Source organism: Stegostoma tigrinum, chromosome 11, assembly GCF_030684315.1.
Source record: "Stegostoma tigrinum isolate sSteTig4 chromosome 11, sSteTig4.hap1, whole genome shotgun sequence".
In the NCBI taxonomy this organism is placed as follows: Eukaryota; Metazoa; Chordata; class Chondrichthyes; order Orectolobiformes; family Stegostomatidae; genus Stegostoma; species Stegostoma tigrinum.
Window position 1 is genome coordinate 62,053,161 of NC_081364.1, and position 144,179 is coordinate 62,197,339.

At 43.5% G+C, this 144,179-nt stretch overlaps 1 protein-coding gene across 5 annotated transcripts; it reads left to right on the forward strand.

Annotated features, from left to right (window-relative positions):
* Positions 1-17,375: 17,375 nt before the first annotated feature.
* dag1 (dystroglycan 1) lies at positions 17,376-110,735 on the forward strand. 5 transcript variants are annotated; one of them, XM_048547597.2, is made up of 5 exons: positions 17,376-17,483; positions 41,710-41,848; positions 43,229-43,444; positions 76,068-76,504; positions 106,715-110,735. In XM_048547597.2, the coding sequence occupies exons 4-5, from the start codon at positions 76,244-76,246 to the stop codon at positions 109,106-109,108; spliced, it is 2,655 nt and encodes an 884-aa protein (XP_048403554.1). In that variant the 5' UTR covers positions 17,376-17,483; positions 41,710-41,848; positions 43,229-43,444; positions 76,068-76,243; the 3' UTR covers positions 109,109-110,735. The 5 variants fall into 5 exon arrangements, with proteins under 5 accessions (XP_048403554.1, XP_048403555.1, XP_048403553.1 ...); XM_048547598.2 differs by lacking the exon at positions 43,229-43,444; XM_048547600.2 differs by lacking the exon at positions 41,710-41,848 and having other exon boundaries at positions 17,382-17,483.
* Positions 110,736-144,179: the final 33,444 nt, after the last annotated feature.

Genomic DNA, 144,179 nt, shown 5'->3' on the forward strand with positions numbered 1-144,179 from the left:
GTTGCATTTCTCACAACCTTATGTCCTCCTGAAACTTTTTTAAAGATAAGCCACTATTGTAACATATGGAACAAGGTTCAAAGAAAGGTCTCACAAACGACAGTGTGACAGTGCTGTGACTCCTCTCACTTCCCTCAGATCAGAAGGGTGGCCATGGGTACCCTCTTGGGCCCCAGTAATTCCCTATCTCTTTGTTGGTGTATGTGGAACATTCCTTGTTCCAATCCCACTCGGGCCCCCATCCACATCTTTCTCTGGTACTGTTATTAGTGCTGCTTCCATCCAGCTTTTGAAATTGGAAAGATTTATGAATTTTGCTTCCAATTTCCACTCTCCTCGCACTTTCACCTGGTCCATCTCTGACTCCTCCCTTCCCTTCCTCGACACCTCTGTATTCCATTTCTGGGGATAGGCTGGCCGCCAACATCCTCTACAAACTCACCAACTCCAGCGGCTACCTCAACTATACATCTTCACGCCCTGCTTCCTGTAAAGACTCCATATCATTGTCCTAGTTTCTCTGCCTCCATTGCATTGTTCAATAATGCCTTCTTCCACAGGGGTCTAAGGAATGTCAACCATTATCCTCAACTGAGAATTTTCCTACCACCCATTGTTAACTGAGCCCTTAGCTGGGTCTGACCCATTTCCATTTCGATCACTTCTGCCCTCACCCCTACTCTACCCTACCACAACAATAATGTGCCCCTGCTCCTTTCTTTCCATCCCATCCAAAGGATCATTTCTCTCACATCCAGCGGGATGCCACCACCAGACACACATTCCCTTACCCTTCCATCAGCATTTTGTTGCCTCTGCGATACATTTGTGCACTCCTCCTCCACTCACAACACTTGGCCACACCACCATGGCACCTCCCCATGTAACTACATAAGGTGCAATAATTGGCTGCTTGCGTCCTACCTTCTCGCTATCCAAGGCCCAGGCACACCTTCCAGGTCAAGAATCAATTTACCTGCAGTTCACTCAATGTAGTCTACTATATTTGCTGCTCACGATGTGGTCTCCTCTATAACAGGGAGACAAAACATAGACTGGACGATGAGATTGCAGAGCACCTACGTTGTCTGCAAAAACGGCCCTGAGCTTCCAGTTGCCAGCTACCTCAACACAACCTGGCCAACATCTGTTCTCGGTCTGGCCGCAGTGCTCCAGTGAAGCTCAGTGTAAGATGGAAGAAAGCACCTTATTTTTGACTTGGGAACCCTGCAGCCTTCAGGTCTCAAGATCGAGTTCAATAATTTTAGAGCCTGAACATCTCCTTCCTTGTCCTTTACTCACCGTTCTACACCAGGCCCTGTCACGACATGAGTTACTTTCAGCACAGCCGATCCACTTTCACCCGCTCCTTGTCGCCATGATCAACTTTTCTTCTTCTCTGGCTTACTGTCAACTATCCCTTTGTCTGCCTAATTTACTTCCTCTCTCTCTGGGCTCTGTCTCCACCCACCTGCTCACTCCTTTCCCCCCACCCACTGTGATCAGCACTTCTTCCCAGCTACTATCTGTTCTGAAGAAAGGTCACAGGACTTGAAGCGTTACCTCTGTTTCTCTCTCCAACAGATGCTGCCAGACCTGCTGAGGTTCTCCAGCAATTTTTTTTAAAATGTGATAATGACATTGGGTTGAGGGATAAGTACTAGCTAGGACACCAGGAATAACTCATGTCCCCTCTTTGAATAACATGATGGGAATCTCCCACACTGATCAGGAAGATGCCTCGTCTGAAAAATGGTAACTCTGACAGGGGTAATCCCTCCTCAGTACTGCATCAATGCGTCAGCCCAGACTCTGTGCTCAGGCCACTACAGTGGAACTTGAATCCACAACTATGTCAGGCATAACAGTGTAACCACTGAGCTAGAACATGCACTTAAAAGTCAATTGGATGCATTCAAGAATAAACGAGAATTAATAAATCTTCAGCCATAGTTGTCAAGCGGATGATCCATCACAGCATCCTTCTGAGGTCCCCGCCATCACAGTCTTCAATCAATTCTTTTCACTCTGCTCAGGGTGGCATGGTGGCTCAGTGGTCAGCAGTGCTACCCTACAGTGCTAGGGTCCCGGGTTTGATTCCACCCTCGGGTGAGAGTGTGTGTGCGTGTGTGTGTGTGTGTGGAGCGTGCACATTCTCCCTGTGCCTGCATGAGTTTCCTCCCACAGTCCAAAGATTTGCAGCTTAGGAGGATTGGCCATGCTAAACTACACACCGTCTCTAGGAATGTGCAGATTAGGTGGATTAGTCATGGGAAATGCAGAATTATGGGGCAGAGGGTGGGTCTGTGTGAGATGCTTTTTGGAAGCTCAGCCTGGATGTGATGGGCTGAATGGCCTTCTTCCGCACTGTAGGGATTGTATGATGCTATATCAGGAAATGCCTGGGCCCTGACTCTATTCTAGAAGTACTAAAGATATGAGCTCCTGAACCAGCCACACTCGCGGCTAAGCTGTTCCTGTTCAGCTACAACAATAACATTTACCCAACAATGAGGAAATTTGCCCTGGTATGTCTTGTACTCAGAAAAAAAGGACAAATCCAATGCAGTCACTTACTGCCCTATCAGTCCACGTTCAATCATAAGAAAGGTAGTGGAACATCAACAGATCTGTGAAGGTCACTGGAAAAGGAATAAACTGCTCAGTTTGAGATCCCTCCAGGGCCACTCAGCTCCTGACCTCATTACAGCCTTGGTTCAAACTCTTGGGCAGAAGGGCTGAATTCCAGAGATGAGGTGACACTGACAACCCTTGACATTTGGACAGCATCAAGGAGCCAGAGCAAGACTGGAATCATTGGGAATCAGGGGAACACTCTCTACTGGTTGGAGTCATGCCTGACAAACAGAAAGATGGTCGTGGTGGTTGGATGTCAATCATCTTAGCCACAGGAAATCACTGCAAGAGTTCTTCGGTGTAGTGCCATAGGCCCAACCATTTTCACCTACTTCATCGATAATGTCAGAAGTGGGGATGTCTGCTGATGATCAGACCAGACGTGACTATGCAGATACAGAAGCATTTAATATCCATATGCAGCAAGACCGGACAACATCTAAGTCTGGATTGATAAGTGGCAAGCAACATTCACACCACACAAGTGCCAGGCAATACCATCTCCAAGTTTATAACCATTGCACCCCTTGTCATTAAGTGGCATTCCCCTGCAATCAAAATGCAGAGGAACTGAACTGGACCAGCTACATCGTACTGAGTCTACAAGAGCAGGTCAGAGGCTAGGAATGCTGTGGCACATTATTCACCAGGTCTGCCGCAAATCCCTGTCCAGCATCTACAAGGTACAAGCCAGGAATGTGATGGAATATTCTCCATTTGCTTGAAAGAGTGCAGCTCCAACACCACTCAAGGAATTTAAAACCGTCCAGGTCATAGCACCCTGATACATGAAAACCCATCTATTACCCTCTAATTCACTTCCTTCACCATCGATGCACCATGGTAGCACTGTCTGTCATATATAAAATGCACTGAAGTAACCCTCTAAGGCTCTTCTAACATCACCTTCTAAACCTGAACCACCTAGGAGATAAGGGGAAGCGAAAATGTGCTGGTTGTGCTAGATTTGTAGAAAACAATGATTAGGCCACAGCTAGGATATTGTGTGCAGTTCTGGAATCTACATTATAGGAGGGGTGTGACAGCACTGCACAGGGTACAGAGGAGATTTTCCAGGATGTTGCCTGGGCTGGAACATTTCAGTTATAAAGAGAGATTGGACAGACTGGCGTTGTTTTCCCTTGAGCAGGGGAGGCTGAGGAAGGGAATGTGGTTGAGATATATAAAATTATAAAGGGCATACATAAGATAGACAGGAAAAAATATTATCCCTTGATGAAGGGATCAACAGTCATCGACTGAAGGGAAGGGCAGAAGTTTAAGGAACATAGGAGCAGGAGAAGGCCATTCAGCCTGACCGACCATTCAATGAGATTACGGCTAATATGTGGCTTAATTCCATATACCTGCCTTTGGTCCATATTCCTTAATACATCTGCACAACAAAAATGTATTGAAATGGAGGTGCGGCTTGAGGAGGGGATAGGTGAGAGGAAGAACAGGTTAGGGAGTGGGGGACGAGCTGGGCTGGTTTTGGGATGCAGAGGGGGGAGGGGATGAACTGGGCTGGTTTTGGGATGCAGTGAGGGAAGGGGAGATTTTGAAGCTTGTGAAGTCCACATTGATACCATTGGGCTGCAGGGTTTCCTACTTACTAACCTCATCCCACCTCCTTGACCTGTCCGCCCTCTCCAGACTGACCTATCCCCTCGCCACCTATACACTCCTCTCCACCTATCTTCTCTTCTATCCATCTTTGGTCCGCCTCCTCCTCTCTCCCTACTTATTTCAGAACCCTCTCCCCATCCCCCTCTCTGATGAAGGGTCTTGGCCCAAAACGTCAGCTTTTGTGCTCCTGAGATGCTGCTTGGCTTGCTATGTTCATCCAGCTCCACACTTTGTTATCTGTTAATCTGGTACCCCTGGTGTTCAAATCCTTGGAATCCACAATTCAAAATCAAACCAGTCCGCATTTAAACATGAGATAGTAGGAACTGCAGACGCTGGAGAATCTGAGATAACAAGGTGTAGAGCTGGATGAACACAGCAGGCCAAGCAGCATCAGAGGAGCAGGAAAGCTGACGTTTCGGGCCTAGAACCCTTCTTGAAAAATACTAGGTGAGTATATTGTACACAGATTTTTGGACATTCCATCAGGTCGCGGACGGGAGATTTGAGCTTGGAGTTGAATACGTTCCTCGGATTGAAGAAAGGGTGGAGGTGGTGCATCCCAGAGCTTAGTGTTGGGACTACTTTGTCATAAATTGTCAATATTGGCACTTGCTGTGATTACAGATATGTGGCAATTAGAGAACAGTAAAACGGGATTACAAAAGACATGAGTGAAACAGGGGCAGATTAGTGGAATACACAGACAGCCTGATACAATTTAAAGCTAATAAATTTGAAGCCATGCATTTTGCCATGAAGTTAGAAATGAGAATATAAATTCAATAAAAGGTGAAGACAGTGTGGGAAAGAGAAGGACTTTTCAGTTCAAATAAATAAGGATTCTCTCAAGATAAACTTGCAGGTTGAGTCAGTAGTTAGGAAGGTAAATGCAACTTTGGCATTTATTTAGAGAGGTCTTGAATATAAAAGCAGAGATGCACTTCTGAGGTAGGAAAAGGCTCTGGTCAGGCCAGAGTTTTGGGCCCCATATCTCAGGAAGGATGTACTGGCCCTAGAGCAGGTCCAGAGGAGGTTCATGAGAACAGTCCCAGGAATGAAAGGCTTAACATATGGGGAACATTTGAGGACTCTGCGTCTATACTCGGAATTTAGAAGGATGAGGGTGGATCTAATTGAAACTTACAGAATACTGAATGGTCCGGACTGACTGGATGTTGGGAAGATGCTTCCCTTGGTAGGAGAGACTGAGACCTGAGGCCACAGCTTTAGAATAAAGGGAAGATCTTTTGGAGTAGAGATGAGGAGAAACTTCTGAGGCCAGAGAGTGGTGGGTCTATGGAATTCACTACCACAGAAGGCTGTGGAGGCCAGGTCGTTGAGTATATTTAAGACGGAGATAGATAGGTTCTTGATTGTCAAGGGGATCAAGGGTTACAGGGAGAATGGCGTTGAGAAACTTATCAGCCATGATTGAATGGTGGAGCAGACTCGATGGGTTAAGTGGCCTACTTCTGCTCCTATGTCTTATGGTCTTATGTGAGAGTGCAAACAAACTCATTAAAAACAGTCAAGTTCATTTTGGGTTTTGCAAATAAGCTGAGAACAAGAAAAATGGTAGACTGTGAAATGCAACAGGCTATAGTTAGGGCGCTCTAAGTGGTTTTGGGTAAGGTTCTTGAGGAGATTTGTAGCTCAATTTCTGGATGCTGTGATTGGTTGGCTCGCTGAGCTGGTTCATTAGTTCACAGAAGTTTCATTACCCTGCATCAATGCAGCCTCCGATGAAGCACTGTTGTGTTTCCCTGCCTGGTAATTAAATTCTAGGGTCCGTTAGAGTTGATTACCTCATTTCCAGTTTTCCTACAGTCAAGATCCCAGGCAAGAACTGTGACAAAAATTACATTGGACAGATAGGAAGGAAACTGGCCACAAGAATACATGAGCACCAGCTAGCATCAAAGAGACACGAGCAATACTCACTCGCCTCTATTCACACAGGTAAGGAAATCCACCAATTCGATTGGGACAACGTCAGCATCCTAGGACAGGCCAAACAAAGACAAGCATGGCCTATCTCCACCACGAAGGCCATCAATAAACATGTAGAACTAGACCCTATATACACACCACTGCAAAGGAAAACCGGAAAATAGGTAATTTAATGGACCCCAGAGTTTAAATACCAGGCGGGCAATCACAACAGTGCTTCATCGCAGGCTACATTAATGATGTTACCCAGCAGGGTCATGACACATCCGCAAACTAACGAAGCACCTCGGTGAACGAACCAAGCACAGTAATTTTGGATGGACATCCAAAAATGGACATTATAACTTAGGCTCAGCAGGAATGAAGAGACTAGTGATGAGAGTCCTGATTTACTGGTGTTTCTACTTGTTTGCATGAGTTTCTTCTGTTGGCAAGTTCTTTCCAAAGTCAGTGAAGGCATTAGTAGAATAAAACGAAGATCTGCAGAGGCTGGAGATCTGAAACAAAGACTGAAAGTGCTAGTAAGAAGCCAGGTGAGAAGTAAATGCTGAAAGGATGCTAATGAGAAGTGTGAATAGTTGAAAATGAGTTGGCTGTGCTGGGAGCAACAGAACAGAATCTGTGGACATGGGGGATGTAATGAACACAGAGGAGCATGCTCACACTCTGAAACTGTTAAACTCAATGCTGAGTCCTAAGGGGAGAAGATGTGTTTTTCCACCTTGAGTTGACCCTCACAAGAAAATATTTGAAACGTTGGAGTGTGAGTGGAGAGGGGGAAAGTGAAACATAGAACAGTACAGCATAGTACAGGCCCTTCGGCCCACCATGTTGAGCAGAACTTTTACCCTCAACCTAAGATCTATCTAACCTCCACCCCTACCTTATACTATCATTGATATGCCTATCTTATAGCCGCTTAAATGCCCCTAATGAGGCCGACTCCACAACCCTCTCCTGCAATGATTTCCACGCCCCTACCACTCTCTGAGTAAAGAACCTACCTCTGACGTCGCTCCTATATTGACCTCCACTCACTTTAAAACTATGCCCCCTCGTAATAGCTACCTCCACCCTAGGAAAAAGTCTCTGGCTGTCCACTCTATCTATATCTCTGATCATTTTGCACACCTGTATCAAGTCACCTCTAATACTTTATCTTTCTAAAGAGAAAAGCCCTAGCTCTCTCAACCTTTCCTCGTAAGACCTTCCCTCCATTCCAGGCAACATCCTGGTAAATCTCCTCTGCACATTTTCCAATGCCTCCACATCTTTCCTGTAATGAGGCTACCAGAACTGGACATAATACTCCAGATGTGGCCGAACCAGGCTTTTGTATAGCTGGAACATAACTTCATGTCTCTTGAACTCAATCCTTCTATTAATGAAAGCTAGCACACCATGCACCTTCTTAACAACTCTATCCACCTGGGTGGCAGCTTTCAGGGAACTGTGGACATGAACTCTCAGATCCCTCTGCTCCTCCACACTCCAAGAATCTTTCCATTAACCCTGTATTCTGCTTTCAAGTTTGTCCTTCCAAAATGAATCACCTCACACATTTAGTCGCACGTGACAAGAGGGCAGGTAGGGAACTATTCAAGATAACAAGGTGTGGAGCTGGATGGACACAGCAGGCCAAGCAGCATCTTAGGAGCAGGAAAGCTGACGTTTCGGGCCTAAACCCTTAATCAGAAATGGGGGAGGCGAAGAGGGTTCTGAAATAAATAGGGAGAGAGGGGGAGGCGGATTGAAGATGGATAGAGAAGATAGGTGGAGAGGAGACAGACAAGTTAAAGAGGCGGGGATGGAGCCAGTAAAGGTGAATGTAGGTGGGGAGGTAGGGCGGAAATAGATCAGTCCAGGGAGGATGGACAGGTCAAGGGGGCAGGATGAGGTTAATAGGTAGGAAATGAGGGTACGGCTTGAGGTGGGAGGAGGGGATGGGTGAGAGGAAGAACAGGTTAGGGAGGTATGGAGGAGTTGGACTGGTTTTGGGATGCAGTGGGGGGAGGAAGATTTTGAAACTTGTGAAATCCACATTGATACCATTGGGCTGCAGGGTTCCTGTGCGAAATATGAGTTGCTGTTCCTGCAACCTTCGGGTGGCATTGTTGTGGCACTGCAGGAGGCCCAGGATGGACATGTCGTCTAAGGAATGGGAGGGGGAGTGGAAATGGTTCGCGACTGGGAGGTGCAGCTGTTTATTGCGAACCGAGCATAGATGTTCTGCAAAGTGGTCCCCAAGCCTCCGCTTGGTTTCCCCAATGTAGAGGAGGCCACAACGGGTACAGCGGATGCAGTATACCACATTGGCAGATGTGCGAGTGAATCTCTGTTTGATGTGGAAAGTCTTTTTGGGGCCTAGGATAGGGGTGAGGGAGGAGGTGTGGGGGCAGGTGTAGCACTTCCTGCGGTTGCAGAGGAAAGTGCTGGGCGTGGCGTGGCTGGTGAGGAGTGTGGAGCGGACATTGAGTCGCGGAGAGAGTGGTCCCTCCAAAAAGCAGACAAGGGTGGGGAGGGAAAAATGTCTTTGGTGGTGGGGTCGGATTGCAGATGGCGGAAGTGTCGGAGGATGATGCGTTGGATCCGGAGGTTGATGGGGTGGTGTGTGAGGACGAGGGGGATTCTCTTTTGGCGGATATTGAGGGGACGGGGTGTGAGGGATGTGTTGCGGGAAATGAAGGAGGCACGGTCAAGGGCATTCTCTGTGATGTGCGGGAGTGGAAATGACTCATCCTGGGAGCAGATGCGGTGGAGGCAAAGGAATTGACAATAGGGAATAGCATTTTTGCAGGAAGGTGGGTGGAGGAGGTGTATTCTAGGTAGCTATGGGAATTGGTGGGCTTGAAATGGATGTCAGTTTCTGAAGAGTCTAGGCCCGAAAAGTCAGCTTTTGTGCTCCTGAGATGCTGCTTGGCCTGCTGTGTTCATCCAGCTTCACACTTTGTTATCTCAGTTGTCCCAGATGGAGACAGAGAGGTCCAGGAAGGTTAGGGACGTGTTAGAGATAGTCCAGGTGAACTTAAGATTGGGGTGGAAGGTGTTGGTGGAGTGGATGAACTGTTCAAGCTCCTAGAGGGAGCACAAGGCGGCGCCGATACAGTCATTAATCTAACAGAGGAAGAGATGGGGTTTGGGGCCAGTGTAGCTTTGGAAGAGGGATTGTTCCACGTAACTTACAAAGAGGCAGGCATAGCTTGGGCCCATGCGGGTGCCATGTTCGCCCCCTTTGTCTGTAGGAAGTGGGAGGAATTGAAAGAGAACTATTCAAACTGGGCAGAGTGTGAGTTAGAAATTCAAGTACAAATAATTGGACACTAGCATAGGTTTCTAAAATATGCAACCATTCCGGATCAAACAAACTTATCACTGATCGTGCTGCTACATTGCGATAGAACATAGAACTAAGGAATGAGTTTGGATTCATCACCACACAATCAGAAGTGGTGGCCACTTGCTGTGATGTAAACCTTTATACAGCAAACTTCATTTTAACTAGCACCTTATGAAGTGGCCCTCTCAATGAACCAGCAAATATTCTACACCTGAAATACCAGAGGTTTATTGTATTGTCATGATGTCTGAGTATCGGTTGAGGGTGTGCATGAGTAGCTCTCTGATGATAAGTTTTAATTAAGGCAAAGGTTCATTATTAATAAAGTGATTTTAGCTTTAAATAAAATTTAACAGTGAGGTGCTTACCCCTGCATTGCATTTCCATTTCTTCATGTGTATTTTTACATTGATAAGTGGACCCCTTGATCAATCGGAATATTTAATCAACCAGAACACTCCTGGTTCCATAGATGCTGGTTAAATGACAAGTTTGCTGGGTAGCTCCAAAATACTGAACAAATCATAACCTGGTAACAATACAGTATCCTGGGAGTCACAAGATTTGAAAATCCTTTTGATTTGCTCAAAGGGTTCAGTGTGGTAAATGTGCAGAAACTGAACTCAACAGGCATAAGATGAGAGGATCTGATTAGCAAGAGGACGATGGCAGAAAATGAGTGCAACTCTTTCAAAATGTCAGGCAAGCTTCTTCAGAATTAGGCCTAAAGTAGCACATGGTGATTACTCCAAGATAAAATTAATATTCAAAGCTTGACTCAAAATCATTCTATAAGCTGAAAACAGTCACTTGGGCAAATTGTGAAATTCAAGCATCTGATACCTCCAAAAAAATGAAACTTTTATAATGTAAAGACATTTTAAAAAGTGCAACAGAGTGGAACACTTGATCCCTTGAGCTTGCTCTTGCATTCAACAAGATCAAGGCTGATCTCTGACTTCAACTCCACTTTCCCAGTTGATCCTCCACTCCAACCTCTCCCCTGCAGAACGGGCAGTCCACCGCTCCAACCCCAACCTCACCATCAAACCCGCAGACAAGGGCGGCGCAGTGGTAGTATGGCGCACTGACCTCTACATCACCGAGGCCAAGCGCCAACTCTCCGACACCACCTCCTACCGCTCCCTCGATCATGACCCCACACCCGAGCACCAAACCATCATCTCCAACACCGTTCATGACCTCATCACCTCAGGAGACCTCCCACCCACAGCCTCCAACCTCATTGTTCCCCAACCCCGCATGGCCCGTTTCTATCTCCTTCCCAAAATCCACAAACCTGCCTGCCCTGGTCGACCCATTCTCCCAGCCTGCTCCTGCCCCATCTCCGCCTATCTGGACTCCATTTTCTCCCCTTTGGTCCAAGAACTCCCTACGTATGTCCGTGACACCACCCACGCCCTCCACCTCCTCCAGGACTTCCAATTCCCTGGCCCCCAATACCTCATTTTCACCACGGACGTCCAGTCCCTATACACCTGTATTCCACATGCAGATGGCCTCAAGGCCCTCTGCTTCTTCCTGTCCCGCAAGCCCGACCAGTCCCCCTCCACCGACACCTTCATCCGCCTAGCGGAACTCGTCCTCACCCTCAACAACTTCTCTTTCGATTCCTCCCACTTCTTACAGACTAAGGGCATGGCCATGGGCACCTGCATGGACCCAGCTATGCCTGCCTCTTTGGGGCCTGTGTAGGTGCGGAAGAGGGACTGTTCCACGTAACCTACAAACCCCACCTCTTCCTCCGTTACATTGAAGACTGTATCAGCGCCGCCTCTTGCACCCCAGAGGAGCTCGAACAGTTCATCCACTTCACCAACACCTTCCACCCCAACCATTAGTTCACCTGGGCCATCTCCAGCACATCCCTCACCTTCCTGGACCTCTCAGTCTCCATCTCAGGCAACCAGCTTGTAACTGATGTCCATTTCAAGCCCACCAACTCCCACAGCTACCTAGAATACACCTCCTCCCACCCACCCTCCTGCAAAAATTCCATCCCCTATTCCCAATTCCTCCACCGCATCTGCTCCCACGATGAGGCATTCCACTCCCGCACATCCCAGATGTCCAAGTTCTTCAAGGACCACAACTTTCTCCCCACAGTGGTTGAGAATGCCCTTGACTGCGTCTCCCGCATTTCCCGCTACACATCCCTCACACCCTGCCCCCGCCACAACCGCCCAAAGAGGATCCCCCTCGTTCTCACACACCACCCCACCAACCTCCGGATACAACGCATCATCCTCCATCACTTCCGCCATCTACAATCCGACCCCACCACCCAAGACATTTTTCCATCCCCACCCTTTTCTGCTTTCCGGAGAGACCACTCTCTCCGTGACTCCCTTGTTCGCTCCACACTGCCCTCCAACCCCACCACACCCGGCACCTTCCCCTGCAACTGCAGGAAATGCTACACTTGCCCCCACACCTCCTCCCTCACCCCCATCCCAGGCCCCAAGTTGACTTTCCATATTAAGCAGAGGTTCACCTGCACATCTGCCAATGTGGTATACTGCATCCACTCTACCCGGTGTGGCTTCCTCTACATTGGGGAAACCAAGCGGAGGCTTGGGGACCGCTTTGCAGAACACCTCCGCTCGGTTTGCAATAAACAACTGCACCTCCCAGTCGCAAACCATTTCCACTCTCCCTCCCAGTCTTTAGATGACATGTCCATCATGGGCCTCCTGCAGTGCCACAATGATGCCACCCGAAGGTTGCAGGAGCAGCAACTCATATTCCGCTTGGGAACCCTGCAGCCCAATGGTATCAATGTGGACTTCATCAGCTTCAAAATCTCCCCTTCCCCCACCGCATCCCAAAACCAGCCCAGTTCGTCCCCTCCCCCCACTGCACCACACAACCAGCCCAGCTCTTCCCCTCCACCCACTGCATCCCAAAACCAGTCCAACCTGTCTCTGCCTTCCTAACCTGTTCTTCCTCTCACCCATCCCTTCCTCCCACCCCAAGCCGCACCTCCATCTCCTACCTACTAACCTCATCCCACCTCCTTGACCTGTCCGTCTTCCCTGGACTGACCTATCCCCTCCCTACCTCCCCACCTATACTCTCCTCTCCACCTATCTTCTTTTCTCTCCATCTTCGGTCCGCCTCCCCCTCTCTCCCTATTTATTCCAGAACCCTCACCCCATCCCCCTCTCTAATGAAGGGTCTAGGCCTGAAACGTCTGCTTTTGTGCTCCTGGGATGCTGCTGGGCCTGCTGTGTTCATCCAGCCTCACATTTTATTACCCTTGATATGGACTCTTCTTTTGTCCAAAACATTCTTCCTTACTTAATGTACTCAACAACTGAATATCTGAGGTCACCTGTGATACTTTTTAGTCTGCTCACATCAACATGACACTTTCTATAAATACAGCGTCCAACAATTCTAATCTCACGTCCTTGGACACACTTTGACAGCTAATATATCAAAGTTTATTAATTGTTCACTAATGCACTGCTACTGGTGTGTAATTAATCGGTGTGTCCTGTTTCTGTAGTGTAGTGGTTATCACATTTGCTTTGCACGCGAAAGGACCCTGTTACGAAACCATGGTCTATATGTACATATATATAGCTACTTTACAGGACATCCCAAAATGGGTTGGCTGTGCTGAGTGTAACAGAACAGGATCTGTGGATGTGGGCGATCTAATAAACATGGAGGAGGGTGTTCACATGTTGAAATTGTTAAGTTCAATACTGGGAATTGAGGAAGAAAATGACATATTCATCCACCCTTGAGTTGGAATATATTTGAAATGTTGGGCTATGAGTGGAGGAAAGTGAAACAAGTTTAGATTCATTGAGCCACAATTGGAGGCAGTGGCCACTTGTTATATAGTAAATGCTTATACAGCAAACTTTGTGTGAACCATCACCATATGAACTGGCACTCTTGATAGACCAACAACAATTATATTCCTAAGACATGACACTATGCCAGTATCATACTGAAGAACTAATTCCTAATTTATTTTTTCTGTTCAAATCTTAAGGCTTCTTTGTCGTGCAGTGGTAGTATCCCTATCCAAGGACCAGGACTCCTCGGTTCAAGTCCCACTTGCTGCAAAGGCGCTTAATAACATTGCTGAACAGATTGATTAGAAAATATCTTTAGCTAATTGGAGATTGTGTCTGATGCTCGTCATATTTTTCTCTGGCAATATAAAAAAATACTACACCAATAGACCGGTATCAACTCAAACCACTTTTACTGGGATCACTTACAAAGTTGATAAACACCTACCAAATAATACAATGACACAAAAGCAGCACAATACTTCAGAAAGATAAAATGAGAAGTAGGCCCAATAGAGTTAATTTGTCCTTTAGAGAACAAACCTTTTGTGTTGGATGCAGCATTTTCTTCATGAATTCGCTCACTTTGTCTATTGAAAGAATTTAAAGAAGTGATGATCAGGCACAGTACAAAACTCATTCAAAGAATTCAGATTTTCTGTCAGAACTAAAGGTTCCAGTTACGCTTTTATCCTGGTCTTAGCAGGGTGTTAGTACTCCTGGCTCCTAACTCACAGATCTCATGCAGCTGCTGGCAACACAAACTAAATTCGTCAGATTCATCAAGGTCACTTGTTAAAGAACCCACTAAGCTTGTTATTATGGGAAAATTTATCCAATCACAAGGTTTCAAGTCAGATCTGTCATTCCACTATAATGAAGACACAATGGTTGAACTACTCCGCAGAATGTAGGATGCGGATTCTCACACAGTCTCTGATTTCCAAACGCTTGTCAATTCTTTAATTGTACAAAACAATCTTGAATATTATATAGCATCTTTTACATTCCAAAGTGCTTTACACTCAAAAGTACATTTGCTGTTTCTGCAAATGCATTAAGTAGATGAGTGAGCAGTTAATTTGTTTTGATAGTGTTTGGTTGAGAAATGAACCTTGCTCAGGACATTGGAAGAATTCCAAGCTCCTCTTTGAATAATGCCATGGGATCCTTTACGTTGCTTAAATGGACTGTGATTTGACTTAATGCCTTATCGAAAAGACAGCACTGTCAACAATGCAGCATTCCTCAATGCTGCACTTTGTGTTCAAAGGAAAGAAAGAGCTTGTATGCATATATATTGGTACTTTACAGGACATCCCAAAGCACTTCCAGCTAATTAAGTACTTACAAAACATATTTGTTGTGACGATATAGGAAATACAGCAATCAATTTACATACAGCAAACTCCCACAAACAAAGTCAAAGAATTTGTTTACATGATATTAATGGTTAGATAATTATTGGTATAGACATTGGGAATAATTCCAACTCTCCCCTTCACAGAAATGCTGAGAATCTTTTACATCCACTCAAGGGAGCAGACAAGGCTTCCTATAGTGTAAGTCCTAATTTTGTTCTCAAGTTCTAGAATTAGAACTGGAACCTACAATATTTTGACTCCAAGGTAAGACTGCCACCAATTAGCCACTTCACAAATGAAATATCTAGGCCGTGGAGCGTGAGATAAACATACATTTTCCAGACTTAAAGCTGAGAGTGATACAACCAAGCCAAGCCGATAACTTAATTTAGTTAGCGGCTGAAACCTGAATAATTTCCAGATAAACAACTCAATCTTGTACATGACTCTTCGCTAGACTTTAGTTTTGAATTCATGTCATGGAAGAAATGCTCAGAGATAATAAGAACAGCCTATGCTGGAGTCAGAGATAACACAATTATCTCTGCAGGACAGCTGATGTTTCAGGGTGGGACCCTTCTTCAGAAATGTCCTGACCCGAAACGCCAGCTTTCCTGCTCCTCTAATGCTGCCTGGCCTGCTGTGTTCCTCCAGCTCCACACTATGGAAAAAATACTTCTGTTGTTAACACTGTTTCAAATTATATGCAATAACTTAAAGGTATTTCCTAGAGATGATATTTTGCAACATTCGTATAAATTTCAGACCTACAGGGTGAACAATAGATTAAGATTTGCATTCCAAAAAACCCAGGCTGTCCACTGGCAGAAACTTAAGATGGCTCTCTGACATGGGCCCAACAAGCAACATAAATTTTTAAAAGGAGAAGCAGCATTCCCTGTGCCCATAGAGGCCGATCCAACCTGATCAGCTGGGACCAAAGAGAGAGAGAAGCCAGGATATAACTATGCAGAATGCCCATATGGTTGGACTGTAATAATATCTGTCACTGTTCAACAATAACTGACATTTATATAGCACTGCTAACCTGGTAAAATATCCTAAAATATTTCACAAGAGCAATAATGAGGAAAAATTGACACCAAACCACACCAACAGATATTGGATTTTAATGAATATATTGAAGGAGGGAAGAGAGGCAGCAAGCTACAGGTAGGGAACACAAGAGTTTAAGGCCTTAACAAGTTAAGGTTGTTGGCATGAAAAATTGTGCAGACAGAAGTAGGCAGAAGTGCAAGAACCCAGGTGTCTGGATGGATTTTGCAGCTCATGGAGGTCATATAGATGTGCAGGGACAAAGCCACGGAGGAATTCGAAAACAATGACGATAACTTTTGTAAATTACTAAAGGTTTGGCTGCACCAGGAGACAGTTTGGGTCAGCAAACGCAGGTAGGCCAAACAGCCTCAGGTAAAAGTTAGAACACAGGCAACAAAGTTTTGAATGACCTTACATTGGAAGACAATGGAAATAAAGGCAACAGAAGCATGTGCAATGGTTTCAGCAGTAGAAGAACTGTTATCAGGAATGGAAATGGGAATTGCTTCTTCTGAGGCAAAAGTTTTGGTGATGGAAAGGATAGAGAGTAGGAGACGCGGTTAAATAGGCCAGCAAGATTATGCAAAGTCAGGGTCGGCCTGTGTGCACCCTTCAAGTATTTAGACGGAGAAAATTTCTAGTCAACCATTATTGGAGATCGGTCTGATAAATCAGAGACAGTGGATGGGTTGAGAAAAGGGTTTAGAAATATGAACTGCAGCTACCAATTGTTAACACCAACCAGTGAATGACAGTGTGCAGGTTGGGGCGTGGGGGTGGAAGTAGAGATGGACTTGTTGCAAGGGAGGAGAAAAACTGGGAACCGATAGGGAAGAGGGAGGCTGGACCTAGCTCCTCCGCCTTGGCACCTACTTCTCCGCCTTAACATTCTCATTCAGGTCATAACTCCGGCTCTTCCTCAGGGGGTGATGGTGCTCCTTCTCCCTGCCCCCTGTTGTGGTAGAGTCCCTACACTCTCAAATCACACTGACAAATAAAATCATGATAAAATAGCGGCAGTAATTCCTCAGCCGCTCGACCATTGGACAATCACCTCCAGCTAAGGGAACGAGAGAAAGACTGACACAGGCCCACCATCAGCAAGCGGGAAAACCGACAGGTAATCAACGCCAGGGCGCCTACCCTGTTGTCATTGGCCGCACGGCTGTGAGTGACAACGCGGGGATAGCCAATGGCGAATGGAGGATGTCCACACGTACGCGGGCTAACGGGAACAATTGGATGGCCAGGTTTGATTGACATGTAGGTGGGCGGGCGACCAGCGTGACTCCATTTTGTGATTGGCCAGTCGGGATTGACGGCGGGACAGCGGTTTTTAATTGGATCTCTCGGTTTGACGGACAGCGGCAGGCCTACTGCGATCGCAGATCCGGTGTGATTGACAGTGAAGGGCGGGCGCCAAAACCCTGCTGTGACTGGTGAGGTCGCCGTGATTGACCGGTGGGTGGGCGACGGAGGCTGGCTGTGATTGGTGAGACGGGGGGGGGAGGGTGACGGCGTGGAGGTGGTCGGTGAAGGGGGTGGAGGTGTCGGGTCACAGCTGCAGTCACGGCTGCGAGTGGGATGGATGTAGCGGCTGGGGCGGTTCGGAGACAGAGCTCGGCGGCTGGGGAAGAGACACCCGCAGGGGCTCGGGGCGACGTCCACCAGGTAATGGCAGATGTGTTGCACGGGGAAGGCCCAGGCCATGGGGCCCGGCCTTCGGGGGCGGGGGTTGCGTGCGGTGTGGAATCCGGCTTTTCCCTTTAAATCGGAGCCGGGTTGCTGGCTCCCTCCCTACCTACCTCAGCCCTTGGCCGGCGGCCAGCGGCACCCACAACTCTCATCAGCTGGGCCCTCTGCTTTCCCGTCAACTCCCCGCGTCCCCGCCTCCTTTCTTTTGCCCTATCGCGGCGACCGGCTGAAAGGTACCCACTTACCCCTTCTACCCCCCCCCCCTCCCCAACCTTCCCCCGCTGCAAAGTGACCTCCAGCCGCTACAAGTTTTTGTCAAGTGTCCATGTTTGAAGGGAGCCGACCCAGGCCGGGCCGGGCAGAGCTGCTCACCGGCCTCTTGGTAACGTCCAGAGTGGCGGTTACTCGTGTGTGTGTGTGTGTGTGTGTGTGTGTGTGTCTCACTCCGTTCCCGGGGTCAACCCAGCCGCAAACTTGGGATGGGATTAATCCGAAAAGGAGCTGCCCATCGCCGGAGGGGGGGGGACTGAGAGAGGTGGGGGGGCGTGTGGTGCCAGTGCATGGGCAGTGATTGTGGGTGAGGTAGACATCTGCTTGGCAGAGTTGGGGAGAGGGAGGTGGTGTTTACCCTGGCACTCTGTTTGCCGGGGTGGGGGGGGGCGTGGCGAGAAATGGTATAACAGGGGCTAAGATAACGAAATGTGAGGCTGGATGACTTATCCCTGGCAGTGGATGGAGGAGGGTGAGAAGTGTGGACTGAGTAGGGGCAAGGAAGTGCCTGTCCCTCTGGCAGTGGGCCGGGGATGGGTATAGTGCAGCTACCTGATGTGACTTGGTAAGGGGTGGGGAGTGTTGCATCTGTGCCTGGCATGGGGCATTTTGCTGCCTGTGCCATGAAGCACAGAAGGTTTGGTGTCTTTGCTGGTGATAGAATGTTAAAGCTAAGGGTTTTCTGACACAAGAAAGTGGGCCTGGTAACATGGTTGCCTTTTATTCTATTGGTGTCAATGTTCAAAGGAAGCCCAGTGAACAATTGCCTTGGATGAGGAACATATTTACTGCTTAACTGACCCCCTAAAGATTACTTGGTTAATTCATTATTGATCTATTTCCCTTTTTTAATGAGCAGTTGTGCAAATGTGGAACTTTTTTGAAAGTGTCTTATCAAAGGTTTGTTTTGAAGGTTTTGTTTGACTTTGTTAGGAAGGGCTCTTGATTGACAAGATCAGACTGTTTCATGTTTCTTGCAGCTTTTCTGTTTGAAGCTGCACAATCATTGCTGTTTTCTCAATCTTGGCATTGGCTGGTCAAATGGTTTCAATCTTAAAGCAAGGATCTGTGATAGAAATGAAGTGTGAAATAACAGAGGTCACAGTAGCCTCTTTAATCGTGCAATAAGAGCCCTTTAAAGTAACACAAAGCCCTATATTACTAAAGCGATGAGGATTCTTGGGTCTCATTAAGCCCTTTATTGTCTAAAGAAAAGCATCAAAAATGTCATAGTGGACATCTGAAGCAAAAGTAGAAATGCTTATTACGCCAGTCTGTACCTGAACAGAATGGTTTCAGTTGGCTCTGGTCCTACACCTGAAAAGTTTGTTCTTTCCACAAACCTAAGTGTTCTCAGCATTTGTTGTAGACTTGGTAAGGAATTAAAGTAGTTTAAAGTGGGTAATGATTTTCCTTTGTAGGAAGAGAGAGAGAATCTTGCCAATTGTCATTCTAGACTTGCTGCATTGTACCTTTAGGCAATCCAACCAAAACACATTCATCAGGTTGGGATATTTTCTTTTAAGTTGCTTCAGTAGGCAAGGTGAAGCAGCTATTTCAAAGTCCTTTGTAACTCATTTAAAATGAACCCATGTGGTAGCATCTTGGCCACCTATTCCCAAGAGGTGGAATTCCTAAGAATCAGTAGAGTTCTGGATCTGAGGTATTGGCTGATGTCAAGGAGCCAAATAATACCTAGAGTCTAGCTTAGTGAAATGAAACCTTGCCTACCTCTCAGAAAGAGCGACTTTGTAATCTCAGGATGCCTCAAGCTGTTTCACAACTATTTAAGTGCAGCAGCCAGTATATGCACAAGTCTCTGCAACAGCAATGTGCTAGTAACCAGGTAATCTTGTTGACGGGTAGAAATTGGCCAGGGGAGCACAACCCATTTGCCCCATTCTTCTTTGAATAGTGAAGTAGGATCTTTATCAACTATTAGAGAGGTCATTCATTTAAAAAAAAACAGCACTTCAAACATTGCAGCACTCCTCCATTACTGTGTGGTTGAGATGTAACTAAGCTGTAACAAACAGCTATTTTAAATGAGCCTGTTGGTGGAGCCCCAATATTTGAGGAGTCTGAACTGACCTGTTTGTCAGTCATACAGAGAACAGCCTTTTTGAGCTTCCTGTTTCCATCCACAACCTCCAGTACAATATAAGTTGGTGTGGCTAGCCCTGTCCTGAACGTTGTAAGGGAATTGAGTGGAGGTCAACAATGCTAGTTCGTGTCAGTGCCTATTGATGGACTGCAAGTAGACGGTTTGATGTGAAAATGATGCATAATTTGTGTGCTAGTGTAGTTTGGAACCTGGCTGTGCTTAGTTCCTGGTGTTGCAGGTGAGTTTTTTGAACCATTTGAGATGCTGAATATCAGTCTTGCAATTGTTGCTGTCAGTCTCCATTTAAAATCCTTGGACATTTTGTTTCAATAGTAGTTTAGAAGAATTTAAAGTTTTGAAACTGTCAAGTTATGCACTAAACTTCTCTTTCTGTCAACCCTCCAAGAATGAAGGTCTTCATAGAATCCTGATGGTGTGGAAACAATTCCTTCAGCTCAACAAGTCCACACCGACATACAGAGCATCCCACTGAGACCCATCCACCTAAATTGAATGTCCCCAACCACTACGGGCAATTTAACATGGCCAATCCGCTAAGCCTGCACATCTTTGGACTGTGGGAGGAAACTGGAACACCTGGAGGAAACCCACACAAACACAGGGAGAATGTGCAGACACAACACAGTTGCCCGAGGGCAGAATTCAGCCCGGGTCACTGGTGCTGTGAGGCAGCGGTGCTAACCACTGAGGCACCGTGCTGCCCCCTCAAACTTACGTTTGGTTTTGGTCCACTGCATCCCTTTCTCTGTGACTCAGTTTGCTGCCATACTTCCAAGCTTTTTGTGCTAGACCCCTCCTTCCTGTCTCCATTTTAAGATATTCCTTAAAAACACCTCTTTTTAACTAGAGATAGTAGGAACTGCCGATGCTGGAGAATCTGGGATAACGCGGTGTGGAGCTGGATGAACACAGTGGGCCAAGCAGCATTAGAGGAGTTGCCTTTGGTTTGCGTGTGTTCTTGGGCAATGTGGTATCAGATTTTAGCTGTCCCATAAAGTGTTTAGAGTGATAAAGGCACTGCACAAGTGTTAGAGGATGATTCAAATGCAAACCAAACTAAATTTGAGTCACTGATACTGGGAGTGTCTGTCCTTTGAGTATGCTATTGCGCAGTTTTTGTTTTGACTCAAGTAGAGAGGATAACCATGGGGGAGAGCATAAGCCTCACTGGAATTGACAGTGATGAAAGCTTGATAATCAAATGATACATCTTAAAGTGCTGATGGAAAATCAGCACACCTGCTTTCTGCCTGATCCCTGTTGTGCTGTTCTTTACTAGAGAAGTGTGTTTATGAAAAAGTGAACTGCTATCTTGAGACAGTGTCAGAAGCCTTTACTTAAGCAGATGCTATTGGATTGGCCTGCTGCAAGATGGTGGCATTTACATTTGGTAACTTTCCTGGAGATGGGGATATTTGCACTGTAGAGTGGCCAGTGTATGAACAACTGTATCATGACCCTGTATATACCTTCCTGTTGATCCTTTTTCTCCTGCTGCTTTTGTTTGGCTTGTATCTGTAAGGTGCTTTGAGCTGAACTATGTAGGTTGAAGGTGGTGTGGGTGTTGTGGAGGGGAGGATTAATTTGAGATGATCCCCAGCAGAAGTAGTTTCTCTTGAATGGAAGCAAGTTTGAGTTTTTCCACAGCCATGTAGAAGAACTATTTTCAGATTTCAATCCTAAATAGTAGCTCTGATTTTAAAATTGTGCGTTGTTCTGGGTTCCCTACCACAGCAAACCGTTTCAACATATCTGCTGAATTGAATTTTCTAGCTTTAACAATCTTGTTCTAATGGCTTTTAAACTCTAGCAAATACAGTCAAGTTTATGCAGTTTGTTCTCATGATTCATCTGTTTAAACCCTGGCACCTATTTGGACAATATACTACAGGTGATTTCCTGTCTCAGCCCTGTTCTTGGGAAAGCAAACCTATTTCCTGTTTTCAGAAAGACTGGCTACACAAGTGAATAAAAACTCATAATGTTGGAACTACAAGGCAAATAAAGTTGGGCTTGTGAAAAGAGAAACTGAGTTAGTATTGCAAGTTGCCTCTTTGTCAGAAGTGGAAAATACTGCAGAAGCAACAGGCTTTAAGCCAGCACTAAGGCAGGAAAGAAATGGCCGGAGAGGAAAGATCAAAAGTGAAGTTCTGTAGTGGGTAAGATGTAATGTTGGAAGGCTGATGGTGCAAGACAAACGTGTGGTGATGGGATCAGTAAAGACAGACAAACTGGGCCTGGAGAGGGTGTGAATTGCAACAGTAGAACTATAACTAGCGCCTTTTGTCTGGGAGCAGTGGTTATAGCCTTGCTTTTGTTAATTTTGATATCTAATTGGGAAGTTAGAAAGTGCCTATTTGGAAGATGTGGTGTTCCTCAATTCTGCTGAGCTCCACAGGAACAGTGTGGACTGGTAGAGATCAGTGTGGGATGGAGAATTTAAAATGAGAAGTCACACCAGCTCCAAGTCAGGCTTATGGTGCACGGTGACCCAGTGGTTAGCACTGCAGCCTCACAGCACCAGGGCCCTGGGTTTGATTCTAGCCTCAGGTGACTATGTGTGGAGTTTGCACATTCTCCCTGTGTCTGCGTGGGTTTCCTCTGAGTGCTCTGGTTTCCTTCCACAGTCCCATGATGTGCATGCTAGGTGGATTGGCTGTGCTAAATTGCCCGTAGTGTTCAGGGGTGTGTGGGTTATAGGGGGATGGGTCTGGGTGGGATGCTTCAAGGGGCGGTGTGGACTTGTTTGGCCAAAGGGCCAGTTTCCACACTGTAGGTAATCTAATCTAATCTAATCTAATCTCATCTGGCCTCACTATAGCTGTTCATGTATGCAAAGTATTCATATCACTTTGGCCAGAGTGGTCAGGCAAAGCAGGCGCACGACGACATCAGTGAGCTTTGCTCGTTGTCATAGTAGTACATACAATTGTTCTTCTTAGAACTACTGGATGGAGGAGCCAGAAAACCTGCAAAAGATAAGCAAGTTTTCCTGAGCCTTCAGCATTACACCTAGCTCTGAGCTAGGGAAGGCAAATCTTTTCCAAAGAGCTGACACAGGCATGCTTGATTTGTTTTCTGCCCTCCTTGTGTTGTATCATTCGTCTGAAACCACCTCAGTTGGAAAATTCCCCTCTATTATGTTCACACCTTTCTCCTCCCACATACAGTTGGTTTTCTACAAGAACTGCAACTACAAGTTATATTGTCATGGAAACTGTTCATATGACAAGTTCAAGGAAAAAGCAAAATGAAATAATCTGGTTTAATTCAACTAAAAATATAGTTATGTAAGTTTATTAAAGAAAATCCAAGGCACTTTCAGCAAGGGTCTGCTTCTCTGTCTGTTCTTTAGCATACTGGCAAGTCATGAAGGTTTGAGTCTGTCTCATTGTTTTTCCTCTGCACATGGGGTGGAGGTATTGTTGTTTCTGCCCTGAGTGAGAGCCACTACTGTCAAAGTTGAAAACAAGGAAAGAAAGGTTTCACAAGTTAGTATTTAGGTCTGGGTTTCTAAAATTCTGACAATAATGGGTGCTCAAGAATTCCAGAGTGTTGGTGTACTGAGGAGAAAGTGAATGTGCAGACAAGGTAACATCCTTATGGAGAAGGATACTGCATGATTTAAGCTTCTGTTTCCCCGATCTCTCAGAACTGAGTGGAAAGGAAAATAGCTCCCATGTGTGGTTTATAAAGAATATAAAACTTCTGAACAATTTGGTTAGAAAGTATCTTTTAGCATGGGGGGGGGGGGAACAAAAGAAAAAGGGCCATGCTAGTGCAGGCAGTGCCCCTGACTCTGAGCCAAGAAGCCTGGATTCAAGTCCCACCTGCTCCAAAGTCATGTCACAACATCTCATAACATGTCATAACTGGTGGGTGGGGCAGTGGTTAGCACTGCTGTCTCTCAGTGCCAGGGACTCCAGTTTGATTTCACCCTCAGGTGACACTGTGGAGTTTGCACATTTTCCTCATGTCTGCATGGGTTTCCTCCCACAGCTCAAAGATGTGCAGGCTAGGTGGATTGGCCAGAGTGTTCAGGGATACATAGATTTGGTGGGTTATTGGGGGAAAGGGCCTATGTGGACTTGTTGGGCTGAAAGGCCTGTTTCCACACTAGGAATTCCGTGACTCTATGATCAATCTCTGAACAGATTGTTTATTTTTCCTAATCAATGTTGAAAGAGGCCAGTCAGTCCACTTACATCTGTATCAGTCATCAAACACTTATCCACTCTAAACTCATACCCAACACTTGGTCAATAGCCTCAGTTAGGTTACTGCAGACTTGTACCTTGTTCCTGTCTGTATCTAACTATTAGGTCTCACAACTGAGTTTTTGGCTTCTAGTAGCTGAACTAAAAGTATTCAATGAATCTTTTGCAAAAAGCCTGTTTCTGGGGTGGGAGCTTTGTTTGCCACGTAAAGACAATGGGCGCCAGTGAAAGTTACTGTAATTGCTAGTGGCCTCCTGAGTCTCAGCCATTAGGGCAAGATGACAGTGGTTTGCTGGATTGTGAGTAATAGGGTGGGGTATATCATTAGTCTCTGTGCTGTGGGTTGAGACATGTTGTTCTGTCTGAAAGTTGCATTAAAGATAAAGGTGTGATCTATTTGAAGTGTTTAATATGATCAAAAGGGATTAATAGTGTAATCTGGACAGGAACTACTATGGTGGGGGAAAACTCTTAAAATTAGTACCAAGGCATTAGGAGGTAATTTTAGGAAGCATTTCCTTTCATGCAGGCCTGTGAAAATCTAGAACATTCTCCTCCAAAAGACTAAAGTTGCTAGATTTATTTGAAGCTCTCAATATGTCATTGCCCTTACCCAATAAAGTCTGTCATTGAGATATGAACAAAGGCAGATGGATTAATAAAATTGAGATTTAGATTAGCTGTGACTGAAAAGCAGACTCAAGGCTGAATGGTCTCCTGTTTTTGTTCCTGTCAATTGATGAAATTTTGTCAACTTGAGCTTCCAGGGTTACCCTATTGTTTTTTATACAAGGCAATTTTTCATAATCCATTAAATACTTAACAGGTGCTTTTCAAGGACTCTTGCAAAGAGATTGGCTGGATAATGAAAACAAGAAATGAAGAATGAGCTTCAGTCATGCTCGTTTGTTACTTCCCAAAGCAAATATGGCTGACATTTTCTTGGCAAGCATTGAGACTGGACTGAAGAGCAGTTCGTTCTGACCTTTCGGATGAATGATAGACCCGCAATTCCTCTCCTGCTACAATTACAGTTGAATGTAACCATACATAACTATAGAGCGTTGTTGTACCTGGTCTGTATCTCTTGAGTGAGCAGTGTGAAGCCAAGGCAAATGATTTCCTCAGTAAGTAAAATGGTCTGTAGTCATGCCTGACTTGCAATGATGTAACACTTATGGACCAGGACAGTGCAGCGGGGTGTTACATTAACTTGTAATGAAGTAAATGTCCCTTATGCATTGCTGTGTGGAGTGCTTTCATGCAACTCTGAGCTGCTTATAAATTCTGTTTCAATATACCTCCTCTTCCACACCAAGGAAGGAGCAGAGCTTTGAAAGCTGGTGTTTGCAAATAAACCTGTCGAACTATAACCTGGTGTTAAGTGATTTTTGTTTCCAAACCTTGTCCACCTTGGTCCAACACCAGCACCTCCACATCTAAGCTGAAGTAGACTGTTTTCCTCATTAGACGCTCAAAAGCTCGGCTAAGATTTCCAGTGGTCATAACCAGATAGTTTTGTACCATTAGAAAAGTCTGAATTACCAGTTTAGTTTCCTTTGCACATGCAAGCACCAAGACCAAGTGTAGTCATCTGGTGAAGTGGATATTATACATCATAGAATCTCGACAGTGTGGAAACAGGCCCTTCGGCCCAACAAGTCCACACCGACCCGCAGAACATCACACTCAGACCTGTCCCCCTAATCTACACATTTCTGAACACTACAGGCAATTTAGCATGGCCAGTCCACCGAGTGTGTACATCTTTGGACTGTGGGAGAAAACTAGAGCACCTAAAGGAAACCCACTCAGACATTGGGAGAACATGCAAACTCCACACAGTCACCCAAGGATGGAATCGAACCTGGGTGCCTGGTGCAGAGGCAGCAGTGCTAACCACTGAGCCACTGCTGCCCTCAACCTCAGCATTGCACACGCTTCTGTACTGTCATGCCAGTACCACAAACTGACCGATTGCACCGCTGGAATGCCAAGGGAAGCAGGGTGTGTAGATCGAATTCAGTCCCCATTTTAATAGCCTGTTTTTCTTTTCATATTTGATTTGCTTTACGGCCGCTTAGAAAACAGAAAAGGAAAGCTATCCCCCGATCGTATAAACGGGAGAGCTGGGAGACATAACAGCGGTGCTAGAGCATAAGGTGATTTATAATTCTGGTATGACATATTAATCTAGACAGTTGGCATTATAATTTTCCATCTTGATCATGAGTAAGACCGAGGGCAGAATTCCAAACTATCTCTTATCCTGCTTTGATGAATGAGACTCCCTAAAGATGGTCACTGGCAAGTGAATACTGAGATTTCATCAAGTAAAAGGATGTTTGTTTCATTTGTCAGAAATCACATGACACCAGGTTATAGTCTAACAGGTTTATTTGAAAACAGAAGCTTTCAGAACCTTTTAACACCTGAAGGACTGAGGCTCCAAAAAGCTTGTGTTTTCAAATAAACCTGTTAGACTATAACCCGGTGTCATGTGATTTCTGACTTTGCCCACCCCAATCCAACACCAGCACCTCTACATGCCTCATTTTGAGGACAGATTGACAATGTTCATGCACCATCAGTTGCTAATCAGTAAATCACTGCCACATCTGTCCTGAAAGCTGCAGCAAAATGCCTTGTGAAGGAGCCCCAATTACATACTTGAAGGGGAAACATTTCTCCACTGATTTTTGTCTTCTCAAAAGTCTCCTATAACTGAATTTGCTTTAGTGTGCAACAATGGTATATCCATCTTTTAGAATAAAAGTGCCTTTTTCAGTCTCTCCCCTAGATCTTGTCGTAAGATATTGGCTCATTAGTTTTTGCATGACATCAGACCTGTCATTGCTTTTGCCAAGCAAATTCCCTTCAAGTGAACCTCCATCGTAAGCTTTAGCCTGCTTAACAGCATGATAATGCAATAGAGCCAATCCTGTATCCAGTATTCTTGTAGATTTGTAGCTCAGGTTGTGGATGCTGTGAATAATTCACTTGCTGAGCTGGGTCATTAATTTGCAGACATTTCATTACCCTCTGGGTAACATCAGTGCAGCCTCTGATGAAGCTTTGTTTTCCCACATGCAGTTTTGACTCTGGGGTCCGTTGGCGTTGATCCCTCATTTCTGGATTTTCTTTGCAGTGGTGTGTATACCGGGTCCAGTTCCATATGCTCGTTGATAGCCTTCTTGGAGAACGAGGCCTCTAGAAAGTCCTGTGCTTGTCTCTGTTTGGCCTGTCCTAGGACCCTGATGTCCCAGTCGAACTGGTGGTTCTCCTTGTCTGTCTGTCTATGTATGGAGATGAGTGAGTTTGCTAATTGATGTTCATGTATTCTCATAGCTTTTTTGTTTGTTTGCCGTAAATGTCATCCATGTATCGGATCCATAGTTTGGGCTGGATCTGTGGAAAGGCCATGCTTTCAAGTCTCTGCATCACAAACTAAACCAGAAGAAACGCACCAACTTACTGGCATTAAATTCACTAGAGAAGAAAACAACAAGCAGCACTGAGCATGATGGTAGAACGTATGGCCAATGGGGAATTTCTAACCAAAGTATATAGAAAGGTCGCTTGCATGGATCAAGTCCTAAATTTCAACAGTAACCACCCCAACACCCACGAGTGGAGTTGCATGAAAATACTATATTCAAACAAACCGCAATACACTGCAGCAACCCAGAACTGCGCCAAAATGAAGAATACCTCTACCAAATATCTAGAGACAACGGATACCCAAACGGCTGGGTCTTATGATACCAAACATACAAACAACAGGAAGATACAGTACGCCCTGACATTCGTCATGTTAACATACGTCAAGAATATACCTGAACTGATCACTAAACTCCTGTGGCCATTGGGCATCAGAGTGGCACCGAAACCTATATCAACACCTACGCCAACTGCTAACAAGAATCAAAGACTGAACCACTGTGATATACAAGATTCCATGCAATGACTGCAACTAACATTAAATTGGACAGACTGGAAGAAAACTGGCCACAAGAATACACGAACACCAATTAGCAACAAAAAGACACCACCAATACTCACTCTCTCTCCATACAGAGAGACAAGGAGGACCACCAGTTCGATTGGGGCAACATCAAGATCCAAGGACAGGCCAAACAGAGACAAGCACGGGAATTTCTAGAAGCCTGGTTCTCCACCAAGAAGGCCATTAATAAACGTAGAATTAGATCCATTATATTTACACCACTGCAAAGACAAAACAGAAATGACATAAGCGATTCCAAAGGACCCCAAAGTTTAAATAGCAAATGGGCAAATGTTACAGCACTTCATTGGAGGCTGCACTGATGATCTTACCCAGAAAGGTAAAGAAACTCCTGCAAACTAATGAAGCAGCTCAGTGAGCGAACCAACCACAATCCTATATCCATGTAATCGGTGTGCTTACATGCATACACTTCCAATGATACTGGATTGCAGTAGGGAAGTTTGGCTTGCCAAAGGGCAATCATAACATTCTTTCTGACAACATGCTTGCGTATAACACAATAAGGCATTTAGCATGTTAGCCTTTGCTCAGAGCATTGGGTGCAGGAGTTGGAATATCATGCTGAAGTTGTACAGGACATGGGTGAGGCCTCTTCTGGAGTACTACCAAGTTCTGGTGGTGCTGCGTAGGAAGGATATTATTAAATTGGGGAGCGTTGACAAAAGATTTACCAGGATGTTGCTGGGACTGGAGGATATGTAAGAATAGGCTGGGACCTTTTTTCAATGGAGCATGGGCGGTTGAGAGGTGCCCTTTATAAAGTTGTTTTTTTATAAAATGATGACTGACCTAGATAAGGCGAATAGCCAAGGGTGGGGAAGTTCAAAACAAGGGTCATATTCTTAAGGTGAGGGGAGAGAGATTCTAAAAAAGAGCTGTGGGGGTAACTTTCCACACAGACTAGTTTGTGTGTGGATTGAACTGCCAGAAGAAGTGGTAGATGCAGGTAGTTAGTATTTTTAAGACATTTGGAACAGGTACATAAATATAGGAAATGTTTAGAGGGATGTGAGCCAAACAAAGGCAAGTGGGAACTAGTTTAGTCTGGGGAAACTTAGCATGGATGAGTTGGACCAAAGGGTCTGTTTCTGTACTGTACGACTCTTGCATGCATCACAGAAGCTTTATATCAAATGCAGTTTGACACTTTTGCCCAAGATTATTTCTTGTGACGATGATCAGAAGCTCGGTCAAAGAGGTAGGTTTTAATGAGTGTTAAATTAGAACAGTGTGTTTTTAGGACAGGGGTTCATGAGGGGCCAGAATTGGTCTCTTTAAGGATTGTAGGGCTGGTGAAGTATGGAAGGAATGAGGCCGTGGAGGGATTGGAAACAATGATCAAAATTCTAAAATTAGGAAGTAACTTTACCGAGAGTTAGAATCTGTGCTAACAGGGCATGGCATAGGAGTTGACAGCGAAATTATGGGAGGGTGGTTAGCATGGTTAGCAATGTATTTAGCACAGGAGTTTAGGGATGTGCAGACCTGAGTGATCATACAGGGGTGGAAATACTTAGTGCACATGTGATTGTTAGTTGAACTTAATGATCAAATATATTACGTCAAGATGTGGATCAGCTGCAGGCAGTTGCCAAGGAAAGGGATGGATTTGCTACCAAATGAACTGAGCGTTCAGAGGGACTGAAACTGATATTTAAGTTGTAGGAAACTTCTGCTCACTCGGTATTGAATGTCAGATAACCAATCGTGCTGTGACTTCATCAATATGAATCTGGGATTTTCTGCAACCCTGACAAATGGACCTCCAGTCTGTCATTATCTAACATTCGAAGTGTATAAGGGGAATGGGAGACCAGATGCTGCATAACTCAATGGATGATAGAATCAGGACTAATTAAAGTGAGCAGTGGAAAGTATAGTCTAGAGGCTTGGATAATTGGTTTGGGGTAGGGAATGAGAGGTTAAGCGTATTCAAGGATTAAAAGTTTTCCAGGATATTCATAGCATGGATATTTTTAGATGGAGTGGACAGCTTGTAGTAAAGGAGCAGGTTTAAGCTGCCTTAAGTTATTCATTTAATGCTAATGTATAAGCCTATAGTCTTTGGGTGGCTATTTCAGTGTCTTTGTGGTGATTTTTATTCCTCTGATTTTTGCTTAGCATTGAATAAAGCCTGAGAAGCTCCTTTTTCATTCTGTTTTGAGGTTGCTGTTATTTCTATGGCACAGTTGAGTTGAATGGTTTAGTCTGTACAATGAAGATGGATGGCCACTGTTAATACCAGCAGTGTAAGTTTTGGGTTGTGGGCTGCTCACTTTAGCTTGGTAGGATGATGCCCCCTCTTCCACACTGAATAATGTAGGGAGCTGTGAGCCCTTTCTATGCTTAATGCTTAGAGAGAAATTGTGATTATGTTTTCCTTTTCCACCTCCTCCTTTATAAGACACACACTCAAACCTACCACTTTTTCCTTATTCGCTCTGAAATTTTTAAATGGTTGTGTCAAACCACACTCCCAAGAAGTGTCTTGGGCCATGTCACTGTATCAAAAACATTACCTAGCGAGTTGTTACCAACTGGAGTAATAACTCCACTAAATAGTGATTTATTTCCCTAATTGAAGATAGGATTGAAAGGATAAAGGATCATAGTTGGTAAATATGTTTAGAACTATTTGCTCATGTGGAGTGGGTAACTATGAACTTGGAGTGGTTAGTCTGTATGCTTTTTGTCCTCAAACTTCAATATATTTGTAAGTCTAACGCTAATGAATGACATGGAGTTTATGATAGGGTTGGGGTTAAAGCTAGATCTTAACTGGAGTTGTGAACATTTGTGCTCAAGGGTGTTTTGTGGCACTGTGAGCTGATTAGAAGAAGCTATGTTTAAATGTGTAGAATAGAGTTATCGTTATTATAAAGTGTATCTGGTATTAATTTGCTTCCCTATCCTTAACTACTGAAGCATTTATATATTGGGGATGTCTGTTTTTTGGTTTAAGCTAGATGGCAATGATGTGGAATCAGGTCGAGGGGTAGGATTTGGAATTGTCCAAAAGTCATTTGACAGTTGTGGTATTACTGTACGTGTCTCCTGCTCACTTGAAAGATGACCTGTTTGGTGTGCAGTTCATGATGATAAGACAAGGCTCTGTGCATGTTGAGGGGCTATTCAGTTGTGATAGATTGCCACACTGTACCAAGATAATGCCTGCTTACACACTGTACGCTTGGTTAACCTGATCTTGCTAGATCAGGGTGTTCTGATCCCCTGTGGCATGCAGAGGTCATATTTGTGATAGCATCAATTCCTGCTCCTCTGCTGCCTGGCTTGCTGTGTTCCTCCAGCTTCACACTGTGAACTTTTTTTAACTTGCTGTCTTCTGCACGTGCCAAGTAGGTAACTTGTACACAAAGTAACACAGAGTATTGCCTGTCTTGCAGGGTTGGATTATAAAGGTTTCAGCTGTGAGCATCAACTGGTGCAGAAATTACCTAACTCTTTATAGTTGGGAAATCCGTTCATGTAATGTCTGCTCAATGGAGTGAAATAGCCAGTGTACTGTTAATGCGGTCTTGCCCATTTTTATCAGCTGGTAGTCTCAAACAATTGAATGAATCTGGGTGGTGTCAGCAAGAATTGTAATTGTAACTAGAATCTGGGCCGGGTGACAGCAGTAAAGTCAGCATTTGGCAGGACTTGGATGTAAGTATGGTGCAGTGTTTGTGTGAAAGTGGGACCTGAGCCTAGTCACATGTGTTCTCTATATTTGAACTGAGTGAACCAACCACAACATCCACCACCCAAGCTACAAATCTACCCAAGAATCTCTAGATTTGGTGCTAGAACCAGTGTCTCAAGGTGGAAGTGTTGTTGATGTGCTTGCCTTGCTTTCTGGGGGTGTGAAAAATCACATTAGAGCTTAATTTGTTTCAAATTTGCATGACAAATGTTGATTTGAGATCTCTATTCATCCCTTCAGAATCCAGCTGCCAATACCTGTGACTCCTGGTCATTTACACAGCCTCAATGTAATTTGACCTGTTCAGACAAATGCAACCCAGATTTTGAGAGGTTAAAATGCGAGATGAATTACTCTGTTTTAAGAGGCTGGACCACCTTGTTTCGGTGTGTATCTAGTTCAAGCAAATGGGTACTGTGACGAGTTGGAGAAAGGCCAATACCTCTGTGGTGTGGGGCAACCCTTGCATGGAGGACTTCTAAAGTTCTTGCTTGGGTGATCTGGTGTTAATAGTTTTTACTCACCAAACTTGAAACCATTTTCATTGAGTTGAAAGAGCTGAAGTTAGAGGGAACACAATTTGTCTGGTTAAGGTCAGTGATTCTTGTATTTGTTCATGTGGGTGTGGGCATTGGCTAGGCTAACACTTGCCACCCCAAATCATGGAATAGGTGATAGGCCATTTCAGACTGAGGTGACAGGATACACAGGTAGGCCATTTAGGACTGAGTCGAAGAGAAATTTGAGGGTCGTGAACCTGCGTGATATCCATAGCTTTTGAACAGAGTTAAGTTGCAATAGATTTCCAGAAGCTGATGGGGTCAGTGGGTACGGGAAGAGTGCATGAGTATGGTGTTGAGAATATCAGCTATAACCATGTTGAATGGAGAAATGGCTTGATAGGTCAAATCTTCCTGCAGGGGACACCTGAGAGAATGCCTCAGTAATGAACGTAATATCTTGGCAAGCCCTAGGCCCTTTGTATGGATTTTCCAGTTGGGCTGTGATTGTAGCTAACATGACCCAATTCTTTCTTGTTAACTTTCACAAGCTTTCTTGGAAACCTTCCACCAGTGTCTGATCATGGCCACGTTCAGTGCAATGTAGCATGTTTTGGGATGTCATGAGATTGTCAAAAGTGCTAATGCAATGCCAATTTTATTTTCTTTGCCTTTACCTTTCTCCTCTTCCCCTTTCTTTATTAGAACGTTAAAACAAGGTTCAACAATTTGACCCCTCAAATCTGTTCTGCCTTTCTCTCCGATAATAACTTTTACCCTAACTTCATTTACCAATCTTTGTACCATATCCCTTGGTATTGTGCTTGTCTAGCAGAAATGGAGGTTAACTGCAAAAACAGTTTCAAGGTGTTGAAGGAGTACAGGAGATCAGATTAGTATAATCTTGATGAAACTAATCCTTAACTATACAACAACAAGGGTGCAGGGGATCTTCCCGTCTCTTCCACCTTAGTTTATCCCTGAAAATGCAGACAATCTACAAATATTCATATAACCCACTAGCTCCCACAGCTACCTTTTGGTTATACTTATTCACATCCTATTTCCTGTAAAGACTCCATTCCACTCTTCCAGTATAAAACCTATCACTCTTTCGCTTGCCTCTGGTTTTAATCGAGTGGTATTGGACTTTGTTTTGAGTCATGGAGCTGTACAGCATGGCACAGACCCTTTGGTCCAACTTGTCCATGTTGACCAGATGTCTTAAAATCAGTCCCCTTTGCCAGCATTTGGCCCATACCCTCTAAACACTTCCTATTCATGAACCTATCCAGATGCCTTTTTAAATGTTGTAATTTTACCAGCCTCCTCCATAACATCTGGCAGCGCCTTCAACTTGCACCGTCCACTGCATGGAAAAGGTGCCACTTGAAGTCCCTTTTAAATCTTTCCCCTCTCTCCTTTTAAACCGAAACCTTCTGGTTTCGGAGTCCCCTACCCTGGGGACAAGATCTTGGCTATTCACCCTGTCTATGCTGCTCATGATTTTATGGACTTCTATGAGGTCATCCCTCAGCCTCTGACGCTCTAGGGAAAATAGCCCCAGCCTATTCAGCCCCGGTTGCAGGGAGATTAGAATTGAATGCAGTATTCCAAAAGTGGCCTAATCAAGGTCCTGTATAGACTCAACATGACCTCCCAACTCCCATACTCAATACACTGATCAACAAAGGTTAGCAAACCAAATGGCAACTTCACTATCCTGTCTACTTGCAACTCTACGTTCAAAGAAACTGCATTCCAAGGTCATAAAATGTGAGGCTGGATGAACACAGCAGGCCAAGCAGCATCTCAGGAGCACAAAAGCTGACGTTTCGGGCCTAGACCCTTCATCAGAGAGGGGGATGGGGGGAGGGAACTGGAATAAATAGGGAGAGAGGGGGAGGCGGACCGAAGATGGAGAGTAAAGAAGATAGGTGGAGAGGGTGTAGGTGGGGAGGTAGGGAGGGGATAGGTCAGTCCAGGGAAGACGGACAGGTCAAGGAGGTGGGATGAGGTTAGTAGGTAGCTGGGGGTGCGGCTTGGGGTGGGAGGAAGGGATGGGTGAGAGGCAGAGACAGGTTGGACTGGTTTTGGGATGCAGTGGGTGGGGGGGAAGAGCTGGGCTGGTTGTGTGGTGCAGTGGGGGGAGGGGATGAACTGGGCTGGTTTAGGGATGCAGTGGGGGAAGGGGAGATTTTGAAACTGGTGAAGTCCACATTGATACCATATGGCTGCAGGGTTCCCAGGCGGAATATGAGTTGCTGTTCCTGCAACCTTCGGGTGGCATCATTGTGGCAGTGCAGGAGGCCCATGATGGACATGTCATCAAGAGAATGGGAGGGGGAGTGGAAATGGTTTGCGACTGGGAGGTGCAGTTGTTTGTTACGAACTGAGCGGAGGTGTTCTGCAAAGCGGTCCCCAAGCCTCCGCTTGGTTTCCCCAATGTAGAGGAAGCCGCACCGGGTACAGTTGATGCAGTATACCACATTGGCAGATGTGCAGGTGAACCTCTGCTTAATGTGGAATGTCATCTTGGGGCCTGGGATGGGGGTGAGGGAGGAGGTGTGGGGACAAGTGTAGCATTTCCTGCGGTTGCAGGGGAAGGTGCCGGGTATGGTGGGGTTGGAGGGCAGTGTGGAGCGAACAAGGGAGTCACGGAGAGAGTGGTCTCTCCGGAAAGCAGACAGGGGAGGGGATGGAAAAATGTCTTGGGTGGTGGGGTCGGATTGTAAATGGCGGAAGTGTCGGAGGATAATGCGTTGTATCCGGAGGTTGGTAGGGTGGTGTGTGAGAACGAGGGGGATCCTCTTGGGGCGGTTGTGGCGGGGGTGGGGTGTGAGGGATGTGTCGCGGGAGATCCCCCTCGTTCTCACACACCACCCTACCAACCTCCGGATACAACGCATTATCCTCCGACACTTCCGCCATTTACAATCCGACCCCACCACCCAAGACATTTTTCCATCCCCTCCCCTGTCTGCTTTCCGGAGAGACCACTCTCTCCGTGACTCCCTTGTTCGCTCCACACTGCCCTCCAACCCCACCATACCCGGCACCTTCCCCTGCAACCGCAGGAAATGCTACACTTGTCCCCACACCTCCTCCCTCACCCCCATCCCAGGCCCCAAGATGACATTCCACATTAAGCAGAGGTTCACCTGCACATCTGCCAATGTGGTATACTGCATCAACTGTACCCGGTGCGGCTTCCTCTACATTGGGGAAACCAAGCGGAGGCTTGGGGACCGCTTTGCAGAACACCTCCGCTCAGTTCGTAACAAACAACTGCACCTCCCAGTCGCAAACCATTTCCACTCCCCCTCCCATTCTCTTGATGACATGTCCATCATGGGCCTCCTGCACTGCCACAATGATGCCACCCGAAGGTTGCAGGAACAGCAACTCATATTCCGCCTGGGAACCCTGCAGCCATATGGTATCAATGTGGACTTCACCAGTTTCAAAATCTCCCCTTCCCCCACTGCATCCCTAAACCAGCCCAGTTCATCCCCTCCCCCCACTGCACCACACAACCAGCCCAGCTCTTCCCCCCCACCCACTGCATCCCAAAACCAGTCCAACCTGTCTCTGCCTCCCTAACCGGTTCTTCCTCTCACCCATCCCTTCCTCCCACCCCAAGCCGCACCCCCAGCTACCTACTAACCTCATCCCACCTCCTTGACCTGTCCGTCTTCCCTGGACTGACCTATCCCCTCCCTACCTCCCCACCTACACCCTCTCCACCTATCTTCTTTACTCTCCATCTTCGGTCCGCCTCCCCCTCTCTCCCTATTTATTCCAGTTCCCTCCCCCCATCCCCCTCTCTGATGAAGGGTCTAGGCCCGAAACGTCAGCTTTTGTGCTCCTGAGATGCTGCTTGGCCTGCTGTGTTCATCCAGCCTCACATTTTATTATCTTGGAATCTCCAGCATCTGCAGTTCCCATTATCTCTGCATTCCAAGGTCTCTGTTCAGCAACACTGTCCCGGTCCTTACCATTAAGTGAATAAGGCCTACCCTGATTTGTCTTTCCAAACTGCAACACCTCGCATTCATTGAAATTAATCCCCATCTGCCACTTATCAACCCATTGGCCCATCTCATCAAGGTCCCAGTGTACTCTAAGGTCGCCTTCTTAGCTGCCCACTACACCTCCAATTTTGGTGTCATGTGCAAATTTACTGACTATGCCTCATATGATCACATCCAAATCACTTATATAAATGACAAAAAGCAGTGGATCCAGCACCGATCCTTGTGGCACACCACTGGTCACAGGCCTCCAGTCTAAAAAAAACTCTCCACCACCGCCCTCTGTCTCCTACCTTCAAGCCAGTCCTGTATTCAAATGTTCTCCGTGTATTCCATGTGATCTAGCCTTGCTAACCAGTCTACCATGTGGAACGTTTTACTGAAGTTTGTATAGATCACGTCCACTGCCCTGCCCTCATCAATCCTCTTCGTTACTACTTCAGAAAAAACAATCAAGTTAGTGAGACATGATTTCCCATGCATAAAACCACTGTCCCTGATCAGTCCTTGCCTTTCTAAATACACACACATCCTGACCCTCAGGATCCCCTCCAACAGCTTGCCCACCACTGATGTCCAGCTCACTGGTCTGTAGTTGCCTGGCTTTTCTTTACCACCTTTCTTAAGCAGTGGCGCCACCTTAGTCAACCTCCAGTCACTGACGCCTTAGCCACCTGCCTTGCCTTATTTCCCAAATGTAGGTCAAGTTTTGCTCTTTCTGTAGGGGGTACATCCTCATACTGAATCAGAATTTTCTTGTACACCCTTAACACTATGACAGTCCCAGTCTGTGTTTGGAAATGTAAAATGCTTTACCATTACCACCCTATTATTATTACAAATAATTGAGAATCTCCTCAAATTTGCTTCTCAATTTCCCACTGATTATTGCGAGATCCATAGTACAGTCTCTTGAATGCCTTTTTCTGTCTGCATATGCTGTCGAGCCTGCTGAGTTTCTTCAGCACTTTCTATTTTTATTTCAGATTTCCAGCATTCTGGGTTTTTTAGAAAGATATTTGTCTATGATACTGAACAATAAAAGTTGACAGTGACAGTGATTGGGCGTGGGGCAGTATAATCATTCATGATCTCATTTCAGGAGTTCTACTTTTTGATGTCCTGTTTTAATTATCCCTCACCCAGCCCTTTATCTGCTGGGATCTTATTGGAGCAGGCTCAAAGAGCTAAATGATTTACTGGTTCTGTGTGTTCTTATTGATTCTTGTATTTTTGGATACATGGCTGTAATGTGGCAAATAGTTATAGCTGATGGACTGTTTGAATCAACACTCAGTTCCCCGTTTTACTCACAGCCAGTCCTGGATTTAAGTTTGTCTTTCCAGTGTTTGCAGTGTTGAAGATCAACGGGATGGCAATCCACAATTTCCTAACTGACAAAAGTCTCATCAGATTTGGGAAACCATGCACGTGCGCATGGAATTTGCGAGCAGGCAGGAAGAGTGTAGCTCAGCATCTTTAAATGGTTGCATGCCAGATGAGCTGCTGCTTGTGATCCCCTCCACCATGGTGAGAGGCCCCTGGATTGTGGGTAAAGCAATGCTATCTCTCCCTCCCATGCTTGCCCCCAGTGTGCATATTGGCTTGAGCGGCCTCCAGGAAGGAGGACATTTGTACGTCAGAGCATTGGTCTCAACAATGGGCATTGTCACAGTGCCTTTGGAATTTAAAAAATACAAAGTAACTCTCAATGACAATGAAACAAAATGTGATAAGCTAAATGAAGTAACTTAACAGGTGACAAGTATCATTTAAGGAGCATCTTCATGGAGGAAAGAGCTGAAGTGGCCGAGAAGCCAAGGGCAACACCATTGAGTGTATTAAAAGCTGAAATAAACTGGATGCTGTAAATCAGGAACAAACACACAAGTTGCTGGAAAAGCTCGGCAGGTTTAGCAGCATCTGAAGAAAAAGATCAGTTAACATTTCGGGTTCGGTGACCCTCCATTGAGAACATAGCTGCTGATGACAAAGCTTTCAGAATCTCTGTACTTGTTCTTCCCTTCCACTCCCTCCCTTCCCCTGCTTACACACCACCATCTCCCTCCCCCACCCCACCTTGCTTCCTTTATGGGCATTTTTTTCTCTGCCAAATCCTCATAGCCAGTGTAATCACTTCTGTAGTTGAGCCACTTCAAAGCTTAGCAAGTCAGTTGCATTGGGTGAGGATGGAGTCAAGTGAATCAGGTTGAACAGCTTCCATAATTTATACTTTCCCCAGTGCAACTGATTTATTTTCCAGATTACATTGTTGTGAATTCAGCATGGTCTTAAGGATGCAAATCCAACACCATGACTGAATTGCAACATGTTCTGGGCATAGAGTTGCTGACTCTGGTTGGATGTATTCCTCTACTCCTTGCCCTGACTGTATAGATCTCCCTGAATGTGTCATCTATTGCAAGAATAGACCCCAGTTATTCAACAGGAAAACCTTAATAATCAATCAAACATACTCTTACTTCCATTTCTGATATTTTTGTCATGTTAATGCACCTTTTAAAAGAATCACCCTTTAATGACTCGGGAAGTTTGTCTCATTAAAACTTGTATGAACCTGCCCTTGGATGGGGAACTTGTCATGTAGGGAGCACAACAAGCAAACCTTGATTTGTTTGTTGGCACACTTTGTGCAAAGGCACCAATTCAATGCCAGATCTTTCAAAAGGTAGATGGTGGGGTCTTTTAACCAGTGTTCCCAATATTCAGCTGTCTTTTTTTTTGGTTCCCTCCTTGATCAATATCACTCACACTGTGAAGCACTGGTAGATTCTGTCCACCTTCTCGCCAGTGGTGAGACCCTTAATGCCCTCATTAAATCCAACCCCTGCCGTAGGAATTGAGCATCATTTAGACCAACTCTAGTGCAGCACTAGAGCGTCACACTGTCAGGGCTTCTCGCTTTTGAGTGAGACATTACATTAAAGTGGGATTCTATCTTTCTTCCATTTGGTTGTGAGAGCTGGCTATGTGTGTTATTGGCTGCTGCATTGTTTACAGGCTTCTGCACTTTGGGATGATGTCAAACTTATTGTAAATGTTTGTTCTGTCCACTCCCTCCCTTGTAACAGTGATGAGTTTTTGCTTTAGAGTTTTTTCCCCTGACTGGAGCCCAGTAATCTCAGTTCACTCTCTCAGCAGTATCTAGGAGATGCATCTCTAGTCTCAAGGGCAATCCTTGATCAGCTCAAGTGTTCTACCAGTGGATTGGAGCCCAGGTGTGCAGTGCAGCTTGCATCTACATTGTGCAGGATTGGCACTGGCTTAACAATGAACCACCGTTAGGAATAAAGTAGTAAGGCAATTCTTTAATCCGTGTGAAGAACTGGCTAGCTGGCCGCCATAAATTAAGGTTTAGACTTGGGATGAAGGAAAAAAAATTGCATTTCCGTGGCACCTTTTTATAATCTCAGGAAGTCCCAAACTGCTTTATAACCACAGAACTACATTTAGAATATAATCACTGTACAGAAAGCACATCAGATTTTCAAGAGTTAATAAGAACTGCAGTAGCTGGAGGAACGTGGCAGGCCAAGCAGCATCAGAGGAGCAGGAAAGTTTGGCGTTTCGGGTTGGGACCCTTCAGTGCTGCATTTTACTTTTGAAGAAAGGTCCCGACCTGAAATGACCACTTTCCTCCTCTGCTGCTTGGCCTGCTGTGTTCCTCCAGCTCCACTCTCTTATCTTTAGATTTTCAAAAGGAGTTGAGATAATGATCAGAGAATCAATTTGGTAATGTCAGTTGAGAGACTCTAGGTACTTGAATATTTTTTTCAAAGGTGTTGTCACACACCACTGGAGTAAATAGGACTTAAATTTCAAGTAACAGTTGGCTGTAGAAGGTGCACACAGGTGAACTAGGAATATTAACATATCTGCAGATTTGCAGCTATAAGTAGCAAGTTGCTTGACAAGAAATTCGGGCGCTTTGGATGAGAATTGGTCTCGTGTAGTTCCTGTGATTGTAAGAAAAATGACAAAAGTTGTTGGAAAAGTCAACGAGCATGCACAGTGCAGCCCCTCTGCCTGAAAACAATGCCTTGATTGTTTTTTAAGCTGTAACATTTGCAGTCCTTGTATGTGTGAAAAAACTTTTTTCCCCACAGTGTAAACAATTTAAATGATGCTTCACAGAGAATTGCTACGGTGTTAGAATGTGGGTGTGTTCTTTCCACTGACTTTTAAATATAGACATTAAAAGATCAGTCGCAGCCTATTACCTATAACAGAGCATCACTAGATGCTTCAACCAAGTGCAATCAACCAACAAATCTCATTAAGCCATCAAAGATGATATTAGTGCTTGAAAGCCAGGTCAATGGTTGATTTTTAAAAAGGAGATAGAGGAAAATCTGAGCTTAGGACTTGCAGCTGCTGAGGTCCTACCTCCCTCTGTAAGGTAAAGGTAGTGGAATGTGTTTAAGGCTGAAATTGGAGGGCTGCTGAGTTTCATGAGTGCAGTAGTTTTTCTTTTAAAACTATACATTCTTAGATGGTGGTGTTGCTGGCTAACTCTGAATTTATTGGAGGTGGTGAGCTGCTTTTTTTTCTAAACTGCTACGTGCTTGCATTTGTAGGGACCTACAGGACTGTTAAGGGAGTTCCAGGATTTTGACTCCTCACTTCATTCATTGTTGCTATATTCCCAAGCCTGAATGTTTATAGTAGGTGATTCGTTGGGATTGCCATTAAAGATCATGGGGAGATTCTCTTGTTTAATATGGTCATTGCCTAGAACTTGCGAAGTGCAAATGTTACTTGTCATTTTTCAGTCCACACCTGGGATTTCAGTCTTGCTGCCATTGGATACAGTTGCTTCAGTATCTGAAAAGCTGCAAATGGTGGTAAATGTCGTGTAATCCATTAATGAACGTTCCTGTTTCAGACATTATGGAGGCGTGGCCATTGAGGCCACTGAAGATGGTTGAACCATCAGGACTCTATCCTGAGGAACTTGTGGAGTGTTATGCTGATGTAAAGTTAAGGGTCTGTATATATGCAAATTGGGTGTTGTGGCAGTGTGTAGACCTCAACTTGAATCAGCAGGCTTTGGGCTCAAGGTCCACTCCAGAGATCTGAGCTTGAAAATCTAGACTGTCGCAGTCTAGTTCTGTGAGCCTGTTAGAACAGGCTTTCTTTCAGATGAGACCTAAACTTAGGCCCTGCTGTCTTGCATTGACATGAAAGATTCCGTGGCACTATTGCAAAGAAAGCCGGACTTTTTTGTTTTACTTTGTGCCTCTTTTTCCCTTACTTTTTAAAATCTCTCTTTTCCTGTTGCTTTACTCTTGGATTGCTCCAGGTTGTTCCTGAAGACTGTATGGGAAGGTTGCCAGGCCCCTTTCTCAGACCGTAGGTCTACTGTGTCCTGGAAGTGAGGCTATTTCAGAGGGATGGGTGCCAAGCTAGATGTGGTATGGAGGAGTTCTACACTGTTAGAGGTAATGTGTTCTTCAAATGAAAAGTTTGAACTGAGATCCATCTGTCACCTTGATTGAATGTAAAAGATTCCATGGCACTATTTCAAAAGCAACGAAGAAGGAAGATATTTATGATATTACGGTCATTATCCTTCAATCAACATTGCTCACTATCTGATCATTAAAGTTTTGCTATTTATGAGAGCCTGCTGATTGTGAATTGGCTGCCAGATTTCCTATGTTACAAGTGATTACATTCAGCACTTACGAACTGTAAATGCGTTGGAGTTTTGAAAGATGCTTTAGCCGTGCAAGTTTGTCTTTTGTTTTCCTTGAGTTAGCTGAAGTTTTGGATCCAATTGTCTCACTGTTAACCTGAGATTTTCCCTCCTTTCACAGAACACTGTTCCATCAGCCACTGAACTCTGGACCAAGCTGTGTAGCAGCAGCAATTAGTGCTGGGAGGGATTAAAAAGGATCTGGGGCTGAGGGGAATCTTAAATTGATTTTTGTCTTTGACACAATCAAAAAGGACAGCTGCCAAATGTGATATTACTACACTGTGACTGGGGACAGCAGTAATTAGGGCAGTTGCAACAGTGATGTTTGCCTGTCTCCGTTCTGGCTGCATAATACAAATTCAGTAAGTTTAAGCTTGATCAACAGAACCCAGTCAGGTAGTGATCAGCTGATAGTTCTCATCCTTGTAAGTTAGGGAATTGTCACTCATTTCTCTTCTGCATTCACCCAAGATCTCTGGTGTTTGTCCACTCTGCAAGAATCAGCCAACCCATGGGTGGTTCACTTTAGCTTTCACATTCCAACACCCTCTGGAAGGGTAGTAAATGTTATAATGCAGGAAAAATGCCAGCCAATTTGCACACACCAAAATATGACAACAGCAAATCTCTGGATTGTAGCTTTGAACCTACTAACAGGTGGAAGTACCAACACTGCAGCTGTCTTGAATGGATTTCAGGAAATTGACTCATCCTGTAGCAGTGGTGTCATCAAGGTTTTCAGTAAAGTATAACTGCAGCTGCGAACATTTCATACGGTGCTTGCTTAAAGTGTGAAAACCATTCACATGCAGTGTCTGCAGCATGCTTCCAGCCGTCAAAAAGCCTCTGCCATTGAGCTTGCGTTGTGGGGCCACAGTCTGTAGTCACTCTTCCATAGCAATAGAACCTTTGAACTGATGAGAAGCTGGATCTGGATTCAGCTGTTGGTGCAAAGAAGCTGAGGTATGAACAGCATGAGTGTGTGCCTGGTAAACGTGGGAGCAGTTTCAGGAGATGAATCGGGATTGTGGATTATTTACCCTAACTCTGCACCCCATCGCATACGCAAGCTCCCTAGTTTAATGGCATGATGTTTCGTTTTTCTTATATCCATTCTTAGGCTGTGGCTGGCGGAGCTACCATTTATTGCCATTGCTATGTACCCTGCAAGAAATGAAAGGAGAGGATAAATCTAACCTGGCTGAACAGTCTCCCCAAAATTAGAAAATGAAGGAAGGAGTCATAAATTATGCCATTGACTGACACCTGCTCATTCATACTTAACTGGAATTTCCAACGGCTGTAGAGGTCATTGTTACTTCTCAATTGTTAGAGGGTAAGCATCAATTAGCTTCCATTTCATCAGGAATCGGCAGCCTCGAAGGAATTTCCTTTTAAACTTTGCCTTGATCAGCACATAGATGTCAGGATAGAAATGAGAATAGCTTCACTTGACAGTTTTTTTTGCGGGTGGAGGGTGTAAAAATTAATACATCTAAAAGGGATATAAATGTGAGAAACAGAATCATGCCATTCGCAAAAGAGGGCTGAAGTTACACACGAATTGTGAATTCAGCACAGGCTGTAAAGTATCTACTCAGAAGATGAGATGGTGTTCCTCCAGCTTACTATGAGCTTAACTGCAATGGAACAGGAGGTCACGACAATAGGAGCTGATGAATGAATCATGAATGGAGGTGGCTAGAAAGCAGTCAGCCGGGCTCCATTTTGCCTGTCTTGCAAGTAGTGAATATGACATACTAAATTGAAAGAAGTATGTCCCTGTTTATGCTGGGTCTGGTTTTCTGAAGAAGCGTCCTGACCTGAAATGTCAGCTTTCCTGCTCCTCTGATGCTGCCTGGCCTGCTGTGTTCCTCCACCTCCACACTTTGCCGATGCTGGGATCAGAGATAATAGTTCTTCCTATCTTCTAGGTGCAGACAAAATGTATCTCTTAGTTGGGAGTCTAGAATTAGGGGACACAATTTGAAAATAAGGGGGATGCCATTTTCTCCTGAGGCTTTTTTGGGTTTTTTTGCAGATAATTCCAAAGGTTCATAACTCTGCTAGCAAAGTGCTCAATCTATGAATATTTTTAAGGCTGAGGTTGATAATTGTACCTGGTAATCAAATTTACGTATGGGGATTAGACAGGTAAAAAGGCATTGGAACACTCTAGTTAGCCAATAAACTGTTGAATGTCAAGGCAGGGTTGATGGGCTGAATCACCTACTCCAGTTCTTCAGGAGGTGGCACAAAATGATATGTGGTAAAAATGACAAGGAAGGAGGAGACATGAATCCTATGTCTTTTGCCATCATTCGTTTTGCCATTTTTAATTTGTCCTATTTTGTGTTCTCCCATTCACCTTTTTCCTGCCTCACTTGATAAGTAATTGACCTGAAACATTAGGATTGTGCAGACTGGAACAGAATGATTCCTGTTCCTTACTCCTTTTGACAATTCCCTTTAGAAAAGATGTACCTGAATGAGAACAGGTTGAGTTGAGTTCCATAGCCAAATATCTGCCTGGACAATTTTTAGGGAGCGGTGAAGGCATCCAACTTGCAAGTGGTGATGCACTCGTGCAAAAGGGGTGAGAAACAATTTAAATGTCCTGAAAATAAAAAAAAATTTGTTTATTTCTTGACCAATGTAGGGCACGTTGGGAGTGGGCTCCAGTCAGGAGATGCATCAGGTTTTCCTTAAAATTTGGATGCAATCAGAGTGGAGTTATTTCAACATTAGAAATGTAACATGATTACAAGACAAGCAGACCCATTTGGCCTGTCATCTTGTCTGGCTGTCCAGTAAGAGCACTTCATAACGAGCCCCAACTGCCTGGCCCTTTCTCCATAGCCTTGTGATTTTCTTTACTCTTCAGCAACAATTGAATCTGCCTCCAAGACACTGTGGAAATATATTCCAGATTCTAACCACTCACTGCGGGGGCGAATTCTCATTCCTGCTGGTTCACTTGTCATTCATGCTGTCCTCTGGATCTGGCTGTTCTGCCAAGGGAACCGTTTCCCTCAATCTACTTCTATCAAATCTCTTCTCAATCTTCTGTAAGCATAAAAAGCTACTTTGGAGGGCCTAGGCCCAAAACATCAGCTTTTGTGCTCCTACGATGCTACTTGGCCTGCTGCGTTCATCCAGCTCCACACTTTGTTATCTTGGATTCTCCAGTCTGTCTGCATACCTGAAGTCGCTCATCCCTGGAAGCATTCTCTCAATTCATCTTTATCTTGCCAGCCCACCTAAAACATTCACTTCCTTTCTGAAGTGCCAAGTCCAGAACTTGTCACAATGCCACGCCCCCCCCCCCCCCCCCCCCCCCCCCCCCCCCCCCCCGGCCATCCTTTTTACTTGCTCTGTCACTTTCAATTGTTTGCACTTTTGTCCTCGGGCTTCTGCTCCTGAACCTCCGTCTGAATTGCTCCCTTTTATTTTGCATTGACTCTTGTTTGGTTTTCCTGCATTGTGTGGTTTTTTTTCCAAAGCTCTGAATTCTGTATAAACAGTGGCTTTGCATTGACCACCTAAATTTTTCCTCCTTGGACTTATTTTTCTTTTGCCCCAACTTGATTGAACATTGTCATTTATGAAACATATTTAATGCAATAAGCTGCTGCCTCTGAAGGTCCTCCGTGGATCAATGTTTTCGGGAAACGCCAAGAGCAATATCAGTGTTGAAAATTTAAGGAAGAATGAATGACCCTTAAATTTATTATGTTGTCTTTTACTGTTTAAACTGGACTGGTGACATCTTTTTTTTAAAAAAAAGGACCTGGTGGAGTGGCTGAACCCAGCAGTCAAAAGGAGCTGAAGCAGTAACATCTAAAAGATGTTAACTTGATGCTGTTATGCAGTGAGCACCTGGGGCTGTTTCTGATAAAAGGGAAGCAGTTGTAAGTTGATAGTTACTCAAAATTGCAAAGGGCAGAGACAGTGTAGATAGAAATCAGACTGTTTAGTAATGTTAAGGGTTTATAATGGGGAAAAGATCAAATGTAAGAGATTTATGAGCAAGTTGGAGAAACTTCTGCTTAAGTTGTGAAATGTACTGTCAGGCATCATGATTGAAGCAATGATCATGTCAGCATTTTAGGAATAGTTTGGATATGTGGTTAAAGAATTGAGGAATATGGATACAGTGAAAACCTAGAATTAGAAGTGCTCCTGGCTGATTTTAAAACCAGAAAGATGATGTGACAAATTTTCAGTAAGCATTAATTTGCTGTTTAGACTCTTTATCCTTTTTTTGACAATATTATCTGAATTACAAGGTAAACCACAACAGTGACGTTACTGGAACTTCTACAAATTTTACTGAACTTCGTCTTAAGGAGGCAAAACTGGTCTTGTCAACACCAATTTATTGATTGCTGATAATGTTGTCTGTCTTGTATGGTCTCCAGATACAGTTCCCACTGTTATTCGTGCATTGGCACTCTTCTATTGGTACCACTTCACACATCTGTAAATTCAGCTCCTTTTTGCCGTGCTTTCAGCCAGCATATCTGTAATCCTCTTAAGGCTTTTTCGTCTCATTCAAAACATTTCCAAGCTTTGCCTCCTCTGCAAATTTAGAATCTGCCTTGTTCACCCTAGTCTACTTCATTAACATAGAAATATAGGTGCCAAGAGGAGGTCCCTTGGCCCTTTGCGTCTGCTCCACCGTTCTTCACGATCATGGCTGATCATCCAACTCAGTAGTCTGATCCTGCTTTCTTACCCCTCACCTTTGATCATATTCACCCCAAATGCTATGTCTAGTCACCTGTTGAATGCTTTCTATGTTTTGGCATCACCTCCTTCCTGTGGTAATGAATTCCACAGGCTCACCACTCCTTGAGTGAAGAAATGTCTCCTCATCTCTGTCCTAAATTGTCCACCCCAAATCCTCATACTGTGAGCCCTGGTTCTCGACATTCCCACCAGAGGGAACACCCTCCCTGCATCTATCCTGTCCAATCCTGTTAGAATTTTGATTGGCAAGAGGAGGGTCCATGGCCCAAATGCATTTCTTATCCATCTGTATCAGACGTGTAATTAGAGCAGTTAGTGTTTACATTTCATTTTTAATCATTGCAGTCAACGGTAGGACAGATGAAACAGTTTCATTCTTGGGGTTTGTGAACTTTGCTAAAGTCATCCTTTAATTGCCCCGAAGAAGGTTGCCTATTTGAAGCACTGCAGTCCACAAGCGTAGATACACCAGAGCATCCCAAAGAGGACGGTCAGGATCCCAGTTGGGGTCACAAGCTGAAATTTTGGGATTGCAGTCTCTAAGGGAGCATTAGCTGTAGTGAAGCTTTGAGTAAATTGTAACAGCCATGCTTCCCCCGTTTAATAGATCCCTGTTCTCTCCATTCTCACTGTGGCATTGAACAATTTTGACCTCAAAACAGGATTACAGCGAGTTGCAGAAGTACTGAAATGCACTGACAAAGCCTTTTGAAGCAATTTGGTATAATTGACCGTGTGGGTCACTTTGGAATACAGTTAAGAAGAAAGCACATTACTGAGATCTGGTGTCAGGTCTAGGCCAGACTGGGTAAGGATGGTAGATTTTCTCTGCTAAAACACATTCGTAAAGTACGTGAGATAACGAGGTGTAGAGCTAGATGAATACAGCAGGAAAGCTGACGTGTCGGGTCTAGACTCTTCTTCAGAAAGGGTCTAGACCCGAAACATCAGCTTTCCTGCTCCTTTGCTGCTTGGACTGCTGTGTTCATCCAGCTCTCTACACCTTGTTATCTCAGATTCTCTAGCATTGGCAGTTCCTACTATCTTAAAGTAGGTGATGTTTTACAATAAACTATTCACAAGCTTTGCGTTTTATTCCCATATATTAATTGAATTTAAATTTTCCCGGAGCCAATGTGTTGAAGATTGAACTTGTTTCTGGAACATTAGCCAGCAACATTATCATTATGTTATCACCCCCTAACAATTTCCCAAATTTGCTGTAAAAATGGCCAGTTCATGTGAAAAGATATATACTGGGAGAGGAGCCTATGGAAGGAATAATTGGATAAAATGCCCAAGATTATGCTTGTGATTTAAGCTTCTTGCAGGGTATTGACTCAGGTGCTGGAACTGATTTAAAATATTCAGAAATAGATTGCTTGGGCTGAAATTGAAGCAGAAGATACTCAGCTGAACTGATGGCATTTGTGCAGCGAGATGATGTTGACTGTTCAGGTTGATGCCCTTTCATTGGAAGTTCTGAAAGGTCAGTGACCTGAATTTTAAATGTGTTAACACGCAGTATTGTTCAGAAGGATACACTATCAACACTTAATAGGTTAAAAAGAGTGGAATGTTACCTCTGCAATTTGATGTAACATGGCTTCGTTGTGTGAATCCACATTTCCCACTTCGAAGTGGGATGGAGGAAAATAAACTTTCACTAATGTTGGGATTCCCTTGGTTCATGATTTCTGCCTGTAGTCTGTGAACTGTTGAGGGATAATCCCTTACATTTTGTTTGCTCCTTGAAGACACTGATTCATGTTTGTAGTGATTCTAATACCAGTAATTTAAAGGAAGAGGATTACAATATAGACAGTAGTGCTAAGCCTGGGCTTTGAGAGATTTTCAGAGGAAAGTCCAAGAGCGAACTGTACAGTAAATTGAAAAGCCCTGGGGAGAATTGATGCACAGAGATCTGGGTGTTCAGGTCCATTGTACCCTGAAGGTAGCAAAGCAGGTTGGTAGAATGGTCAAGAAGGCATACGGCATGCTTTCATTCATCAGACAGGGTGTTGAGTACAAGAGTTGGCAGGTCATGTTGCAGTTGCATAGGACTTTGGTTCGACCACATTTGGAATACTGCATACGGTTCTGGTTGCCACATTACTACAAGAATGTGGCTGCTTTGGAGAGGGTGCAGAGGAGGTTCACCAGGATGCTGCCTGGTATGGAGGGCACCAGCTATGAAGAGAGGTTGAGTAGATTATGATTATTTACATTAGAAAGACGGATGTTGAGGGGGGGACCTGATTGAGGTGTAAAGAATCTTAAGAGGTCTAGACAGGGTGGACAGCAAGAAGCTTTTTATTCCCCCGAGTGGGGGAGTCAGTTACTAGGGGTCATGATCTCAAGGTGAGAGGAGAAAAGTTTAAGGGAGATATGTGTGGAAAGTTCTTTACGCAGAAGGTGGTAGGTGCCTGGAATGCATTGCCAGTGGTGGTGGTAAAGGCGGGCATGATAGCATCATTTAAGATGTATCTAGACAGATACATGAATGGGCAGAGAGCAGAGGGATACGGGTCCTTGGAAAATAGATGACCGGTTTAGATAGAGGATCTGGATCGGTGCAGGCTTGGAGGGCCAAAGGGCTTGTTCCTGTGCTGTAATTTTCTTTGTTCTTGAAAAAGTATGGGAGTAAATTGACAATCCGTTTGTCTCATGTTAAAGCTTCTGCAGGTATGTAAAAACTGAAGAGATTAGTGAAAGCTGGGACTGTTGGAAGCAGCAACAGACAAAATTATAATGGCAACGAAGGAAATGGCAGAGAGATTAAGCAAATACTTTTATTTCCTGTCTTCATAAACAAAAGAAAGCAAAAATAATGGAGTACCAACTAGCCTGTGAATGAGACGTTTCAAGACAATTTCAGTAATGTAGTAGTATGGGAAAATTCAATTGATCACACACACAACAAATCCCTACATTCATGGCCCATATCCCAGGGTTTTATCTCTGCAATTATAGAAAGGAGAAGGAAAGCAGAGAACTCTGACCAGTTAGCCTCACATCAGTGGTAGGAAAATTTCTAGGTTCCTTTTATTAAGAACATAATAGGTCACTTGCTGTAATGGTTTTATCATTTTCCACTTCAACACTGATTTCCAGAAGATTTACCAGTATGTTGCCGGGACGAGAGAAGTTTGAGTTATAAGGAGAAGTTGGATAGGCTGTGACTTCTTTCACTGGAGCATTGGAGGTTGAGGGTGACCTCTATAGAGGCCTATAACATCTCTATAGGCATGGATAAGGTGAGTTGCAAAGGTCTTTTCTCCCAGGGTGGGTGAGTTCAGAACTAGGGGACATATTTTTAAGGTGAGAGGAGAAAGATTTAAAAAGGAGCTGAGGGTGTAACATTTCCACACAGATGATGGCTCCTTTCAGGAATGAACTGCCAGAGGAAGTGTTAGATGCAGATACAGTTACAACATTTTAAAAAGAAATTTGGATAGAGACAAAAATAGGAAAGGTTGACAGGGATGTGGGCCAAACACAGGCAAGTGAGGCTAATTTAGTTTGGGAAAACTTGGTGTGGACCAAGGATCTGTTTCCAAGTTGTCTGACTGAGTCTAGAATTTTGAAGCTGTAACTAGCAGGGTAGCTGAGGAACCAGTGGATGGTCGTGTGTTTGGAATTTGAGTTTCAGGTGCCTTGACTCAGGCTAATACTCAAAATTAGAGCTGGTGGTGTTTAAGTTGATATATTACCACAGAATAGCTAATAGATAGGGAACAGCAGCTGAGGAAGGGTCACTGGACCTGAAACGCTAACTTTTTTCATTCGCAGATGCAGTCAGACCTGAGCTTTTCCAGCAGTTTTGTTTTTGAACAATGAACAAAGTTGGGTTAGTAGGTTTTATTTTGACTAAGTGCATATATGTTGGTGACTTGGATAAGAGGACAGTGTGATTATATGTCCAAGTTTGTCGATACTTTGCCACATAACTTCGTAAACCGAGTATGTATGGAGTCGACAAAGGGCGCAGACAGGTTGAAGTTTGCTATTGGTACGTGAGCCATCAGCTGTCCTTCAATTCTCTCATGCTGACTACTGAGGGTTGCAAGCTTTTACTGTGAATCATCAAGTGACTGAAAAGACCAATTCTAAACTTCTAAATCCACTTGTATAGATCCTTTGATACACTGGCAAAGCCATCCCACAAGGTTGTGTAACCCAGGGTGCGGGATCTGTTTCCTTTCCTTCTCTGCCACCTCATTTAAAATAATGTGACCCAGTGTGATGCAGTTTGACGTGCACATTGCCATTTTGAATGACTTGTATCATACTCCTTTCAGTCATTAAAGTCAATTCTGCTGCTCCTTAAAGAGCATTGTGTCTTTGTAGCATTTTCTTTGTCTTCCCTGGACTGTTGAGAGCTGAGAAAAGAAAACCTGATGGGGACTGGATTCCATTGGGAATGGCCTTGCAGAGTTCATTCTGAATGCTTGTGGAGCTAGCTTCAAGAAGGACATTGATGTTTGTTTGATAATCCTCCCAGTGAATCCAGAATCCATGGCAGAGACATTACTGGTGGAGTTTCTCCTGTGCTCTTCTGTATTATTGATGCACAGCCCAAGAGTACGGTGATGACAACAAATGAGTACCCTAGGGCGTTTTGCTGACTTGTAGAGGCCTTGATTGTCCAAAACTTGATGTTATAGTTTGTAAACAGCTAGGACTGGCATAGCTGAACCAGTGTTAAGTTTGCCCTGTCAATGGTGGTCTTTTTGAGTGAGGTCGCTACTGGTGTACACAAAGCACCAAGCATATTCCAGAGTGCCTCTGTCAACCTATATGTGAAGTGAAATATTAACTGACCTTGCTTGGGCTGATAAGAACTTTGAGCATTCTTGGCAGCATCAGCATTTACCCTTGAAGGTGATGTTGAGCTGCTACAGTCTATCTGGTTTTGGCACACCCACAGTGCTATTAGAGGAGTTTTAGTTCTGGATGTGAGTTTGCTCGCTGAACTGGAAGCTTAGTTTTCAGACGTTTCGTCACCATTCTAGGTAACATCATCAGTGAGCCTCCGATGCGCTGCTGTCGGAGGCTCACTGATGATGTTACCTAGAATGGTGACGAAACGTCTGAAAACTAAGCTTCCAGCTCAGCAAGCAAACTCACATCCAGAACCTCAACCTGAGCTACAAATCTTCTCAAAACTCGCTAGGAGTTTTAGTTTTTTTCTGGTCCAGTGAATGGGCAGCAGTGCAGTTGAGGTATGATTCAGCTATGTCAGATTGTGGTCAGCTCTCCTAATTTTTTACACTCTCTAGATATGAGGATGAAGGTCTTTGCATAGTCGACTTGGTAGGATGTACTGGTGTTGCTTCTTGTTCCATGGCCTGGTTTTATTCTTTCCAAGTTTTCTGTAGTGGTTTGCAGCTGGCTAGCTAGGCCATTGCAGAGGGCAGCTAAAGAGTTAACTACAATTGTGGGTCTTGAGTTGCATAGGCCAGAGCAGGTAAGGATGGAAAACTTCCTTCCCTAAAAGACACTTAAGCCACAAATAGAGCTATAGTGAATCTCACCTTGAGCACAGTATGCAATTTTGATACATGTAAGAAAGGCCATGTTTTCCCCAAAGGAAATGTAGCCAAGGTTCTGCTCCAAAACAATACAGGTATCTTAAGAGGGATTGAGGAACGGACTTGGAAGTGATAATTAGCTGAGTTGTGCTGCTAAATACTCATAAAACAAGGGGACGCATATGATCAATATGTTAAGCTCTAGATATAGCTGTCTGTGGGAGAAAACCCTTTCTGATGTATTCTGCAAGCTCTCATTCTGTTGCTTTAGGCTTGATTTCTAATACAGAGCCATTAATACACCCTTCGTTGTCATGCGCATTGATGGCATGTGGAGACGGACTTTTGGGAGGATCATCAGGTATTGCCACTGTTGTACAGCACCCATTACCCACAATGCAAGATATTCAATTTGCCTGAATGTACCCTTGTCTTACATAACTGAGTCTGGTGATTCCCATGCCCTTCCCAAGGTAGTAATGATGCCCTTAACTTCGGGTCAGGTATATAATGCTAAACTTCAAAAACAACCCAAAGAACTGTAGATGCTGGAAATCAGAGACAAAAACTGAAATTGCTGGGAAAGCTCCACAGGTCTGGCAGCATCTGTGGAGAGAAAGGAAAATTAATGTTTCAGGTCCAGTGACGCTCCTTCAGAACTGAGATATGGAACTGGTAGTTCTGAAGAAGGGCACCAGACCCAAATGTTGACTCTGCTTTCCCTCCACAGATGCTAGGAAAACTCAGTAGATCTGCCAGCAATTTCTGTTTTTATTATTTATTTGACATTTTTTGACAGTGCCACAAAATTAATATTGAGAGAAAGCAAAAAAATATTGGGACAGTTGATCTCCTTCATGTCATGGCCCTAAATGGTCCAGTGATTTACTACAATGGTAACTTTAGCCCTTCCACTTTACTTTAAGGAGAGTCTAGATGGACATGTTAATAATCATGAAGGGTTTTGATAAACTAAATAACGAGAGTTTCCAATGCCCAAGGGTTGGTAACACAAATTTAAGGCAACTGGCAAAAACAAATGAAGATTCAATCATTTTCGAAGTGCTTTTTTCAAAGAATGCTTGAAGTGTAAAAAATTGCAGGCATTAGTAAGAGGAAGCGAGTGGGACTAATTGGACATAACATTCAAAGAGATCTGACAAGAAGAGTCAGTTGGCCTCCAGTGTTGTCATTCTATGGATCAGATCAAAAGTATGTTTTAAGGAGCCTCAAAAGAGAATTCTAGACCTTGGGGTTTAGATGTTTGGCAAAACTACTAACGGTAGAACAAAGGAAGTGTAGAATAAACAAGAGGCTAATGTTGAAGGAAGGTCGAGCTCTTGGCCAGTTTTAGGACTCTGGGAGCTCACTCATGTATTCTGTGCTGGGTCTTGGATGCAAATACCAGTTCTCATTCTGTATTTTTGTTCCTTGTTTTGTTTTGCCTTGATGGCTGGGGACTAAAGAATGTAAGTGATTGGGGGAAGGGAGAGCTGCATGACAGCAAGCTACAGGCATTTCTAACGTTCCACCCACCTACAGCCCACTTTGTCAAGTTGAGGAAATTTACTTCCCCAAGCATGTGTATTGTAACAAATGTATCACACAAAATGAGACACGAGAGCTGGTGAGCTCTGTACCTTTCATTTTAAAAATCTAGCCCTGTGAAAGGCACAATTTCACTGGAGTTGTAGCAAACTCTCACTTTTTAGAAAACAGGGCTTTGTTTGGTTACCATAGAAACAGGATGTTGAGGAATTGACTTTTTTTACATGGAGGGATGGGGTCAGTAAGGTTTGCGTTTAGTTATTCTTTGTTCTGCTGCACAAGGGCCTTTTCTCTGGCCATGGCTGAAATGTCCCCCCTCTTCTCCCCCCACCCCCCCCCCCCCCACAATTGAATGTAAATTACCTCTATTCAGAAGTTTCAAATAACCTGCTTTCAGGGTGGAGGTGACACAGACAAGTGGAGCTGCAGCTCTACAGACTTCCAGCATGAAGCAGTTTGAGCTTGCAGAGTTCAAGCTGAGACTGAGACCAAGGCTGGTCCCCAGCCGTAAGTGAGAGATAATGGGAACTGCAGATGCTGGAGAATTCCAAGATAATAAAATGTGAGGCTGGATGAACACAGCAGGCCAAGCAGCATCTCAGGAGCACAAAAGCTGACGTTTCGGGCCTAGACCCTACTATTAACCCAGCCGTAAGTGACAGTTTTTACCCTCAGGGTTAGATCACTGCAAGAGTGCCCAGTGTTGGTTGCTTGAAAAGCTAAGTAATCAGTGTGTATGTTTCTGTTGCCTTTTCTCTGTCAGACTTTGGCTAAGAAACTCTGTCCATCTCATTTTGTTTTTAATCTGTTCCACATAGTTCACCCTTAGTATGTTATCTCTTACCTGGCGTATTTGCTTATTTTGTGCACAATCTCAGTTTATGTGCCTCTGTCTCTCTTTCTTTCTTTTTTCTCGCCCCCACTTCCACCACTGCCACCCAACCACCCTTTCCTCCCCTGACAGTCTAGCTTGTCTTTTTGTCATCAGTTGCAGGGCAGGGTGTCTGCTGTGGGACAAGGGCTGGCCGTAGAAAACTGGCAGGGTTATGTAGGGTTGGTGCCTGGTGTGGAAAACTGGCTGATGGGGAGTTGAGTCAGGTCTGGGAGGTTGTTTTCTGCTGTGGGTACCAAGTTTTCTGTTGAGTGGGGTATGGAATGCATTTGTTTCTTCCCCGCCCCTGCCTTAGATTATGAAGGGAGTTCAGTTAAAGGTAGTCTTAAATTGAGAGAACTGTTGAAAACATTTGAGATTAAGATGTTATGCCTTATTTCTTTAGACCAGAAGGGCAATGGTGTCTTAAAATGTGCTCATGGAGCAGTTGTCTTCCCGGTTAACCCAGACTTTTATTTTGAATGCTGTCAAAGTGTATCCACAGTAGGTCTGTGGACATGTTGGGTGTAGAGTGGAAGAAAAATTTGGCTGAGTTAATCCCCCTGGTCTGATCACAAAGCCAGCACTATTGTCTCAGCATGACTAATGATTGTGTGGGTGATTTAACAGAAGATTATTGTAACTCAGTGAGAGTCAGCACCTTCAGAGGCAAAAACTGGTGAGACAAAAAGAAATGAGAAGTGACCCCTGAAATATTGTTTCCTCTCCACACAATTTTGTATTTGCTTCGTGTAGCAGAAGGGTGGGCAGTCTGATCTGTAAGCCACTGTCTATCTTGGTCCTGTGATAAAGATTATTTTAGTTTACAACCTTTTTTTTTGCCGTAGCAGATCAAATTTGTATCCATGGCATTGTTGAAGCGGAACCCTGAACAAGTGTGGATCTTGATAAAGATCAAGTGTGGGAAGCTCAAGCACATTACATAGACTTTTTAATTTCCAGGATCACTGAAACACTGCCTTTGTTGTAATACCCAGTAACAGAGGAGTCCATTGTAGTCCCAGCCTGAGGAAAAGTTGCACTTCATGATACTGTGTTTAAATCATATATTTGTCACTGTATAATTCAGTATTGTGCAGACAAGAACAACAGGGGTGTGTCTCTTATTTGTAGGTTGTCGTATGCCAGCCCAAGTTTTAATTTGAGTTGCAGTGCTTTTGTTGGGCCTTTTTGTGAAGTATAATAATGGGCGTGCCGAATTTTCAAAGTGTCTTAATATGTATGAAACGTAATTGTACAGAGCCTTTTATAAGCTGCGTAATACTAGGGTGAAGCAGTACCGTTATACTTGTTTTTGTAATTCATGTTGTGGCATTCAGGTGCAAACTTGCCTTATTTGCTAAATCCAGCTCCTGTATTCTGGCTTCAGCAAGTAAACTAAAAGGAACCTAGAATGAGTGCTACCTAGATCTGAATCAAATGCTAAATATGAAAATGGTTCTAATGGTGCTTTTTAGAGTGGGAGAAAAATTAGGTGATATGGCAAACCCACCTGCCACACTTTTTTGGCCTTTCCCCTTCTGTCCTCACCTGCAGTAACAAGACCCTGCTGATTCTTTTCTTTTTCCACCCACCCAATATCCACACTCAAAAGATCATAAAACCACCACTTCCAGCAGATTTCTCACCTTTTGTCAGCATCCCACAAAGACCATTCACTCTGGGACACCCTGGTCTACTCCTCATACGTTCCTAACGCCTTCCTATGTAATTGCAGAAAGTGTAACATTTGCCATTTACCTCTTCCGTCCTCGCTATCTGTTGCTGCAGACACCCGTTCGTGGTGAAACACAATTTACCTGCATTCCACCTAATCTAATCAGCTATATTCACTGCTCATTGTGTGGTCTCAACTTTGGGAAGCGTGGGAAGATGAAATGCAGATTGGGTGACTGCTTGCCACCTCAATACTGCATCATGTTCCCAAAACAACATTCCTGTCTCGGGCCTGCTGCATTGCTCCAGTGAAACTCAAAGCAAGCTGAAGAACAACACCTCATCATCTCCATGGATATTTTACCACCCTCTGAACTCAACATTGAGTTTAACAATTTCAGTGTGAGCACATTCCTCCAGGGCCTGTTCTGTTGCTCCCAGCACAGCTAACCCATTTTAAAATGATTTGCACTTCTCGTTAGCCCGTGTCCCAGTAAATGCCACCATCCCACAGTTTCTTTTGGTTCTGATGTAGGCGCAATGGAGTTGAAATGTTGACTTGCTTTCCTCTCTACAGATGCTGCCAGATGAGTTTCTCCAGCACTTTGATTTTGTTTCATTCTTTTTAATTAAGCTGATGGCCACTTGACACCATCCAAACATGGGTATCAATCAATCTGAAAGGGCACCAGAGTTAGTGTGATGTGGTTTTGTACACTTTTTGGTATGACACTCTAGACCTCGTGAAGCAAGCGAGTTATAGTATTGTGCTTTTGACAATAAAGTGAAACATTTTTTCCTTAATTTGACAAAGGCAGAAGGTCTGTAGAGCAATGTATCTCATTATTGTTCTAAATCTAGTAGTTAACGCTGACCAACAGGGCTTAGGTATTTACTTTTTACTAGGTTGTTCTACCAAATAGTACCTGCAACCTCACGTTGAGGGGAAAGCATATTTCAAGCAGTTGTTTTATTGTTCAGCCTGTTATCTAGCTGGTGCCTAACGCAGTGCTGAAGTGGGCACTGCATTATTGGAGATGCTATTTTTGGATGAGACGTTAAATCACCCCCATGAAAGATTCCACAGTTAGCCTAGTAAAAACAAGGAAGTTCTCCATGGTGTCCTTGCTGATATTTATGTGTCGGCCGGCATCACTAAAACTAATCTTTATTACTTCATAGCTGTTTGTGTTTCCAGCATCTTAGGTGCAGAATTAGCTATATATCTCTGAGATGTTGTAAGGCCACAAATGATTCAAAAGAAATCTGAGTTCTTTTCTTTCCCTTTGAAAACATAACCCAGCTGTTTCATGTGTTTCAGCTATTGTTTGAGGATTTTATTTCTTTTGCTTAATGTTTCAAAAAACTCTCATTTCCGCTGGTGTGTTTAACTGATGGTATCTCTATGCCCCTGTGTTATAATAAGCCTATTGTATGTTGCCTACAGTCATTGCAAAATAGTGTCGTGTCAAGGGACATTGTGCTTCAAATTCTGTCCCTTAACAAGAAAAACTGCCTTGGCTTCTGTTGCTTTTTCAAAAATCCAACTCCTCAGACATGGGCATTTCTGCAAGGCTAGCATTTATTACCCAGATCCTGTTAGCTTCAAAGGTGTTGGTGGGTTGCTGTCTTGAATTGCTGCACTGTTGTAAAGGTGCTCCGATCTGTTGGATATTCTGTAGGCTTTTTTTACACATGCAGCCTCAATGTGAATGTTTTGAGTTGCTGGATAGACAGGCTGCTGACCTGTTTTATCTAGCCTGGCATTTGGCTCCCTTGTGTTGCTGCGGCGGAACCTTGCCACCCCGGGTAAATAAGTATTCCATCGTCCTTTGTACCTTCGAGGTAAATGCGGGGCTTTAAGGAGTCAGGTCACATGCTGCAGATATGCAGTGGATTTGGTTAAATTTGTGTGCTTTCACCAATTTTTAGTATGTTTCCCAAACTAGGATCTTTTATGTCCACCTCAAGGTAGCTGGAACCTCAGCTGACTGTGTCTCACCGAACTTCTGAACTCCCTCTGTACTGTACTGGGCATATCAGTTTACTGTTGTGCTCAAACCCTGGAATGGAATTGTTTTCATGACACACAGGCAACACCACTGAGTCAAAGTAAAAAGGATACCTGGTTGTCATGCTGTATGAAAATGAGACCACTTCAGTATCTGGAGAAGTGTGATACTAATTCGAGGAATGGAATGTACTCTTGTAAGGAGAAATTAGGGTGAAGGTCTCACTTTGAGAGGTGGATCCTGTTATGCTTTTATTAATAAAAAGGCTGACGAGTAACAACGTCCAAGGGTTTAACACTGTGTTAATAGAAAATTGTTTATCCTTTCGCTCCCTTTTACGTGATGCTTTGTCAATGTTTGTCTAAAACAAATATTGCTGGGGTCAGTGTGTGACAACAAATGGTCTTCCTTTGTGACATAAAAACAAAGCTGCTGGAAAAGCTCAGCAGGTCTGGCAGCATCTGTGAAGGAAAAAACAGTTAACATTTTGGGTCTGGTGAGCCTTCCTCAGAACAGTTCTGAGGAAGGGCCACCGGACCCAAAACATTAACTCTGTTTTTTACCTTTTGGATGCTGTCAGACCTGCTGGGCTTTTTCAGCAACTTTGTTTTTGTTTCTGATTTACAGCATCCACAGTTCTTTTGGTTTTTATTTGTCCTCCTTCCTGAACCTGTTTTAGGACAGATGGTCCAGCCGCAAGCCAAGATCCTAAATGTTGGGTGTCATTGGCTCCTGGTGCCTCACTTAATGAACTATGAGAGCATTTTCTATACCCCTGCCAGGGCAGGTAGTCTGATCTGACCTGATTTTTGATCTGAGGAGTTGGATTTTTGATTTATAATAATAAAATAAGCTTCAGTAAGAAGCTGAGTCAATGTGAACCACAAAGACACGAAATATTAGCCGCCTCAGTTCAATTTTCCTTCATGTTTTATTTTGGCAGCTCTTTTACTCCTCATGTTGGAGTACATCCTGAAGGATGCAGGCCATTCTCTGTTCTCCATACCAATACCAAGCTGGTGCTAGCAGGCCCTGCAGATAGTGCCCTCATATGATGTTCGTGCTTTCTAAGTAGGACATGCTAGCGTGGTAATCCAGAATGAGAATTCTGGTTTAATTTGAGATTTTTCACCTAGTTCGGCTTTCAAAAAGCAGTTAGAGAAGTATAGCTGTGGAGGGTTTTGACAAGAACGTTCTAATATGAAGAAAAATCATGAACGCTTAAAATCACTGGCTTCAGAGTTTGATAGAGATGGATAGAGTCAAAGACACAAAGGGATTGATTTGATGAGCAAAGGTAGGTAAGGACCTCAGCTGTGGAATTCACTCTGAAACATCTCCCATTTCTTTTGAGAGAACCCCCCCTCCCCCTCTCCACCTATCTGCTCCTTTATCCATCTTCCATCCGCCTCCCCCCCCCCCCCATTTATTTCAGAATCCCATTCTCCCCCCCCCCCCCCCCCCCCCCCCCCCCCCCTCTATTTCTGAAGAAAGGCCCAGACCTGAAACGTCAGCTTTCCTGCTCTTCTGCTGCTTGGCCTGCTGTGTTCATCCAGCTCTACACCTTATCTCCCATTCTCTTGCCTGCTTTTAAGGCAGTTCTCGCTTTGACTGTATCTTTGGCTTTGTGGCCAAATATTTCCTTACGTGGCTTAGTGTCAAATGTATTTGTGCATAGATGCAATGCCTTGACTCCCTTTATGTTGAAAGTGCTCTCTACGACATGGTGGGCCGAAGGGCCTGTGCTGTGCTATATTTTTCTATGTTCTAAGTACACATTGTAGTTGTTGTAAGTGAATTTCAGGTACAAATCAGCTATGATCTAAGAATATCCTGAACAAGCTCAAGGGCTCATTGGCCACCTTCTACTCAACAGCCAGTCTCAAGGTGAATCGAGAACCCTTGTAAACTTCTAGGATTAGATTTCGGGGCTAGGGTGTGGCCAATTTTCTTTGTGACCAGTTAAGGTCTATATTCAATGACCTTCACACACGAGTGAATTCAGACTGTGGTTTTTGGGTGTTTTATTGTGACCACTAGATAATGTTCCTGTTTTCAGCTGTGCTCTTCCACCAAGCGTGCAGTGTTTGGTATGTAGCCTTGCACCACTGCCAACAAGTTAAAATACTCTGCTCGCCTGGCAAACCTTCTCAGGACAGCTGCCATTGAGAGGCTGGTGATATGGCTGAAAATCACATCCATTATGCTGAAATCTCAGATCTTGCTATTGTAATTGGTCTAAGAAATAAAATGCATGTCTGGAAGAGAGCCCATCTCTGCACCAGAGAGCATGCACGTTGGCAGGTTTCAACTATTCCCTGGAAGAAGAAAGTGTTTCGTCGGAAAATGCTTCCTGTCCCTGCCAAGTCCCTCCCTCCCTCCCTCCCCAGGTTCATCTGTGAATAATTGTGTACAGAAATTTAATGAGCATGAACATTTGCAGGGGGAGGGAAGGAGATCTGATGGATTTAAATTAGTCTCTGTACTTGTGTGCAGTTACTTAAGTGTTTGAGGGGAGATCTGGCTGAGTTGTGTTGTTTTGCTGCTGGTTGCTGTGCTCCCAGTAAATGGAACAAATTATCCAACAGAGGGATGTTTCAGCTAGAAAACTGTGACGAAACACTCCTTGGTTTCTGTGCTCATTCACTCTCCCGGACTTCTGTATTGTAATGACCTGTACAAGGAGGTAAGTAGTACATAGTTATAAATAGAGTAGATAGGAGTGTTCTTTTTAATCTTGCTATTAACATGACTCAGTTGATCACTTTGAGACTAGAATCAGAAGATTGGTCGTATGTGACTGCAGACTTGAGTTCATGTTCAGTGCCGATTTGAGAGAGCTGTGCAGTGTCAAAGTACTGAGTTTCAAATGAGGTTTTAAATAGTGTGTCTGCCCTTTCAACTGGGTCCTATGGCAATGTACTTGAAGTATAACACAATTCTTGCGGCTGCTTTGACTGTCATTTCTCCCTCTGACAGTATGACCAACAGTAGACTAACTGCTGCTTCATCTCACTCAAGTAGGAACTTGCTGAGTGTGATTTTTTAAGGTTGTTTCTCAACATATTAATAGGAAGGGCAGTCAAAGTGTTTAATTAGTTATGTCTAATACTAGGTTCAAAGAATGCAATATAGATACAAGTATGTTTGCCCTTTCCTGATTACGGCTACTGACAGTTCTTTGCTCTCTTAGCCCCACTTTCCATTCTTCATCACTGTTGTGTTCATTGCTTTCTTAAAGTTACTTGCACACACCCTACATTTGTGAACAACGTTAGTGATGCTCTGAATAGGCATGAAGTTCTAACAGTTCACCTGCGTTACGATTAATGAAGTACGCATATGTCAGAACTTCCCCGTGTGTGTTGATGTACTCAATACTATACAAAACTATGTAAGTTTATGTGCAAACCATTTCCCAATTCCTCCAGTGCTGAACATGAATGTCAGGGCTCTGACAAGTGTCAGGTTTGGCACAGTCACCATGTCTCATTCATCATCTGCCCTTAAACATTAACCTGTCGACTCACAAATCCACAGACTAGTACTGGGGATGGTTCTATGGTGTGTGTGTGTGTCAATCTGAGGCCTCTCCCAGATACTTGTCACTCTACATTTATAAACAATAATGCAGCCTATTCAACTGTAAAAGGTACCACTTCTAGGAGCTTCCATCTGTAATACCTTTGAAAAGGGGCTGGTGGACAGTGATTAATATTAAGACCCTGTGGGAGCTTTGTGGGCAGGAGGGTGGTGATGAAAAGGGAAGCAGGGCCTTTGCTTTTACTGAGCATTTTTCATGGAATGTTAAGCATTTTGGAGATGAAATAACTTGTGGGATTTGTTGGACAGAGTTGGGTTAACCTGATCTTTGACTTTGTTTAATTTGAAGTGTTTTAATAATACTTGGATATAAATAGGCAGTAAGGTCCTGGGAAGATGTCATTGGGTCAGCATGCATTCATGGGTATAGTTGCTATGACAGGCACAGCCATGGTTATTTCTGTCCGTGCTGGGGTTTGTGCTTGTCTTGGCTTGTTCCCCAGCAGCTGTTGGATGGGGCCCAGTTGTCTGGGTCCAGCTCCTGTGCCTCTCCTTTCCATTGATGTTGAACTTTCTCAAGGACGGTTTTAAGGGATTTAGCTTTTGAAAGTTGGTTCAACCCTTCAGTTTCTCCTTAATTGAGTTTGTGGACTTGCGTAAATAAGTGTGTTCAATGCCACTAGATGAATGTGATTTATTGGATTGTTTCCTGTGGGCTGTATAAATATGAAGAGCCTGTCAATGTAGCTTTGGTCCTTCAGATCACGTATCTATATATGAATTACTTGTATTTCCCCATTTGACTTTTCAGTAGTCTGAATAGTTTTTGTGGCGCTTTACCCTCTGTGTGGAAACACTGATTTGATCATGGGAGCCTTTAACACCTTTTGAGTAATCCAGTGGGGTTTGCACTGTCAGATATTGTATTCACATCAACTCCAAATATTTAGGCATATAATCTAGGCTGGTTTGTTATCCTGGTAGTCATTTTTTAAAAAATCTGTTCAATCTTTATTGCTGTTCTAAAACACACCGATAGCATTGAATTAGATGCAGAGTAAAGCTCTCTACACTGTCTCCATCAAGCATTCCTAGGACAGGGACAACACAGGGTTAGATACATAGTAAAGCTCCCAGCACAGCCAGTGACCATGCTTCGTCCCCTCCCAACCAGGAGATGGTAACAATGCCTCACGTTTCCCTTGCATCATGAGAACAGTGAAAAATGAGACCAGAGTGAGATGTGCCATTTAATTGCTCATCCATAATTGCCCTTGAGGGGGTGCTTGATGCACTGTCTGCCAGAGTGCATGTTCTGTCGGCCCACCCGCAATGCTGCTAGAAAGGAAGTTTAGGATTTTTTGACTTTTGATAGGAAAGCAATGGTGATATATATTCCAAGTGAGAAGTTTGACAGGGTCCTTGCAGGTAGTGCTGTCCCATGCACCTGACTTTGTTGGTCTAGGTGGATCTTGTGCAGTACTGTGGGCATGTTGCAGCTCGGGTAGTAGCACTCAATAGAGAAATTTTAACCATAGCCCTGTCTGTCCGTAAAATGAAACAAAGCACAACATATGCTGTAAATCTGAAACAAAAAAAAATTGCTGGAGAAGCTCGGCAGGTCCAGTGGCATCTGTGGAACGAAAGAGTTAACATTTCAAGCCTAGTGGCACTACTTCAGAACTGTTAGCTGGAAGAAGATGGTATATAAGCTGATTGGGGAAAGGAGTGAGGTGGGCAAGTTGAGAATGACAGCCAGACAAAGGGATGGAAGACATACCAGGGAGAAAAGAAAACTGATAATGGGGGCCATAAGTAAGTGAAAATGGTTAGGTGTGCTGAAAGCAACCCATGTTAGGTTCTAAAATAATTGGAATTTGATTTCGAGTCCTGAAGGCTGCTGTGTCCACAAGTGGAATATGAATTGTTGTTCACTGCTGTTTTACCACTTGTGCTGAACTTTGGTGCACCATAGCAGGCCCAAGACGCACATATTGGCCAGGGAACATGGTGTGCTGTAGTGGCAGGTAACTGGAAGCTGCATTTTAAAATGATGGAAGGTCATTGAAGCAGTCGATGTTTTGGGTTTAGGATGCTTCCCTGAGTGACTCTGCAGGGATGTCCCAGAGCTGAGATGACTAATATCCAACAAACACACCTACCTTTTGTGTCAGGTTTGACTCTAACCACGAGATAGTTAGTTAGTTTCCCCACCCCCCACCCCGCCCAATTCCAATGGGCTCCTGATGCCCCACACTGACGAATGTAACTTTGATAACACTGATATCTTCCTATACTTTACTAATGATTGAGAGTAGACTGATGGGGCGGTGACTTGCTGGGTTTGATTTGCCCAGCTTCTCATGTACAGGCTGTACTTACAGGCAATTTTCCACATTGTCAGCGAGATGCCATATTTGTAACTACGCTGGAATAACTTGGCTAGGGATTTGGCACGTTCTGGCAATAGCAGTGAAATGTTGTTTTCCAGAATGTTGTCAGGGCCGAAAGCCTTTGCAATGTCCAGTGCCACTAATTGTTTCTCATGGAGTTTTGTCCTCCCAGTGAGTTGTTTGATTCTCCACTGTTGTTCACCACTGAATGTGGCAGGACTGAAAACTCTAGACCTGACTTGGTTGTGGGATCGTTTAGCGCTGTCTATCGCTTTGTGCTTATACTGTTTGGCAAGTAGTCCAGTTTTGTAGCTTCAGCGGATTGGCACCTCATTTTTGGATTTGCCTCATTGTTCTTAGCATGCCCTTCTGAACTAGGATTGATCCTTTGGCTGGATGGTAATGGCAGAGTGGAGAATATACAGGACCATGAGGTTGCAGATTGTGTTTCAGTATAATTCTACTGATGACCCATAGTGCCTCATTCATGCCCAGCTTTGAGAGCTGTTAAATCTGTTTGAAGTCTGTCCCATCTAGCACAATGATGGTACCTTACATCATCATGTGTGGTACTATCAATGTAAAAGCAGGACTTTGTCACCACAAGGACTGTGTGAAAGTCATTCTTGTATGGTACTGTCATGGGCAGATACATCTGCAGCAGACAGATGGTAACAATGAGGTCAAGTATATATTTCCCTCTTGTTTCCCTCTCCTACTTCTGCAGATCTCTCTAGCAGCAATGTCCTTTGAAACCTAGTCTGCTTGATAGGTGATTCTGCTGTTGAGGTGCTCCTGGTGCTGGACATTGAAATACCCATCCAGAGTACATTTTGTACCCTTGCTACCCTCAGTGCTTCCACCAACTTCAACATGGAGAAGCTGAGACTGTCTTCCCTCAGCTGTGGATGCCATTGTAATCGGCATGCCCATGTGTAACCTGATGTCATGAGAGTCTATTGGGGTCCAGTGTCAATATTGAGGACTCCCAGAGCAGCAACTCCTCCACTGTATACCACATCTGGGCCTATCCTAGTGGGACAGGACCCATCCAAGAATGGTGATGTCTGGGATGTTGTAAGGTATGTTCTGCGAATATGACTGTATGTTGCTTGCATTGGTTTGTGTTGCAACAGGAACTGCAGTATTAACAAGTTCTTAATCGGCAGTAAAACACCATGGAACATGTGCTATGGAAATAAAATTTCTTTGCTCGTTTGTAAATATCATTAGTTTCCAGATGTGAGATGTCCAGTTGATGTGCTGTTAGTCCAAGTAGTGTTGAGTGTTTGTCACTTACACAGGTCTTTTGTTCCCTCTCAACTCTACTTTGCATAGTCAACTTAAGCTTAGGGTAAGTTACAGCCGTGACTGTCTGTCTTTTCTAAAGTATTAGACTTAATTTATGAAGTGGCTCATATGGATAGGAAGTATGATCTTCATCTTCATTAAATACACAAAGCTGTGCAGTCCCAATATTATGAACCCAGCCAGTTTTTTGCCAGTTATAGCACTAAATGTGTGTGTGTTTCATACCCTGTTGACTTCAGGTGACAAACACCGAGAAAGTACAACTGTAAATTTTCCCCTTCTAAGCTTGGGTTGAGTGGACAATGCTTTTTTGAGGTATACATATGCATTTCTATAGCTGCGATCAGGGTCCAGCTGTACCCGAGATAATGGGAACTGCAGATGCTGGAGATTCCAAGATAATAAAATGTGAGGCTGGATGAACACAGCAGGCCAAGCAGCATCTCAGGAGCACAAAAGCTGACGTTTCGGGCCTAGACCCTTCATCAGAGAGGGGGATGGGGGGAGGGAACTGGAATAAATAGGGAGAGAGGGGGAGGCGGACCGAAGATGGAGAGTAAAGAAGATAGGTGGAGAGGGTGTAGGTGGGGAGGTAGGGAGGGGATAGGTCAGTCCAGGGAAGACGGACAGGTCAAGGAGGTGGGATGAGGTTAGTAGGTAGCTGGGGGTGCGGCTTGGGGTGGGAGGAAGGGATGGGTGAGAGGAAGAACCGGTTAGGGAGGCAGAGACAGGTTGGACTGGTTTTGGGATGCAGTGGGTAGAGGGGAAGAGCTGGGCTGGTTGTGTGGTGCAGTGGGGGGAGGGGATGAACTGGGCTGGTTGAGGGATGCAGTGGGGGAAGGGGAGATTTTGAAACTGGTGAAGTCCACATTGATACCATATGGCTGCAGGGTTCCCAGGCGGAATATGAGTTGCTGTTCCTGCAACCTTCGGGTGGCATCATTGTGGCAGTGCAGGAGGCCCATGATGGACATGTCATCAAGAGAATGGGAGGGGGAGTGGAAATGGTTTGCGACTGGGAGGTGCAGTTGTTTGTTGCGAACTGAGCGGAGGTGTTCTGCAAAGCGGTCCCCAACCTCTCAGTCTCCATCTCAGGCAATCAGCTTGTAACTGATGTCCATTACAAGCCCACCGACTCCCACAGCTACCTAGAATACACCTCCTCCCACCCACCCTCCTGCAAAAATTCCATCCCCTATTCCCAATTCCTCCGCCTCCGCCGCATCTGCTCCCACGATAAGACATTCCACTCCCGCACATCCCAGATGTCCAAGTTCTTTAAGGACCGCAACTTCCCCCCCACGGTGATTGAGAACGCCCTTGACCGCGTCTCCCGCATTTCCCGCGACACATCCCTCACACCCCGCCCCCGCCACAACCGCCCCAAGAGGATCCCCCTCGTTCTCACACACCACCCTACCAACCTCCGGATACAACGCATTATCCTCCGACACTTCCGCCATTTACAATCCGACCCCACCACCCAAGACATTTTTCCATCCCCACCCCTGTCTGCTTTCCGGAGAGACCACTCTCTCCGTGACTCCCTTGTTCGCTCCACACTGCCCTCCAACCCCACCACACCCGGCACCTTCCCCTGCAACCGCAGGAAATGCCACACTTGTCCCCACACCTCCTCCCTCACCCCCATCCCAGGCCCCAAGATGACATTCCACATTAAGCAGAGGTTCACCTGCACATCTGCCAATGTGGTATACTGCATCCACTGTACCCGGTGCGGCTTTCTCTACATTGGGGAAACCAAGCGGAGGCTTGGGGACCGCTTTGCAGAACACCTCCGCTCAGTTCGCAACAAACAACTGCACCTCCCAGTCGCAAACCATTTCCACTCCCCCTCCCATTCTCTTGATGACATGTCCATCATGGGCCTCCTGCACTGCCACAATGATGCCACCCGAAGGTTGCATGAACAGCAACTCATATTCCGCCTGGGAACCCTGCAGCCATATGGTATCAATGTGGACTTCACCAGTTTCAAAATCTCCCCTTCCCCCACTGCATCCCTCAACCAGCCCAGTTCATCCCCTCCCCCCACTGCACCACACAACCAGCCCAGCTCTTCCCCTCTACCCACTGCATCCCAAAACCAGTCCAACCTGTCTCTGCCTCCCTAACCGGTTCTTCCTCTCACCCATCCCTTCCTCCCACCCCAAGCCGCACCCCCAGCTACCTACTAACCTCATCCCACCTCCTTGACCTGTCCGTCTTCCCTGGACTGACCTATCCCCTCCCTACCTCCCCACCTACACCCTCTCCACCTATCTTCTTTACTCTCCATCTTCGGTCCGCCTCCCCCTCTCTCCCTATTTATTCCAGTTCCCTCCCCCCATCCCCCTCTCTGATGAAGGGTCTAGGCCCGAAACGTCAGCTTTTGTGCTCCTGAGATGCTGCTTGGCCTGCTGTGTTCATCCAGCCTCACATTTTATTATCCAGCTGTACCCTGTTCGCTTTTTTTGCGTTTGTGACCCTGCCGTGGTGATCAGAGAGCCAGTTCCGAGCAAATGTGAAATTAGCACACAGAATGCTGATTTCTTGTGAATCGTAGAAGCACCCAGCAACAAAGTGGCATTACACTTGGGTGATTTGCTAGTGGTTACACATCACATGCATTGGCTATTGGGGACAATTTGAAAGCTTTTCACTTGTTGACGTTTAAAAAAAAATTGGCTTGCGCCTGCAACTTTTCTTAACAACTAATGATCACGTAGTTGAAAGGGACTCTCACTAGTGTCTGCAGTCCACCAAATGATGAACTTAGAAGCAAAACTCTGCAGATGTTGGATAAATGCATCAGGACAGAGGGGGACTGACATTTCAGGACAATGAATATTCATCAGAATTTTCAACAATTATCAGTGAAAAAATTTTTAACTTTACATATTTCCTTGTACTAGTTTTTAGTGTAAAACTTTTTTTATTGGCAAAAGAAGAAAGTTCTTTGAAAACAAAATAGAAAGGGTCAGTTGTTAATCTGGGCTCACTTGCAGTTTTGTAGACAAGTCAAATTGCACTCTTGCCTTTGGGAGCAGTTGAGATCTTGAACAGTGCAGTACAGGCATGCATACTGCTACAAGTAACATTGAGCCACAGTATTAATCAGTAAGACGAGTTTCCCTTTGCACTGTCACGTCTCTCACTTTATGGCATTGAGCATGGAGCAAGTTTTGCATCCACGTAATGTCTTCGTCCCCGTGACGTCCAAAAAGGCGACAGTTAGTTAATTACTTTTTACAGTGTGAGTGCCACAATTGCTTTATAAGTAAACCATGCAGCTGATGCCGGTAAATGCACCAGATGATCCCAAATGGTGAGTGGCTAGCCGGTGTGTTTTGTGATCATAGGATCCCTACAGTGTGGAAACAGGCTCTTCGGCCGAACAAGTCCACGCTGCCACCCAGACCATCCCCCTACACAACTTAGGGGCAATTTAGCATGGCCAATCCACGTAGCCTGCACATCTTTGGACTGTGGGAGGAAACCGCAACACCTGGAAGAAACCCAAGCAAACACTGGGAGAACACGCAAACTCCACACAGACAGTTGCCCAAGGGATGGAATTGAACCCATGTACCTAGCACTGAGGCAGTCGCGCTAACCACTGACCCACTGGCGTTAAGAGAGGTGTTGAATAGGATACTGGGGAAAAACTGTGCACTTGCAATGAGCTTATAGTTTCGTCTATATTCTGTAGTCATAACTTGTTTCTGTGATCCTCCCTGCCCTATCTAACTCAAAAGACTTGAAAAATTATTTTAAAGAGCTCAATTATATCTTTGAAGTCTACACTTTTCCACAGTAACACGCCACAGATCTCTCCATCTGTTCAGCTAACCAAGTGTTTTAATTATCAACTCTAATGGCCCTCCTGATCATAGTCCAATGCCTCTTTATCTGTACCATTTGAGACAACCAAAACCGACAAGTATTTTGGATGTTGAATAGTGTGTTGGTGGCCAAGTTTTCAATTCCTGCTGTGAACCAAGGGACATGGATACATCCAAGCTGACAAAAACTAAGCATTTACAGTATGGCTTAATTAGAAAAGTAAGAAATGCATGATTTGTAATAGAAAAGCAAAATGTATATTGCATCATAAATATTTGTGTAAGGCCCCCTCAGCATTTTTTGGAATGTTAAAGTCCTGATTGCATATGCATTAGATAGGAGGTCTCTGGGGAGAGCGATTTGGGCTAGCTGTTTAATGATGGAGAAAGAGTTGTACACTGTCTTTTCATTTGTTGAGTTAGATATTTTAATCCTCTTGCAAGCAAGTGGTTTGAATTTTTGATTAGAAATTGTTCAAGATTCTATTCCTGCCTGAAGGTCATGTTGCCAGCATGCTGAGTTTGAGTAAATCATCCCTTGAATACCTTGTGCAATGTGATTATTGGAGTTAAACTCCTGGGTTAATTAATGACTAGTCCTCACTGCTCTAGAGACTGCAACAAAAACAGTTCCAATTCACTTCTCTATCTTGCAAAAGTTATTTGATCCTAAGCCATTTGACCTCGATCTGGGTCTAGTTTCATTTCAGGTTGCAGGGTGGAGGGTATGCTGTGGAATAAAATTCTCTTTGGGTCCAATTGGGTTAGGATCTGAGTTATAATCTGGTGTTTCTGGTGTGATTTTATGTGGGTTTTGCAACTTATGTGCAGTTTGACTTGTGTGGTGTGTTTAGGATTTTTTAAATATTATTCGTGTGATTTGTCGATCCCTAATTGCCCTTGAGGATTGTGGTGCACTGCCTCCTGGAATCACTGCAGTCTGCGTGTTGAGGTTTTGCACGTCAATCACAGAACCGTTTAATTGTTAACCACATTTGAGTCACACATAGGCCAGACCAGATAGACGAGAGGCTTCATTCATTAAAGGATAACTGGGGTGGGTGCTGGGGGCTGCTAGTACTTTCATAGTTGAAATGACATACTAGCTCTTCTTTCCAGATTTGTTTGGGACTCCTCCACAGGCTCAGAACCTACCCATGACCCAGTCCATTCCAGGGGCCATGCTCAAGGGCTGCTATTGCTGCGGCGCCACACTATAGAAGAAGCTATAATAGCTGAACTCCCACTGTAAGAAGTCACTACTTCTCCGCCTCTCACTGAAAGGGTTGTGGTAATTTAAGCTTAGATGGGGTTACAGAGGCTTTAAGTTTAGGAAATGCTAGTTTAAAGTTGACTTAGAACAGTAGTACAATTGCAGATTTTGACCTCCAAATTTTAGGTCATGTCTGAGAATTGAGGTTATTCAGTTCAAAAACAATGATTCTTTAACAGATCAGTTTGATATTTTAAGTGGATTAATTAAGTATTGCACAAAAGTGGATTCAACATTAGCCCTGTTACTCTCTGAAATATCTCTGCACTTGTTCAATTCCAGTTTTTGAGCAATTCTTCTGGTTTTGAATTGCTGCACTACTGGTAGCTGTGTCTTCAGGCATTTTATTTGGTGATTGTTACCATGTAAATACAAGCTGCTGTGTTAAACCATGCTGCTCACAGTGCCATTTTTAAAGGAGAATTCCTCTTTTTATAGGCATCATAAGGCTAACTATGGCCAATGACTAACCTGACAACTCAGGGCATGCAGTTAAGCTGACGCCTGGGAGATTGAATGTTGTCAGGCTTCAGGTTTCTCCTTCAAAGAGAAAGTTTGATTTAGTTATTTTTCTGTTAAGCTGCCGCTTAAGGTCATATAAGCCAAGGTTTTGGACTGTTGGATGCTTCTTTTGGTAAGATTGCTATATTTTGCATCTGATTGGCTCTCAACCTGTTTAAATCCCTGCTCTTGGTTAAGGAGCTCATCTTTTAAGGCAAGGACTCCACTTTTCAAGACCAGCTGCAATATGAGGTGCATTTGCCACATGTTAGTTACCTCTTTTTGCCTCCTTAGACACCCCCATTGTTCACCTTCCATATTCTGTAACTGTGAATGACCTGTGGGAGATGTGAAGTGCATTTTGAGGTGTTCAGGCCAGCTTGGTGGTAACTTGCTTGAGTTCTGAGTGTTTAGCAGCTGATGCTGAGGGGCTCTGCCCACTGACCTTATCCAGATCCCTGTGTCCACATAAACTTGAGGGACACAAAAGGAAGCCATTTCAAGACCCTTGTGTTAGGCAGGAAGGCACTCACTTGTAATTTGCTGGGACGTGTTTGAATAAGTTAGATTGATTTGATGTTTAGAGTGCTGCTCACTGTCAGTGCAGCCGATGGTGCAGTCTGGGTCTAGGTGTGATGCAGGCTGGCAGCTCAATCCAATGTTCAGGGATATGCAGGCTAGGTGAATTAGCCATGGGAAATGTAGGATTACAGGGTTAGGGATGTGGGTCTAGATAGGTTGCTTTTCAGAGAATCGATGTGGACTTGATGGGCTGAATAGCCTATTTCTGCACTGTAAAGATACTATGATTCAATAATTGTAGTGGAAGGGAAGACTAAGGAAGTTTAGGAAACTTCATAGTGTCAGATCCTGCGAAAGAATTAATTTAAGTTCAGAATAATCCAGGGAATTTTGATTTTGTCAGATGTTGCCAGGGTTAGGAAGGCTATGGTGAATAGTTGGTTGTCCAAGTAGTGATTTTATGCCAATCCCAAGATGTAATCTCTGAATTGTGGTAGAAAATTGTATGGAACTTTTTCACTCTTTGACCATCTGAAATACTTGCGCTTTTTCTGGTGGCTTTTTACTATACTATGGAACCATCGATTGTGGGAAAGGTCAGCTTTACCGGATTGTGGGAAGGTTGGATGTAATTCCAACAGGAAGTGGCTGTTTTATTTAAAATTTCAAGACCTCAAAAAAAATTGTAAGTCCTTTCGGAAAAGTGTTTCAAAGTAGCTTTAAAAGACTATGACCGTTCAGAAAGAGTAGTGAGACTTGGATGCGAGTTGACTTTCAGCGGTTGAGGTAGAGTTGAAGTGCTTTAAATTTTTTTGCTTGTAATTTGCATGAAGTTTTTTATACAAGATCACACAATCTATTTGTGTTAAAAGAATAGTCCTGAAAAGGTGGTGAAGAATTTGAGGCTCCACTTTGAAACTCAATTTTTTTTTCTCCAACCTTCAAAGCAAATAATTCAAAACTAACAGTTTTTCCCTATTTGGAAATTGCAGAATAAGAATTCGAAGCATATCACTCCCATTTAATTTGTGCTTAAACTGAGAATGGGCGTGTGCTGGCTGACAATACTCCCTGCATAAGGTCTTTTTAGTTTTTTGAAAAGAAAACATAATTAAACGTAATTCCACATACCGGCAAATCAAGTCCCACAAGTCTTGAAAGATTCATAGGTAGCAATTCAGAACATAGGAGACAGCAAGGATGAGTGGATGGAGATGAGCGCTAGTGGTTGCTCATAGCCAGGGGGTGCACAGATTTAAGGTATTTGGCAAAAGCCAGAGGGCAGCTGTGATTTCTTTTTTAAAGCATAAAATTACTGTTTAGAACGCATTGCCTGAAATGATGGTGGAAACAGATTCAATAATTTTAACAGTACTTTGAAAATCGAGTTGAAATGGGTGAGTGGGGTTGGGGTGGGGAGGGGAGACTTAACAGAAACACGCAACACCGGTCACATCCTGTGTCGGCTCGTAACTGGTTGAAGGATGACTAAATGTGTTCAGACAGTTTGCTTGTTTGTATTGTGTTGGCTAATTCTTGGGATTTTTGAGCCCAATGAGGATTGTACCTGTGACTCTTCTGTGTATGACACGGCAGACACACCTTTTTGGAAGTATATTTTTCTACAAGTCTAGGTGTTATACTGTCGTGCTATTGGGAATGGCATGAAGTGCTTGTTGTCAATCGTTCATTACCTTCAGCTGGGGGAATGTGTTTAGATGCATGATTCCAAGGCCCCAGGAGGATCTTGAATTAAATGGTTGTTTGGTGCCAAGTCAAGTGAAGGTTCTCAACTGAAGGTGTAATGTAATTTATTCTGGATTTCAAACTTGTCAATGGCACTGAGCTTTCAAATAATTGAATTACTTTGTTCCCTCCCTGATGGTTCATTCACAACACACGACTGTCCAAAATGGCTGGGTTCTGCCCCTGGCCAGAGTGTTACTGAACCTTTACAATTGGGCTAAATGACTTCAGAGAAGGTTGAGTCAGTCCCAGGGCTATTGCTGCCGATTGTTTATCAGTTATCACTGTAGGAAAGTAAGTAAATGTCGGCCCATGTTTGGTGAGGAGAGGTCTCCCATGACCAAACGACCTGCCAGTCCTCTAGTCCCAACTGCAAGGGAAAGCAGCCTTTTAGTAAATGAAGAATATTTCAAATCACTGTGCTGTGGAGATTTAGAATTTGTTGACATAAAAACTAGTTGGTTTTTTGAGCTATAATTAGGTCCAAGTTTGTAATTCAAGGAATCGGTGTGGACGTCAGCATTTTTCTTTCTGGTAACATTAAGTTATCACTGTCTGTGATTTTGGAGCATTGAAAGCATATATAAATATCCATTGTTATCTTGTAAATGTATTTTCTGAAGTCTGTTCCAGTGATTAAAACATCACTGTTTCTTTTTATACTATGGGTGGTTTGCCCCCATTATTCCATTCTGCAGTTGGGACTTTGTGGAATTGGAATGTTGTTCACCTGTTGAACACGTATGGCCTCATATGTAAGCATGCTACACTTCACTTTCACTTTTTATTGATAGTTATTTGAAGCCTTAACAGCTTAAAATGAAAAGTACCTTTTTATTTCACTGAGTTCAGAGGGTAAAGTTCAGGAAAGATTTAATATAAAAAGTGTCATAGAGATCTAATAGATCTCACAGGCATTAGCACCAGTAAGTTTCATTTAAAAAAATACAAGTTAACCTGCAAACCTGGCACATGAGAGCATTTGTACTCTTCATAGCAATGGGTTAACTAAAGGGGTAATACTTTTTTATATTTAAAGAAAAGGCATTATTGTTCTTTACTGGTGGTCATTGAATTTAGTTCGAGTGTAGAATAGAGTTGATGTCTCAAACTTGTGATTTCAAAGGGATGAAAGGACAAAAAAAAGCTTGAACAAAATAAATCCAGTTCTGTTGGGATATGTGAGGAAGCAGTAAACAGGTCTAAATCAAGCGTCACACACAAGAAATGCATTTGAAAATGTGCCTATTCTGAATTTGATACTGGGCCTTTCTTTCATGGTGTTTCATTGCCAGCTGTTCCCACCTGGCTCTGCGTGCACTATTCAGATAGCTTCCTTCTAATGACTGAACACTTCTGGGCTTACAGTTTGGTTTGTTCACATGTACTCAAATACAGGCTGTGTGAGAACATCGAAAAAGAGTACAAAGTCACCATTTCCGGCATCAGTTTGGGCACAAAGACGCCGAGGTACAAAATCTTAGATATAAATGAGGAAATAAAGGTATAAGATCAGCATTAGCCTTTCTAAAGCAGGGAGTCCATGCTGGGCTTCACCTTGAGGCTGAGAGTCCACACTGGACAGTGAAGTCTTGAACTGTTATAATGCTACTCAATAAGCAGGCTTTGCTGTAGCTGATGCCCATCCCCAATAAATGTGGGATTTACTGAGGTCAGCTGACAGTTAGTCAGGATTATGTTCTATTGGAGTGAGGCTGAAAAAGCACAGCAGGTCAGACAGCATCTGAGGAGCAGGTAAGTTGATGTTTTAGGCTGAAACCCCAAGTCAGGATTATGTTACTGCTTTTAAAAAAAAAAGTCAGCTCTTACTGACTATCTGTATTCCTTCAAAGCTAATCCAATTCTGACAAGCATTCCACATCATGCATTGCCCCTCTGTTTGAGATCTAGCCTCATTGCTGCATTCCATGCACACTGTCACTTGCACCAGGGCAGAGGTTGCTTGAGTGTCGGCTTGGGTCTTGGCTGCACTTGTTCTGGTTTGAATGCCAGAATGTTGGCATCCTGTGAGCTGACACTTATGGACTGTGAAAGCACCCAAGTTCAGCTGTTTTGCACAAAGTACAACTGTCTTTATTAGTTGATTCTCAGTAGAAAACATTGTCCTGTTCATACTGTTCTATTGCAAAACACTGGAGAAGGTTGAAAGCTCCTCCAGAAAACACTTCCACTTGTTCACTTTGATCATTGCTGATCTTTATAAATCCCATGTTAGTTCCATTTCCCCTTTAATCTACCCCCGAACAAATACATCTTTCCCAATTCCAAGGTTTTTAACTTCGCCTCTGCATTTGTAAATTTGAGCAACTTAGTACTAATTTTAAGATTAAACTCTCTAGTGCTTGTCTTCTCTGCCAGAGGAATTTCTCTTAAAAATAAGGTACTCATTCTCTCTCCTGTTTATTTGCAGGTTGTTGTCAGACACCAGCCACAGAGGATAAATGATCGGATTGCAGCTGGTGTGACTTTAAAATAAGAATATCGCCGCAGTGTTGGGTTTTCTGTCTCTGCAGCTGCTACTACCCGATCAGCACTGTCTTGATACTTTTCTGTTCTATTTTAAATTGCTCCTTCTGGTTTTGGAGAATGCTTCTGCTGCATGAATTGGGGAGGACTCTCTTACTACTGGAGATTCTGGAGGCTGCAGCACTGGTGCACTGGCAGAATGAGCCAGTGCAGATCATCAAAGACTTGGACAGCCAGATCGAGGCCTCCATGCATTCAGTGCTACTGGAGCCAGATGCCCCCGCTGCGTCCTTCAGCATCCCAGACGGCTCTGCGTACATTAGTCGGGCCTTTACCATGCAGATCCCATCAGAGGTGCTACCTGCCCATGCGATGCTCAAGGTAATCATCTATCTCTTGCCTTTCACTGACTCATTGTAACCTTAGATATGAAAGCACGATAACTCCACGCTGGCTGTGTTCTAAGTTGCGAAGGCTCATTCACTTCTTTTCAGCTTTCACCATCTATAAAGTTGCAGCCATAATACAGTAAAGGAAGAGGCCATTTGGTCCATTGTGTCTAACTATCCAAATGAGCAATTTATTTCCCCACTTTCTCCCCATAAACCCTGCGCACTGTTTAAGATGATCGTCCAATTTCGTTTTGAGTACCATGTTGAACCAGCCCGCAAATGTTTGTTTTTAAAAAAACTCGAGTCCAATATGTAGAGTGACGGGGAGGGATTGGAGCATGAACTTAGACCAATGGTGTTTGACAATGACTTGCACAAGGCAAGCGTGATCATTTTAAGTGTGTGATCATTTTAAGTGTGTGATCATTTTAAGTGTGTGATCATTTTAAGTGTGTGATCATTTTAAGTGTGTGATCATTTTAAGTGTGTGATCATTTTAAGTGTGTGATCATTTTAAGTGTGTGATCATTTTAAGTGTGTGATCATTTTAAGTGTGTGATCATTTTAAGTGTGTGATCATTTTAAGTGTGTGATCATTTTAAGTGTGTGATCATTTTAAGTGTGTGATCATTTTAAGTGTGTGATCATTTTAAGTGTGTGATCATTTTAAGTGTGTGATCATTTTAAGTGTGTGATCATTTTAAGTGTGTGATCATTTTAAGTGTGTGATCATTTTAAGTGTGTGATCATTTTAAGTGTGTGATCATTTTAAGTGTGTGATCATTTTAAGTGTGTGATCATTTTAAGTGTGAAAAACTTGCATCTTAGAATCATAGAATCTCCACAGTGCGGAAACAGGCCATTCGGCCCAACAAGTCGTGCTAGCTGTCAGGACCATCCCACACAGCCCTGCATTTCCCATGACTAATCCACCTAGCCTCCACATCCCTGGGCACTATGGACAGTTTAGCATGGCCACTCAACCTATGCTGCGCATCCATGTGGACACAGGGAGAATGTGCAAACTCCACACACAGTCGCCCAAGGCTGGAATCGAACCTGGGTCCCTGGTGCTGAGAGGCAGCAGTGCTCACCATTCGGCCATCTTGTATTAACGTGCACAATTCATTATTTTTTGGCCTGCACAGAATGCTGACCACTGGCTGGATTGGTGGAACTGTGTTAACAGTCAAGCTCCATTCACCATCGAGAAGAATGTGGCCCATTTGACACTGCTTTCTCTGTCAATTCCACCTAGCAGCAGTGTGTGCTGTCTGCAGAATTTACTGCAGTGATTCACCAGTTTCCTTCCAGGCCTGCATCCTCTTCCCTTGCACACGCACATGCGCGCACACACTCACCCTAGAAGGGGCAGTGATAGCAGGTGCGTGGGACTCACTTGCATGTTGCCCTCCAAGTCCCCCACAACCTGACTTGAAGCTACATCGCCATTCCTTCTGCTGTAACAGGATTCTTGCATTCCCTTCCAAGCAGTACTGTGGGTGTCCTGAATAGCAAAACCTGTGGTGCTTAGACCCTAGCAAATAAAAAATAGGAACAGAGTAGGCAGTTTGTCCCCTCGAGCCTGCTCCACTGGTTCAAGAAGACAGCAATATGACACTTCCTCTAGGGGATGGAGGTGATGGCCCAGTGCCGTTATCACCGGACTATTGATAAAGAGATCTTGGTAATGTTCTGGGAACCTAGGTTCGAATCCTGTAATAGCAGATGATGGAATTTCAATTCAATAAATATCAGATTTGGAGTCTTAACGCTGACCATGAATCTGTTGTCAAATTGTTGGAAAGACCCATCTGGTTCACAAATGTCCTTTAGGGAAGCAGCTACCATCCTTACCTGATATGGTCTATATGTGACTCCAGACTCTCAACAATGTGGTTGACACTTAACTGCGTCTGGGCAATTCGAGATGGATAATGGCATGGCTAAGTGATGCCCACATCCAGCGAATTTTTTGAGGAGATTTGAAGATTGGTAGTAAATGCTGGACTAATCAGCAGTGCCTACCTCCTGTCAACAAATTCCAAAGAACTGTTCCCAATTAATGTTAATTAACAGTTAATGTAGAGCCCTGGGGAGTGTTGTGAGCAGAGCAATCATAGGTGCAGGTTCATACTTCCTTGAAAGTGGCATTTCAGGTAGATAGTATGATGAAAGAGTTTGACACGCTTGTCTTTGCTAGTCAGAGCATTTAGTACTGGAGTCGTTATGTCGTGGCTATATGAGGCATCAGTGATACCACTTTTAGAATACCGCATTCAATTCTGGTCACCCTGCTGTAAGAAAGATCTTTAACTAGACAGGATACAGAAAATTTACAAGGATGTTGCTGGAACTTGGGCTGTTTGAGTTATAATGAGGCTGGATAGGCAGAGACACTTTTTTCCCTGGAGCATTATGCTGCGGGATGACCTTGCAAAAATTTATAAAATCATGAGGGGCATAGATAGTGATTAGCCATGGTTTTTCTCCAAGGATAGGGGTGTTCAACAGTAGAGGGGAAAGATTTAAAAAGGACCTGAGGGGCAGCATTTTCTCAGGGTGGCTTTTATATGGAATGAGATGTCAGAACTTGGTAGAGATGGGTACAATTAAACATTCAAAAGACATTTCAACAGGTACATGAACAGGAAAGATTTACAGGGGATATGGGCTAAGCGCAGGAAAATGGGACTAGTTTAGCTGGCATGGATGAGTTGGACCGAAGGGTCTGTATCTGTGTTGCATGACTGTAAAGGAAATCCTGATTTAAGGCTTGTTTAACGAGGAGCACTCAACCATATCGGTCACAATGGAGGCTCAGTTGTCCCTCTACTTACCAACACTGGCCAGCTGGGAACCTGGATTCTCTTGGTCTCTGTTCAAAATGAGTGGTGTCATTCTTGATCCCACCACTGAGCCTTATGAATTCATTCGGTGGTCTGTACTGCATGAACCGATCCTCCTCCTGGACAGTGAAGTTTGCCCAGAAAACTTGAATATTTGTTGTGAATTGACAGTTGAAGCATCTGCCTGTTGTTCCAGATGATTCGCGTAGTCTTAAGATCTGGATTACATTCTGAGCAGCTCCAGCTGAAAACCTAAACAGACTTCCTTATTCAGTGACTTACAGCTGTCTGGCCAGAATGTAGAGCTTTAACTTGCTGCAGATGTTGCTGCATTTTAATAACTGTGCAAACTTACTTCAATTTTTCTCACATTTTGAATTTCTAAACAATTCCACGAGAGGCGAATGTAATCAGGGCAGTTTATCACTGGAATGTGAAAAATCCATACTTTGTTCTTGCTATGTGCTATGAATGAGCTTTGTATTTTTAAATTCACCATTTGTATCTGCTCTCTTCTCTAACCCCCCCACCGCCCCCCAAATCCCCATTGCCGTGCTTGGGTTGCTTAAAAAGGCATGAGCCAGCCCACTGTACTGCACACAAATGCCTGGTCCTTGTGATCCCATGTTCTGAGTCTGAACATTAGTACCAAAGCTGCCAGTGTCTTCACCTACAAAACAATCCACAAGATTGACAGCATCTACAGTTCTTTTGGTTTTTATCCACAAGATTGGTAATGTTTGTGAAAAATTCATAGCCAGAAGTCTATATACTTATTGCCTTTCTCAGTTTCCTTTAAAAGGTTATGGTGGTCCACCCTAAGTTGAAGACGACTATGGTGAAAGTGCTTTTTCCCTGTAGGGAGTTCCAGCAGTTTGACTCCTAAATGCTGAAGGAATGGTGCTGTCATATATCCTTGCCAAGATGGGATGAGTCTCGGGGCTGAACAGACTGTCTGAAGATCAAACCCTACTGTTATCAACTTTAAGGATTTCAAAATTTGAGTGTCACTATATTCCATAATATGCTCCTTTTATAGGAGGAGTGTTCGGCTGGTTTATAAAAAGCCCATGTATCCTCTTAACACGTCCTCCGTATTCCCTCAAAGGAAAAAGGCATATTGAAGATATGAAGCATGCAAACAAACAAACACTTTCTTGTAGGCAGACTTATTTTAAAGTTTGCTGATAAATGTGAACACTGGATACGCTTTACAAGAAAATTACAAGCGAATTTGACGTCAAAGCACATTTAGAACATATTAGAATGGGTAACCAAAACTTGGACTCAGTTTGAGTAGCACTTTTTAAAGGAGGAAGGAGAGGTAGAGAAGTTTCAGAACTTGGGCCTTTTGTACATGGGAGTACAGACAATTGTGTATTTAAATCCTTTCAGAGGTTTGAGTTCACAAAATTGGAGGAGCATATATCTCGGTAAGCTGTGGTGCTGGAGGAAATCGGAGGAGTAAGGGCACGGAGAGAATTTGGGGGCGAGGGTGGGGGTTCATGCTAGGACAGGGGCTTAACCTAGGAGACATTTGGCCTGGTGAGCTAAGAGGAGGAAGGTAAGCCGCTGAGCCGATCAGATGATTTTGTTCTTTTGTGACAAAGATGTCCTTGAAGCCACTTCTGTTTGTTGGAAAAGGAGGCTTGGGCAAAATTAATGTGTGCTTTCTGAGATCAATACATTTTGCTGTCTAGCTCAGCTAATTGTGGTAAACTGTTAGAAGTTTCATAGTCACTATGTCTTGAATGATGGAAAATGCTGCCTTCTAAATAACTTTTAAAATTGGGGAAAATCAGCTGGATAGAACCAATGTAGAAATTTAGCCATGCAGCTAGGACCCAGGAGGCTAACTTCCAACTTTGAGCATTCTAGTTAAAGGAAAGATTTAAAGGTATTGAATCTTGAAAGGAGAAGTCGATGTTTTTATAGTTCATGTGATGTGGATGTTGTTGGCTGTGCATTTGTAGTTAGTTTCTATTATTCGTACCCATGAAAGGTTAGTGCTGGGGTTCTGCCTCAAACCACTTCAGGCCTTGGGATAAATATTTGAGTTCTGGGATTTTGACCTACTGACAGTGACAAAACAGCAATATAATTCTAACTCCGGATGATATGTAGCTTGGATGGAAACGTGTACCTGGTGCTGTTCTCTCTCATCCACTGTCCTGTGGCCTCAGGAATTTGTGGGATTAGATGGTTTTGTTGAAAGAGCCTTGGTGAGAATTGGCAGTAATCTTGTATGTGGTAAACACTGCCAATACTTCAGTGGTGGAGGGAGTATTTAAGTTGAAGAATGGAATCTGGCTGCTTTACCTGGATGATGTCTAGCTGCTTGTGATGTTAGAGCTATACTCATCCAAGCAAATGGGAAGCATTCTATCACATTCCTTATTTGTGTCTTTGTAGTTGGTAGATTTGGGGAGTCAGGGAATGAGTTACCTCAGAATTCCCGATCTCTGACCTGCTGTTGTAGCCACAGTATTTATTTGGCTATTCCACTTCAATTTCGAGTAAATGGGAACTCTTAGGATGCTGCTAGTGGGAAATTCAATGATGGTAATGCAATTGAATATCCACAGGAGATGGGCTGTCGTTGGAAATGGTGATTACCTGGTGCTTAAGTGAAATCCAAAGTTATTTGTCAATTCTAAGCCCAAGCCTGAATGTTCAGTGTTGCAGAGATAGTAGGAACTGCTGATGCTGGAGAATCTCAGATAACAAGGTATGGAGCTGGATGAACACAGCAGGCCAAGCAGCATCAGAGGAGCAAGAAGGCTGATGTTTCAGGCCTAGACCCTCCGTCAGAAATTAACTGGGAAAATGGACAAGAGCAAAGTGTGGGATTAATTAGATTGATTAGCAGAACCAAATGGCCTGTTAAAATATTGATGATTAGAGTTCAAATTGAACGTTCTACATTAACTATTTATACACCACCAAAAGAACAAACACTCAGTTAATTTCTGAAGAAGGGTCTAGGCCGAAATGTCAGCCTTCCTGCTCCTCTGCTGCTTGGCCTGCTGTGTTCGTCCAGCTCTACACCTTTGTTATCTCTGTTTAGTGTTGCATATGGGCATGGGCTATTTCAGTATCTGAAGAGTACTGTGTGGTCTTTTGGTGGTGTATAAATAGTTAATGTAGAATGTCAAATTTGAACTCTAATCTCCAATGTTTTAACAGGCCATTTGTTTCTGCTATTCAATGTAATTAATCCCACACTTTGCTCTTGTCCATTTTCCCCATTTAACTTCTAATTTCCAACTCTAACTGTGCCAGTAAATCCAGTGAACGCTGTGCGAATTTCCACTTGTTTGAACCAATGTGAAGAATAAACCTCCTGATAGGGTAGTGGAGGCTAAAAGCCTGAATCTGGCAGTTGTGGGTGAATGTGGGAGTCATTGGGATCCTTCTGAGTGGATGGTTGAATGAAGAGGGACAAAATATGTCCATCTGTAGTTCTAATGCACTATCTTGAGCTATGCTGGAGTGTGTAATGGCCAGGTTGTACACTAGGTATACAGAGGCCATTAAGGAATTAATTTATGATTGTTTTTCCTGTCATAGGGAAAAAAAGTCTCCTGAGGCCTGATGATGAAATCCAACAAGCTCTATATTGCAATGCCAGCCAAGTCTGTGTGCGACTTCCCTTTTGACTGTAGCTTAACCTGTGAAACAGGCAATTTTTGAATTTTTTTTTCCAGAGCAAGGAAGGAAAGGACAGATGTGTTGGTGACACCCAGCTTTTGAACTATGGGATTTTATTTTAAAAATCCAGCGATGTTGTATGGCTTCTATTCACTTGAGTTGTTTTTGAGCTGAGTGGTCATTACTCCTTTCTTCTTGTCACTAAATACAATTCAGGAGTTGGCAAGACTTTGTTTTTCTTGTTCTGACATATGGATTTGAGGAGAGTCAGCTGAGGATTTTTGGATTGTGCAGAATATATTTTCTTACAGAAGCTACTGGCTTCAAAGCTGTCCAATGCAGTAAGGTCCGGTTTTCCAGACCGCCGCTAATTTAAATTTAAGCAGAACTTCCAGGAACAGCAACACCTCTGTTCATTTCTCAATCCATCTAGTCCTTGCTTTCCTGTCTTTATAGGCTCCTCCAGCCACCATGTTTCTCTGTATGGCTGGATGAATTGGCACAGATAGCAAAGTGACCATAGAATTGCTCTGGCTCTCGTGCGTGCACTCCATTCTTTCTTTCCTCCACCAGCACCATTTCCCTGTCCACTACTGCCACCACCACCCTCCACCCAATTCTTACTCCAAAGTTTCTCCCAAGAGAACATTGAACAGCTGGCAGCCTTAAGACCTGAAGTTCACTAATGGTGCATCATTTTGCCTCTAAATGTGGCATTCCCAATCAGTCAGTTCACCAATGTGCATGTATCAGACAAAATCTAACAAACCTACCTCATTGGCATTCCTTTTATTTTACATAGTTCAGAAACCTGGTGCTGTTTGACCTCATAGTTAGGAGTTTACTTTGTGTAAACTGGTCAAAGACTTGTTCAAATGCTCCCCTGTGTCTGCAGGCTGTATAAAGCCTTGGTTTTATGGCGCAGAGTAATTAAATTAGATCAGAAGTGTAATAAAAAGCAGCCAGAGGGGAAAGTCCCAGTGACTGAAGGCAGCATTATCCGACAGTGCCAAGAGTCAAGGCTGTAGCTATGTTCATCTTCATTAAACCTGCCTTTGGTTTTCTTCTGTCAGTTTTCTGCTCTCTTGATGCCTGCTAGGGTCTGCCAGCCTCTCTCTAGTACACTGTCCCATTGGGCACTCATAGAACATAGAATAATACAGCGCAGAACAGGCCCTTCGGCCCTCGATGTTGCGCCGACCTGTGAACTAATCTAAACCTATCCTCCTACCCCATCCTGTCATTGTCCATATGCTTATCCTGTTTAAATGCCCCTAATGTGACTGAGTTAACTACATTGGCAGGCAGAGCGTTCCACGCCCTTACCACTCTGAGTAAAGAAACTGCCTCTGACATCTGTCTTAAATCTATCACCCCTCAATTTGCAGCGATGCCCCCCTCATACAAGCTGATGTTGTCACCCTCTGAAAAGGACTCACTGTCCACCCTGTCTAATCCTCTGATCGCCTTGTATGTCTCTATTAAATCCCTGCTTAGCCTCCTTCTCTCCAATAAGAACAGACCCAAGTCCCTCAGCCTTTCTTCATAAGACCTTCGCTCCAGACCAGGCAACATCCTGGTAAATCTCCTCTGCACCTCTTCCAATGCTTCCACATCCTTACTGTAGTGGAGCGGTCAGAACTGTATGCAGTATTCCAAGTGAGGCCGCACTAATGTTTTGTACAGTTGCAGCATGACATCACGGCTCTGGCACTCAATCCCTCTACCAATGAAACCTAACACACCACAAGCCTTCTCAAAAGCACTATCAACCTTAGTGGCAACTTTCAGGGATCTATGTACATGGACGCCAAGATCCCTCTGCACATCCACACTATGAAGAATCTTTCCATTGACCCAGTATTCTGCCTTCCTGTTATTCTTCCCAAAGTGAACCACCTCCCATTTATCCGCATTGAACTCCATTTGCTACCTTTCAGCCCAATTCTGTAGTGTATCCAAGTCTCCCTGCAACATTCTTCCACACTGTCCACCACTCCACCGACTTTAGTGTCATCTGCAAACTTACTAACCCATCCACCTATGCCTGCGTCCAAGTCATTTATGAAAATACCAAACAGCAGTGGTTCCAAAACAGATCCCTGAGGCACACCACTAGCAACTGGACTCCAGGCTGAATATTTTCCATCAACCACCACTTGCTGCCTTCTTACAGAAAGCCACTTTCTAATCCACACTGCTAAATCTCCCTCAATCCCATGCCTCCACGCTTTCTCCAATAGCCTGCCATGTGAAACCTTATCAAAGGCTTTACTGAAGCCCATGTATACCACGTCAACTGCCCTACCTTCATCCACATACTTGGTCACCTTCTCCAAAAAAACTTGGGTTTGTGAGACACAACCTGCCCTTGACCAATCCATGTTGACTATCTCCAATCAACTTGTTGCTTGCTAGATGATTATAAATCCTATCTCTTATAATCCTTTACAAAACGTTTCCTACAACAGACGTAAGGCTCGCTGATCTATAATTACCAGGGTCATCTCTACTGCCCTTCTTGAACAAGGGCAGAACATTAGCAATCCTTCAGTCCTCTGGTACTAAACCTGTAGACAATGATGACTCTAAGATCAAGGCCAAAGGCTGTGCCATCTCCTCCCTAGCTTCCCAGAGAATCCTCGGAAAAATTCCATCCGACCCAGGGGATCTACCTACCTTCACACCTTCTAGAATTGATAACACCACCTCCTTACTAACCTCAATCCTTTCCATTCTAATAGCCCGTCTTCTCCTTTTCCTGAGTGAAAACACATGAGAAATAATCATTTAGCACTTCTCCAATCTCCACAGGGTCCCCACACAACTTCCCACTTCTGTCTTTGGCTCTATTCCTACCCTAGTCATCCTCTTATTCCTCACATACCTATAGAAAGTTTTAGGGTTCTCCTTTATTCTACCTGCTAATGTCTGCTCATGTCCCCTCCTTGCTCTTCTTAACTGTCTGTTTAAATCCTTCCTAGCTAATCCGAAACTCTCCATTGCCTCATCTGAATCATCTCGTCTCAAAGTCACAAACCTCCCTCTTCGGCTTAACAAGAGATATGCAGAACATGGAACATTACAGCACAGTACAGGCACTTCGGCCCTCGATGTTGTGCCGACCTGTCATACCGATCTCAAGCCCATCTAACCTACACTATTCCATGTACATCCGTATGCTTATTCAATGATGACTTAAATGTACCTAAAGTTGGCGAATCTACTACCATTGCAGGCAAAGCGTTTTTTTAGTAAACCACGGTTCCCTTACCTTATCACTTCCTCCCTGCCTTAAATGGTTAATTGGTTAATTAAATGCTGAAATGGCAAGGCCCACCTTATAAATGAAAAGCTAGGCCATAGCCCCCTCACCTTCAATCAGAGATTGAGGTTTCAAGTCCAATCAAGGGGTTCAAGTACAAAACATGAACTGTCACTCCACTGTCAGAGGGGTTCTGTCTCTAATGGAATGTTAAACTGGGGCTCCTTTGCACGCCGTTGGATATTTTAAAAAGTATAAACGAGCATATGGGAGTTCTCTCTCTTGCCAATATCTATCCCTTTGCCAAAATCACCAAAACACATGTGGATATTATATTACTGTATGCAAGACTTTGCTGGGCCCTAAATAGCTACCTTTAGTTCATTGGATGTTCAAAAAGAACAGAATATTGGGAGAATATTTTTGAGGCAGTAAAGCTTTGTGTTGGGATGATGATTGTAGAGTAGGGTGTGGCTTTGAGTGGCCTGCCAAGAAAAGGAATGGTGATAGCTCTGAAGGTTTATGCTGACTGAAAGACACATTAATGCCAACAAGCATTGTAATTGAGGACATTCATGAGATTTGATGGGGAGAATTGAATGAGTGAATGTTAAGATGTACAGGTAAAATTTGCTTGCTGAAAGAGTGAATCTGAAGTTAGGATCAAGGGCTAGGTTGGATGAAAGATGTGTGAGGAGCTAGGAGTTCAGAATTGTTTGAGGCTACTCTAGTCTGAGGGGCGTATGGTTAGGCGTAGCTGGTGAAGAACATACTTGTAGGCCTCATAAGGACTGCGAAGCTTCCAACATGTGTCCCCTCAGTACCCATCTGTAGTGGCCGTGACCTGGCATAAAGTACCTGTCTTATGGGCAGTAACCAATGAGACTGTTTCTCTTAAGAATCAATTGTGGGGGTAGGAGATTGGAATTGACCTAAACTTCAACGTTTATTGTACAAAGTTAATGCAGGCTAGAAACATAAAATGACATCTTCATTTGAATGGTGGTGGTGTGAAAGTATATATTGAGTGAGAGAAATGCAGCATAGCTGTGAGCTAGGATGCAACTGATCTAGGCAGTAGATGTTTGGTGGTGGGCTTTGAACCTTTCTGTCCTCGCCCCGGTCCCACAATAACAAGTTGATTCTTGTGACCTCCATCTTTTTCAGATGCTGCTAGAAAATTAATTTAACTTTCTTTTTAGAACATAGAACATTACAGCACAGAACAGGCCCTTCAGCCCACGATGTTGTGCCAACCATTGATCCTCGTGTATGCACCCTCAAATTTCTGTGACCATATGCATGTCCAGCAGCCTCTTAAATGACCCCATTTTTGTGCCTTATATCACGTTTGGTCTTGTCTACTTTACACTCTGACATCATCTCTCTTTCCATCCTGACCCTGTTTGTAATTACTGTGTCCAATTTGAAATCCGTTGTTAACAGCTGCCTTTTTTTGGTCTGTGTATCTTCTCTGCAACCCCCCCCCCCAAAAAAAAACAGGCAGCATGATTTAACACGGGCAGGGTGGGATGTTGAGTTTGGTGAGGGAGAAGAATTCTTGCGAAGCATTCAGATCAAACGTAGGCTTTCCACCTACACCAGTTCATTTAACAGGCTAGGTTGTTAAACTTACAAAACTTTTCCAAGTATCCCATGTTTTTAAAAAAAACAAACGTTTAGCATTCACACACCCTTCAGCTTCCAAATGAAACAATGACTGACATCCCAAACTCTCATTCTGCTTCATGTTTCACTTGCTTTTTAATATTTCTCTCCTGTTTGACCTCCACTGCCAGCAGACTTTATTACAGGTGATTTATTTATTATGATTTCCACATGAACTGGCAGCCGTTCACCTGAAATGTGTTGCGTTCAAATATAAGGCTTCATAGTTTAGACTCGTCCTCCCTTCACCGCATGAACAACTTAAACACTACTGGGGATCACTGGCTGCTGACTGTGTGGGGAAATGGTTGAGCTTTACCCTCCCCCTCTAGCTGATCTGAATTGGGGCACTACTCTACAGGCTCTGATTGGATTACTCAAATAAACAAATTGCACATTATTACAAGAGCGCCTGTATCAACTTCTGGAGGCGGTAATACTATGAAAATCGAGGTGAAATGTTAAGAGAAACACATCACAGTTGTGAACTGCAATGTAATTGTTGTACACAGCAGATGTTTTGAATCTTTTCTGTCCACACCCTGCTCCGTCAAACCAAGTTAATGCCACTGAGCTCCATTCCTAGAGCAAACAGAGCAGCTCTTTTTCAGACTCAGTTGCTGAGGGCACTTAAAAATCTTTAATTATCCTTTGTGTTATATGTAACTTTGTTCTGTGTATTGACTGCAATGTGGCACATCTCCCTGCTCTCCCTATCTCCTCATGAAATACTTTTGAAGTATAGTCACTATTGTAATGTCGGAAACATTCCAGCACTGCAAGCTTACTGAATCCGTTATTTTGGCACAGAAGCCCATTGCCTTTACTAACTTTGAGGAAATCACCTAATGTCATTCTCCCATAACATTCTTTTCAAAAATCAATTGAATTCTTTTTTGAATGCCTCAATTCAGTTTGCACCCACCACACTCCCATACAGCATGTTTCAGACTTTAACCACTTGGCAGTTAAAAGGCTTTAGTGTTTAGTGTTGCTTGTTTTGCAGATTTCACACTGTCTTATTCGTCTGTCACTCAGACAGTAGTGTGGTACCAATACAGGAGCAGGAGTAGACCATTCGGCCTGTTCCACTACTGACCTCATAATTGGTTTCAGTGATGTTAGTTAATTGGGGGCATGGGAGTAATAATGATCAGGACTGAGGACAGAACTCCTCTGCAGTTCTTCATTATACTCCCTGGATTCTTTCCTATCCAGCCAGACAGGACCTCTGTTCAATGTCTCATCTGAAGGACAGAACTCAGTAACAAGCTGAAATATTAGCTTTAATTCAAATTCTTCAGTCTAGAGTACATTTTGAGATCTACACGAACCTCTGGGCCATGTGAGCCAAATCAGACACTGTACAAATTGTGGGTTTGAAGGTGACACCATCCTTCTCTGTTTAGTGAAGTACCACATGGCGAAGTATATTTAACCTTGGAGCTATCTTTGTCCTTATATTAAATGTGACATGCCTACTGGGTTTGCAGTACTGCTGATTAGTAAATGTTGGCAGCGGCTCGTGTTTATGAAGTTCATAGAGGACCTAACTATAACTTCTTCCTCATAAGGGCTGCCACTTTGGTGCTGTTGCCAGTTACTGTATTTAAAAACAGTTGACTTCTGACAGATTGGTGCTGAGCTCTGATTGACATGTTGAACAGTACGAAGTGAATTAAAGTGAGCTCCTTTTGAGAATAGAAAGCCCTCTGCTTCAGTGGACTTTCTCATAACCTGGTGAGGTCCCCCTCCTTTCTGAGCTCTGGAAAGGAGCAGTGTTGGATTTGTTGTGATTTCCTGCAAGTAGTCTATAGATTCTTGTCCAGGTGACCAGGACAAGTAGAACTAAAGCAAAGAGTTGCTATTCCTGTGAGAATGGCACTGCACAGCAACTCTTTAGGAATTGACATAATTCTGGGAAGATGAAAAACAAGGAACAGTGATGCTGTGAGAGGAGACGCTCCTAATTGTGAGTTTGAGTTATGATGAAGCATCCTTCCTATTAGGATAGGGAATAGAGCCACAAGAAGGAATCCTATATGGATACACTGCACATTCTGAAGGACAATTCATTAGTCAAAGAACATTTGCTTCTACATAATCTATTCCTGCTATAACCAATTACAACTATAATCCATTCCTCATTAACAGTGTTTTCATGGAGAGACTTGTCTAATGGTAAAGTTCGTGGGCTCCAGTATATCTATGGTACCTGTTAAATACAAATGATAGCGCTTTCACTGCATATAAAATGTGCTCTTAAAATTACAAGTGCTACAGATTCTGTCTTTCCAGGTTTTGATTGTATTTGAAGTGAACACTTTAGACTGAATAACACCGAATTGAGATCACCACTTGCAACTACAAGATCCATGATGAAAAACAATGGCAAATTAAATTGAAAACAGTTGAAAATTAGGTGTGAATTGCTGCCTGCAGAAAGTGAAAATTACAATGAAATAGTTACAAAGTTGAGGGAAACATGTCTGTAGCTATCGAGCTAGACATGCTCAACTGTTATGTGGAAGGAGTTGACATGTTAAGCTATCAAACCAGAGTGTACTGTTGGATTATCAACTTGTTTTGTTGAGCCATATGAAAAACTGCACTTTAGCCATGCATTTACTTTGCAGTTAGTCTAAACCTAACCAACAGCAGTAGCTACTACGTGCCTTTGTTTGCCTTTCCTCTTTTGCCTTTAATCTCTGAAGGTGGATTCAGTATTTAGTTGCGACTATGAACAACATCAGTATGGCAATATTGTAATTTTTTTAATCTTCCCAACAGTGAAGGAGAACTTCCAGTCCACCACGTCAGTGGTGAACAAGCTAATTAGGTCTATAATCCTTTGCTTTATCTCTAATCCTGCAAATGGTTCCTGTTGTTTTCAGGAATCTACCCAGCATCTCTTTGCAAGTTTCTATTGAATTTCTTTCCACTGCCATGTGACAAATAAGTGTGATGGCAATAAACAATTAGTTTTTGAAAGGTTTCAGTCACCAGACCGTAAAGAGAAATTAATAGGAAAACAAATATTGTTCTGAGTTTTTTGAAATGTGTGGAATTGTACTTGACTGCTCTCAAGCTAATTATTTTTCAATACCCAGCATTGAACATTTTGCACAATGTGAGTTGTGTTGAACTTTATTTAAAGATTAAGCACTCTTTAATAATGTTTCCCTTTCTGGAAGATTAAGATTTTGCCCAGTGAATTTCATCAAGTAGAAGTTGTATATTTGTAGCTTCTATCAGGATTTCTTATAATGCTTTATGACCAGTGATGTAGTTTTTATACACGTTCACTATTATAATGGGTCTAGTGAGATGAGGTAGCTTATGTAAACAGAAAAACATGAAGGAAAGATAAAAGATATGTTGACAGGGTTGAAAGTTGAGGGTGGGCGTAAACTCACATGGCCCATACATAGAGATAATGGGAACTGCAGATGCTGGAGAATCCAAGATAATAAAATGTGAGGCTGGATGAACACAGCAGGCCAAGCAGCATCTCAGGAGCACAAAAGCTGACGTTTTGGGCCTAGACCCTTCATTCATCCAGCATCTGCAGTTCCCATTATCTCTGACAAGCCCCCTCTCTGATGAAGGGTCTAGGCCCGAAACGTCAGCTTTTGTGCTCCTGAGATGCTGCTTGGCCTGCTGTGTTCATTTTATTATCATGGCCCATAATACTCTGGGCCACATGACCTGATTCTTCACTAAGAGGATTTCCACAAATCATGGAAATCCATACACCACAAGTAACAAATAGTAGAAACTGCAGATGCTGGAGAATCTGAGATAACAAGGTGTAGAGCTGGATGAACACAGCAGGCCAGACAGCATCGGAGAAGCAGGAAGGCTGACATTTCGGGCCTACACCCTTCAGGAAAAGTTTCTGAAGAAGAAGGGTGTAGGCCTGAAATGTCAGCCTTCCTGCTTCTCTGCTGTTTGTCCTGCTGTGTTTGTCCAGCTCTACACCTTGATACCACAAGTAACATATTGGTACATTAAGTGTATTCACTTATGTGACCCTGAAACTGTTCTGACAAAGTCAGACCAGGCTCAAAATGTTAACTTGTTTTTTTTCCCTCCACAGAAGCTACCAGACCCGCTGAGTTTCTCCAGCGCTTTGTTTTTATTTTGGGTTTCCACATGGAGATCGAGACTGCAGAATTTAAAGCAGGAAGCTGACTGCCAGCTTCTCCAGAGAAGACTAGAGATGCACAATAAATGCAGACCCACCCACTTCCCATGAAATGAATGTAAAAATCTGCAATATTTTGCTTTTACTTTGCTTATGCTTGTACTGTTCCCATAGCACCAAAAATGCCCTGTACAAAAATGGAGTCTGCAAAGTAAAAGTAGTGTGAATGGGCCATGTGAGGTCAGCAGCATTTCCAAGTGCCCCTGTGGTACTTTACAGTAGAAACATTTAAAAAAGGGCAGGATTAGGCCATTTGACCCTTCCAGTGTACTTAAATGTGATTCATGTCAGTACCCTGTTCCCATGTCCTCCCCATACCCTCTGATCCCTTTAACTCTGAGAGCTATATTTAACTCCTTTAAAATCATTTAATGTTCAGGCCTCAACTGCTTTCTGTGGCAGACAATTTCATAGGCTCACAACTCACTGGGTAAAGAAATTTGTCTTCACCAATTCTAAATGGCCTACTCCATATCCTTAAACTGTTAACTACTGGCATTCAGTTTTAGCTGAAAGAATTTGCATTTACGTGGGACATTTTGTCACCTTTTGGGCATCTAAAGTATTGACAAGATCTTTTGCAATTGCTTTTTTGTAAGCCAGTGAAGCTTTTAATGTCTCATTGCTTTGACTTTGAATCCTACATTAGGTCAGACGTGCATTTTTAATAGAATATTCATAGAATATTAGCATCGCTGGCCAGGCCAGCATTTATTAACAGCCCTTGGGGCAATTACGGGCAGTTGAGTCATCGCATACTAGATGTGAAGAGATTCCGGTGGTCTTTTGGGCTTTCTGGAGAGGGCTGAATAAGATGTGTTTTTGTGGGGAGATATGTGACGGCTAGAGGGCAGCGTGGGCGAGCCTGCTTTTTTATAAACTGACTAGCAAGAGACAACAGCAGCATGCCATATAGAAGTATCCCAATTTCTGATTTTTTTTTAAAATTTTGCCTGAAAAGTTAGGCAGTGCCAGGACCCAAAGCAATGCATGAACCCACTTCAGGAGCTCCCTTACCCCTCATTGCAAGAGAAACAGCCCATTCAGCCCAACTGGACTTTATCCTCCTCCTAAGATTTTGTCCTAATGCTACATTTCTGACTGGCTTCTGTATCTCTCTCTCTCCTACTTTTGTGTTGAATTATTGATCCAGCTTATTAAACTTTAATGTGGTCTTTGCTATAGTCACTAACTCTGGTTCTGCTTTCCACACCCGCAATCCTCTGCATGAAGAGAAAAGTCTTTGTACCAAATCTCTTGCATTTAATCTTGTGCCTTTTTGTCCCCTCATTCTAGACCACTCATTTGTTGGAAATAGTCTCCTATATAACCTGCCCCATCCTGGGCCTGGGTGCCAGTGATTTCTCAGTCTATCTAAATGAGTGAACAATACAATTTGTGCATTTACCAGGCTGTACCTTCCCAGAGAGAGAAGGGAGGAGACAAACAGCCATTCGTCCTGTTAGTGGCTTGATCCCAGCTGAATGCTTATTAGCAGATTCATTTGGGGAAGTACCTTGTTATTTGTTCAGTGCAAACAGATATTTCTCCAGTGTTGGAGGTTCAGATTGAAAGATTAAATCTACATCAACAATAAGATTGCATGTATTTGTTTAATTATTTATTCCATTTTAGAATCTTCTGTAATTTTAAAAAAAGCTAAAGTTGAACAATTGCAAAAACATTGAATATATATCCATACCAAAAATTTGCGGCATTCTCTTAGGTCAATTTTGGCATACATTTTATAGTTAGTCACTTTAAACTGCAGACTCCATATCATTGTTTTGATAGAACAGCCTCCTTTATGCAAGACTCACCCTAAAACTCTTTGCCCTATGACCCAAGACCATTAAACGTCAGAATAGAGTGGATACCAAGTTAATGAATGCTAGAACCTTTCGGATGAAATACAGCTCAAAACATTTAATTGGAGTAAGATCCTAACTATGGGTTGTATGTTGACAAAGGAAGGTGGTAAATGATGGAATGACGTGGTTTATTTCTGTGGTAAATGATGGAATGACGTGGTTTGTTTCTGTTGCAGCAAAATATCCTTGATAATCTTGATTATTGTTTGAGTGTGTAGTGTTAAAGTTTAATAAACAACAGGGTTTGACTGTATTTAAGAATTCACTCTTGGTATATAGACACAGTACAGACATTGCCCATATTAATTCATTTTCATAATATCAGCTCAATTTAACACTAGCTGAGTTAGAACATAATTCGAATGACCCCTCTGCCCTGCACTGTTCCTTGTTAGTCTTCCATGTCTTAAGAGCCTTCAACTTAATTAACTTTGCGCTTTTCAGTATGTTGTTTATGTAGTGTTTGACTTGCACCCTCCAGAAGTATCTATGAAAAGGGCAGTCCAAAAGTGTTCTTTGTCCTTTATGGTTAGACTTAAATGCTACAGCACAGTGTGTTCCTTCATTGACTGGTCAGAATCCTGAACTCTCTCCCTGCAAGTACTCTGGTCGTACATTCACCACATGGACTGCTGTTGTTCATGAACAAGATTCCAGGACAACCAGAGAAGGGCAGAAAATGCCATCTCTTCCATTGACCTCCATTTCCCTAGAATTAAAACCTTTTAAAGTCCATTGCTGTCCTTTATCATTGTGTTCTTCTCTGTGCATTATATACAATAATCTGTCAAGGCCATCCATTTCAAATAACAGTTGTAGTTCTTTCATCAGGCAGAATTTGGAGCTTTGCATATTCAGCGTATTTGTTGGCAAAATTAGGCCACTGTAGGGTGCAATAATTTAATACATTGCCAATTTACCTCCGGAAATGTTGGCTTGAATTTAACTCAAACTGAGTGGGTAAATGTTTTATGGCTGTACAGATTGAGTTATGACCACTGTCAATCAAGCTGCAATCTTTTTTGAGATGTTCTACTTTTCCTTACCTTGTCCACCTCCCCTTCCTGCCTGTAATGAAGCCACTGACTGGATGTTTAACAGCGTGGACTAATCACTGCCCGCTCTTTTAGGCATATTATTTCTTGCATCTGCAATTCTCTCCCCCCTCAAGCTTTTGTTAAGGGCATGTGAATATGAAATGGTGCTAGGTAAATGTATTTGATTTGCAAGTTGACCATAATCTAATTGAATGGTGAGCCATTCACGGGGACTATTCTCGACCATGTTTGCATAGGAAGATAGTACGAGTAAAGAAATTTGCAGTTCACATGTGGACCTTTTAAATTTATTGGCTTGAATTAATTTCCTAAGTTTTAACACACTATTGAATTCGCTAAACATAATGAAGTTCTGCAGGCTCTGTCCACTGTTTGAGCTTGTTGATGAGCTTATTTGTTGTGTTTTAAAATGTTTCATTTCTTTAATCATCAATTCCTGGCAAAACTGTTTTCTCATCACCAGCCTGCTTGCTGTATCACATGTTTGAGTAAATAAAATCGGGCCCTTCTGTAGCACCACAAAGCTTGCTGTGAAACCTGTTCTCATATGCAGGCCAAAGTATGCAACCATTAACCTGTTTGCACAGCCAGTTTGGCTTCGATTTTTATGTTCACACAACAAATCAAGGCCAAGTGTCAATATTACTATTCAGAAGATATTGGATTGCTTTATTTCCTAGTTGTTAGCCTTTCATTAATACCTTTGACTCAATGGGAAATAATGTTTAAAGAATGAGAAAATAAAAAGAATAGGCAACAGAAGGAGGACTTATTTGACTTTTCTGGCCACCTCCTTGCACCAGATGTGCAAAGTCTGCACTGCAGTGGATTCTAACCAACAGTTTTATTTCCTGAGAAGTAGAGTAACCTTGGATGACAATACCATGAAAGTAAATATTTTCAAATTACCTTGTGATCCCCAAAGTGATTAGTCCAACCCCTGGAAATCCAGTTAACATTGCAAACCACAATACCAAGTGCTGCCCCTTCCAAATAACACTTGCATGCTGAAAATGTTATAGAAGTTGTACAATGTTTTTGATCAGTTGTACCCCTGGAGTTCCAAGTTGGCTCAGTTGGCATTGTCCTCCATGGGGTGGCACAGTGGCTCAGGTGGTTAGCACTGCTGCCTCACAGCACTAGGGACCAGGCTGAATGGATTCCACACTGTAGGTATTCTATGAAAATCATGGGTTTAAATGTTGTTGTGGTGCCTTCAGCACCTAATGTGGATTGACCTTGCTGTGCAGTGCTGACGAAGTTCTGCACTGTTAGGGAAAAAGCTAACTGATGCTGGAAATCAGAAAAATAAAACCAATTGCCGGAAAAACTCACTAGGTCATAGAATCATTACACTGTGGAAGCAGGCCACGTGGACCCTCTTAAGAGCATCCCATCCAGACCCAGTCCCCTACCTTGACCCTGCAACCCTGCATTTCCCATGGAAAGGCCACCTAGCCTGCACGTCCCAGGATGTTACAGGGCAATTTAGTGTGCCTAACCTGCGCGTCTTTGGACAGAGAGGAAGCCCTACCCCCCCCCCCCCCCCCCCCCCCCGCCCCCCCGCCACACAGAGAACTCCACACAAACAGTCGACAAGGATTGAATCAAACCAAACCTGAGTCCCTGATGTTGAGGCAGCACTGGACCACCGTGCTGCCCTCTGGTCTGGCAATTATGACTTCACCTGACGAAGGAGCAGTGCTCCGAAAGCTTGTGATTTCAAATAATCCACTTGGACCATAACCTGATGTTGTAACTTCTGACTTTGTCCATCCCAGTCCAACACCAGCACTGCTACATCATGTTTACCAAGTCAAAGGACAACGGCAGTAGGTCGATGAGAACATCAGCAACTCCAAGCTCCCAACCAAATCTTTCTCACTGACCTGGGGCATGTAAGGAATAACATTGAGTCACAGATTACAGCAGTTCAAAATGAGCTACCATCACCTTATTAAAGAGCAATTTGAGAGGTTCCTGACTTGCCAGGGATACCTAGTTCTCAAAAATGCGTTAAAGCATCAATCCGATTCAACTATCGAAGAAAGCCAGGTAATGTGAAAGTTTTCTTTTTTTAAAGAAAGGCTATGTACGACTTCTCTTACCAGGATGCATGAATAGTTAACCATGTCTCTCAGCTGAAGTAGGGTGCTGAAAACAATAGTGTTCATAATGCTAGTACAGATAATATCATTGGTTTCAACACAGACTGGGAATTGATCACGGGATCATCTGATTTGTATGCCTCATACAACACCAGACAGTTCAATGCACTAAGCAAGGGCCAGGCCTCTCTTTTTCAATCCAGTAAAAACAAGTTCCATTCTGGCACTTGTCTTTGCAATCTGGAGTTTTTCCCTCGGCATCTGAGTCAATGTGCTACATTGGCCTGAACTTGTGCCAGTGTCTCAGTGCTCTTCAGAAGGTGGTAAATTCTGAGCTACTCAGTATTCCAAATCAGTTCTTATCAATCAAGGATCTAAAATGGCCTGAAATTTGATTGGATTGAATGCCCTTGCAATGTACCTCATGACCTGGATTTGATGAGTGGTCAGTAATCACACTTAAAACATTTTCTGCCTTTGATTAAATACTGCAAGGTAGCTCCCATTTTTTTTGTACCCAGATTTCTTTCTGGCTTCCGAACATTCTATTCCCCTGGCTGAGTGGGCAAGAGTTAATGATCTATATAGGCTAAATGATCTAACTTTTGAATTACTCAGTAACAGCCAGGGCAAGAAATGATGTGATATAATTAACCACAGGGTCCAAAGATTCTGGACGGGTAACACAGATGGGATTACTGATGCTAATTTGCTGCCTTGTCTCTTCCCCTCTTTGCCTTCAAATGTCTATTCCCTTCCACAGCACCATTACCACCACCAACCACCACTTGAGCTGAAGATCGTTCCCTACTAATCACTATTGCCTACTTCTAATGGAGGTTTACATGGCCTTGAGCAAATGAATTTGCTTACCTTGTTCTCCCAAAAATGCTGGTTTTTGGGAGGTGCTGTTAAGGAAGCTTTGGCAATTTGCTACAGCGCATTCTATGTGTAGAACACGACAGCTTTAGTGCATTGTCTTTAGAGCTGTGTTGATCTACATGGTCAGGATTGGCAACTTGTCCTGTTTGAGGAAGGCACATCAAGTCTGGCTGTGACTGATCAGTCAGAATGAACCCTGGAAAATAGTGCCAGCACAGCGATTGACCATTCATTAGTTGCTGTCATGAGGCTGAGAAAGCAATAGAAGCTTTTGAATGGATTCCACCTTTTGAAATGAAGTTAGGGGTTAGAAATTCAGGGAATAGTCGAAAAGACAAGTCTTGAAGTTACTTTTTGAAGGGATTGGGAAAATAATGCTGTTGAACATACAGAGAAGCCAGGAGTATTATCCCTGCAGTGTTGTTGAGGAATAGGAAATATCTGGTTTCCTGGAGTAGCGTGGAAGTGATCACATGGTGCTGGCAAGGATTGCACTGATGGGACAAGGCAAGGCTACCATCTAAAATGAAGGTCTGGATGAGGATAGTGGCAGAAGGGGTGTAAAGCAAATGGAAATCAGCCAGTCCTGGTGATGAACTGAGATCAGGATTTTTCATAATTGCAACAGGTGAATAAGTTGGTGCAGTTGAGGAAGGATCCATCCGTGCCGTCACTAGCCATCATTGGGACCATTTACTTCTACCTTCATAGGCCCAAAACATCAGCCTTCCAGCCCCTCTGATGCTGTTTGGCCTGCTGTGTTCATCCAACTCTACACGTTATTTTCTGTTGTTTGTACACTGATCCATACCCAAGTATTACTTCACTTATCACCTGTATGCCCACTGACCTATATTGACTCCAGTCCATCGACTCATTGAACTTTAGAATTGTCTTCCTTGTATTCTGTTGTATCCATGGCCTCATTCAACCTTTTTTTCTGTAAACTAAAGCTCTGTAACCATGCAGTGTTCCTCCAGCTCAGGCCTGTTGTCTATCACTAGCTTCTACTCAACCTCTGGTGGCAGTGCCTTCAGCCACCTAGACCCCAAGTTCCAGAATACTTTCCTGACCTCACCCTTCCTTTTCCACTTCACCTTCCTTTTAAGAAACTCCTTCTTAAATGATCTGTCACTCCGCTTTGGTCACCACCCGATGTTTCGTCTCCTTTTGACTTGGTATCAGTTTTTGCCTCGTCATGATTCTATGCTTCCGAGACACACATGCACACTGCTGTTGATGCAGATGAGGTTCATTCACACCAGTATTAAGCAGAAATGTTATGATGCTCTGGATGTGAGTTTGCTCGCTGAGCTGGAAGGTTCATTTTCAGAAGTTTCATCACCATTCTAGGTAACATCATGAGTGAGCCTCCGACGAAGCGCTGGTGTTATGTCCCGCTTTCTATTTATCTGGTTAGGTTTCCTTGGGTTGGTGATGTCATTTCCTGTTCTTTTTCTCAGGGGGATGGTAGATTGATTTGGAGCCAATGTGTTTGATGATGGAGTTCTGGTTGGAATGCCATGCTTCTAGGAATTCTCGTGTGTGTCTCCGTTTGGCTTGTCCTAGGATGGATGTGTTGTCCCAAACAGAGACACACACGAGAATTCCTAGAAGCATGGCATTCCAACCGGAACTCCATCATCAAACACATTGATTTGGAGCCAATCTACCATCCCCCTGAGAAAAAGAACAGGAAATGACATCACCAACCCAAGGAAACCTAACCAGATAAATAGAAAGCGGGACATAACACCAGCGCTTCGTCGGAGGCTCACTGATGATGTTACCTAGAATGGTGATGAAATGTCTGAAAACGAACCTTCCAGCTCAGCGAGCAAACTCACATCCAGAACCTCAACCTGAGCTACAAATCTTATCATGTTATGATGTATTTAGCTTCTTTTTGTATCAGCCTGTGCCCTGTGTATTTAGAAATATGCAGGACTATTACTTATTCGGAAGCATTTCCTCCTTTACCTTCCAATAACCAGTTTGTGCGGCAGCCATGTTCCTAGTCTCAGCACTCCAACGGTAGAGAAACCTCTAGTGCCTGACACCATGCCCATTCTCTTCTCCACCCACCCAAACTCTGTGCTCCGTGTAGATGCACAGGTAGGATTTGTTATTGTAAAATGATGTTCGCCCTCGGTAGATGGTTTGTGGGATGGATCTCCAAGTTCATGATGCAGTCTGCAGACTACAAGGTGTTTCAAATCCAGATTTTAATTCTCCTTGGACCTTGACTGCACTCCTCGGGCCCCCTCACCCCTGCCCCACCACTATCACCACCACTAGACAAAAAAAAAGTCGTTCTATAATTGCTAATCCTGCTGGGGGAAGAAAAAAAACTGGCTTGATGAGAAGTTGAGGGGGATGGGTTAAAAGTGCTGCTGTCAGCATGTTGGATGGTAACTGTTAGACAGTATTCCTAGCAGATGTTAAATACTTTATTAGCTGTCTTTCTTGCACTGTCTGTGTGGAATTAAAGTAGACCTAGCTGCAATGAAAAGTGGGTCATCCCTTCCTCATCCCCTATGCACAAAGGGCCATTTGTAAAAGATGCAGAGTTTGCCGCCAGGATCATATTTGGTTCCTGCGATCTAGCACAATTTTGAATCACTTGTGCCCTGATGAAATGGAGCTGGTGCTGGTGCTAGGCTTTTATCAGGCTTACAAGTATGTTTTTATTAACTGAGCCTCTCACGGGTTAAAGTGACCAGCCTGTCATCTATGATACCCAGCTTCAGTTCCAGTTTAGATTGGAGCAAAAGTCCACCAACTGTAAGGGGTTGAGATGAACGACAAGGGCCCACAGCACGAAACTGCCCTAGACTTGTCACTCAGTTGTCACTCTCCTAATGAGAGACCATAGAATGGTTGTCAGAGGAGATTAAATAACACTGCACTGATGTGTTTGAGACTTGGGCAGAATGCAGAAGGGCTTTCTTTGTACCTCCCCACTTTATACCCAAACCTGGGAGCTTTTGGAAGATGCCCCAGAGATTGGAAATGAGAAAGTGTTCGCCTTTGCAGCACAGCTAGAGGAAGAGGCTTACCCTTGTATTGTTCTCTTCGTAGACAACCCAAAGCAGCCAGGTAGGTACTTCTGAGGTGCAGTCACGGCTATAAAGTGGGACATGCAGTAGCCAGTTTGCATACAGTAAGCTCCTGCTGTCAGTAATGAAATAAGTGATCAGATCTGATTTTCTTTTTTTCCCCAGTGGTGTTCATTGAGGGATAAATATTGGCCAGGACATGCTCCTGTTCCACTTCAAAACAGTTTGTTGGAATATTGTATGCTCAGCTGTGGATCCCAATTGCACCACTGTTTAATTGATTATCCAATAGCCATGCAGCATCCCCTCAGAATCTTGGAATGCCAGCTTAAAATAATGTCCGATTAAGCATCCTTGGTTATGGTTGTGTGGTTCATGCAGCTTGCTTCAAACTGGTGTTCCTGTAGTACAGGTATTTCTGCTATTATATGTAGTTCTTTAACATAAATTGACCGTAATACAATTGAATAGGGATGCTATTTGGATAATGTGAATTTTCTTATATACAGTACATTTTTTCCTCTCTATATTTCAGTTTTCCTATAATGTGATTTTCCATAGCACAAGAGCACACAAGAACGCAACTATCATTATAGGAGAACAACCTTTGTTCCATTCTGACACTGACCACTGGTCTCTCTCTATCTAATGCTAAGTTGCACCTGATACTGCTGAAGGAGTATCGTATACCAACAGTCAGAACTCTAGACCACTTCACCCAAAGCTGGTGTAGTTGGTCTTTGGGCATTCCAGGACTGTTGGTGCTGCACCGTATGGGTAAGTGGAGAACAAATATTGGATAACAACGTGAACTAGTATTAAAGATTTGGAAGGTTAGGAGGCGTCTAGGCACAGTAGGCAGTCTGCAATTACAGTCCTGTTGTCCCTTCTGCATATATTAGGGCTTTACCATTTTGTGGAGTTAATATTCTTTAACTCTTCCTTCTTCTCAATTGTCAGTTTTCAGCCTTTGAAAAATGACAGTGGGGCTCAGTCTCTGTCTTATTTTCGCTCTCGCTGTCATGCAATGACACCATTCATGCTTATCCTCACCTAACTTGCATAAATATAAATCAGCATCCATTTCGGATGAAAGCAAAACTCTTAAGTGTTTGAAAATACATTTTCAGAAAGGAAGAGGTGGTATGTGATTTGAGAGGCTGCAAAGGAAAATTATGGAGTTAAACAGACTCTGATCCCTCTGGCGGGGTTGCTGATGGAGAAGTACCTGACTGTGGCCCATTTATGTGTGAAGCTGTCCTGCTCTTGTACCTGTATTGGCAAGTTTATCCGTTGAGCAGAAGATTTTTTTGTGAAATGCATTCCCTCCCTTCTCTGTTCAGTGGTCCGATCAGAAGTGAGAGCACTGCGGTGAGCACTGAGGGAGAGGGGGTCAGATGGTGTTTGCATTCCTACTCTCAATCCAGCAGAGGATCACCTAGGATTTATAGAACTTTATTACAGTGCAGGTCCAAGCCTTTTAGGCTAGGGAAGGGTTGGGGGGGATGGGGGTGGAATTAGGCATGACATCAATATTTCCTTTAATGCAGAGGTCTACAATCTGTGCTCCTGAACCCTGTCGATTCAGGAACATGTTTGCACTTGTATTCATATTCATTTGTTTTGTTTGAATGCTTGTGCAGGAGGTTTGAGAAGTTTCACTTGTAGTTTGGTTCTCTTTTAGATTCTAAATCAAATCCTCCCAGGACTTTCAAGACAGTAATGCATCACCTTTTGTAAACTTGATGGAAACTTGACTTTAAACATGTCATTGGTGACTGAGGAGCAGGTGGTCGCCATTCAGCTCAGTGACTGCCTCACCCCACACATTGTGACTGATTTGTATTTGTGGTTGAATATTTTTAAGGAACATTGATCCTTTAAGGGGTTGAAAGGTAGGTCATAATATGGGTTGGAGATTGCAGACAGGTCAGCTGTGATCTTATTGAATGGTGTAGCAGGCGCGAGGGATTGAATGGTTTCAGTTTGTAGGTCCATAAATAGATTGAAAAGACCCCTGACACGGGGTCTCTTCCATTTTTGTCAGTTTTGTTAACTTTAAGGAAATTGCAGGTTTTCATTTGTGACCAATTACTTTTGGGGAAGCCTCAAATCCGTTTGTTAAAATAACATCCCCGGTGTAGTAACTAATTTGTGTTTTCTGTGTATGCGCGACATCTAATAATAAACCCCACAGAGCAAAGAGCCATGGAACCAGTCAAGAAGCTTACTATCCAGTGTTCACGTACATTGAGTATGTGAGAAGGTAATGTGAGGTAATGTAAGGTAATGTGAGAAGGAAATAGCTGTATGGCTGAAGCTAGGCCTAGGACTTTTCTGATGCCTTTGCCATTTTTCAAAACGTCGGATTTTGGTTCACTTATTGAAGTTGGTCATAAGAAAGTAAACAATAGGACTATAATACAGGAAGAACTTGCATCTATAAAATGGCTTTCATGCCCCTGAGTAAACCAGGTTACAAAATTGACAGTATTGTTTTGAGTATTGATTTAAGTGATAAATACCAGAGTCTGTGGTGATCTCTCCTGCTCTTTACACTAATGCCATGAGATCTTTCCCTCTGAATGGGAGTTGACATTGACCTGGAAAAAGCCCCCTCTAACACTGCAGCACTAACACTGCAATGAAGTGACAGCCTGGACTTTTCCCCCTTGTGTCCCTGGACTAGGACTGCAGCCCACAATCATCTGACTTAAAATAATCAGGTATATATTTGTCGAATATGCCAAAAAGGAAGTATGTATGACCTCACCACTAGGCTTTTATATGGTAATTTTCCTATAATCTAACACCAAAAACAATAGCTGGTTCTAGCAGGCCTTTGGAATTCTAAACAAATTTAATGATCGAAACAGTCCATACCTTAAGTTGACCTTAGCTAATGGTTTTTAGTTTCTACAACTGTCAGCTAAACTCAAATTCAAATTAAATAGCAAAGCAAACATTCTTTTTAATGTGGCTTGGCAGCTCCCTCAAGCTTCTGGTCTCTGAGGCAACTAAATAAATCTTTGTCCAAGTTTGGGTTGAATTACACTGGTGGTGGGGCATGATTCTGAATGCTACTGACTTTTAAACATGTCATTTGTATTACAAAGTGAATTAAAGCAACTGGTCCAAGATTATAAATTGTGCTTCGTTCCTATCAATTATACCGTAGTATTCTGAATGAGATCGAGGAAGATGTTCCCATTTTAGCAATTGTTGTAACTAACAACAAGCACTACCTAGCACCCTAAGAATTGGAAGCAAGAAATCCATATTTATAGAGGGTGGCAAGTTTGACCCTTCTGTCCACAGATCCAGTAGTCTTGCATTTTTAACAGAAAATAATGGAGCAGACAGGATGAAGATCTGTACACAAAATAACACGAATACAAAGTATTACAGAATAGATTTGGAAGAGGAAGATGCTGCCCAATAAAAATCTATTTCATTGAGCATATTATAGCGAAAATATAAAGTTGCTTTCCCATTGGAAACATTAATTTTAAGCTTTCAGATAACTTATGGCAAAAGTTCCGCATGAAAGGCTTCTAATTAAGCTAAATAGAAAATCAAAATATGGAATTGGATGACAGGACTGATGTACAAGCTTCAGGCTCTGACCGAATTACTTTAAATTTCTAGAAAAGGCTGAAAACAGAACAGAAGCAAAACAGCAGGATTTACAGTTTAACTACTCAAAACTGTAAAATCAGTTTCTGCTAAATCGTTAGCTCAATTTTTACATTTTCTTTGGGCAACCTTGGGTACATACTGGTCTGTTCGAGGCTTGAATGCATAGTGCGGTGTGGCAGTCCAGTGCAGTGTTGGGAAAATTCAGTATCACTGGTGTCGTCATCCTCTTTTTGTATCTCATTTGATCAGATGGAGATCAAAGATCCCATGATGACATTTTGATGGAAAGTGGGAAATTCTGTCTGTCTTCCTCCCTCATCTGTTCCTTCCTGTATCACCTCTGCCAACTTCCCAACCATCCCACACCAAATATTTTCTCTCTCCTTCCCCCTCACCTGCACAGATCCTATTTATACATACCAGTGGAGGAAAGCTCTAATTATTCAGATTTGGTAAATTGAGGTAATCTGAGATGAGCCATAATAACTTGCTGTTTAACTCCCGCTAAAATCTTGGGTAGGAAAATGGAAATTGTAGTATGTGAGGTGCCTGCCAAGTTAGGCCTTGAAATATTGATCTGTATTGTACAGACTCATCACTGCCTTTGATTGCTATATTAGGGATGTGTGTATTCAAACTATAAGGTGGACTGCTGTTTAAAGAAGTATATTGCTTTTCTTTTTTATTTTGAAATTCATTCATCAAATAGAATTGAATACCAATGGGGAAGTTGGTTAGGAATACAAGTCTGTGATAAGTAATCGTCACTTTCCAAACCACATGCCGTAGAGTCCCTACAGTGTGGAAGCAGGCCATTCAGTCTATAAAATCTCCACCAACCCTCCAAACGGCATACCACCCAGACATCCATCCTATCCCTGTAACCCTGCAATTCCCGTAAGTGACCCACCTAGCCTACACATCCCTGAACACCACAGGCCATTTAGCATGGCCAATCCATCCAACCTGCACATCTTTGGCCTGTGGGAGGTAACCGGAGCGCACAAGCAGGCATTGGGAAAATGTGCAAACTCCGCACAGTTGCCCGAGGATGTATTTGAACCTGGGTCCCTGGTGCTGTGAATCACTGTGTCACCCTCTTTGTCAGTGTGGTGCAGCATTTAAAGCAGCTAAAATACTGAAAGTGTCAAGATCAAGCTTGCAGTTGTGAGCATTGAGGTGTGGTACTGGAGGCGTGGATGTGCAAGTTCTGGTATACTGGAGGGGTTGTGCTGGTGGAGAAGAGAACTAGGGTAACAGCTAATGCTGGATCCCACCATTAAGGAAGATCTAGTTCAAGTAATGGCTTTTGTGGATAAGTGTTCTCCTTTTTTATTTAGACTTTTCCTAACTTATGCCTGTTGTCTTGTGCCAGATTAAATATGATGGAGTCTTGCAAATCAGTGTTTTCCTCCTTGCAGCTTTAAATTTAAAGGAAAGTTTTATCACTTTTGAGTAATTTGGTGAATTCTTCTAATTCTACTGTTGAGTGTGCAAATTTCCTCACTGCTTCAAACCAAAAACAGAAGAGGTCATTCCAGCAGGATACTGTCTCACCTGAGAAAGGCATTAGTGTAGCGCAACACTTGCAAATCCATGAAGCAGATCTGAAGGAGCCCTCAGGGGAGTAGGGTTGTGCCCTGGTAACTGTGAACATGTTAATATTTATAAAGCTGGTTTCTGGAATTAATAACATCTGTTGCTTGTTGAGTAAAAATATCTTGGCTGTTCATTGATGCCATTGAAAGCCCTCTTGAGCCAGATGTTACTAAATGGTGCCTTCTGCCAAATTGGGAGAGTGGGGAAAAATGAATCTGGCCTCTTAATTGTATCTGTTTGAAACCTTGAAAGTAATGAATGGGCTTTTATCCCTGTGTGCTGAGATTTGGTATGAAAATGCTGTGTGAAAAACAGTAAACCAGTATCTATCTTCTCTCTCTAGATGACGGAGTCTGGGAAGGACACACTGCCCTCATGGCTGCATTGGGACCCAGTGAGTCATTCACTTCAGGGGCTCCCATTGGACACTGACAGAGGGGTCCACTATATCTCAGCCACTGCCCTGGAGGTGGCTGCGAATGGAAGCTTTGTGCCTTTTGCTGAAGATGTCTTCTCCATTGAAGTTCTTCCAGATGACCCATTAGACAGCACTCCCCTCGCTGTGTCATCGCAGTTAGTCAATGAGGTCACACCATCAGTCTGTGGACCAGAGGAACCTCTCACCATTTTGACTGTGATCCTTGATGCTGATCTCACCAAGATGACAGCCAAGCAACGCATTGGGCTGTTGGAACAAATGCGCAAGTTTGCGGAGGTGGGACTCCATCAGATGAAGCTTGTTCCAGTTGTCAACAACCGCCTGTTCGACATGTCTGCCTTCATGGCTGGACCTGGGAATGCCAAGAAGGTCGTGGAGAATGGGGCTTTGGTGTCCTGGAAGATTGGATGCTTCTTAAATCAGAACAACGTCCCTGATATCAGCAGTGTGGAGGTTCCGGCCAAGGAGGGCACCATGTCAGCTCAGCTTGGCTATCCTGTTGTAGGGTGGCACATTGCCAACAAGAAGCTGCAGGTGACAAAGAGAGTGCGAAGGCAAATAAATCTCACTCCAACACCTGTCATTGTTGCACTTCCACCGACAACTGCTGTCAGGGAACCTCCCAGTCACATAGTCCCAACACCCACCTCCCCAATTATTGCGCCCACTACAGACAGAGTGGCACCACCAATCAGGAAACCATTAATAAGTAGACCAGTTAAAACAGTCAGACCAAAAGATACAATTACTCACACACCCACTTTGGGTCCTGTGCAACCAACCAGGGTGTTAGAAAAGTCTAGTACAACCATCCCTGGTCAGATTGAACCGACTGTGACAAGGCCCGGTTACGTTGAGCCCACCGCTGTGCCCTCTCCTCACACGACCAAGAAACCACGGGTTACTACTTTGAAGCCACAAGTTACAACTCCAACGACAGTTACCACCAGCACCAAGCTGAAGGGACGAACCAAGGCACCGCGGGTCACAAGCAAACCATCCACCAAACTGCGCACCACCTCACCGCCCACCAGGCGTACGACCAGCCCTGTCCATGCCACCAAGCCCTTCCGACAGCCTTTCGGTGACAATCGGCCGCCCAAGCTCACAAACCATATTGACCGTGTCGACTCGTGGGTGGGAACTTACTTTGAGGTCAAGATCCCATCTGATACTTTCTATGATGATGAGGATGGCACCACTGACAAGCTGCAGCTGACTCTAAAACTCAGGGAGCAGCAGACCCTGCCTGAGAACTCGTGGGTCAAGTTCAATGGCACCAGCCAGCTGCTGTACGGTTTGCCGGACAGTGGGCATGAAGGAAAGCATGAGTACTTCATGCACGCTGCTGACAAGGGTGGCCTGACAGCCGTCGATGCCTTCGAGGTCCATGTGCACAGTCGACCTCACAATGGCAAGTCAAGCGCCAAGTTTGCTGCTCGGTTTCACGGGGATCACAAGAAGGTGGCCAATGACGTCAACAAAAAAATCCAGCTGATCAAGAAGCTGGCGTACGCGTTTGGCGACCGCAACAGCAGCACAGTTACCCTGCACAGCATCTCGAAGGGCTCTGTTGTGGTCGAGTGGACTAACAACACACTGCCCCTTGAGCCCTGCCCCAAGGAGCAGATTCAGTCCTTGAGCAGGCGCATTGCGGACAGCAATGGCAAACCTAACCAGGTCTTCACGGCCACCATGGAGCCGGAGTTTTCCCCCATCAATGTGTCTGTCTCTGGCACGGGCAGCTGCAAGAACATCCAGTTTGTGCCAGCAGTTCCATTCTCCGAGCCACCCATCCAGCCCACAGTGTTGGTGGCCGCAGGCGAGGGGCCATCAAGGACCAGCAACGATGACGTGTATCTGCACACGGTCATCCCGGCAGTGGTCGTAGCTGCCATCCTGCTCATTGCGGGCATCATCGCCATGATCTGCTACCGCAAGAAGCGGAAAGGGAAGCTCACCATCGAGGACCAAGCTACCTTCATCAAGAAAGGTGTTCCCATCATTTTCGCAGATGAACTTGATGACTCGAAACCTCCCCCTTCGTCCAGTGTCCCACTAATCCTTCAGGAGGAGAAGCCCCCTCTTCCTCCTCCAGAGTATCCCAGCCAGTCCAGTCACGAGGCTATCCCCTTGGGCCAGGATCTGATTGGTGAATACACCCCTCTGAGAGAGGAGGATCCTAATGCACCGCCCTACCAGCCCCCACCACCCTTCACAGCGCCAATGGAAGGTAAAGGCTGCCGTCCAAAGAACATGACCCCATACAGATCCCCACCACCTTACGTCCCACCCTAATACTCAGAGGAGCCTGGAAGCCCCATGCCCCCACCCTGCCCTCCCCTTTCCACACCAGTGCTGTCTGTAGGGAATGGAAGCCTGCCATCATTTTCAATTTTCTGAGCACCGGGTTTGTTTTTTTGGAAGCAAATAATGCTGATGTTTCACTGCAGCCCCCAGCGCTGTTGTTCTCCTCCCTGAATTGACAGGATGGTCTCCACCAGTCAGCATTGTTACCTTGATCTTTTCTGTACATTGATATCGCAGGCTTCAGAACATTTGTTTTAAAATGCTAAAGAGACCACGGGCAGCACTGGGAGGATGTTTGATACGGTTTGCCTTTAACACTAATTGTACTGTTTTCTATTCACGTGTCTAGCAACGGAAGTATAACAAAAAGTAGCCTAATGTAAATGTCAGAGACTGTACTGAAATCAGTTTGTTTTACATTTAATCCACTGTACCTAAACTTCTAGTTTTGGCCATGTTGATTATTTTGAGGTAGAACTTTTCTCTGCTCTGGCTTTTGGGACACCTCGTCAACTTTCATTTTGCTTGTTATCGTTTCTTGCTGTCTGCCCTCAGTCACTGGTTCTCTAAGTTTCTTTTTAATGTCATCAGTTCTTTCACGCTGTTTGGTGCCGAACACACTTACAAAATTGTCCAACGCGTCATTGGACTGTGTGGTGCTGCACAACTCTCGCATTGCACCCTCTGCCTCTTCATGCTCAAGTTTGGTATTCTGTCCATCGTCTCTGCTGCCTTGCACATTTTCTTTACCTGTCTCTGTTCTTCCTTTTTTTATTTTGCCCCCCCCCCCCCCCCCTTCCCTTGTGCATCCCCTTTTTTTTTTGCTCCTTTGCGCCCCCTCCCCCTCAAATTTGTGTGGTTAATATAAAGTTACTCGCTTGCCGGGTGGTCCTCCTCCCATTTCAGCTTGGCTGCAGACGTACAGGGGTCTTAAGGTAGGTTATATTCTAGTCAGCCAGAAATGATTAAAATAAAAAATTCAATCTAATTTTTTTACTAAATTTTTGATACAGCCTCGATCCTTTTATTAAAAGCATACCGCAATTTGTAAACGCTTGGCTTCTTAGGAATTGTTGAAATGAAATTGGGTTTGATTTTTTTCCCTTTTTTCCTCTATCTGTCTCTCCCTCCCTCCCTCTCATAGATCACCTTAAATTTTAATTTAGAGGGGTTTTTAAGAAAAAGTTTTACTGCTTTTATTTTTAAAGATGATTATTCTCACAGGATATTATGTAGGTGTGATGTCTGCCACACACTTTACTGGACTGAACCACAAAGAGATGGTATTTGGAACTTGGACTCAAAAAAAAAACCATTGCAATAAATGTGTGCTGCGCTAGCATGGGTGGTCAAGCTCTGGAGCTGGCATAATGCACACGCCATGGGATCTTGAAGCCATAATAGAACATGGTGCACATACCCCATGTGTGCTTCGATCTGCAGTGGCCAGGAGAGAACTGATTCATCCATCACCACGGTGATTGGCGGGCAAATCAAACGGAATAATGCATTATTAGCGATTTTACTTTTTACAGTTATTAGTAAACATTTTATTTATGCCACTAGGCACTGTATGTTGGAAGTCTTGTATTAAAATGTGTTTTCACCAAACTGATTTTCTTTTTTCTTGTAGTTTTTGCCTCGTGTCATGTGTGTGTGTGTATGTAATTGTGTGTAATGGCGGGGGGGGGTGGTGTTAGGCAATTCATGTGCTAGGCACTGGCATTTCCCTTGGAGTTGAATCTAGCCAAGACTGATGATATGAAATTTTCTTCCGTACTAAGCCACTGTGCTTGCTTTTATCACTCAGTTGGAGGTAGAGCAGGACTGCAGTAAACGGGGTGTGTTCAAAAAGCACACTACAGAAATAAATGTATGAACTGCAGCAAACAGGACTCATTGCTGATATTACAGCAATCTCCTGATTCATAAAGAAGAAAAAAGCAGGGGCATATGACCAGAAATGTATGGTGAGTGGAGACTAGGTTCACCATAAGTGCTTAAGTCAATGCTAGTGTGATCACAAGATGTAACCAATGGGGAAATTATCCAATCATAATCCGTCCTGGCTGAGACAGTAATATATAGTCATGTTATGTCATTTGGGACCCAAATGCAAAAGTATTGGACATCTCAACCTAGCATGTAATGTAAGCAAGTCAACCGCACAGCAGTGTTACATTTATACATGCTCATTCATTGAAAGTTTTCTTAGGTATGGTGCAAGTGACCCACCTCATTCTTGTACCTCGTGCATTCCATTGAAATAAATGTGTTGACTGGCATACACTGTGTTGACTGGCATACACCATGTTGATTTAGAGAAAAGGCAAAAACATTTTAAATTTTATTCTGTTGTGATCAGTATTGCCTGGATGTTTCCCTATGATTACTTCTCATCTGCTCTGGTTCATTGGCCATTGCAAGATTTGTCCATTCTCTGCCTCTAATAAGAAAATGTCCTGTGTGTATTATTTTTTAAAAAACCCTTTTTTTGTAAGAATAGGAACTGCCAATGCTGGAGAATCTGAGATAACGCAGTGTAAAGTTGGATGAACACAGCAGGCCAAGCAGCATCAGAAGTTTGGCGTTTTGGGTGGAGTGCCTTCTTCAGAAAAATGAAGAAACTTGACCCGAAACGTCAAACTTTTCTGCTCCTCTGATGCTGCTTGACCTGATGTGTTCATCCAGCTTCACACTGTGTTATCTATTTTTTTCTTTGACCTCATTAGCCCCTGCTGAGATGCCAGACCCAAAGTTGAACAAAGTGCTCTAAATGGTCTCTGACTGTAACTCTACACAGCTGTAAAACAGCATCCATGCCTTTTGATATTGCATTAGCCATTGATTTTTTTTGTACCTAAACACCATCTATTAGCAATTTCTTAATTTGGAGGTAGAGAGGTCAGAGTTTAAAATAACCCTTTCAAAAATATACTTATTTTGCATTCAGTGGGTCACCTCAATTTACCCACACAAAGCTCCATCTAATGTTTTGTGCACTTGATTAATCTATCGTTGCATTTCAATTTTTTGCTCCCATTGAACTGTTAACTGGGGCATCTTCAAGAAAAAGGTAATTTCCATAGATTTGGATACAGTTAGCCTCTTCCAGCCCTCCATTTACTGGTGGAGAGAAGCCCTATGCCCTGACTAATTCTGATGTATAATTGATGTGTTTTCCGCTGCCATAGCAAATTCATATATTGTACAAAATAAGGAGATTATGTGGAACTTCTAAAATGGGCTTGAGAACAAGTGTAACCTGTTCCACTTAACAGTAAGTCTAATTCTGCATGCAATAAATCAAGATGGACCAGTCTAAAAATAAAATTCAGTTACTAATTGAAATAAGCTTTGCTTGTTGCACATTTTTGAGACTTTTTTTAAACATTGGCTATTGTGTGACCCAAGCTTAATGGGCAATGGCTTTCATTTGATAGGGTCTGTGTGCATGATGGACCGTGGTATGTATATTCTGCTAATGTTCCTAACAATCCTAGTTGGTGAATGTGCTGAAGATTTTCTCTGACTTGACTGATGAGGTGTTTCTTTTACTAAAATAGATGTTTAGGAAGTAACAGTGATTTTGAAGCCCCGGACCTGGAGATGGGTAGATAAGCAAAACAAAATTGTGTATATTGAGAGATTGTCATCCTGTAAATGCTCCCCTGAGCCCACCTCTCTGACTTATTTTTGTTAGCCAATTCTCAATCCACGTTCGTATACTATCTCCAACACCATAGAGATTGTAAAGCAGTATGATACTTTGACAAACACTTGAGAATCCAAATGGATTGTGTCATCAGCTTCTATCCTGTTTATTATAACCTCAAAGATTTCTGATAAATTCATCAGGCATGATTCACCATTCATTCAGCTGTGCTGACTGCTTGATCATATTAGCTCAGTGTTAAATTAACCCAGCAGATAGTTAGGCTTCAAAATTCCAAAAAGTGTACTAGGACAGAGTTGAACCAAAACAAAAACAATTTCATGGAGTTTTGAAACTAATTGAGGGTCTAACAGCTGTGGAGTGAAGGTGAATGTGTGAAGTGTGACTGATGAGCATGAGCTGCAGACTAAATAGCCATGTGGGAATTTATATGTGAAACAGGAGCAGAAGTAAGGCTTTGGTTCCTTCAGTGTGTTCTGCCATTCAGTAAAATCGTGGCTGATCTGTTTGTTGTTTCAAGTTTCCCATTGCATTTACCCCTGTTCAGCTTTGATTCCCTAGCCTAACAAAATTTTATCCACCTTTGCCTTCAAACTATTAATTGACCCTACTCCTCCTGCTTTCTGAAATAAAGTTCTGAAAATTGCATAACCATTTGAAAGGAAAGAATTCTCAGTTCTAAAGCTATGATCCCTAAATTTTAAACAGTGCCTTTGCTTCTGAACCTGTCTGTAAGAGGAAGCCTTTCTGTATCCACCTTGTCAAGACCATTCAGGATTTTCAAACACTTCAATCAAGTCACCTCTCACTCTTGTAAAGTCCAGTGCAAACAACCTTTCCTCATAAGACAACCCACTCTTTCCACATACCAATCTACTTAAGCTTCTCTGAATCATCTACATCCTCTAAGCAGTTTTGTTCTCCTTATTTACAGTATTTGCGATTATGGTCTCACTAATGCCCAGTATAACTAAAACATTATATACATTTAGTTTCATGTCACATCAAAAAAAAGTTCCATTAGCTGCCTTGGTTACCTACGTACTAACATATCATGCATTACAACATTAAGGTCCATCTGCACTTTAGAATTTCACAATCATTCTCCACTCAAGGGGTATTCTGCTTTTTTTCATTCTTCCTGTTAAAGTGAACAACCTCAAATTTTCCCATGTTACATTCCATTTGCAACCTGTCCATATCTGTCTGCAAACTCCTTATGACTTCTTCGCCACATCCTTTCCATCACAGCAGTGTTTGCAGATGTAGCTATCATGCCTTCACTCTACTCGTTGATGTAAATTGGTAAAAAGTTCAGGTACCCACACAGACCTCGAAGGGAGTTCACTCATTGTAGCCTGGCAATCTCAAACCCACTTATGCACCCTCTTCTGCCAGCCAACCTTATAACCTGCTACTACATCTTGAACTGTTAAGTTCAGCAATAGCCTTTGATGTGGCACCTTGTCAAGTGTATTCTGGACAAGCAAGTATAGTATATCTACAAACTTTATCCACAGCATGTTAATCCGTCAAAAGTGTCTAATAAATAGGTTACACTCTATATTTTTCTATTTGTAAAACCGTGCTGTCTCTTCCTAATTACCTAATGTAAGTGCCCAATGATAATCTCTTTAATGTTCAAAATCTAACACCTGCCCCATGACCAATGGCAAGCTAAACAGCTGATAGTTTCCTGTTTGCTGTCCCCTTCCTTAAATAGCGGAATAATATTTGCTACATTGCAGTGTTACGAAACTTAGTCTGAATCTAGGTAGGTTAGACAAATTAGCATCAATGCATCGACTACCTCATTAACAGGGAGGTAATAACTTTATGGTATTATCACTTGACTGTTAATCTACAGAGTCAGGTAATGTTCTGGGGACCCAAGTTCAAATCTTGCCACACCAGATGGTGGAATTTGAATTCAATTTTTTTTAAAAATCTGAAATAAGCATCTAAGGATGACTGTGAATCCATTGTTGGGAAAAACCTGTCTGCTTTACTAATGTCCTTATCAGTGTTTACCTGGTCAGGCCTACGTATGACTCCAGACCCACAGCAATGTGGTTAACTCTTAACTGCCCACTAGGCAAATAGGTATGGACAATAAATGCTAGTCTAGCCAGTGACACCCTCAACCTGTTAAAGAATAAAGCAACTTCTTTTAAGACCCAAGGATGGAATCTGTCTGCACCCAGAGCCTTGTCAGTCAGCAATCTTCCTGTGGTTGTAATTTCACCAAGTTTCTCTCTCCTTTCCACCTCCTGGTGACAATATTATTGGGATGTTTCTCATAACCTCCTTTAGTGAAGACAAAAGCAAAATATTAGTTCATTTGATCGATTATTTCCTTCAGGACGAACACTCAATTAATGTACACTTAAATACTGGCAGAAGCTCTTGCTGGCCATTTTCTACATTCCCAGCTAGCTTCCTCTCAAACTCTATTCCCTCCTTTTAGTCAGTCTCTAACGCCTCACCAACCATCTGAACTGTTACTTTCATTGCACAGCTTTAAATTCCAATGCATTCCCTAATTTCACATAACTGCAGATAATGGGTTGTCCTTTTCAAACTTTGTGATAGTAATATACGCCAATGATATGGTGACTATAACCAAATCCTGGCTGAAAATGGGCAATAGTAGATTCTTCTTGAATACAAAACATTTGAAAAGAATGGGAAGGAAAATAAGCTGGTAAAATAGTGGCTTTGACTAAGAATATTAGAACACTAGAAAGTAAAAAGCTTTGAAAAGTCAAAGACAAATAATTTTAGAAAACAAAACAGAAGTTGCTGGCAAAGCCCAGCAGGTTTGGCAGCATCTGTGAAGAGAAAATCAGAGTTAATGTTTCAGGTCTGGTGGCCCTTCCTCAGAGCGGGAATTTTAAGTTGGTTGGAGTCAAAGAGGAACAGATTTGCATGAAAATTACAGAGAACTGCATGAGCTACAGTAATTGAATGAGACTTTAGCTATGCCACCCTCCCCATACATTAAATGGTGATTGTGTTAAAGATAGAGAAAGGGAGGAATTTCTGACCTTTGTTCTGGATAACTTCCTTGATCAGTATGTTCAGTTTCTAATGAGAAAAGAAGCATTGCTAAATCTAGTCTGGTGAAATGGCATGGGTCAAGTGGAGGTTGACACAGTGGGGAACATCTCAGGAATAGCCACCAGATCATCTTAATATCTACTGAGAAGAAATTCTTCCACATCTAATCTTAAATGGGCAAAGCCTGATTCTGAGATTATGCCCTCTAATTGTAGACTCTCCCGCAAGGGGAAACAACACTTCTGCATTTACCCTGGTACGTCCCCTAAGAATCATGTAAGTTTCAATAAAGGCTCAACTTACGCAACTTCTCCACATAAGAGTCCCTCCATACCAAGTATCAACCAATAATATCTTTCCTTAGATAAAGGACGCAAAAATTGTTCCACAGTATTCCAGCTGCAGTCTTACTAGTTCCTTATAGTTTTAGCAAAACCTTCTCACTTTAATATTCCATTCCCTTCCAAATAAAGGCCAACATTCCATTTACCTTCTCTATTATCCACTGAACTTGGAAGCTTTTTTATGATTCATAGACTAGGATTTCCAAATCCCTCTTCTGTAACTTTGTGTCGTCTTTCTCCGTTTGACTAGTTTATAGTTCTTCTAGTCTTCCTGCCAAAGCGCATAACCTCACATTTGTCTGCATTATGTTCCATCTGCCAAGTTTTTGCCCACTCAGCTTGTCAGCTGCCTTGTGTCACCCCCACCATTTGCTTTCCCACCCATTTTCAGTGCCAGTTGCAATCTTGGTTATAATATGTTCACTTTACTCATCCAAGTTATTCATTATATATTATAAATAATTGTGAACCTAGCACTGAACTCTGTGCCATCCTGAAAATGCCCCCTCCCCTTATTCCAAATGTCTGTATTCTATGAGTTAGCCAATCCTCCACTTTAGTCCCTGAGAATGCCATTGGGTCTTACCTTATTAAGTAACCTAATAAGTGGTACCTTGTCAAATATCTTCTGAAAATCCAAATACATTATCATCCATAGTCTTCCTTTTAATCTGACCTGTTTGGTACACCCTGCTAGATCTGTCAGGTATCAGCTTGATATTACAAGGGAGAATCTGCCCGAATACAAAATGTGTAGAGAGAAGATATAAAACAGATTGAGGGGCAAAGTGAGGTTATGAGACTACATTGTAGACTAGCATGAAAGGGGAATCCAAATCTTTTATTAGCACTTAACTAGTCTTTAAAAGATACTTAAATGAGTATTGGGCTGCTTTGAGAATCAAAATTAAGATCTTTTAGCAAAGCCAGGGGGCAGGTAAATGTAATAAATGAGTGTTTTGTATCACTAACAGCTATTTGGCAAAAATGTGTTTAACAAGAGGTCACCGGCTGAGGTAAAAGTAAAAGGAAATTTTCCTCTAAAGTTGGAGCTGCCATACATAATTAGTACCCCCAAAAATCTGCACATGGGGATCCTTCCTAATCCTGTAATCTGACTTCTGATTTTGAAGATAAGTTTCTTACCCAGTTTAGGCCACTGACGATTTATGTCTTCAACAGCACAGTATTTTGCCTCTTGCACTGTTTAATTCCTCTTTGATTATGTCCGTTAGATGGTTAGATAGTATGTTCTTTTATTTGTTTTCATTTCAAATTAGTACTTTTTAAGGACGATTGGGCCCTACTTTCTATTTAACGTGATCTGGATTGTATTTTCCATTCAATGTGAATTGGATTTAGACTTTCTAACAGTATAGATAGTTGTCAATTTAACTACTTGTAAACAATCGTTTGTGTACTACATGTTATAATATGTTTGTTATAAACCTGATTACCCAATATATTTCTCCTCTGGATAGGACCATATTCACCAGGTTCCATTCTCAGCCATACAGTTGTAGCCAGAATATTGGCTTCTCTTCCCATTCCTAAACAACTACTTCAGGTGTCTGCCTTGGTTCCCTCCCATTTTTTTTTTTAAAAATGCTGCCTCTCAGTGACATTAATTTGACACTGCCCAGCTCTCCTACACCATCACCTCTGAACTTTCCACTCCAGACAGCTGACTGGGCATCCAGTTTTGAATGAACAAAATTCTCTTGGTTCAAATATTGGGAACACTGAATGTAACATCTTTGGTATCAACCACAAAACCCCTGTTCCCCGGACACTGGCTATGTCCTATATTAGATTCCCTACAGTGTGGAAACAGGCCCTTTGGCCCAACAAGACCACACTGTCCCTTGGAGCATCCCACCCAGACCCATTCCCCTAGAACCCACACACCCCTGAACACTACAGGCAATTTAGCATGGCCAGCCCACCCAATTTGCACATCTTTGGTCTGTGGGAGGAAACCCACGCAGACATAGGGAGAATGTGCAAACTCTGCACAGATAGTTGCCCGAGGCTGGAATCGAACCCGGGTCCCTGGCGCTGTGAGGCTGCAGTGCTAACCACTGAGCCACAATGCTGTCTCACTGCTTAATAGCTGTCTGTGCCTGAACTAGACTGCTCAGATCCTTGACCTTTAGACATTCCAGTTCTGACCCACTTGTGATCCCTGATTTTCACTATTCCACCACTGGTGCTTTCAATTGCCTTGAATCTCTTGAACACCACCACCCCACCCCTACCAATACTCTAAAGCTCCCAGTATTCCCCTGTAAGTTATTTCTTAAACCTGTCTCTGTGACCATTAGTTGTTTAGCTGCCCTAATATAATGTTCCAGTGCTGTGTCATATTTTATTAATCTGCTCCTATGAAGTCCCCTGGATGATGTTGGTACAGTGAAGGTGCTACTTAAATTCAGTTTGTTCTTGTGGTTCCCCTTGAGCTCACCCTGGGCCATACAATAAGCGATAGCTGGTTTTTCAGTTCTGTGTCTGGGTTGACATCCAATAAGGCACTCATCCTACAAATGCTGATTCCCCACTTCATCGTAAGGGATGTGAGAATCTGTAAAACCATCTATGATACAGGATTAGCATTGAACGATTGATATAAAGAGAGTTACAGACATGGAAGGAAGCCGTTGGGCTTAATCCCTCTGAGATCACACACAAGACTACAAATATACAAAAAGTATTTTGCGATGTTTCGCTTTCCCATGTTCAAATGATGAGTTTTGGTTTGGATCTACTAAGAATGAATCATTCTCTCTTAGGCAGATTGTGTGAATATCTACTACCAAAATAATATTGGACCAGTACAGTTCGAATATGTCAGTTTCACATGAACTGATATTGATGGGAAATGCAGAGAGAAATTGGTATCTAACCCTATTCTGTACCTGTCCTGAAAGTGTTTGATGGGGACAGTGTTGAGGAGGCCTTATGTTCAGTTTCACCCTGTGCTGTCCCTGGGTGTGGATGAGTGTAGAGGAAGTTTTATCCCATATCTAACTTGTGCCTGGATTGCTTCCTGTTGGTGCCAGAAGTAGAAACTAAGTTCATGCATCATCTATGCTATCTCTCATCCTCAAGAACGCACAAAAAGGACAGAGAAAAGCAATATTTAAAAGCAAGACAACCTTAAGTAGTAACCTAAGATTTCAAAAGAATTATATTGTTTGTAAAGGGTTTCAGACTATCCCAAGACAATGACAGATGTGATATCAAAGTAAGTCTTTATTTCTTTCGGGTTCATTCTGGTTTGAGATCTCTGATCAGAATATTTTCTTACATCCCTTAAGTTTAGATCCAGCATTAACTTCAGGTACTCTCTGATACTCATACCTTACTGTTCAGGACACAAACAGTAAGCGTGGGACAGTTTCAAAGTCTCTTTTTTTTTCCAGAAACACAAACTATATGTTAAATATATTTGCAATTTTGTGATGCCCAAGTTTCAGAACTACATTTTGCTCAATGTATCAGACAAGACAGTCAAAACTATCTGCTCAATATTATGTTAGTGCAGTAATGAGCTCATTCATTTGTTTCAGCAACAAATTCACAACCGTAAGGATTCCAAAAGATCATGGGATTCCAAATGAGAGAACAGTGAGTGAGAAGTCTGAGAGAAATCGCGGATGTTTTCAAAAGCTTCAAACATGCAAAGGCTATTAGCCTGATTTGGCATAGTCGCTAATTGAACAGTCCATTGCCAAATGGCCATAAGGACAACCAGGCTTTGTAAACGACAAATCTGCTTGTACAGAGGGCTGTGAAATGAGGGCCAGGCACCTAGGGTTTGTGCTACAAACTACAGCTGCAGCTTTCATTCATTCACAGATCACCACCTCCATGTGCCAGTTGTCACGATCAGACTCTGAGCAAAGTTTCCTAAATTATTACAGTTCAAAACAGGATGCCCTAAGATGCCACATCCCAAGTGTAGAAGGATAAACTGTTTCCCTGTCTTTATTCACCTGCAACACTTTGTATTGGACACAACAAGACAAATTTAGAAAGGATCCCATTATTTGGGGATCACCTTCTCCCAGACAAAGTGCATTTATGTTTTAAAAGTCACCAAATTTATTAGACCACACATTGGGATGTCAGACCACTTCCACACACAGACCGGGGTTGAATTTCTCTATTAACTCCTGTCTGTGTTATTATGTGGAAAGTATAAATATATCTCTTGCCCAGATGGCTGGGTTTGTTAACCATCATGTTCAGAGTCTGAGATATTCACAGAGGATTACAGTTCATTTTGTATTTCTCCCTTTGAACCTTCTTTGACACCTTCAGGTATGACATTGCAGAATTCTCCAGGTAGGTATTGGGTTTGGCTGTATCAGTTTACTGCATTGTTAGGTGATCCCAGGTAATGATTTGGAGTCTCCATGTACAACTCGCATCTGCACTGGAATGACGGCTGGAAAATCTGAGTTTAAATTTCAAGTTTCATGATTTTTCTTCAGAATTGAAAGCAGTTGGAAATGTGATATGTTTGAGGCAAGGGAAGTGATGGGGAAGAACAAAAGGGTGGTCCATCAGAGAGTGGAAGATGGAAAATAATAAATTACAAAAGGGATGATCGTGCCAGTCAGATGAAGAAGGTAATATGACAGATTAAAACAAAAACGAATGATGCATCCAAAGGAGATGTGAATGGAAAAACAACAGCTGCCAAAAGAAGAACAAAGAAAAACTCAGAGGCTGAGATTGCAAGTGAAACTTGGCAATCTTTGAGAATAGAAGGCTTTTAAATACACATTGGAAAGATGAGGTGTTGTTTTTTGAGCTTACATTGAACCTCATTGGCGTGCTGCAACTGGCCCAGGACAGAGAGGTCAGAATGAAAGAAAAATGGAGGATTAAAATGACCAGCATCCAGAAGCATTGAGTTACCAAAGATGTTCCACTAAGTTGTCAGTCAGCCCTACTTGGATCTTCCCAGAGTAGAGCAGACTGCCTTGTGAGCAATGATTACAATTCGAAGGAAGTGAAAAGAAATCACTGTTTAACTGGGAAGAAATGTTTGGGGCCTCAAAAGAGAGAAGGCAAAAGGGTCGGTGTAATACCTCCTATATTTGGAGGGAGAGGAGAGAATGGGGAGGCGGGGTGTAATTGAGGAATGACTAAAAGAATTTGACACGCAGTTAGCATTTTTAAAAATCATTTGTTGAATGTAAGTGTCACTAGCTAGGCAAACATTTATTGTGTATCCCTAATTGCCCTGGAGAAGATGGTAGTCAGCTGCCTTCTTGAGCCACTGCATTCCTTAGAGTGTAGAGGCACTCACTGTGCTATTAGAGATGGATTTCTAGGATTTTCATCCAGCAACTATGAAGCAATATCGCTCCAAATCAGGATGGTGTTTGGCTTTGAGGGGAACTTACAGGCGGTGGTGTTCCCATGTATCTGCTGCTGAACTCCTTCTAGATGGTAGAAGCTGCAGGATTGGAAAGTGTGTTGAAGGAACCTTGGAGATTTTCTGCAGTCTATCTTGCAGATGGTGAACACTGCTGCTATTTACTGTGTTGATAGTGGGGGGAATGAATGTGGATGTGGTGCCGGTCAAATGGAATTTTTTCTTTATCTTGGATAGTGTCAAGCTTCTTGAGTGTTGTTGGAGCTGCACCCATCCAGGAAGTGGGGAGTATTCCATCACACCCCTGACTTGTCCCTTGAGGCACTGGGGAATCAGAAGCTGAGTTAGTTGCTGCAGGATTCCTAGCCTCTGACTTGCTCTTGTAGTCACTGTATTTATATGGCTAGTCCAGTTTAGCTTCTGGTCAATCATATCTCCCAGGATGTTGACAGTGAGGGATCCAATGATAGAAATGCCATTGAATGGTTTGATTTGCTTTTGTCTGAAACAGTCATAGCCTGGTACTTGCATGGTGTGAACATTACTTACTGGATATTGTCTGGGTCTTGCTGCACGTGAACACGTATTTGTAAATACTTCAGTATCTGAGACTCCGAATTTTCACTCTCATTGACTCACTTTCACCCTACCTGCTCTTCAATCTCCTGGTAATTATTCCCAGGGCACAGATTGATACCTCTAGACCCTGCACTCATCCTGAGCCTGGAATGGAGTTTGAAGTAACCTCCAGTCTCTCATTAGATTGACTAGTTCTGTAATAATTAGGAGCAGTTCGAAAGCTGCAGTTGGATCTGGGGAGATAAGGCAAATGAAGTCTTTGAGTTATAGAGTCATACAGCACAGAAACAGACCATTCAGTCCAACGTATCCATGCTATCCAGGTATTCCGTCACTCAGAGAGGAGTGGAAAAGGAACAGGAGGCTGAAAGATTGAAGAATGACCAGATAGAAAAGTTGAACTAGGAAGTAACAGTTACTCATGTGTATCAGGTTCTTGAACTAAATCTAATTACGCGTCATTGCTGCATTCAATACAATCGAACAGAATCACTGCTCCTGATGCAGACTGGTTAGAATGCTGTAAAACTGGGATACAATTCTCAATAATGTAGGAAACACCAGCACCTAAGAACCTTCACAATGTCTGGCCCCTCCGATAGATTAATTAAATCAATGCTGCGTAATAGTTACAGAACTACCATGAGGTTTGACAGTAAGAATCTGGAGATGAAAATATGATTAGTATTGCAGGCGCCCTCCCACTCCAAATCAAAAGTAGCTACCGTTTACTCTGTTCTCACTGCTTATTCTTGGATGAGAGTCAAGACATAGACTGTGTGGTGAAGTGTGCAAGTGTGAGCTCATTGACCAGGGGCTGCTGCACAATACATAGGAGACAGTTGTGACCGAACTTCTGACAGTGCACCTTATCAACTGACCTTGTAGCTGTTGTTAAATTCACACAGGAAACACACACACATACACAGTATAGAAGAAAGGTTTCTATTGTAATGGGAATAGTGGTCAGTATTACAGAAGACGTACAGTAGATCATACCATAACATGAACGTGGCATGAATTTCTCTCAGGGAGGGGACTTGGTGTCTCCCAGTTTTAACATTAACCTTGAGATCACCAAGGGGCCTGAGGGCTAGGGTTGCTAAGCCTCCACAATCATCCTGGAGACTTCAGGATTATTAATCTCTCAGACTCTCAGCAGCCAAGGAGCAACATCGTTAGGAACGTTAGAAGAGTTGTGTTCTTTCACCATTCTCTTCAATCTAATCTTTATTTTACGCTTTTATTAGTCAGAAGAAAACTAAAGACATATAGAATCTCAGTTCAGCCTCAACTGGAGGTTTGTGTCCAATTCAGAGCTCCCACATTTCAGGTAGGACCTGACAGCTTTAGCAGATAATGTTTCCAACAATTGTTTGAGGGATGAGGGCCTTGAGTTAGAGCGATAAATTGGAGAAGTAGATGCTGGTCTTCTTGGAGAAATGGACATAGTGTGGAGATTTGATAAAAATTATGTTTAAAAATAAGAGTGACTGGGAATATTAGACAGAGAGAAAATGATCTGATTGGCAAAAGCGTCACAAACACAGGGTATTCATTTAAAATAAACCGGCAGAAGCAGCAACGGTGACATGAGGCACATTTATTTTTCACAAGCAAGTGTTTTAAGAACTAGACTGTGCTACCTGGAAACTGGAAGAGGCAGATTCAATCCTGGACTTTGAAAAGGGCAAGCTGAATTTCTGTCCCTGAAAACTGGCATGTATACGATGGGCTGAATGGCCCTCTAATCTATAAGCATTTTACAATTCAATAGTAGCATTTGAGGTTTCTTTTAAATATTTCTCTTACTGGACCTTGGTATTTGGAGGCAGCTGATAAAATCTCCAGGAATACACATGAGTTGGCAACCCTGGTGAGGAATCGACATGCCTCAATCAATAGTTACATTGGCCTGAAGTGTCCATGTGACATTGACAATGTGCTTATAGTAAAGGAACACCAACCCTACAATGGTGTAGTCTGATCAGCGTCAAACAGGGATTTCTGCCGGAACTTGGGAGATCCAGCAATGTGGAGGGGGGTGTGGGTTGCGGGGAACAGTATTGGTGAGATTCTTGCTAATATTTTCACTAAGCTGCTCTGCTTACAATCCAATGCTCCTCATGAATACCAAGCAGTGGATCATCTGCACTGATCAATCTACCTTGACTTTGAGGGGCAACTTTGCACCATTTTTGGAAGTGATCCAGTAGAAGGAATCGGTGAGGTTATCGTGATCTCCGTTTGTTGTGCACATACTGCCAGCCCAAATTCTCTTAGAAGAAACAACATTTATGCTACAACAAAATCTTATGCATATTGGAAAACTGAGCTTTAGCCAAGGTGATACATTGTAGACATTTCCCAAATGTGAGGAACAAGAGAAATTGGCACCCATTTTCAGCACTGGCATAGATTCTATGCAAAATGATGACTCTCTGGATGAGGAATTCAATTGGACCAGTCTTAAGGTAGAGATTGTAAAGGAATTGAATAAAGGCATGGAGCAGAACTTGAAATGATAACCTTCTGACTTAGAGACAAGAATCCAGTCAATGCTTGGTACAATATCGGTACCAAGATTGAACACTCAAAATACACCAACATCTGTCCTCAAAGATTAAACAGCTAGATATGCTGAAATAGAATAGGGATTGCTATAATATCACATAAAGATGAATGTCTCTTTAAGTACCTCAACATTCAGATAAGCCAAACTTTGGATGTTGTCACTTGACCAGAGCCCACAGTTACTCTGCATTGTGGTATGTTATGATATTGTGTAGAGAACGTGGTTCCTTTAAGAGATAAAGTGCTTCTCTAAGCTTATAGATTTATACAGAAAAGAAGTGTCTGCATGTAGCTGAAGATGTACAATCCATTCTAAAATTAAAACATGCATCAATTAGCTGTGCGTTTGGAAACCTTAGGCTTATTTTAATGTTTTGGCAATGAGCTAGAGTCGGCCAATTAATTTAAACCAAGCACTTAGTGATTGAAAGCCAATTGAATTTAAACCTGATAGTTTTGACAACTCAGACCAATGCTATTGTAAGAAAATTGATGTGCCATCCAAGGTATAAAAGGAGAGGGTTTTTGAAAATCGGTGTGAGAGTGAACTGCCATCTGAGAAAAAAGCATCTAAATCTCACAAAAAAATCACTAAGCTCTCTAAGAAAGCACCATCTATCCATAAAAGGTATCACAGCACTTCTAACTAACAGTCTTCGCAGAGAAAACATTCCTCACAGCAGGATCAGCAGAAGAAAGGCATTTTTGACTTGAGAGATAGTAGAGAAGCAGAGCATTCTTGAAGACACATTCTCTATAGACTGAGAGACTAAGTTTGATTTTTTTTCTTACTACTTGGGTTATATAATTGGGACTTGTGTTTGTTGAAATAACATACCAGTAGAATTTTGTTCAGTTAGGGAACAGCTGGGAGTTAGGGGAAATTGTTTGGTTTGTTAACCGTTCTAATAATATGTTCACTGCTGGAGTTAGTTACTTATAAAGTGAATATCAGGGATTTTCTTTCATTTAACCTCCCCTTCTCCGTAACAAGGACTCAAGGCAATGCATGTGTCTTGTGATTAATCAGTGCTATTTGTATTCATTTAGCTGTAAGTAAATCCAGTGGAGACCCAATTGTGTTCAGATCTAAAAGCCTATCTCAAGCTCCACTAGTTTGGAGCGGAAAACTTGGCTTGATGCTTGGGATCACAAGATTCCACAGATATCCGTTCAGTAAGCTGTAGAAACCAATCACAACTCATGTGAGATAGTCGGATGCAAACCATCAATAAGTGCAATACAATGACTACAACAACTCCTTAAAAATACATGGGCATAGCTTTGGTATCTGCTGCAAATCTAGTATCAAGATAGTTATCTTGGAAATGCTGAGCTGATGGCTAAACCTGAGCAATGATGATGACATTCCACTGGAATCCATAACTAGGCAGCATAGCCATTAAGCTGGAAGTTGATCTATTGCACTGTGATCAACACAAAGGCGATCAACTTCAGTCAGAGAGAGCTACCAACTCACACTGAACGCATTGTGGAAACTTATCACTGAAAGGTGATTTGACATGATAAACACGTGCCTGACACTCTGTGATGCTTTTGACCTTACAGTGAAGGTAGAGTGATACATTTCCCATCAGGATGATGAGTAGCGTGGAGGAGAACCTGCAGGTGGTGGTGATCCTATGTAACTGCCGTCCTTGCCTTTCTACGCAATAGAGGTCATGGGTTTAGAAGGTGGTAAAGGAGCCTTGGAGAGCCACTCAAGCGCATCTTGTAAATGGTACACACTGTAGCTACTGTGCATCAATAGTGAAGCAATGGATTCAATGATATTCAAGTGGACTGCTTTGTCTCGGATGGTGTGTTGCTTGTTGAGTGTTGTTGGAGCTGCACTCATCCAGGCAAGTTGGGAGTACTCCATCACACAACTGATTGTGCCTTAGATGATGGACAGGCTTTGGAGAGTTGGGAGGTGAGTTACACGCTACAGTATAGCTAGGTTCTGACCTGCTATGGAATTAATAAAGATGACCGAGTTACATACTTGATTAAGCAGATAATCTGTTGCACACACTAACCTGATATCGTAGTACCAGAAGACACAAGCTATGTTTGGAGCAATCTCAGCACAGCAGCAGGAGCCAATCGGTTTCACAGTAACAATAACTCAAGAGCATCATCAATTAACTTAAACAGTACACTGGAGAGTCTATGTGCTAATGGCAGAGTGTAGCGTCCCTACCTGAGCCAGGAGACCTGGGTTCAAATCCCACCTGCTCCATAACATCTCTGACCAGGTTGATTACAAAAGGTCTTTAATCTAAGATTAACTAAACTTAATAATTACTGTCTGTCCTTCATAGGTTTCCACCCAATATTTCCTAGGTTACAACATGGGTTGCCCCAATGGTATAACTAAGAGAATTCTGCTCATGCCTCTTGGAATTTTGACTTTCACTCCATTACTTCAGCTTGACATTTTATACAAACCATCTAGTCAGTCCAATGTTATTCATTATGAACAGATGTATGCATCCAGTAAATCACTCACTCACAAATTCAAGTGCTCGAAATGATTAATAATGCTGAGCCGCTACATGGCTGGTTAAAGTGCCCCACCTACTCTATATAATTGGAGATGGGGGACGGGAGGGTTGGGAATAGCATTCATATCCACAGAACTGAGGACAAGCACCGTCGCTGGAGAGCAGCCCAGGGTTCAGTTCCTGGGTTCCGGTCTCTGCTCACTGCAGCCTTTTGGCCTGGGACAGAAACCCAAGCCCTGTGATGTCAGCGAGTGGTCATTCCCTCAGGGCCCAAGTCTACTGCTCAGCACCAGCCCAGTGTTTATTGTATTCTTCCAGTCGCCAAGGCTTCAGACTCAAAGTCTGGGCAGTCAGTCAAAGGTTCACTCCTGCTTCCAGCTGAAAGATGATGTCCTGTCCCCTGTTACCACCTCACAAGTTCAGTATCAGAACCCTTTATTGTCAGTGCCGTCCCTTCTTCAGCCTTTCCCTGATTCTGCTAGCTATCTTCAGATATTCTCCTCGACACCAACTTCAGCTGACTTTGAGAAGTGTACTGATAGCGAATAGCACAACTAATGCTGGCTGACTGTACAAATAATGATAAGTAATGAGGATCAACTGGCGTTGCCTATATCTTCCGTGTACAAATATAAATTCCACATCATTCTTTAGTACATCACAGCTCCTCGATGATCGTGAGTCATGAACTCATTGGATGATATCAGCATTACTTTGTAACAGTCAAAGCTCTCTGGTATATGGAGTAGGCAAACCCACATTTCCCAACCAAGCCATGCCCTCCTTGTCAGTACCTGGGCCACTGGCTAGAGAGAGGGGGTAAAACCATAACCAGGAAGGCTGCCACTGGGAGTGGATAGACCTTCTAGCATCATTGTGAGAGATGGACGGGCAGACAGGAGTTAGAGAAGAACATCATATGTGGGAGGCTTAGTGAAGGACAGCGAGCGCTCACTTGTAGACAATGAGTCATAGCTGCCAATTGAATGGTGTTCTTTGAGGAAATTGTGAACATCTTTAAAATTCCTCAGGCATTCAATCTGTTACTTCATCTGTTACTTGGGAAGGAGGCCGAGGGAGCAGTTAAGAAAATGCTGGAGATTGTGGAAAGGTAGATTTCTGTTTCATCATCAGGCCTGTGCCAGATATGGGCAACAAGCCCTGACTGGGCAACCGACAGCTACAGACTTATCCTGGGACACTGCCGGTTAGACAGTCCCAGGTAAGTCAATGGGGAAAGTTACACCTGTAGCACACATCACTGCCAGGAGAACCGCACTTTCTCTCCTACATTTCTCATTCTTCATCCTTTTCTGTAAAGCTTAGTATAAAAGCAGCACTGGAACCAAGGTCCACTCTCAATAATGTATGTGTTATCCAGCCTCCCGCCTCTTACTGTAACTGCCTGCGTTGCCTTCATACAGGGACATAGGACAGGAGAAGGTCAGTCTACCCCTCAGACTAGCTTCACCATTCAACTAGATCATGGTCAGTATGTATCTTTGCCCCATTTACACATCTTAGTTCTGTAACTCAAACTTGGAAGCTCCAATTGACTCAATATCCGCAGACATTTGGGGAAGACCTGTCCATAACTTGTTATGTGGAAAAGTGGCTCCTAATTTGACAGGTAAATGGGATAGGCTCCAATGTTACAATTGAGTCTGAGGTACAAAGGTGTAGAATTGGATGAACACAGCAGGCCAAGCAGCATCAGAGGAGCAGAAAGGCTGATGTTTCAGGGCTAGACCTTTCTTCAGAAAAGGTTTTCTGAAGAAAGGTCTAGCCCTGAAACATCAGCCTTTCTGCTCCTCTGATGCTGCTTGGCCTGCTGTGTTCATCCAGCTCTACGCCTTGTTATCTCAGATTCTCCAGCATTGGCAGTTCTTACTATCGCTGTTACAATTGAGCCTTCTAGTTTTGGACTCTCCCACCAGATGTAACAGTCTCTCTGTATCTACCCTATTAAATCACTTTATTATTTTAAACTCTTCAATTAGGTCACACCTGAATCTTTAAACTCAAGAGAATACAAGATGTGCCGATAATTTAACACTTTCAGTCTTAAAATCATTCTTTGTTACACTTTCTCCACATCAAACATCCTGCCCTTGATGTAGCGCGGAAGACTGAACACACTGCCAAGAGCTTTGTAGCTGCACAGAGCAGTTATCTGAAAGAGAATTTGACTGGGGAATGCACACAATCCTTTATCAACTCTAGAAAATGGGGAACTGGTGCCTCAACAGATCATAACCTCCATGTTAGTTCTTTTACAGCTTTCATTGCGTAGCAGCCACATTCTTCTCCAGCCATTATAATGAGTTCCCAAGACAGGTATTAATTCATTCTGCATTCAATTTGTTTTTCAGAATGACTGGGCTGTAATGCATAAATAATGTGAACCCTAACATTCAGCTAAGCCCCAATTTCCACCCAAGGCAGGATATGTGCAGTCACGCCATCCTCAGAGGACTTTGTAATGTTTTACAGTGTTTCCATCCTATATTATCGGCAACACTCCAACTGTTGGCTGTTGGTCTTCTACTGGACAAGTGAGTGGGCACCAGAAATAGATGTCTTTTCTGTGAAGAGACTGAAGTGTAAACTTGAGGGATGTTGGGAATTGTAAACTAACAGGAATGGGACAAGACAATTCGACATATGGGGCAAGGACTGAGAAAGGTCAGAAATCACACAACACCAGGTTGTAGTCCAACAGGTTTATTTGAAAACACAAGCTTTCGGAGCCTCACTCCTTCTTCAGGCACTTACCCCTCTCACTAACATCTGAAGAAGGAGCGAGACTCCAAAAGCTTGCGTTGTACAATTTCCGAACTTTCCCACCCCAGTCCAACACTGGCACTTTACATCATGTCAAGAACAGATTTCACTCATGGAGTTGGGGGTGGGTGCGGCGTGGATGTTGTTCAGATGTTTCAGACACAATGGAGATTTATGTGGAGATTTAAGGAAGGTGCTTAAAATGAATTGATTTGTTTTGGCTTTCATAGAATTGTTGGCCGTGAGCGTGGATTTGAAATGCCTACTTTTCCCTGACAATCTGGCCTTTTGTTCTTACTCCCTGTTACTGGATTCCAGTCAACTGTTGTTTCATGTGAATGATGAATTCTGCTCATGGGTAACAAAGTATAAGATGTTTGCACAAGGTCTGATCTTTAGAAATTGACCCTGAATGTGTAGCACAGGAGCCATGATACAAGCATGCAACAGAACAATATATTGTGATGAACATTACGGGGGAAGAGAAGGCAGATTGGCTCTGCTTATTGTTCCACCTCTTGGCTTACTGAAGGCAAAAGTATTCTTAATTAAAAGAACATTAATATGTTTTAACCCCTGGGAGCTGTGATGGGAGATAGACAGATGTTGGATAAATGTTTATTAGTCAATGTCTGAAGTATATTAATAACTGCACCCACTGATTTAGACATACACACACGCACACAAGAAAAGATGGCAATTACAAAAGAGTTAGCATGCACTTAGGTGTTGGAAGTTCATCCATTTGGTATCACCTTTGCTGCTTTTGAAATGTAGCCTTGAAATAGTGCAGCCAGTGATTCCTTTCTGGCCTTCTGAAAGGAAACTGAATTTGGATGTTGTTGAAAAATGGATTCAATGTGGTTTACTGCCTGCAATAGCAGACTTCTCATACTTAATTCTGGTCAGAGCCCAATTGAAATCCCACCTATCAGCTCCACCATCCACCTTCTGTCACTGCCCAGCCCCTCTCTCTATTTATTCCAGAGCCCCCTTCCCCTACCCCATTTCTGAAGAAGGGTCCAGAGCCAAAATGTCAGCTTCCCTGCTTCTCTGTTGCTGCCTGGCCTGTTGTGTTCCTCCCGCTCCACACCTTGTCGCTCACAGTCGGCTGGTTAGGAAAGTTAAGATACGTAGATTAGAAGGTAATGTGCTGCCATGGATTAATGATTAGCTAACAGACAAAAAACAATAGGAATAAATGGGTCATACTCATGTTTGCAGACTTTAATTAGTGGGGTACTGCAAAGTTCAGTATTTGGGCCCCAGCTATTCACAATATGCATATTAATGACTTGGCCTGTATTCTCTACAGTAAGGATGAGAGGGGATCTCATTGAAATTCACAAAATACTTAAGGGATAAACAGAATAGATGCTGGTAAGATGTTTTCCCTGCTTGGGGAATCTAGGACGGGGGCCACAATTTAAAAATAAGCAGGATACCACTTAGGAATGAGATAAGGTGAAATGTTTTTCCTCAGAGGATTGTGAAAGTTTGGAGTTCAGTTGGGCAGAGGGTTGTAGAAGTTCAGTCTGTAAGGTAAGGCAATATTTGATTTCTGATAACAAATGCTGTACAAGATTATTGGGAATAGGGTGGATAAAAAGCAATGAAGTGCTCAATCACCCACGACTGCATTGAATATATCTGTATTTACCAGTATGTATGTCAGTGTATGTCTCTGTGTGTTTAATTGTTACAATATACATCAGTGTATGTATGTCACTTTGTGTGTATTTGATGGTGTATATGTTCATGTATGTCTGTGTGTATTATTGGTGTTAACATCAGTGTATTAATGTCAGTGTGCAAGTTGATGTTTACGTCTATCTGTGTATCAATGTCTTGTTTGCATTTAAGCCTGTGTGTCAGTCAATGTCAACATGTTTGTGTCTGTGTATACCAGTCAGTGTGTCTTTGTAAGTACCTATCCATGTGTCTCTGTGTACTTGTCTACCGATATGAGCATATCTGTTAAAAATTGCAAATGTGCTATTCACTTGCGAGTTCAAATTCAGTTCTAAAGGAGGCTTTAGGCTTCATTCCATAGAACTGAAATGTTCCTTTCATTATGTTAAATCTGAGAAATGTCAGGGGAGAGATTTTCAAAATTAGAGGCTACAAACAAACAATTGTAATTTATTATCTTTACAGTGTACAAAATGGCCTTCATGTTCACCAACGTAACAACAGAGCCTCCAGTTCAAAGTTACTCATTGTGTGTAATATCCTTTGGGACATGCTGAGAGATGTGATAAGGCACAATAAAAACATAAGTTTTCTCTCTGTTACTGATATTGTCCCTAACCTGGAACTCGACAGGGAGCTGCAATGAAAGAGAACATTAAGTGAAACATAGGCCTTCCTCCTACATATTTTCAGCCACATTCTCTCCTATTGAGCCAACGCTTTTCTTTTGGGTATTTACATTGTGCAGTGAGTAGTGGGAGGATGATATCACCATTTCAGGCTTGAACCCTGCAGCTATTCCAGAAGAAATCCCTCCTTTCAAAAAATTGATTAAATAAGCCAATAACCAAGTAGCTCCTGCTTTTGAATTTATCTCCCCCGCTCTCCTCCAGTTGCCAGTGGCTCATTGTGGTTCAGCCACATTTTTGGATGTTTCATCATATGACCAATCTCCAATTGCGTCCCCTCCACTGCCCGCCAACCCATGTTCCCAATCTCTGTTATACAACCAATCATGCTTTGCAGCAATAATGGTGGTTACAATACCCACAACCCCTTAGGTTCCAAAAACTGTTCCACTCATTGTGTTTTGACTCAGCACATGTGACTCAGAGCCACAGTGCATTTGCAGTTACCTTAGAGCCCAGGTCCTTGTCGTGCTTCCGGACAGAACCAAATAGGGGAAGAACATGTAGAAGGGTCACAGGATCCACAGCATTAACTCTCGCATCTCTTCACAAATGCTGCCAGGCCTGCTGAGCTTTTCCAGCAACTTCTGTTTTTGTTCCTGATTTACAGCAGCTGCAGCTCTTTCAGTTTTTATTTTGTCGAGGAGAAGACCATGTCCTTGTGACTTTTCTTCTGGAATGCCATAAGGATTTGCCAATTCAATCCCCAGGATATTTGGCTGCTCCTGCAAACTAGATTCCTGCTGGGTTTTTGATTGTTTATTCATGGAACATGAATGTCGATGGCTGGACCAGCATTTATTGCCTGTCCGTGGCTGACCTTTGAAAGGTGGTGGTGATCTGCCTCCTTGAACCACTGCACTTCATGTGGGGAGGGAATTCCAGGATTGTGACCCAGTAACTGTGAAGGAGCAGCAATGTATCTCTAAGTCAGGACAGTGAGTGGCTTGGAGGGGAACGTGCAGGTGATAGTGTTCCCATGTATCTGCTTCCCTTGTCCTTCTTGGTGGAAATGGTTGTGGAGTTGGAGGGTGCTACCTGAGGATGTCATGGGGAATGAAGGCAGAATGGAAAGATGGTGAAGGGACGGGGACGGGGGCTCACTCAATAACAGCTACCGCCTCCTCCATCGAAAGCCTCTGAAACAACTCTTCAGAGGAATTTCCGATGAGGTCCAACTGGCCGACTTTACATTCCTCCTCCTCTTAGCCCATGGACACAGGCCGGTCCAATTCTTCTGAGAGCCTCCTGGGGCATTTTAGCGCTGGGGCAGGTTCCTCAAATTCGGAATCTGACATGGGACGTGTGTAACAAATGGGAATGCTTCAGTAGACTTTCACTCCCTCCTTTTGGAGATGGAAGCTTTGTGTAGGCTACTTCCACCATGTCCAACTCTGATTCAGAGGACCTGACAATATTTGATGGAGAGGGGGATTCAACAGGTCCCTTAAGTATTTCTAAAGGCTCTGAGAGGCAGAGCATGCTTTGCTCCCACAATGTGCGGTTTTCATGTCGCCCATGTACTTGTTCACCTGTCCGAGCTTTATACCTCACCGATCCTGACTCTGTGTTGGCCATGACTCTTACCCATGCAGAGCCACTCCTGCGGTTCAAGAGTTTTGTGTCGGGCAACAATGTGCCCGATGCCATTTTGCTCCTCCCCCGGGGCCCAGGAAGGTTAAACTTAACCTGGTGCAGAGTCTTCTACCCATTAGCAACTCTGTCAGTGCTATCCCTGTAGTGGCATGAGGCGGAGGATTGGTGGGGGGGGGGGGGGATGGGGGTGGGGGGTCCTATAACCAAATAAGAATGACGACAGCTTTGTATCTAGCAAAGCTGTAGGCTGTTTCCTCAAGCCTGCCTTCTAAATCTAGGCTGCTCTTTCTGCCAAGTTGGTATGGAATTATCATTTTATGTCAAACCCCATTTGACTTTCAGAAAAACCCTAATTCCCAGATGGTACACAGTCCTGATGAAGGGTGTAAACCTGAAACGTCAACTTTCCTGTTCCTCTGATGCTGCCTGACCTGCTGTGTTCCTCCAGCTCCACACTGTATTGACTGACTCCAACATCTGCAGTTCTTGCTCGCTCTGAGGGCTTGTTATGGGTGACCGATGCCTCTGAGACTCCATGTGTTGCAAAAGAATCAAGGACTCTGTACAGTCTGGAAGCAAGCCATTCAGCCAACACTGACCCTTAGAGCAACCCACCCACTACAACACAACCCTACATTTCCCATTGCTAATCCTGCCAAATACCACGGGCAATTTAGCGTGGCCAACACACCTAACCTGCACATCTTTGGACTGTAGGATGAAACCAGAGTACCTGGAGGAAGCCCATGCAGACTCGGGGAGAATGTACAAACTCCACACAGACAGTCACCTGAGGGTGGAATTGAACCCAACTCCCTGGCACTGAGAGGCAGCAGTGCTAACCACTGAGCCACTGTGCACACTATGTTCCCAGTGTTTCTCACATGTCTACAATGACTAAAAACATTGAATCCATGCATACAAGTCACTACCAAGTTTACCCAGCCATCCCCATGGATGTGGGGGAGCTGCTGGTGGTAATTCTTATCCTTGTTGGCACTCTGGGCACTGCCTAACCAACCCGGCTATGTCAGCATCCAAGCCTGGTCACCAGACATTATGTCTTGCCAACATCTTCATTTTGGAGACCCCTGGATGACTCTGGTGGAGTTTAGCCAATGGCCTTTCTTCGGCACAATCACTATTGCTCCCCATAATAATATGCTGCCCTGTACTGTGATTTGGTCTCTCCGGGTCCAAAAATATTTCAATTCTAGCTGTGATGGCCCTTTGGTTTCCCCCATTAATACCAGGTGTTTCAGTTTAGAAAGGAGCAGATCTTTCCATGCCTAAGGTCTGATGTTGTCCACTGTGCCTGGGAGTGTGCCCATGAAATTGAATGTTATGCCTGACTGTTCTACTGGGGGCACCACTGGTGGTGTATCTGCTACTGGGAGACAGTTGAATGCACCTGCTACCCAACCTCCCAGATGGTGTTCTAACTTGTAATCACAGGCATTTAGTACTAGAGCCCACTGCTAATGCGGCCTAAAGCCACGAGAAGGAGCTGCCTGGCCCTCTTTAGACAGGCTAAGTAAGGGTTTGAGGTCCAGGATTATCTCAATTTTTTTTCCCATAAAAGTATTTGTGGTACTTTCTGACTCCAAATATGACTGCCAATCCTTCCTCCTCTTTTGGGCGTATTTATGCTCTGCATTAGTCAAAGTCCTGGATACATATGCTATTGGGTGTCCTTCTCCACTGGGTCACCTATAAGATAATACCACTCTGATGCCATTTGGGGAGGTATCGCATATCAGTACTAGATCTCTCCTGGTTCAAAATTTTCCAACCCCTCACAGAATTATAGCTGCTTCTCTATTTCCCTGAAAGCCCTGGCTTGTCTATGTATCCATTTCCAAGGCTGACCCTTTTTTTATAAAGAGTTGATGCAAAGGTGCCAGGATGGAGGCCAGGTTATGTACGAACTTTCTGTAATAATTCACCAGCCCAAGGAAAGACCCAAGCTCAGGTACAGACATGGGAGCTGGGCCAACTTTCACTGCCCTCACTTTATTTCCCAATGGGTGTAACCCAGTCTTGTCGACTCTGTAGCCCAAGTAGGTCACGTGGGGAAGCCTGGAACTCACATTTTTCTCTTCATAGCCGTACATCTGCCTTGGAAAAGTGCCTTTTCCCCGTTTTCCCTGTTGCCAGGACATCGCTCAGATAAATGGCAACCTGCGGTAGACCTTGAAAAATGTTCCCTATTGTCCGCTGAAAAATTTAACAGGCTAACGATACCCCAAATGGCAGTCTCGTATATAGGTAAAAACCCTTATGGGTATTAATCGTAGCATAGTTCTGAGAATCCTCATCGAGTTGCAATTGTAGGTATGCATGGCTCATGTCCAGCCTCGTGAATGACAACCCCCGTCCCCCCCAGCTTTGTGTTCAAATCCTCTATCCGAGGGATCGGGTATTTATCCAGCTGCAAAAGGCAGTTTACTGTTAGTTTAAGATCCCGATCAATGCAAACCGACCCATCAGGCTTCAAAATTGTACGACTGGTGCTGCCCATTCCACAAACTGGACTGGTTTGTTAATTCCTTCACCTTCAGGCCTCCTGATTTCTGTCTCTACTTTTACCCATAATGCAAATGGAACTGGGTGGGCCTTGCAGAATCATGGGATTGCTTCCTAGCCAACATGCAAGGTGGCCTTGGCTTCTTTGATAGTCCCTAGACCCTCTTGAGAAACATACAGGTATTTAATTAGGATGTCACTCAGGCAGCCATTAAATGATTCAAAAATGTTGAGCCAATGAATGTGAACTCACCCTGTCAGGCTTGGGTCTGAATCTTTTACTACAATCAGTGATAACGGGACCAGCTACTTTTCATAAGAGACTGGAACCGAAGTTGTACCCTTAATCTGTAAAGATTCCCTGATACAGGTTCTCAGCTTAGCTGAAGTCTTGCACAAAGTTAAGGATTGGAGTTCAGAGAGAATTTTATTAAAAACTGGTCCTGTAATCACTGATACGGCTGCACCTGTATCAACATCTGATAGAACCAGAAGCCCTTTTATCCAGATGGATTGGTTCTGATTTTGATTTTGCTCAGCAATTTAACTGTTCCAAATCAGATGTAGGTGGACTTTCCAGGGAAGAATTCCCCTGGAAACACACCTGGATACCAGCCTATGAGTTAACTTACTCCATTTAACTTACTCCATTCTGTTGCTGTCCTGAATCTGCAATTCAATAACAATTACAATGTTTTACCAGGCAGGATCATGAAAAAAAATTTAACCCGTATTGCTGAGGCTTGGCTTTGTTTTAGGGTTCAGTTGTGGGCTGACCTGGAGTCCCTGTGTTCAGGACATGTCCTGAGTGAGGCTGTGCAATTGCTTTCTCTCAAGTGATATTTCCCAAGCTCAGTCTGACTAGTGAGGATGTCCATTAGTATTCCATCGGAATACCCTGCATCTCATATGCTCCACTCGCTGCATTTCCCAATGATAAAGCTAGTTGTAGTGCCTGCTTGAATTCCAGCTGGGCTTTAAATAGTAGCTGTTTTTACATAGTTACATCATTACTCCCACGTACCAGCTAGTCTCTAAGCATCTCATTAAGGGTTAAATCAGAGTCATAGGCTTTTCCAGTTAGCTTAACCTAGTCAAAAATACCAATGCGGATTTCCCTGGTGCTGAATTGCTGAGCAAAACCCATAGGGTCTCAGAATGAGACGAGGCTTGAGATCGTAATATTCCTTGAATACTTCCATCAACTCCTGAGAGATTTTAGTATTTCGTGCTCCAGAGAAGGTTAGGCTCCTAATAACAGAAGAAGCTGCAGCTCTGTAGACTGTCAGGAGAATTACTGGTTGTTTTTTGTCTGGCACAATGTCATTTGCCCAGAAAAAAAATGCACTCCTTCCCCATTCTGGGCCAAATCTTCAATGGCAGGGCGAAATGAGTCAGGCTTCTCAAACAAAGGCATGCTGTAAAAGATGACTGTTGTGAATGAGTTTCGACAGGAACATGCTTTACCCCTGTCACCACTGAAATAACTCCGCAGGCATCCCACTACCAGTCACCTTTTATATACAAATACATAGCCATTGACAATACACTGCGTCTCACTGAATCAGGTATTCAGGGGCTCAAAATTCCTGATATTTACCCTTTTATGTCAGTCAGGCCTCCCTGAATAGATCAGATTCACCAGTCAGGGAACTCATATTCCCTGAGGTCCAGCTGGCTGATCTTGTTCCGAACACTACGCAATAAGATCCAGATCAATCTAATGCTCCCAATTGATCTTGTCACAGCAGGTACATCTTAGAGGGATTGTTGGTGATACTCCTGGCACTGTGAAGATTATTTAATAAATGATTACCAACAGCAGAATCACGTTTAGTGGTTGGATATACTTTTCTGAAGCTTACAAGCACGATCTGGTTGAGAGCGAGTGGTGCTCTGACCACTGCGAATGGTCGACTAGATGTGTTTGATATGGTCTGCCAGTCACTGGGACGTAAGGCCTAGGTTTCTGGCACTGCAACTCACATATCACAACTCATTTGTACAGTAAGCAAAACAGGGTGGAAGCTAGTAGGAAGTTTCTCCTGTCTCAGCAAGAAGACAAACCTTAAACTTAAGAGGGCTCCCATTTTGGATGGCCATGGGACCGAGTTCTTTTCTCTCAGAGGGTCGTGAGCCTGTGGAACATTCTCCCACAGAGAGAAGTGGAGGCTGGGTCATTGAATATTTTGAAGACTCAGGTAGAGAGAAGGTTCTTGGTTAACGATAGAGTCGAAGGTTATTTGAGCTGGGTCAGGTGGGAATGTAGAATTGAGGTCACAGTCAGATCCACCATGATCTTATTCATTAGGCAAGAAGCCTAGAGGGCCTGAATGGCCTGCTATATGTGCGTGGATGAAAAGGCAAGGGCTGAAGAAGAGCAGGGGCATTACACTGGTTGTTCCAGGCTGATCCTGAACTAGTGAGCAGTTTGGGCAATGGGCAGCAGGAACCAATAGTATTTTGTGTTAGCGAGCCATAGCTAATATTGAATGCCCAGTGATCAGTTAAACCCTTTTCGCACCACAGCCATCCAACTCCCCATCCCTTGGGCATTCAAGACGACTGGGGAAATGGGTTAGGGTACGGGGGTGATTGGTTTTAATCACAACAAAGCATTAACAGGTGGAGGTTGAGGCTGTGACTAAACCGATTGAGAGCTGCAGAAATTTCACGGGGACCAAAGGCTGGGCGCTTGGGAGTGTGAAAGTGATTGGGAGGTGTGAGCTTTTCACTGAGGGGTGATTCACTGGAGGAATTATAATTAGGAGAGGGAAGCGGGAATACCATTGGAGATAAAGACCATAAGACCACAAGACATAGGAGTGGAAGTGACGCCATTCGGCCCATCGAGTCCACTCCCTGCCATTTAAATCATGGCTGATGGGCATTTCAACTCCACTTCCCTGAACTCTCCCCGTAGCCCTTGATTCCTTCTGAGATAAAGAATTTGTCATTCTCTGCCTTGAAGCCATCCAACATCCCGGCCTCCACTGCACTCTGTGGCAATGAATTCCACAAGCCCACCACTCTCTGGCTGAAGAAATGTCTCCTCATTTCAGTTTTAAATTTACCCCCTCTAATTCTAAGGCTGTGCCCACAGGTCCTAGTCTCCCCGCCTAACGGAAACAACTTCCTAGCGTCTACCCGTTCTAAACCATACATTATCTTGTAAGTTTCTATCAGATCTCCCCTCAACCTTCTAAACTCTAATGAGTTCAATCTCAGGATCCTTAGCCGTTCATCATATGCTAAACCTACCATTCCAGGGATCATCCATGTGAATCTCCACTGGACATGCTCCAGGGCTAGTATGTCCTTCCTGAGTGAAGAATTGGTCAGAAATGGCCATGACACAATGGAGTTCATAAGTTGATGGAGTGGAAAGGGTGTTGACACAGAGAGGGAGGCCATTGAGCTCAAGAGAACCCAAGACGGGTTGAGATGGTGGTGTAATCACTAAGGATAAGAAGTTACTCAGTGCAGAGCCTGAAGGACAAAAGCAGAGAAGTTATCTTGGTGAGGGCCTTAAGACAGCAGTTGAGGGGTGGCGAAAGAATGAAGATTTTAAAGGAGGGCTGAAGCAGGAGGAAGCAAGTTCAGATACTAAAAGGAAGAAGATGGACTGTGGTAAGACTCTGGTGATTGACATAGAACAAGGCAGTCGCTATCAAGAGGAGAGCTGATGGTTTACATTCTGGTATGTGACATCTAGGACTCACTCCAAGACAGACATACAGCACCTCTCCTTGCTCTCTGTAAGCTACAATAGACAGTCTGCTTGCCAAGACCTGCTCCCTGTTCATCTCTAAGTACATGTACAACATGGTGACAGCAATAAGACCCCAAAAACACATTAGCTGGAGTGACAAGAATGTCTTTGGGGAAGTCCGGTGTAGGTGGGGAAAATTCAATCCAAGTGAAAGCAGCAATGGTAACCATGTTCCAAAGATGTGGAGGTGCCGGTGTGGGACTGGGATGGACAAGGTCAGAAATCACATGACACCAGGCTATAGTCCAACGGGTTTATTTGAAAACACGAGCTTTCAGACTCTCGGTCCTTCTTCAGGTGTCAGTGAGAGATGTGGCTTCAGTCACAGAACGTATAGACAAAAAATCAAAACGCCATAGAACTGATGCGGGTGTTGAACAAACATTAAATGGCTGTTAAACCTTTCATCGTTAGAAAAGATTGATATTCAAATCCCAGAATTTCTTTCAAGTCACTGCCCCGAGATAACTAAAGGTTTTATCAGTGTATACCAGAGGTGACAGCTCCGGTCAGACAATGCACTTTAGGCTGTGAGGCTCTCTATCAACTTGGAGTCAGACTGGTTTTATTTCCAAAGTAGGAATTTATAAAATGTCACACTGACTGTTTACAAATTGTGTGTTTTTAAACAAAATAGAATGTATTTGCAATTACAAATCTGCAAATGCAAATTCAACCCTTAGATTTATGTGTGTGTGTGTGTGTGTGTGTGTCTGCGAGAGTGTGTGAGAAAGTGTGTGTGTGTGTGTGTGTGTGTGTGTGTGTGTGTGTGTGTGTGTGTGTGTGTGTATGTATGCAGTGGGGTGGGCTGACCTGTAGTGCGACATGAACCCAAGATCCCAGCTGAGGCCGTCCTCATGGGCTCCCCGAGCAGCTACTGATATCTACGTTCAGCATCCATGAGAATGGCAACATCTGGGATCTTGGGTTCATGTCACACTACAGGTGACCCCATCACACCGTGTACACACACACGCACACGCAGACGCACACTCAGACCCACACACACTCTCACACACACACACTCTCACACACACACACACACACACACACACACACACACACACACACACACACACACACAATCTCACAGGCACACACAGAATCTGACACACTTACACTCAGACCCACATACTTACACACTGTCTCACACATGCACACTCTCTCACACACATTCTCTCTCTCTCACACACACTCACACACAATCTCTCTCACACACTCACACACGCATCTTCTCTCTCAGACGCACACAAACTCACCCTCACACACTCTCTCGCTCACAAAAGCTCATTCACACACACACTGTCTCTCTCACACACACACATTTTCACACACACACACACACTCTCTCACACACACTACACATACTCACACAGACTCTCTCTCATTCACACACAGTCTCATACTCTCTCTCACAAGCACGCACACACTCTCTCTCCGTCACACACATTTGCTCTCTCCCTCACACACTCACTGATGCACACGCACTCTCTAACAAACACGCCCACCTGCACACACTCACATACACATATTCTCACACACACGCACACACACATGCACATGCAAACATATACATATAAATCTATGGGATTAATTTGTATTTGCAGATTTGTAATTGCAAATACATTCTATTTTGTTCAAAAAGCACACAATTTGTAGACTGTCAGTGTGGCATTTTATAAATTCCTGTTTTGGAAATAAAACCAGTCTGACTCCAAATTAAAACACAGACAGATTCTAACCCAGACCTCACACCTAAAGTGCATTGTCTGACCAGAGATGTCATCTCTGGTGTGCACTGATAAAACTTTTAGTTATCTCGAGGCAGTGACTTGAAGGAAATTCTGGTATTTGCATATTAATCCTTTCTAACTGATTAAAGATTTAACAGGTCTGTTCAACACTGCATCAGTTCTATGACTTTTTGATATTTTAGGTTATAAATTCTGTGTCTGAAGCCTCTCTCACTAACGCCTGAAGAAGGAGTGAGACTCCAAAAGTTTGTGTTTTCAAACAAACCTACTGGACTATAACCTGGTGTTGTGTGATTTCTGAAGAACAGATCAGCTTGGACATGAGTAAGAGAGAGGCAAAATGAAGAGTACCGAGTGTTGGATTTGAGAGGGCAGAATATAGAATCAGAAGGAAGCAGAGGTGAATGGCAAGCAGCAAAGCGAAGAATAAAAGCTCCGAGTAAAGGTGACTGTCAGGACTAAAGTTCAATGGTTTGAAGTGCTAAATGTAGAGTTCAACAACACAATAACTCACAACGTCAGGCACAGCACTGAGTTAGACAAAGTGTAAGGCTATTCCATTTAATACTCCCAACACAAGACCTAAACAGGGTTAGATACAGAGTAGAGCTCCCTCAAATCTTTTACGCTGAAAGTAAACAGATAATAAAGCTCCTTCGACAGTGTCCCCCATCAAACATTCCCAGGACAGGGGCAGCACAGGGTTAAATACTGAGTGAAGCTCTCTCTACACTGTCCCCATCAAACACTGCCAGGGCAGGGACAGCACAGGGTTAGATACTGAGTGAAGCTCTCTCTACACTGTCCCCATCAAACACTGCCAGGGCAGGGACAGCACTGGGTTAGGCACAGAGTGAAGCTCTCTCTACACTGTCCCCATCAAACAGTCCCGGGGCAGGGACAGTATGGGGTTAGATACTGAGTGAAGCTCTCTCTACAATGTCCCCATCAAACACTGCCAGGGCAGGGACAGCACAGGGTTAGGCACAGAGTGAAGCTCTCTCTACACTGTCCCCATCAAACACTGCCAGGGCAGGGACAGCACAGGGTTAGGCACAGAGTGAAGCTCTCTCTACACTGTCCCCATCAAACACTGCCAGGGCAGGGACAGCACTGGGTTAGGCACAGAGTGAAGCTCTCTCTACAATGTCCCCATCAAACAGTCCTGGGGCAGGGACAGTATGGGGTTAGATACTGAGTGAAGCTCTCTCTACAATGTCCCCATGAAACAGTCCCGGAGCAGGGACAGCATGGGGTTAGATGCATGCTGAATCTTCCTCTACACTGTTCCGATCATACACTCGCAGGCAGGTACATCACTGTCTCTGGCCACATTATGGCCACTCAGAGGGACCCTGCTAAATAGTTCAACAGACAGAGCAGCTTTGTGCTTTAGGACCATTCCTGTTCAGTTTTTGGACAAGGAGAGCAGGTCAGGATTAAAATAAATTGTGCTGGGAATGAACGCGGAATAGAACGTCCGCGGTGGGATAGGTTGCCACTGGTTCATGAATGGGGCCAGTTTGGTTCCATATTTTCTGCTTTTCCTACGAGTTGTGCTAACTATAAGCTTGCAATACTCCGAAATGCCCCTTGGAAGCGAAGCTGATGCTGTGTCTGATGAGCTGACAGTATGCGACCTCCCTTCATCAAGCTTGGCAAGAAAGTACAACACTTTGTTTGGCTCTGCAGGGTGTGACTGGCCTGTCCCTCTGCAACCGATGCTTCATTGGGAAAAGTCTCACCCAGAGGCAAGATAAGTGGCCATTCAGTTCGAGGCTTTGTCTGGGATCTTTCTATGTGAAATTGGCCACCTCCTCTGCTTCCTCTGACTGTACTTTCAAAGTAATTCATTACACATAAATTGTTTCAGCCTGTGCTAAAACACGGACCGAGTTTTTTTGCTGTATTTGGAACAGGAGGTAAAATAGGTTAAATATATGTTAGGGAACATTTTTCTTCATCATTGCTGGGCATGGTGATGGCTCACTGAACTTGCTTGTTTGCATTTTAATGCAACAAAGTCTTGAGGCTTTTTTTTTGCCTGTTTAATTATTTTCCGTCGTCAGTGTGAGCTTCTTAAAGTAAATGTGGCCGTGTGTTACTGATGTTGGATT

What these genes read in the sequence shown, in the direction of transcription:
- dag1 (XM_048547597.2), top strand. Translation starts at nt 76,244, where the DNA reads ATGCTTCTGCTGCATGAATTGGGGAGGACTCTCTTACTACTGGAGATT. An exon ending in CTGCCCATGCGATGCTCAAG is followed by an intron (nt 76,505 to 106,714) that starts GTAATCATCTAT and finishes TTCTCTCTCTAG; the next exon opens with ATGACGGAGTCTGGGAAGGA.